General features: G+C 40.2%; 2 protein-coding genes and 1 long non-coding RNA gene across 9 annotated transcripts; 2 read left to right on the plus strand and 1 right to left on the minus strand.

Moving 5' to 3' along the window:
* Positions 1-271: 271 nt before the first annotated feature.
* On the minus strand, positions 272-83,889 carry LOC123877273 (trithorax group protein osa). 7 transcript variants are annotated; one of them, XM_045923893.1, is made up of 19 exons: positions 83,217-83,889; positions 39,920-40,199; positions 38,879-39,219; positions 13,771-13,921; positions 11,940-12,071; positions 10,439-10,669; positions 9,811-10,004; positions 8,969-9,272; positions 8,662-8,845; positions 8,346-8,509; positions 7,827-8,060; positions 7,514-7,741; positions 6,967-7,182; positions 6,725-6,863; positions 6,318-6,387; positions 5,733-5,821; positions 3,770-4,058; positions 3,456-3,633; positions 272-3,378 (listed from the first exon to the last, which is right to left on the minus strand). In XM_045923893.1, the coding sequence occupies exons 1-19, from the start codon at positions 83,252-83,254 to the stop codon at positions 3,256-3,258; spliced, it is 3,585 nt and encodes a 1,194-aa protein (XP_045779849.1). In that variant the 5' UTR covers positions 83,255-83,889; the 3' UTR covers positions 272-3,255. The 7 variants fall into 7 exon arrangements, with proteins under 7 accessions (XP_045779849.1, XP_045779846.1, XP_045779847.1 ...); XM_045923890.1 differs by having other exon boundaries at positions 8,662-8,848; XM_045923891.1 differs by having other exon boundaries at positions 8,662-8,849; positions 8,985-9,287.
* LOC123877285 lies at positions 28,815-36,460 on the plus strand. Its single transcript, XR_006798551.1, has 4 exons — positions 28,815-28,827; positions 29,357-29,359; positions 35,735-35,740; positions 36,292-36,460. It is a non-coding gene; the product is annotated as an uncharacterized LOC123877285 (long non-coding RNA).
* Positions 83,890-93,047: 9,158 nt separating the features above from the next.
* Positions 93,048-103,349, plus strand: LOC123877383 (zinc finger protein 211-like). The gene is made up of 12 exons (XM_045924105.1): positions 93,048-93,246; positions 93,319-93,422; positions 94,238-94,488; positions 94,843-94,985; positions 96,332-96,516; positions 96,801-96,885; positions 97,169-97,289; positions 97,796-97,916; positions 98,598-98,834; positions 99,514-99,648; positions 100,125-100,283; positions 101,640-103,349. The coding sequence occupies exons 1-12, from the start codon at positions 93,139-93,141 to the stop codon at positions 101,653-101,655; spliced, it is 1,665 nt and encodes a 554-aa protein (XP_045780061.1). The 5' UTR covers positions 93,048-93,138; the 3' UTR covers positions 101,656-103,349.
* Positions 103,350-104,788: the final 1,439 nt, after the last annotated feature.

Below are 104,788 nucleotides of genomic sequence, written 5' to 3' on the forward strand. Positions count from 1 at the left end.
TAGGTTGTGTTCCCAGTCTGCTGAGTCTACTATTCTACAGCCAGGGAAATGCGTTTCAATGAGCGTTTCGCTTATTTCTTTGTCATCCTTCGTGTATGTTCCGTCAGCTTTCCTCAGCGAGCCGAGTGTGCGGGTGTTGTCGTCTGCTAGAATCTTACGTATGCGGGCTGCAGTGTCGTTCGACTCTATGCTTGTACAAAACTTAAAACATTATATTATGCTTATAATTTTTTTGATCTTCTAACTTTATTATTCTATTCAAATAGTAAACGATCTTCTAACTATATTATTCTATTCAAATAGTAAACTGCCCAGCTAGACACCTCTTGCTTCACTAACAATAATTATAATGCTGAGGTTGAGATGGCAATCAGACGCCCTGCACACCCGCACGTCACCCGCATCGAGTCAACGCGGGGGCTGTGCGGGTGTGCGGGGCGTTACCTCCCCGATTGCCATTTCAACCTGTCGCGTATTATAGTTGTGAGTGAAGTTAGCAGGAGCTACAAAATCGCGCCGGGTTAGTATTTGAATACAATAGTAATACAACTATTCGGGTTTTATAACTTAAGTAGTTCGGTTTCTCTAAACACCATCTAACCAGTTATTTGCAAAGATATTGGAATCAATTCTTTGTCGTTTAGAAAACTTCACTTGCAACATTTTAATGTGAAAATATTGCAAGTGCAAGTTTTGAATTAGATTCATACTCGTTTCGAATGAATGGAATTGATTATTATAGGCGAGTGTCAGGGCGGAGCGAACACGTGGAAGTCGCAAACAACATCAGTACAGCTCGTCCGCGCAGTGCCCGGCCCGTTGCCGGACCGTGGCCGACACGCTTACTCGCACTTTGGGTGCGTTTTATGCGTGCGGACAGACTGGATGCGATTAGTCATATATTTGCACTCAGTCTGCGCGCTAACATAGTACTTGAAAGGTCGACATTGTTCGCGCGTATTCGCACGAATCAAATTCGTACAAAAACGTATCCGAAGTGCGACTAGCGACTCCATCCACACACGGGTCTGCACTGCGCGGACGCTTCCCTAAATAACACTAACGAGACGCGCACGCACGCGCTAAATAATAATAAATATAAAATAATATCTCTTACGCAATCTTAAATACCCTGTTGATTTCATTTCAAAAACTTATCAAATCCCACCTGAATGACGACAAAATAAATAAATTAAAAAACGCGTTTAAAATACATAGTGCAACGATGCGATCTCCACCGACGCCTACTGCCGTGTTCAGTTACAACCTACCATAGCACTCTGCAGCAGTCTACCACGCACACATCCCTCCCTGCATTCACTGACAACGAGTTTAAAACCCTTGTAGCTGGGTATTTTACTCCGCCCCACAACACCCTACTTGCATCAATATGGCATTAGTGCAAGTCGGTAGGTGTTAAAAGGATCAGTCGGAACTTTACATCAATTTTAATACTACAATTTTAAAATGCAAATCCTGTCACGATCGAACTATAGACTTGTTGCGAACACCTTCACTTTTACACTTGAAATTCTTGCACGAAATGGCATTTGCAACAAATGTATAATTTAGTCGTTATGAAGGATTATGTTTTCATGCTTAATTATAACTTCCATTCAAATTTTTTTGACGCATTTACAGAGTAACAACGGAGATCCACCTCATGTAAATTGAACAAAAAGAAGTCAGTACGCAAATAACAAAAGGATTCATTCATAAATTACGTCACACTCTAATATTTCAAACTTCCCTTTTCGCTTTAGCAATACAAAATATAGTCTTCTCGTACGCACCGGGAGACACCTCCCATGTCGTGTGACGTAACGTATGCAGCATGCGGTGTTGTTATTGAGGAAATGCGTTTTCAGCGTTGGAGACATTCCTACGACTAGGTTGGATGTGAGTGATCGCTGCACTATCCGCGCTCAGCACGAGCCGACCTCACTTCGTACACTTCACATCACTATAATATATATAAATTCTTTCGAGTAAACCTATCATTAACGTATATGTCTTTCTTACGTATGTTATTTCGTTTTTACCTTACATTTAATTTTTTAATCGTTTGTGCAATGAAAATAATTCAACCGAAATGTTCGACGGCTCGGCTGCAGCGCGAGGATTGCTCGAACGCAGAGCGCGCTGCTCGCCGAGCGAGTGCGACGTCGCAACAAGACGTTCCCGACGACACTGGGCCGTCGCCCGTCGACATAAAAATAAAAACATCAACAACATACTAAAGACTTACAAAAATAAAACACGGCCGAGCGACGAGCGCCCGCCGAATGGCAAACGTACAACGAAACAATCGAACCTTCAGCACCCGGTGTAAATATTATGCATTTAAACGTTAAATTAACTCTTAACTCAGGGGCGTAACGAGGAGCCTTAAGATAAGATGGCGCACGATTAATAAAAAATAGATTACAATATTATGTAAAATTATGCTAGTCACTAGCGATCCGAAGCTATGTAACTCATTCGGTAACATTAAGTCGAAGCGCGGCGAGCGAGCCCCGGCCGCGCGGCGCCGCGCGAGACTATCTACAGGAACCTTCGTATTTGTATAATTGAGCTAAGTTGACGCGCGCCCCGCCGCCGCCCGCGCGGCGCCGGAGCTCGCCGCCGCGCAGTAAAAATAAGTACATATACTGTAAAATGCTTAACTCGATTCGTAAACAGCGTAACCGACTCCACGTAACACGTAACTAAATCTAAATAAAAGTGTACATTACACATCATGTAGGCCGCTCCTGTGACTTAGATAAAAACAAATTGTCCGCACGATCGCTCGCGGGAGCCGCGGGGGGCGGGATCATTTTTTTTTTTTGACTAGCCGACACGAATTAGTAAGTGACTAGAACACGAAACATATCATTGGCAAGACGTTTTTTTTTCCTCTGAGGCTCGACCTTTTAAAAGTTCGCATCGAAAATATAGAATGAAAAGGTTTCACCCGACCGCGGAGCGCGCGCAGCGTTCGATAGAAAACTACAAAAATCACAGACATTCCAAATAAATTAAGTACGTAGAGTCGCCCCCCGCCCCCCGCCCCGCACCCGCGCGCGAGCGACCGCGCGCGACGAGCGATCGCGGCGTCCGGCGACTCGCTTAAACGTGTGATTGACCGAAATAAATACATACAATATTTACAAATAAATCCTAAAAATTAAGCTCATCAGTTTGAAAAAGATTAAATTACATCACTAGGTCGGGCGGCGGGCGCGGGCGCGGGCGCGGGAGATTCACGCGCGGCTAACAGAAGCCGCCGAAGCCGACGGAGGGCACGGACGGCACGGCGGGCACGGCCGGCACGCCGCCCGCGTGCTCGCCGTTCTTGTGCAGGTCGATGAGCTGCGGCGCCGACAGGTAGTGCGTCTGCGGACAAACCGTGCCGTGACTCGTCAACTCAAGCAGATCTACTACTAGTGTGTTAAAGCAGAGGCGTACTGTACCTGCTGGTGGTGCGCGGGCGGCGGCCCCGCGTAGCCGTTGTAGTAGGAGTTGTAGGGCGCGTAGGCGGGCGGCACGCCGGGCGCGTAGCCGTACTGCCAGTCGGGCAGGTAGCCCGGCGCCGGCCGCATCAGCTGCGTGCCCCAGCCGCCGCCGTAGCCCACGAACGGTCCGCCGTACCTGCCGCCGCCGACATCGTTAACATTATGCCACAGGTGCACTCTAAATTAATACTCAGGTAAGGTATTCTCATACGTCTATTTGGGTGGATTTACACTTGTCTGTCTGTCAGAGCCTTACAGCTTGTAGTACTCACCCGTTGTTTCCATAGGCGGGCGCGCCGTACGCCGGGTAGGGCGGATACAGGGCGGGGGTGTAGTCGGGCAGCGCGGGCACGGGGGGCGCGCCCTCCCCCGCGCCGCCCGCCCCCGCCACGCTGCCCGCCACGCCGCCGCTCGTCGCGCCGCCCTCCGCGATGGACGGGATCTGGTCGACGAGGGACTCGAGGCCGGAGAGGGACTTGGATGCTACGTCTTGGGACTTGCTCTTGGGCGTGCCGGGGCCCGAGTCCCCGCCGCCCGCGCTGCCGTACTCGCTCGGCGATCCTGACACACAAACATGTCATCATTACGAAAACAGGAACGCTATTTAATATTTGATACCACCTCTAGTTAACGCGAAATACCCGACGACCTTACGTCGTCGATATTCTATCTCCATGCACGAAACGCTCTGCGTTGCCACTACTCATGCATGGCTAAGGTTAACAATACTATTCCGCAATCTGTTTATTTATTTATTTATTCAGATAGAAGTTAGCCCTTGACTGCAACTGGTGGTAAGTGATGTCTAAGATGGAAGCGGGCTAACCTGGGCAGTTTTCACTAAACACATACTCCTTTGGTTTCTATATGGTATCATACCGTTCCTGCCAACTACTATCCAAGACATCTTTTAGGAAACTGTATCCCATCTTAAGCCATTTCATCACTTTCCATAAAGTGTGATTAATAGGTCAAGCGTGCCAATAGTGAATAAAAATATTATAATTAAAACACTGCTTTCAAATTCAAATTCAAATTCAAATTCAAAATGTTTTTATTCAATTAGACTTTTACAAGTTCTTTCGAATCGTCAAAAGCATCTACCACTGGTTCGGAATGCCTTTCCTACCGAGAAGAACCAGCAAGAAACTCGGCGGTTGCTCTTTTCAAAGATTTGATATACAATATTATGCCATGTATAAAAGCAATTGAAGTCCTGCGCATTGCTGGAGCGAATCGAAGTTCAAATCCACGCTTTTTTATCATTTACATAATCTTCGATAGTATAATATGCTTTTCTCAAGAGCATATTTTTAATAGATTTTTTGAACCTGTGTAAAGGCAAGTCCAAAATTGACTGAGGAATTTTGTTATAGAAGATTATACCCATTCCCACAAATGACTTTTGGACCTTCCTGAGACGGAGCGTAGGAGTCGCAAGCCTGTTACGGTGTCTAGTCAGCCTGTTGTGTAGATCGCCAACCTTCTTGTAACTAAGAATATTTTGTCTTACAAAAATTATGTTGTTGTAAATATATTGAGAGGCTACGGTAAGGATACCTATTTCCTTAAATTTTTCTCGAAGTGAATCGCGTGGTTTTAAGTTATAAATTGCGCGTATTGCCCTTTTTTGTAATACAAAAATTCTCCCAATATCTGCCGCTCTACCCCATATTAAGATTCCATAAGACATAATACTATGAAAATAAGCAAAATATACTATCTTTGCGGTCTCCACGTCAGTTAATTGTCGAATCTTTCTAACCGCGTAAGCAGCAGAGCTTAGTTTGCCAGCAAGAGTTGATATATGGGTGCCCCATTGCAGCTTCGCATCTAAGGTTATCCCCAAAAATGTAGTAGTCTCTTCTATTTTCAAAATATCATTATTTATCATTAAATTAATGTTACTTGTGTTCTTGGTATTGGGCAGATATACTTTTAGGTAGGACCAAGTATTTGTGATCTTTTTTTCTGTGTTTTTGTTGTTTTTTCTGTATATTTTTGTTGTGTTTTGTATCGTGTATTGTGTTTGCGCTATAGCCCCAAGTAAAAGAATATTTACTTATTTGCTTGTTTCAATTATTTAATACCACCGCATACAATTAGTACATGGCGTTTCATATTGTAAGAGTATGTTGCAAACGTCATAATTCGCTTTTACATGAGGAAAAATGGTGTATCAAGGAAGGAAGTGACCGCGTGTGGGTCACGTATGGTGGTAGAGAGGGTAGTTACCGGGCGGCGGGTGGTGGTGCTCGGGCGTGGGCACGGCGCGGAAGGGGCCGCGCGCGAACCCCGACTCGCTTTCGCCCGTGGGCGTTGACCTGCAATACAAACCAGTTTACATCATCCTGTTAGAGGAAGCTTGGAGTTAGGTTTAAAAGAATTCTGTAGGAGCTCTTTGGTTTCCGAGATAAAAAGTAGTCTATGCCACTCACCAGCTATATAATTATAACTATGCAAAAAGACCCCGTCGATTCCTTGCTCTATTGCAACGTAATTAAAGGACAACCCAACAAACAAACATTCTCGTATTCGTAATAAGGATAGTGATTCAAATGCGCAGGCATGAAATAGAAAGATGTTTCATTAAATGAATTTTTCAAGTAGTTTTGAATCGCGAAATGCATCTACACCACTACCTAATACGGGATGCCTTGCTTGCCTTGACGCCGGCGGTAGGACAGTTCAAAGATTCGAGCATGATTTCACAATTTCCGCTAACTTCCCTCACAAATGTAATAAAACTGGCGACATACTGAAGTTGTGAGTTAGGACTTAGGAGGTGCAACATTACGCCTTGCGTATACACACACTCACCTATTATAATTGCTAGGATACATAGAGGGGTGTAGTTGATCTAACCGTGGACTGTCTCCCACGCCATTTCCTGCAAAAATATTCATATTTTTTAGTGAATTTCAAACAAGTAAGTTTCAGTTATGCCAAAACGACCGGCTGTGCGTCGTTTTAGTTGGTATAACTTTTACGTTGCATGATGGTCTCCCATGGCTATTTTTACGTATAATAGTGAACTAAACAAAATTGGTCCTTCGAACCGGAGACCTTTTTTTAAGAAGTATTTACGTTGAATTCACACTGTTTAAATGTTAAAAATTTTACTAGATGTGTAAGCAAAATTGGGATTTTGTTACATGCAGTCCGTCTATAAAGTCTGGGCTAGGGCTAGCACGATTAAGCGCTACAACGCTTTTTTAACTAGCTACCTTGGTCTTGCGGGTAGTGTTCGGCGCTGTACCGCATCCGCTCCGCGTCGCCGAACAGCGCCGCGCCGAACGCGCCCGCGCCGCCCGCCCCGCCGCCGCCGCCCGCCGGGGACAGCTCCGCGCCGCCGGGGTTGCTTTGCTGCACATGAACATCATAAATGATGGTGGGAAGCAATAGGCCGTTTACTTCACAACCCCTCCCCTCTCCTTAAGTGGAGTAATGTTGCAGTGGGAGAGCACACCTTATTGTAGTCGGAGAGCGAGGAGTTGCTGTTGCTGCCGGGATGCATGTCGGTGCTGCCCATGGGGCTGTGGTCGTCGCGCGGCGGCTCGAAGTCCAGCGCCGCCATGCCGGGCGACACGGGCCCGGGCGACGAGATGGCGGCGCCGATCTCGCTCGACAGCTCCGCGCCGAACGCGCCGCCGCCGCCGCCGCCGCTCGAGCCCGACGTGCCGCTCTGCGGGTACAGTGCCACTTGTTATACTACGAGCTAATACTTACACTGTTTAACATTTTAGCGATTAGCGACTGTCGACCTTGGTCGACACGTGGACTCTTGAGTCCACGTGCTTTTTATCTCATACGTCGATGTTAATCGTCCACAGCTTCAGTACTGCGGGAATTTCGAAAAATCCATCCTTATCACTCGTCTATTTACTGAGAACCTATGTGCAAAAATTCAACTGTGCAGGTCAAGGGACTTGAAACTGAGCGTTGATGAGTCAGGACTTCATTGTATGAGAAAGTCTTATAGTGACTACAAGTATAATAATGCAATACCGACTCACCGTATCACAAACCTGCGTGAAGTGGTGCGAGTCGGTGTAGGCGGCGGGGGTGAGCGGCGCGGGCGCGGGCGACGAGTGGTGGCTGTAGGGCGTGTGCGCGGGCGACGGCGTGTACGAGTGCAGCGCACCGGCGCCCGCGGGCGACGCGGCGGGGAAGGGCGTGCTGCCGCCGCCCACGCTGCCCACGCCCGCCGGCGCGGGCGAGCGCGCGAACCCGCTGTTGGAACCCTGCACCCACAAACACGAGGATTACACTTTGCCTACATAACATGCGCATTACTCGGCAACATTGTAATATTGGGTCGGCGGTCACCTGTGAGTCTCTCGCGAAGGACAGGCCCTCGTGCGAGAAGCGCGGCTGCGGCTGCGCGGCCGGGCTGGGCTGCTGGCGGTAGGCGGCCGGGCTGCTGGCGTACAGCGGCGAGCGCGCCGCGAACCCGCGCCCCACGCCGCCGCTCACGCCGCCCACGCCGCCCACCCCCGGCGACCCGTAGCCCGGCCGCGGCGGCGACGGCGCGGAGAACGGCGCCGGACTCGACGGAAACTGCTACGGAGAAGTACAACGTTAACGCAATGGGAATTAAATATACATCAAAGCTAACAAATCAGTGAAAATATTTTCGGAACCCATCAATAAATGATTGAGTAATTAATTATTTAAGTTTGGGTATTACTACGCAATAAAGTGCAATTCAGCTCGCACAGCGCTGCGGTCTAACCTTTAACAACGCCTTTCTTCGTATCACGTAAGCTCTCTTTCTCTCTCTTTATGAGATCGAAGATTGGACGCTGTCGTCTGGGATCAGTGAGGAAGGGAGGTCGTTGTAGTTACCTGCGGCTGCGGCGTGCTGGACAGGCGCTGCGGGCCCGGCGAGTAGGGCTGCGAGCGCGGCGACGCGTAGTGGCGCGGCGACGCCGCGTAGCCGCCCGGCGACGCGTAGCCGCGCGACAGCCCCAGCGCGCCGCCCACCTCCAGCGGCGCCTCCAGCCCGCCGCCTGGACAGTGCCACACATCACTTATTTACTTTCATTTTCACAGCACAATTTGTAGACCAACACACAAGAATTAACTTACACTTTACTAGATCATTAAAATCAAAATGGCGGCCATTAATTCCAATTAGCAGTAGCAGTAGATAGTTACTCACCGTTGTTGGGCTGGTAGTAGGGCTCGGCGTCGGGCAGGTGCTGCGGCTGCTGGTGCGGGTGCTGCACGCCGTACATGACGCCGCCGCCCAGCGGCGACGCCATCTGCGGGAACTCGCCGTGCAGGAACTGCTCGTGCGGCAGCGACAGCGACGACAGCGCCGGCTGCAGCATCGCGTTCGACTGCTGCAACACGCACGCCGTCAGAACCTCCTCAGTACAACCTTACCATCAATCCTGTTACATCAATATCCCATCCCCCTCATAAGTCATAACCAATACACCGTCCCGTTTGTAATTCGAGCTCACCTGTTGCTGTTGCTGCTGCTGCTGTTGTTGTTGTTGCTGCTGTTGCTGCTGCTGCTGCAGCAGGAACTGTTGCTCCTCAGGCCTTATCTTCTTAGGTCTCCCCCTCTTTTTCTTGGGGGGATTTTCCCCGTTGGGGTCCAGGGTGGGGGGCGGGCGCGGCGCGCGAGGCGCGCGGGGTGTGGGCGGCGCCACCTCGCCGTTCTCCAGCTTCACCTTCTTGGGGCGGCCGCGCTTCTTCTTGAGCGGAACCTCGGTGCCGTCCTCGAGGATGATGGTGTCTCCCGGCTCGGGCTCCATCGTCAGCCTGAAAGTAGACTCCCTTTGGTACAGTATTTTTAATCTGCCGTTCACGAGTCATAAGTTACAGAACAACTAAATCATAGCTCGTCGCTTTTAAATTGAAAGCTAACTATAATGAGCTTAAAGCGGCGTCCAGTAAACTATTGACTGGACGCCGCTTCAAGTCCGCTGATAACTTGACCAGTAAACTTGATCGTGTATGGCCAGCGTCAGATTTTGGTAGTTTTTAATGGTAAGGGATTCCAGAATTGTATCCAATTTCTTGGTGCATGTTAGAAGTCTGCAGAATTTCAGAAGGTGCTTTGTCTTGTGGCAAATATTGGAGGCAGTTCAGTAACGAGGCAGCAGGGTGACAGTGGGTATTAGCCATTAGATAACAGGTGGTAGATAATATAGAACAGGTAATATAGATGGAACATAGCAGGAAGGTGATAAAATAAGTAACTCAAAAAGGGTAGAGGGACGTGCGAAGCTTGGAATGGGAGGGAACGGGAAACGGAAGCCGGAAGTGTGTTCCACACCCTAGCAGTGCGATAAGGTACCTCCGGATCTCCATCTCCTCGTGCGGCCGGCGGCCCGTGGTGTCGGGGAAGACCAGCTCCGCCTCGTCCACGTGGGGCAGCAAGCCGTTGAGGTAGTCGCGGAACTTCTTGAGCGCCGCGTAGAACGGCACCTTGTCCGCGGCGCGCGGCAGCTGCGCGCAGCGCGCCGACGACGACGGCATCACCCACATGTACTGCAACACCACCACCCACGGGTTTACTGCCAGGACTCGGTACACATATGCACATTCGAAACACCATTTTGCTATAATTTCTATCTGGAACTTTGGATTAAAGGAATTTATTTTTATCAATCCATCAATCCCCACATGACTGGTGTACAAAATCACAGATTATTATTATTTTTTAGCGTAAAATAATTGTTTAATCATTCACGAGTTATAATCATCAACAAAAGAGTTTTGAAGAAGGAATTGCAATTATTTTTATCCCCATATTGAAGAGCAGGCGGGCAAACAGCGCAGGTGGAAAGCTACTAACTTCCACCACGCAAGCATTAATTCCGAATACAATAGTTTTGGTGTCGACCTTCCACCCCGAGCCGAGCTCGCCGTTGAACACGGCCACCTTAGGGCTCCAGTCTGCAGTTACTCAGTGACATACTCACAGTGTTGGTGCCCGCGATGGTGTCGGGCTGCTTGCCGAAGCAGAAGTCCTTCTTGCCGGAGAACACCTCGTAGATGAGCTTGCCGTTGAACACGGCCACCTTGGGGCGGAAGGTCTGCAGCTTCTCCAGCAGCACGGCCGAGCCCTCCTTGATCTCGCGCCGCGTCAGGTCGGCGGAGCCCTTCGTGGGCCGGGAGACCATGTTCGTGAAGCCGATCCCGAAGTTTAACAGCTGTGAGGGAAAGTTGACCTTACTATTTGCCAATTTTGACATACTTATGATTATTAACACCGCAGAAAGATTATCTGTGATATGTTCTCAGACATGAACCATACCATCCGTAACATGCCTCACGCCCGTACCATCGGAGCTATAGGCTACGTTGGTGCGGGCACATCATGCGAAGAAGAGATGACTACCCAGTAAGGAAAGTACTGAATATCCCTACCAAATCACGAGGAAGAGAAAAACTCCCAGCTACATGGTCCAATGTCGAGAGGCGAGACGTCTTTTAACATCTCGCCGATGACAACGCAGGACAGAAAATCCTGGCGCTATTTACAAGGCCCGACCCCGAATGAAATAGGACAAGGGCAAGAGAAAGAAGTTCTCAGATAGGACTATAGTACCGTATCATGATAAGCAACATTGAGGGAAAGAGAAATATCGGTAAATGAGCCAGGATGATGGAATCCACTATGGGGTTGAAACGCCAAAGGGTCATTCGATAAGCAAGATTAAAGTACTTCTCATTCAATTAAAAGCCGCGGTTAGGGCAGAAACTGAAAGCACCAAAATTACTAGTGTCAAAATCGATCTTGATTCAAAAAAACGCTCTAAAAATTCTAATTTTACGTAATGCCTGTCCACGACAGATCTATTCTCGTCAGCTGCGGCAAAAACTACATTTTATACAATTGATCAGTCACGCTCGGATCTAGACAAGCCGGCATCGAAATGAATTGCTACAAGCACTATCGTAACTTCTATGTATCTACGATATTACAAATGTAATGAATAAAATGTTGATATGTAAACCATCTCTCCCTCATAAAAATCAATCTTCTTTCCTACATAATTACATTATATTATAATATAAAAGGAAAAGCTAACTGATTGAATGACTCACTGACTGATATATTAATGCACAGCTCAAACTACTAAATCGGACTGAAATTTCGCATGCAGATGGCTATTATGACATAGACATCCGCTAAGAAAGGAATTTTGAATCTTCAACCTCTAAAGCTGTAAAATAGGGGATTAAAATTTGCGCAGTCCATGCGGGTGCCGCCGCGAACATAAGCTAGTAACTTTTTTTCTTTCAAAAGAGTATTAACCATGTTTATCATGACTAATATTCCCTTTTTCATCCAACTAAGCGTAAAACTTGTGCTAGGAGTGGGTACGACAATAGTGCAATGGGTGGGGTTTGAACCGCCGACCTTTCGGATTCAGTCCGCTCCTCTGACCGTTGAGCTATCGTAGCACTTAAACTGACCTTGTAGTCCTCGTCCGCGCTCATCTGCTCGCGGGTGAGGCCGGAGAGGTAGAGGCACTTCCAGAAGTGGTTCCCCGGGCCCGCGTAGTGGTGGCCCTTGTACGCCGCGAACAGCCCCGGGTTGATGCCGATCTGCGAATGTCAACCGCCACGTTACCGACATGCTCATCTCCTCTGTCTCCGCTCCATGCCACTCTACATAATAGAACTTAGAACATTGTTTTGAAAATGGTGGATTACATGACTTAAGTAAGAAGTATATTCAAAAGCACTTGTAAAAGTTTATTCAATTTATGTAACGCGTGGATAGATCGTGTGCGTGGAGGGTGGACCTAAAAATGGGAGGTTTTCTGATTCATGTGTAGGACCTCAATGATTTGTTATTGACGAGTATTTTACTATTTTATCTATATATTGTGCCTTTTCACTGGTTTAATAGCTACCACAAGGACCCTAATTCAAAGTTTTCTATCCTAAGTTTTCAGTCTCAACACGAACCTTTTCTAATTTTTTTATGTAGAGACAGGCTTGCGCTTGACAACGATATGCCTAATAAAGGGCAATGATGAGGCTAGGTTGGACGGCGCTAGCCTAGAAGATGCCTCTGCACTCTTACCTTGGAAGGTATTTAGGATAACCTAAATAACTTCAAGTTAAGAGTGCAGAGGGTATGATGTGTACCCTGTCACATATAAATGTGACAGGATACACATCATACCGGTCGGTCATCACCTTCGACACCTTAGCACTCTCTACTCCCCCTATGGCAAAACAGAGAGTGCAACTGTGTTTGGTGCCACACTCAAGTGCATATAATATCTCTTACGCAATTAGCTCGTCCCTGTTGAAATTGATTGAATGTCCAGAAGAATATTATTAAGGCCTTTAAGACCGGGTTTGACCGCCCTAGGTACTGAAATACATACGATGCAGCGAAGCCCATGATGTTTGCGGTCGAGGTGGCTTTACCCAAACAACCACTATTGACCAAAGTTTTGCCGCCTTCTATCGGTCGGTGGGCTGTGACCCGCAGTGTGCGTGCTGTCTCCGTCGACTGACCGTATGAAGTCACTAGTCTATGGCTACGGCTAGGAGTCGTATGGGCGTGATCGTACTCACAATGATGATGTCGAGGTTCTCGGCGAGGTGGTCGGGCAGCGTGCGGCGCGACACCTCCTCCTCGCTCATGCCGTTGAAGCGGTCGTGCTTCTTGCGCTCCTTCACCGGCCGCGGCAGGTGTATGAAGTCACTAGTCTATGGCTACGGCTAGGAGTCGTATGGGCGTGATCGTACTCACAATGATGATGTCGAGGTTCTCGGCGAGGTGGTCGGGCAGCGTGCGGCGCGACACCTCCTCCTCGCTCATGCCGTTGAAGCGGTCGTGCTTCTTGCGCTCCTTCACCGGCCGCGGCAGGTGTATGAAGTCACTAGTCTATGGCTACGGCTAGGAGTCGTATGGGCGTGATCGTACTCACAATGATGATGTCGAGGTTCTCGGCGAGGTGGTCGGGCAGCGTGCGGCGCGACACCTCCTCCTCGCTCATGCCGTTGAAGCGGTCGTGCTTCTTGCGCTCCTTCACCGGCCGCGGCAGGTGTATGAAGTCACTAGTCTATGGCTACGGCTAGGAGTCGTATGGGCGTGATCGTACTCACAATGATGATGTCGAGGTTCTCGGCGAGGTGGTCGGGCAGCGTGCGGCGCGACACCTCCTCCTCGCTCATGCCGTTGAAGCGGTCGTACTTCTTGCGCTCCTTCACCGGCCGCGGCAGGTGTATGAAGTCACTAGTCTATGGCTACGGCTAGGAGTCGTATGGGCGTGATCGTACTCACAATGATGATGTCGAGGTTCTCGGCGAGGTGGTCGGGCAGCGTGCGGCGCGACACCTCCTCCTCGCTCATGCCGTTGAAGCGGTCGTGCTTCTTGCGCTCCTTCACCGGCCGCGGCAGCCCGTCCATCACGCCCTCCACCTTAATCTCCATGCTGGAAAACACATACAACCCTGTTTAGGTCTTTGTCTAAGGTAATTTTACATAGGAATCTAAGTTAATAATTCTTATCGACTGGTTAATTAACTGACTATATGCTTGGAGTTTCTCTACGTGATTGAATCAGAAATGAGGAGATCCGCAGGAGAACCAGAGTAACCGATATAGAGACCGGACGGGTCAGGCATGTCCGACGAAATACATGACTTTGACCTATCTTAATACATTTATTTATAAAGGACTAGCTAATGCCTGCAACTTCGTCCGCGTGGATTTAGGGTTTAAGAATACCGTTGGTACTCTTTTTTTACCCGACTATTGACTATATCCATGCATAAAATTAGGTCGATCCGTTGCTCCGCTGCGGCATGATTGAAGGACAAACCAAGAAACAAACACACTCTCGCATGTATAATTCGTTTTTGAAAAAGCGTAATTAGCCATATTATGAGCTTAATGGCAGTTATTTGGTAACCACAGCCGGCCAATTTGATCTACTAGTACACGTATCTTTGCACGTGAATACAAAAACGTGTTCCTCATTACCGATTTATTGCGCCATTATGTTCCGCTACGATCTAAAGCTGCTCTATAAACACCGAGTCTAGCAACCGTACAGTTGGGTAACGCGGGGACTTCCCTTTCAACACAATTCACGTCACTAGCAGGCATCAATGTTTATTTATTTATATATTTATTCTATTTCGATACATCAACAGCAAGTTCAAGCGCTTAAGGGGCGTGAGACGGGCCTGCCCGCGAAATTCGAATTTAATTTGGTTTTCGCAATTTTTAAACTAACGTAGGCTCATGGTATTTTAATTGAGGCAATGGCAGTATTATCCTCACAGGTTTATATAAAAATCTTTACTTGGAAGGGTCCAGTTTAAGAAATTAATTATAGTATCGACTATTCTCACAAATTAGTCAATTAAAATACAATTGTCGCAATTAAAATACCATAAGCCTACGTTGTCGTATTAGTTTACGAATTGCGAAAAACCAAATTAAATTTGAATTTCGCAGGCAGGCCCGTCTCATGCCCCTTAAATTAAAAAATATACATGTTACCTACATTTGAAGGCAAGCTATGAAATAACTAGGTTTCTTTGATTTCAAGTCACCTTTAGCCTATTATTTGACAGATATTATTTCAGGATCAAATCGAGTGTTCCCATACTCTAGTTTTATGACAATCATTTTATTAGTGAACGTTTGCATCACCTATACAAATATCTCTTATGGTGTAAAATAAAGTACATATATTTTAATTTAATTGCGTTCATTAACGTCATTTTTTTTACTGTTGCTTTTACTGCAGTTTGTAAAAGGTGCATTCTATACAAGTTCTCACTGTACAATTGCTACACTGTGACACGATAATATATCTCATCACATTATAATAATAATACTTTGTTCTGACAAAAGCTTCAATTTTTGACGCTCACATAATAACACACCATGATGAACATGTTACGAACTACATATTTATTGGTGTTTTTACAGTAAAGTATAAATCAAAAATGGATGTTAATACTGGGACGATAAGAAAAGAGAATCAGTTCCTTCTGGCGTTGCGTAGAAATACGAATAAATCGTTTTTTTCCAAAATGAAGTTATGATGAATTAAAATGTAGTAATATGTCACTCGGAACATAATAACGAATCGCTTGACACTCATTCATCAATATCGGCACTCAGGCACTAGTTTAGGCGCTACGGTGGATTGCATATACGTACATAGACTGCAAATAACATAACCCATCCTTTTGGCTTTACCGTAGTCGGGTAAAAAATCGGTCAAGTGCGAGTCGGACTCGCACAGGAAGGGTTTCGTACCATCGTAGACAACACTTTTTCATGGCGGTAATTTTGAAATGTTTAGTATTTGTTTTCATAGCGGCAATAGAAATATTGTGAAAGTTTCAGATCTCTACCTATGATGGTTCACGAAATACAACCCGCTGACAGACAGACGGACTGACAGAGGTGTCCTAGTGATAGGATCCCGTCGGCACCTTTCGGGTACGGAACTCTAAATAGTAGCATCGCATAAATATATTACCTACTTATAGTATAACTACAGCGCGGCGGACGCGATGTGTTTGAGCAGATTCCAAAATATGATAATTTTTTGCGTCGAAGACCTCGGGTTGCGTCAGTGGCTGAGTGTTGGTGCCATTTGCATGCTAATTGTCGGCCAGCCATAATCTGGGCTGCGAGTTATTGTGGCCTAACAAAAAATTTATGGCTTTATTAATATGCTTCGCGAAGAATGATCTAAGTGCTGCTGTGTGGTACCAAGTGGTGTGCATGATTCCTAGTGCCAATTCGCACTAGGCTAGCGTGGCAGGTTATGACCTAAGCCCGTGCTCAGTACCCGAGACCCGTGTTCAGTAGTTGGCCGACGATGTATGTCTGTCAGTCTGTTACCTTTTCACGGCTTAAGGTCCGATTTCCACCTTAGCGGAACGTGGCGTTCAGTGGGCCCCAGACTTTTTAAAATATGACGTGATGATTCTTTCACGTCATCTATTAAGAATCTGATTGGTCGACTGAACACAGGGATGTGTTCACTCGACACGGTAGGCCGTAGGACGTTTCTGCCGCCAACTATACGTGAAAAACAAAACTAAACCTGCACACTAAACGTCCCTCGTATCTAAAGCACCGAGCAAAGCGCATGTTTTGGCGAGTTCGTCTGCTGTTTGTTTACGTTTTAAATGCTAACTGCAAAGGAGGAATAAAATAAATGTCTTAGAATTTCCGTCGAGACATGCACATTTTCCTTAAAAAGTTTTCCTTCAACTCGGTGTACGATGAATTGTTAACGATTACTTCGGCTAGCATGAAAACTCAAATAAGTCATTTATGTATCATCATCATAGTAAAGTAAGGTCGACCCATCACCGGCCCACTACTGAGAACGGGTCTCCTCTCAGAATGAGAAGGGCTTCAGGGCATCATACTGGTTCAGTACGAATTGGCATACTTCACACGCATTTGAGCCGTGGCATACGCTGGGTAAATAAATAATTAAAGTTACAGAAATCTGCTAAAATCTTCATCCATCCACCAAAAGTCATCAGACTATAGATGATCAGTTTTATACGTGCGAAGTTGGGGTGGGTCACTAGTTAAGTATAGAATGTATGAGCGTATCTTCCAACGGGCTTTAAAATTTCTTCTGACCGATAATATTGCTGATAATAATTATTATATGCGGCCAGCCTTAATCAGATGATCCGCTACTTTAAGAAATCGGTCAAGTGCGAGTCGCACTCGCACACGAAGGGTTCCGTACCATCGCACAACCAATAACACTGTTTAATCTTTACAATTTGCATGGCAGCAATTTTAAAATTTATAGTATTTGGTGTTATAGCGGCAATATTTAGTGAACATTTCAACTCTCTACCTATTATGTTTCACGAGATACAGCCCGCTGACAGACAAACGGACGTTAGTGATAGGGTCCCGTCGGCATGGCACCATTCGGGGACGGAACCCTATAAACATTCAAAAACCGGACCAGTGCCATTTGCATATCAGAATCAGTGTTCGGTAATTAGAATATCTCTTACCGCAAACCATTGCATTAATTAAAGTATGAGATACAGAAGGTCCTTTAAAAAATAAAATTAAAACTCATGGATCGTTAAGTCTTCGAGACCAATACCAAGGCTTACGCAGTACGACTTTACGTGCGCTCCGAGGCACGGAGGTTTTCTCTATTAGTACGTAGATTCCCAAGGGTTTGACAAAATCCAACGGCACGTTTAAAAATCTAAATCCTGACAAATGGCGGGAGAAAGTTAATTGCCTGATAGTGTCATTTCACAAACACAGGTGCATTCTCTATTTGTTTCGTCTCATAGCCCGACGCGATGGGGCGGCAATCCGACCACACCGAAGAGAACTTAGACGCAGGACACGAATGTTTTCATATTAATACGTAGGTTCCCACTGAGGGTTTTGAGCAATTCAACGGGATGTTCTAAAAATGGCGATCTCGGCCAATTTCTACAGAAAATAGCCAAGTGTGCGCGCAAATGCAGATGCATTCTCTACCTAGAGGAAGAGAATAGCGTCTTTTCCCTTCTTGTAATAGTGCGATGGGCAATTCAAAACAAACTGAGAGAGCAGCTTTACATGCTCTCTGAGACACGGAACTTCTCTCTAGTAGTACCTCCGTAGATCCCCACTAAGGATTTCGAAAAATCCCAACGGGATGTTTAAAAAACCTAAATCCACGCGGACAGTGGCGGGAGAAAGTTAGTATTCTTATATGAATTGACACACAGTCTAGTTGTAAGAGTCGATCCGAAGGAAATCGGATTGGTCGCGGCCAATTTCCGCAATCGGCGATGCTTTGAAGGTCGCTTCCAATTTGCAGCGTGTCTTAATAAGAGTTACGGCCGCGTTACATCGTGCGAGCCCACCCCACACAGTACACATATGTGATGAGATGTGTACCAATTACCAATTAAATAATATATAAGCAGTCTAGACTTGAGCGGAACTGAGGGTGCTCACTGCTCATATACTAGAAACGTACAAAACGCAAGATTCTGCGTGTGCGGAGCGCTTCGTGTTGACGCAGGGTCTCTACTTGAGAGTACAGATCAGAGCATTGCCTTGACCCACGACTGGTAAGTGGAATGTGGATACAAAGTTGCAATCAGTTTATTGCGGTGCTTCCTCTGTTCGAGACATTTTGATTTAATGCTCAAGTGGTGGAAGCGGCTTGAAAACCAACCCTTAGGTATGACACAATATGCTGTGTGGCACGATTTGCAGAATAAACGTTTTTCTTTCTTTCTTTCAATAATTGCAATTACGGTTATTACTTAAATATATGATGCATTTTACCCAAAGTAAAGCAATTAGTACAAAATTTGCTTGAGTTCAACATTAGAAAATTAACAAAGCAGTGTTTTGTGGCAATCTTGCAAAAGGCTCAATAATAATTCAGATACAAGTTAGCTCTTGACCGCAATTTCACGTGGTGGTAAGGGATGATGCAGTCTAAGATGGAAGCAGGCCAACCTGGAAGAAGTGTGGCTGTTTTTATTAAACCCATATCCCCTCGGTTTCTACACGGCATCGTATCGCTATCGCTGAATCGCTTGGCGACACGGCTTTGCCGGTAGGGTGGTAAATAGCCACGGCCGAAGCCATCCACTAGACCAGACCAGAGATTTTAGAAATTATTAAATTTAAAACTTCTGACGGGAATCAAATCCGGGACCTTCCACTAATAAGACCACAGCGCTTACCACTGCGCCAGGGAAGTCGTCCAATTATCATATAAGTAGCTGTGGTAAGTAGGCGTCCAGTGCGTAGCAGCAGCTGGCACTATGTAAGCAAGCAATTAATGAGTGAGTTTGGCATCGACTGTCACAATGATTGAAATTAAGGGTAGTGAAAGGAGCCGCGACGTAAGGCCGGCTCTCGAGCGCCCAAAACGAGTTGCAGCAAGTGTAGAGGATTTGATACAGTACTTGTTGGCCCAATTAACTGTAAACCACTACCGTATAGTGTTTGACCTACATGTGACGCAGCGAAACGGTTTTAGGGTTCCGTACCTCAAGAGGAACGAGATCGAGTTGAAAACTAAAACCTGACTACGATTGTCTTAATAAACGCTGAAATATTATAGTAAAATTGTTTTTATGTTGCTTGGTATATTTTAATGTTGTAATAAATTTATATTCATGAACTCAGAATTCTCTCCTCTTTCATTTAACATCCCACTCGATACAATGGCAAACAAAAATTTTTTGGAGACCCTCCACTTTTTTTGATGTTACATCCGTTAGGTCAATTTTTTTCGTATAAAATATAGCCTATGTCACCTGGACCTTTACAACTAATCAATTGAGACCTCATCATCAAAATCGGTCCAATAGTTTAGGCGCTACGATGGAACGCACAGAATCTGGATACAAACATAAGTACATACATGCTTGCTGCTAAAATCATAAGTCATAACCCTTCCTTTTGGCTTTGCCGTAGTCGGTTAAAAAAGGAACCCCTTATAGGATCACTTCGTTGACTGTGTGGCGTGTCTGTTAATTAAAGGGAATCAAAACCTGTAGGATAGGTCCCGTTGACCTAGAATCATGAAGGCAGGTAGGTGGCAATGTCTTACAGCACAAGTAAGGGTAAAAATTCGCAAATCAAAAAAAAAATGAAGATTTGTGTTTCCGACCAAACAATTAGTTTACTAAATCACATCAAAGACCGCAATTAACTTGCAAATTGCAATATTGGTTTGGGATTTCTTGTACGATGTTGCGGAACTCTTCGTGTGTGAGTTAGATTCGCACTTGACCGGTTTTTTCGCGGAGATGGCCCTGGTCGCTCACGTGTATTGCAAAACCTCATAAATTGTATCTACTTCGTGAAAGTAAAGGTTTGGAGGTTCAACCTGGTCTTAACTCTACAATAGGTTTCTTTTCTGCATGTATAGCATAAAATCTTTTTCCAAGACACATCAAGAGACATGGTACAGCGGTCTCTAGCAAATGGTAGAGTCTAATTACGAATGTTATTACACGATACATGTCTTAATTTTTTTACAAATACCTAAACAGATTTAGAAGTATGGAGTTCGTTAGAATCCATACGTCATCCCAAGTGACAATAACTATAAATAATTTTTTTGAAAAGTTTTCGACACCAAACATAAAGATGTAGTAGTAGATAGGTGTAGCCGTACACAAGACGTAATTAAAAAAAAAAATACGACTGCCATATTATAAAACAAACTAATAAGTAAAAAAATTACAATTGAAAATGGCGTGCACACAGTCAAGTTATGGTGAAATAAAAAAACTGACGAACCTAGGTACATACATACGTGAACCCTGAAAACATTACACTTCCTTTTTTGAGCAGTCGTGTAAAAAGCTAAAAAGTAATAAACAAACAAATACACTTTCGCATTTAATAACACGGATAATAACCATGGAGAATTATATTGTCACGAGAGCTGAAGGTAATTGCTAATTGACAAATCGCAAAAATGCTGTACTTTGAAGTAAATTGTTTATTTTTCTAAAGCATTAACAGCTATTAAATACATGCAATTAAAAACTTCAGTTTGTGAAGATTATAAGGGCCTCTTTTTATTTAGTATACATTATCCCAATAAAAAAAAAAACCAAGTTGAAAACATTGCTGTTCGCAACTTGTTCTGTAAAAGTTTTCTTTAACATCTTGATACTTTGAAGCCAACCTCCAGAAAATGATATGTTTAGGTTTAGCAATCAATTTTAACTGTTAGTTTTATACTAAATGTTTTTCGTTTCTTAAATAATCTAAAACTAACCAAAAAACTTCCTGTGCTATTTATTTTCTTGCAGGCGCTCTATGGAATTCAGTGTCCACTGGACTCTCATGACGGGCGGACTGCGCGCGTCATTTCGTCGCAAAATATTATTTAAAATGAATTTGAGCTTATTATTTTTGAATGAAAGTTGTGTTTATAATCGTTGAAAAATAAAATAGGGATTTTTTCATTTCTAAATGAAGCCTGCTTATATACTAAATTTTATTCTAAAGTTACGGTTTTACCAGGTAAATACTCGGAGGTTGTCATAGATTATGATGACAGATAGTAAGTGTTCTAAATAGGTATTATACCTATGTTAGGAGATAGCGCGCCTCGTTCCGGGTGCCGTGTTCCGAAATAGATTTCGTAGTAGTGCAAGTTTGGTGCAAGCCCCACATGACGGAGGGGTATGCGTCAGGCATTTCCTGTGTACAAAAAAAAGACCTATATTTCGGATCCATATTTCATCACTGACAATATGCACTATTCAAAGACTGTTCTTCAAGCATTGAGGAATTTTGGACAGAGACATCTCGAAGGTTCCCGAAGGCTGCCTGAGTTAGATTTGTCGGCTAGCTAGCTTTTTTCGAAATTGGACTTACTTAGCTGGATTGTGTGTTAGAGCTTTCTTATGAGATATTATATGTACATAATATAACCATGGGTCTCATAAGAAAGCTCAGATTCATGCTGCGGGCAATGGGGAGAGCCTAAAGGTTAGAACGCCATTTCGGCGGCCGTGTTTCCTGCCATATATACCTTAGATACCTGCAAGCCAAGAGTGAATAGGCATCTTCTAGGTAAGCGTGCTCCAACTTGGACCTCATCATTGCTTTCTTTAAAGCATGATTGTCGTCAAGCGCAAGCGCAAAAATTCAGGCGGCGCAAACCCGTAGCATGTGGAAGACCCTATTAAAGACCTATGTTCACTGTGGACGTCTGTCGGTTGATGTTGATGATTATGTCTTTAGTGCAAGTAGTTCAGTAGTTTCAGAGTTTATCGATAACAAACAAACAAACCTTTCCTCTTCATAATATATGTAGTTAGTAGCGCAAACTTGGAAAAAAATCTCGTGGACACTCTTTGATTTTCCGAGATAAATGTCATTTTACCTGACAGCCCTAATCAATTTTATCACTGATATTAATAACTAATTCATAACCGTTAAACCTAAGTGTCAAAATCTCGTTTTTCTAGTCGAGTTCCGTAGGCTCTTTGAACCCACTGCATTATTATACCAAGAAAACCTACCATTAGATGTAGGAATAATGGAAAGAGGTCACAACCCTCAGCAATAAAGAATACGATGCGGAGAGAGATGTCACTCTCAAGGTCTTTAAATGTATCCATGCAAAAAACCACGTCGACTGGTTGCTCCGTTGCAGCGTGATTGAATATTAAACCAACAAACACACTTTCGCATTTGAAATATGGCCAGTGATTATAAGAAACAGTTTAAATCTCTCTCTGCTCTCTGAGAGACGTTAGGCAAAGTGAACACGAATTATGACACTTCTGTGTTCTTATACAAGCTTAGGTCTCTCAATTTTGTCAATTAATGTCAAATTTCTTTCTCAGATCAAAACCTAGTAAGTGGTTTAAATTCAAAAGAAGTTTAGGCCGTAGTTCTTTCTGGTCCAATGCGGAATGGCATACTTCACACACCTTTGAGAACATGGAAAACTTGCAGGTATGCAGGTTTCCTCACGATGTTTTCCTTCGCCGTTAAAGCAAGTGATATTAAATTGCTTAAAACGCACATAACTGAAAAGTTAGTAGTGCGTGATTCCGGGATCGAACCCCCGACCTTCGATTAGGAGGCGGACGTTCTAACCACTAGGCTATGACAGTTCTTAAATTAAAGGGGTTTAAATATTTTAGTGTGAAGACTGGCCAACACATTTATTCATTACATGTGCATCATTTTCTTTTTTAGGGTTCTGTACCTCAAAATGAAAAACGGAGCTCTTAAAGGACCACTTTGCTGTCTGTCCATTTGTCCGTCCGTCCGTCAAGAAAACCTATACAGTACTTCCCGTTGATCTAGAATCACGAAATTTGTTCTCGGATTTATTCCTTTACTTGGGCTATGAGAGTTGAGACCTATCTACCTGCCTATAATTCTAGGTTAACGGGAAATACCCTATCGGTTTTCTTGACAGACACGACAGACGGACAGACGGACAGAAAGACAGACAACAAAGTGATCCTATAAGGGTCCCGTGTTTCCTTTTGAGATATGTAACCCTAAAAACATTATGTAAGTATGCAAAGTATTTCCCTTGCAAACCATATTTTAACAGTTGACATGTCTAGGTCATTGACTTTTCCTATCTTACTTTTAAGTTTTAATGCATTATTAAGTATTTACTGTTTTGACATGGTATTTAGATAATGGGTGATATTTATTTTATTTAATCTAATTCCTTTTAAAAACTTAGTAAGGCGCATTAATCTATAAAAACCTAGCCAGTTCAAAGACTTACTATGTTTTAAAATGGTCAAAGCGACTTACTAGCTTTTAATTTTACTTTAATGTGGGTGTCCTTACAATACAACGGGACATACTATGAAAGTTAGGCTTATGACATAAAACGATTTTCGGAAAAATGACATTTACTTTGTTTTGATATGGGGCGGTCGATATAATTAGGTACTAGGGTAAAGGCTCGAGTAAATGAACAGATTGGACGTTTTTACATGTATTAAGAGCTGGAATAAAAAACCGGCTGATATACCTTTTTTAAATATTTTCTTACAAATTCTTACACTTTTTTCAATTTCAATTTCAAAACCGTGTTCCGTTCAAACCGTTCAAAAGTGCGTGTGCGTGCGTCCATGTGTGTGTGTGAGTGTGTTGTATGTTTGTACGAGTGTTTGTGAGTGTGGTATTGCGTTGTATAACCACATGAGTAGCGAACAGAGTCAAAGCTTCATACAAGCGCGCTACGATAGGTACACTACTACAAGCTTGAGGCGCGTGTGTGCGTGAGCACAGGCGCTACGTCGCGTACGGAGAGAAATCGGTTTATACCGCCTCGGCCTGTGCTCAAGCTCAGGGGCTGCAGTACACGTCGCGCGTCGTGTTTTCATTTAATTTAATGTTAATAATAATAATTTAAATAGTGTTTAAAATCTATTTTCTTGAACTGTCATAGATTTTGTTCAAAATCAATATCTGAGGATCCCTAGGATCACAAAACAGGAAATTGTTACCAAAATTTAAAAAAATCGACGCCATTTTGAAATTCTTTGTTAATTGACCGATTTCGTTCAAAATCGATATTTAGAGCTCCCTGGGATCACAAAATAAGAAACTGTTACCAAAATTTAAAAAAGTCGACGCCATTTTGAAATTCTTTGTTAATTGACCGATTTCGTTCAAAATCGATATTTAGAGCTCCCTGGGATCACGAAATAAGAAACTGTTACCAAAATTTAAAAAAGTCGACGCCATTTTGAAATTCTTTGTTAATTGACCGATTTCGTTCAAAATCGATATTTAGAGCTCCCTGGGATCACAAAATAAGAAACTGTTACCAAAATTTAAAAAAGTCGACGCCATTTTGAAATTCTTCGTTAATTGACCGATTTCGTTCAAAATCGATATTTAGAGCTCCCTGGGATCACGAAATAAGAAACTGTTACCAAAATTTAAAAAAGTCGACGCCATTTTGAAATTCTTTGTTAATTGACCGATTTCGTTCAAAATCGATATTTAGAGCTCCCTGGGATCACGAAATAAGAAACTGTTACCAAAATTTAAAAAAGTCGACGCCATTTTGAAATTCTTTGTTAATTGACCGATTTCGTTCAAAATCGATATTTAGAGCTCCCTGGGATCACAAAATAAGAAACTGTTACCAAAATTTAAAAAAGTCGACGCCATTTTGAAATTCTTTGTTAATTGACCGATTTCGTTCAAAATCGATATTTAGAGCTCCCTGGGATCACAAAATAAGAAACTGTTACCAAAATTTAAAAAGTCGACGCCATTTTGAAATTCTTCGTTAATTGACCGATTTCGTTCAAAATCGATATTTAGAGCTCCCTGGGATCACGAAATAAGAAACTGTTACCAAAATTTAAAAAAGTCGACGCCATTTTGAAATTCTTTGTTAATTGACCGATTTCGTTCAAAATCGATATTTAGAGCTCCCTGGGATCACGAAATAAGAAACTGTTACCAAAATTTAAAAAGTCGACGCCATTTTGAAATTCTTTGTTAATTGACCGATTTCGTTCAAAATCGATATTTAGAGCTCCCTGGGATCACGAAATAAGAAACTGTTACCAAAATTTAAAAAGTCGACGCCATTTTGAAATTCTTTGTTAATTGACCGATTTCGTTCAAAATCGATATTTAGAGCTCCCTGGGATCACAAAATAAGAAACTGTTACCAAAATTTAAAAAAGTCGACGCCATTTTTAAATTCTTTGTTAATTGACCGATTTCGTTCAAAATCGATATTTAGAGCTCCCTGGGATCACAAAATAAGAAACTGTTACCAAAATTTAAAAAGTCGACGCCATTTTGAAATTCTTCGTTAATTGACCGCTTTCGTTCAAAATCGATATTTAGAGCTCCCTGGGATCACGAAATAAGAAACTGTTACCAAAATTTAAAAAAGTCGACGCCATTTTGAAATTCTTTGTTAATTGACCGATTTCGTTCAAAATCGATATTTAGAGCTCCCTGGGATCACGAAATAAGAAACTGTTACCAAAATTTAAAAAAGTCGACGCCATTTTGAAATTCTTTGTTAATTGACCGATTTCGTTCAAAGTCGATATTTAGAGCTCCCTGGGATCACGAAATAAGAAACTGTTACCAAAATTTAAAAAGTCGACGCCATTTTGAAATTCTTTGTTAATTGACCGATTTCGTTCAAAATCGATATTTAGAGCTCCCTGGGATCACAAAATAAGAAACTGTTACCAAAATTTAAAAAAGTCGACGCCATTTTGAAATTCTTCGTTAATTGACCGATTTCGTTCAAAATCGATATTTAGAGCTCCCTGGGATCACGAAATAAGAAACTGTTACCAAAATTTAAAAAAGTCGACGCCATTTTGAAATTCTTTGTTAATTGACCGATTTCGTTCAAAATCGATATTTAGAGCTCCCTGCAATCACAAAATAAGAAACTGTTACCAAAATTTAAAAAAGTCGACGCCATTTTGAAATTCTTTGTTAATTGACCGATTTCATTCAAAATCGATATTTAGAGCTCCCTGGGATCACAAAATAAGAAACTGTTACCAAAATTTAAAAAAGTCGACGCCATTTTGAAATTCTTCGTTAATTGACCGATTTCGTTCAAAATCGATATTTAGAGCTCCCTGGGATCACGAAATAAGAAACTGTTACCAAAATTTAAAAAAGTCGACGCCATTTTGAAATTCTTTGTTAATTGACCGATTTCGTTCAAAATCGATATTTAGAGCTCCCTGGGATCACAAAATAGGAAACTGTAACCAAAATTTAAAAAAGTTGGCACCATTTATAATTCTTTCTAAATTGACTGATTTCGTTCAAAATCGATATTTAGATCTATTGATCGATATTTAAACTAGGCAATCACAACAAAAACAAACTTTACCATCTTGTTGAACAAATAACTATTGTTAATTAAATTGTATCCTCCAGTGCCAACCCTACCAAAATAGTTATAAAATTTGCTCGCTTCTTAGAAGCTTTGCCTCTGTTTGCTACTCTGTGGTATAACACCATGTTAGTAAATCTTAGTATATTTTTAACCGACTTTAAAAAAAGGAAGAGGTTCTGAATTCGTCGGTATCTTTTTTTTTTATGTATGTTCCCCGATTACTCAAAGACGCCTGGACTGATTTGGATTTTTTTTTTGTTTGATAGGGTATACTTTGCAAGTGGTCCCATATAAATTTGGTAAAGATCTGATGAATATCTTTGAAGATGGAGAACAGAACTCCTCAATGGATAAGAGCAAATTCAATTTTTTTTTAATGTATGTTCACCGATTGCTCAAAGACGCCTGGACCGATTTGGAAATTATTTTTTTTTGAAAAGCTAGGTATACTTTGCAGGCGGTCCCATATAAATTTGATGAAGTTCTGATGAATATCTTCTGAGATGGAGAACAGAACTCCTCAATGGATAAGAGCAAATTGCTCGCGATCAGTGTAATTGCTTAGTAAACAGTAGGGTTTTAGCTGGGCATGGCATATTATTATAGTACAGTGGGGCCACTAAAAATTTTGAAATAAATAATTTTCAAAAGAAAAATAAAACCGACTTCAAAAACCACAATAACTTAAATTATTTTTTACTTTTTAGTGTTTGTGATTTTGAAATCGGTTTTATTTTTCTTTTGAATTTTTTTTATATTTATTCTGGTATTCTTCTTTCTTGGATATGGATCCCTCTTGGGTATCCCCATTTCTCTCTGTCTTTGGTACTATCAAGCTAATTTTCTCTCGCGATTTGCACAATAGCATTAGACCAACGCGTCTTCGGTCTACCTACCTGTCCTTCTTTCATCTGTAAAAATCGATACAATATGACCATTTGCATTGCAGTTTTAGGGCATGTCTCAAGGTGTCTGTAGGCTTTGTCTTTTTTCTTATGTCTTCAATTCTCACTTTGAATATTTTTTGCTTAATTTATGCAACTTGCCATCGCCCTTTAGCAAGTTACTATTTCTTTTTATATTCTTTGTCTGGACCCATGTTTGGCTGGCATAGGTAAGGCATGGCAGGATGCATGTATCTATAACGGATCTTTTAAGATGTACTGGGTAAGCTCCTTTCATTCTTTCCTTTTGTGCCCAGTAAAACAAGCATACTCGGGCTACTTTGAGAACCCATTAGCAGCTAACAGCAAGGCCTGGACTCCAATTTTTATATGTGGAAGCTGTATTTCCTCGTTGCGTTTATGAGCAAATAAGAATAGTTAACTACTTTTACTAAAAAAAAAATTTTATTATTTGGCGCGAACCATCTAAACACCATGATGATTATTATTTCTGCGTTGTGAATATTACCAGAAGAAACAGCAAAAAAATTGTTCCAAGCGGCTCTATTGTAACTTGCAGTCTGCAATTTGAACGATTCTGACTTCTGGTGATAAATCTGTACCTCAGCCCCAACCCAGTACCTCTAATCTACCATTTCAAGAACTTTCAGAAGGTAGTGACGATGTAGTGACTTTTTTACATCTCAACTTAGACCATTCAATCAAAATTATTTGGATCACTTAATGAGAGATCTTAGATTGTCTAAAAAGCATCAGAACATGTGGCTTCTCGGCTCAAAGGAACAAATCTGATAACATCAGACACTTGTGTTACGGTATATTATTCTCACTACTCTTAACACATTCAGTAGCTGATGTTGCACTTCCAGCGACTTGGATGCAACAAGGGCGTTAAGTTTCATTTTCTCTGTAGTCATTTGGACTGTTTTCCAGAAAATTTAGGTGACTTTCAAACTAAGATAACTATACCAAAGGGGATAATATCATATGAAAGGGCTCTATTATACATTCTAAAACAGGTTTTATTTATTATTATTATGTAAAAGAGTTTTTGATTTATCGCGCAAAATGTAGAAAAAAATATACAATAAGTCAAAAACTGAAAATCTGACATTTTTTTTTAAATTCCAAGCCGAAAATATACTTAAGAATTTATTAATAGGAATCGAGAGTTTATGCACTAGATAGAGTTCGTTCATTCACTGAAATTTCCAGTTCATTTACTGGCAATTTATCCTTTTGTTAAATAAAATAATTTATAATAATTAATACCACGCATTTTATTTGATTTTTTGATATACTGTGTACAGATACACAAAAAATAAAAATTATATATAGAACAATTCTCATATATCTTAATTTTAGGTGAAAGTCAGGGTAATCCTTATTCGTTCATGTACTGGATCTTTTACCCTCCTACGTCAAAATACTAAAAGTCCGCGTAAATTTCGCAGATTGAAATGTCTGCTTGATTAATTGTCAATAGAGGGTCATGACATGTCAAAATTGCTAGTTTGAAGGTGAAATCGTCTAAGTCATTCGAGATGGTTTTCCTCTGAAGGTGTCCTCGCGGTAGAAAGTATTGTCCTAATTTAGCCGGCACAGTTAGGTCACCCATCCGGTTACAGGCCTGACCTTCCGTTTAAAAAAACCGGTCAAGTGCGAGTCGGGCCTCGCTGTTTTAGGGTTCTGTACACATTTTGGAGTGCATGAAATATTTATTTTCCGAGCTAGAACATCGCAATACATATCGCATAAATACAGTGTATTATGGTACACAATTATATACCGAAATTTTATATTTTTAGTATTAGGTCAACATTCTATACCAAATAGGTACCACTGATTTGTAACTCATTTTTTCAACATTATGAGAATTCAACATCTTAGGAATTCGTCATTCTGAGCCTGAAGAATTCAGGCAATTCAATCCAGACAGACAGAAGGGTGGCATTAATAGGGCTCCGTTTTTACCCTTTGACTACGGAACCCTAAAAACGCAATTCAGTACTCTCGTGGTCGCGCACTTTTACACGCAACAGATCTACTCTACTTTTCACTCTGATATAATATACCTACGATTTGAAGTGAAGGTTAATTTATCTGTGCTTATGATAAAACTATAACTGGACGATTTCTGCACTTGGATCTTATTATACCTACTCATAACATAGTCACATAGTGATTAAAAGATCCCAAAAAATCAGAGTTATAATCAAAAATTTCACGTGAACAAAACCGCGGCGGGTTCGCTGATTAAATAAAAAAAAATATTTTCAGATACATTTGGCAGACAAACTGTCGCTTTTACTTTATTTTGTAACAGCGAAACCAAAAAAAAAGTAGGTACCTAAGTGCGCACTACCTATATATTCATTGTAATTCTTAAACTTTGTTACAGTACAAGTACCTACCGGCCGAAAGTAATATAAGCCATCTCATCTGTAATCTGTCGATAGATTACTTATCAAAGTTTGTTATTCATCCAAAATTGTAGTCTTTTCTCGCTAAGTACCTAACTTGTCGACAGATTATGGATAGATTGATAGTCACTTTATCTATCTTGGTGGATTATTACTCTTATATATACTCAAGTACTAATAAATAATACACTATCACCCACATTGGGTGCAGTTTAGTGTATTAAAAGTGCGTGAAAACGATTAATTGGCGAATTTGCATAACGCGATGCGTGTCCATCCATGCGTGATAATAAATAATCGCTCGGCGCCTAAACACGCGTACATACGTTATTATTAAACTAGCTGATGCCCGCAGCTTCGCCCGCGTGGATTGGTCAGATCCCCTGCAGCATCAGGATTGAGGAGTTGGACTCCAAATTTTTTATGAAACAATGTCGCAAAGTTCCTCTATCGATTCAAAAAGAAATGACGCAAATCGGTTCAGAAATCTCGGAGATTTCGGTGTACATAGGTAGAAAAACACAACTCCCTTTTTAAAAGTCGGTTAAAAAAGTAGCCTATTTTACGCCCTGGTCAATCCTCTACTTGCCTGTGAAAGTCCCGTCAAAATCGGTTCAGCCGTTCCAAAGATTAGCCTTTTCAAACAGACAGACAGACAGACAGACAGACAGACAGACAGACAGACAGACAGACAAAAATTTTAAAAACGTGTGATTCAGTTATGGTATCGTTCAAATAACCATATGAGCTTAATATGAGGTAGTTATTTCGAAATTACAGACAGACACTCCAATTTTATTTATTAGTATAGATTACTACGACCAGTTATACGGATTTTATTATGTATGATTTACTACGTTCGGGAAGCTTCTTTTGTCTTCTCGTCCAAAATTCCTCTGAAGACCAAAGTCTTCGAACAGTGCGTGTTGACAGTGAGGCATGGTCGCTAACTATGGGCCTCATAAGAAAGCTCAGAGTCACTCAGTGGGAGATGAAGAGAGCTATGGGTATGCAGCATACCTATAGCTCTCTCCCTCTCCCACTGAGTGATTTCTGTTTCTGTTTTTTCACAGAATTATATCACTACACAAAATCCAAGCATTCCGTATGTTTGGAGTTTGTGTAGTGATAAAATCTGAAACGAAGAGATCCGTAGGAGAACCTGACAAAGCTCAACGGGTTACGAAACTGAAGTCCTACCAATGGACAGGACACATAGTTCGAAAAACCGATAGACGTTGGGGTCCCACGGTGCTACAATAGTGACCTTGCACTGGAGAGCGCAGCGTTGGAAGAACCATAGAGCATTTTTGTGACTAAGTAGGTATTTTATCATGACTAATTTTATCAAAACTGTACTTACAAGTAGTTATAACATGAAATATTGCATGCTAATAGGCAGAATTCGGCCGTAACGTTTTTGTTTCTAACCAACTTCCAAAAAGGAGGTGGTTCTCAATTCGGGTATTTTTTTGTAACATCTGCGCTGTTCTACATATTCGTAATAAAGAAATTTAATTTGATTTGGTGCTGTGTAGTCTGCATTGTAGGTACATTTTGCCATACTTCTCGTGATTCAGTTATCTTTGGACCCTGTGCAGCTGAAAGCCACGCGGTCCAAGTAGCAATGCTGCGCGCGGCGCACGCGCAGCGGTCGGGCGCGCGGCGCTTACGTCGCAAGTATTTCGGTACCGGAACCGAAGCGCGCTATCGCTAGCCAAAAATCCGAGCGAAATAATCAGATCAAGGTGGAGTCCCAACTACGCTGTAATTATTACTTTCCACATTACAATTGTTGTAGCCTCAATTGCGCTGTTCCTATGTCCCCTGCCCACTGCAAGGAAACGTTAGAAAATCGGTCAAGTGTCAAGTCAACTCGCACACAAAGGGTTCCTGGTACTATTGTACAAGAAATAATATATTTTATTATTTTTTTATTTTCATGGCATACATTTAATTGTGTTTAGCGGCAATAGAAATACACACTCTGTGAAAATTTCAACTATCTACCTATTACGGTCAATGAGATACATCCGGCTGACAGACAAACAAACGAACGGATAGCGGAGGCTTAGTAATAGAGTCCTGCTGGTCTCCTCGGGTACGGTAAAAACGGTTATTTACTGCTGTGGAGCGTGGTATCCTAGTACTTAAGACGTCGGCCTCCTATTCGAGAAAATCGGGGTTCGATCCGGAACACGCACCTGTAACTTTCGGAGTTATGTGAGCTTTAAAAGTTAGATAAATATCACTAGGTTTAACGGCGAAAGAAAACATCACGAAGAAACTAACATGTCTGAGAGAACCATAATGTTCTCAAAGGTGTGTGAAGTCTGCCAATCGGCACTTGGCCAACATGGTGGATTATGGCCCAAGCTTCCTCATTCTGAGAGGAAACCCGTGTTTAGTAGTGAGCAATGGGATAAAGATGCAGATGGTGAATGTTAACGTTTCAAGGATACAAGTAGGCAAGTACCTACTACTGGTAAACTAAAAGCAGGGTATTCAGTGCACAGTAGTGGCACGTAGTGGCGAAGCAGTTGGAAGCCATGAAATCGATTCTATGCGCGCGGGATGCCTGAGGCTTAGTGTAGGATCTACATCTCACCGACGTTGGTAGACATCGAACGTCGAAACATTTTAGTATTAAAGTAAAATGTATTTTACACACTTCGTTTTAAAGCTTTAGTTCGTCTACGCATCTTAAGACTGCCCTTAGTGGTAACTTTACGAAGTTAACATATTCGGGATTTTCGGACGTCACAGAATTACGTCTGGTTCTCGAGTTCGCAACTTTGTCGGTTTGCAGTGCCTACTCACTACTGTGCATTTTAACTGGAAAGAGCATGGCCATTTTTTTGTCTAGTTCCCGGTTGAAAGGGTTTAGTAAAATTGTTGTGTGATTTCTGTTTGTTGCTTACATTTTTTTCTTATTTTGTACTGTGTCACTATTATCCCAAATAATACACAAAATAAGACGTTAAAGCAGGGAGTTTTCGTTCCATTTTACGCTAATGTTTATGTTTCGACACTCGAATTCTACCAACGTTAGTAAGATGTAAAATCTTATACTAAAGCTATCGTGCGGCGACGACGCGTCACGCGACGCGCCACGCACGGCCGACGTCCACCGTTTAGCGAACGTTACAGTTCGGAAATTGCCGCGTCCAGCCCCCTTAGCACGAAACTTGTTATTATCACGTTACAGAGGAATTTATGATACTACTAGCTGATGACCGCGACTTCGTTCGCGTGGATGTAGTTTTTTAAAAATCCCGTGGGAACTCTTTGATTTTCCGGGATAAAAAGTAGCCTATGTGCTAATCCAGAATATAATCTATCTCCATTCTAAATTTCAGCCCAATCCGTCCAGTAGTTTTTGCGTGAAGGAGTAACAAACATACACACACACACATACAAACTTTCGCCTTTATAATATTAGTGTGATCTTCAACGGTGAAGGAAAACATCGCGAGGAATTCTCATGTTTTCAAACGTATAAAGCCCATTTCGCAATTGGTAAGGTTGGTGGACTTTAGCCTAAACCCTTCCTTATTCCGAGAAAAACTCCTACTCTTTTTAGTTTTGTACCTTCCTCCAACAAATTTACTTAGTCTATCGAGATCTCAGGTTTACCAGGTTTTTAAACAGATAATGGAGTCTGGATAAACCGTACGTTATTTCCTGCAAAATCTGTGAACTAAAGAACTACATAGAAGCGCGCGCACTCCGGAATAATCCGCATGGGATTTTGATACATTTGACGGCATTTAAAACGCACCGCAACTCGCCGCACCGCAGTGCGCGCTCTCTGTAAAGTCTAAAACCCTCTTTACATTAGCTAATCTGCGTGTCTGAGGCCGCTACGTGCCCGCGGCGCCTTGCCCAAGATCACCGATTGCGTTACTGATAGCGCTATCACGCAACTGCGCCGCGTGGCAACTGCTCCCCGGCGACCACTGCCGCCGACTGCCCAAACGCGCACTCACTGCTGCCAGGGACACGAACCGAGAGATAACAATCAGAGACGCATCGCAATGACACTACAAGATCACTACCCATTTTATAAATACGAAAGTGTATTTGTTTGTTGCTTTGTCCTTCAATCACCTGGGTGCCTGGTGCACTTCGACCGCCCGTTGTGCCAGATTTTTTTCCACGCACATGCAAACTGTGGAATCAACTCCCATCGGCGATGTTCCCACTAGATTACAACATGGGGTTATTCAAGGGGCGGACCAACAAATTCCTGAAAGGCCGGCAACGTATCGGCGGTTCCTCTGGTGCTGCTAATGTTCATGGGTGGCGGTAATTAAATTACTTAACATCAGACGACCCGCCTTATCGTTTGCTCACTATTTTTTTTTTAAACTACGTCGCAACGGATCGACGTGATTTTTTGCATGGGTCTACACCTGGAGAGCGACATAGACCACTTTTACTTCAGGAAATTAAAGGAATAAAGAGGGCGGCGGGAAGTGGCCGGGTGAAGAAGGCTGAGGACCGGACGTGGTGGCACTCTTTAGGAAAGGCCTATGATCATCGGTGGAAATCCGCAGGCTGAAATAATCGATTTTAAATTTAAATCGTGAAATTGCTTGGTATCAAAAAAACTAGAGCTCCGAGCGGACAAAGTCGTGAGCCTTTACAATAGCGCGAAGTTTTCGAAAAATAAGTAAAAAGATTACGTAAACGATTGCACCCGAGCAGTTACTGAACTGATAAAACGAATTGTCCAATATGTCCACAAAAACTGTCTCTTTCGATCGACAAAAAATGATAAGTCGGTGTTGCTGGTCTTGCCGTTGTCACTTTATCACAAAACTAGTTGATACCCGCGACTTCATTTGCGATTTAAAAAATCCCGTGGAAATCTTTGAATCCCTTTGATAAACAGCATCTTCCAGGACGCAAGCTAATTCCGTAATATTATTTCTTCAAGACCGGTTTTGTGTTAGAGCCATGAAAAGGTAACATACAGATACACCATTTTTATATGATGTCCTTGATGTCATAGAAATCAGTGGATATAATCGGGGATATAATTTTTATCTACTGCCCATGCTAGCCGGGCTGGAGAGTGACATAGTCTCTTTATCTCAGAAAATCAAAGAGTTCCCACAGGATTTTAAAAACCTAAATGTACTCGGACGAAATCACAGGCACCATCTTGTTTTTTAACCCCCGACCTAAAAAGAGGGGTGTTATAAGTTTGACGTGTGTATCTGCGTATCTGTCTGTGACATCGTAAGCTCCTAAACGAATGAACCGATTTTAATTTAGTTTTTTTTTTGTTTGAAAGATCGCTTGATCCAGAGTGTTCTTAGCTATGATCGAAGAAAATCGGTTCAGCCGTTTGAAAGGTATCAGCTCTATTCTGGTTTTCTTATAGAGTTTTTCCTGTCGGGGGTTATTTAAATTTTGAGTTATCTCTAATTTAACATAAGATCAAATCAACATCTACGTGATTAAATCAGAAATTACCGTCAAGAGACAAGTCAGTTCCTCAGTGATATACATATAATGGACAGAGCTGAGTGTGAACGCCTTGGCACTATAGGTAAGTGGCAATGGTGGGCAGTCAAGGGTGCCTGCGTAGTGAGTCACATAATATGAGCTCACGGAGTCATGATGAAAGCCAACAGGCATGTATGTACTGCCGACTCGTCAAGGCTACGCTTTGGAAATAGACTGCAAGTGGTCCATATTAATTAAATCCTTCATTATCATCATTTGTAGAGATTTGAAAATAAATGTTTTATTTTAAGATTTTTAATCGACTGTTTGAAAACAGTCGATTAAAAAGTTTATGGTAGTTTCTTTATTCCACCATAACTTCAAAATGCCTGGACAAATTTTTAAATATGGGACATCGCTAGAATCCGTACTTCATCTGCATTGATTATAATTTTTTCGAAAAAGTTCAATATAGCGGCTGTATGGCGCAGTTTTCAAATGAGATTTTTTTTTACTTTTTTTAGTTAATTTTTGGCAGGCCCGTTGCATTTTTATTTATTTTTTCGATTTTTTTTTTAAATCTCAAATTCTAAATCTTCATAACCTAAAGTCTAACATATAAAAGGAACAGCTGACTGACTGATCTATCAACGCATAGTTCAAAGTACTGGACGGGTCAGGCTAAAATTCGGCATGTAGATAGCTATTATGACATGGACATTCGCTAAGAAAGGAGTTTTGAAAATTCAACCTTGAGGCAGTAAATGGGTTTGAAATTTGTGTAGTCATCGCGGATGAAGTCGCGAGCACAAACTAGTATAATCATATAATTCATGTATTCATGTGGCACGTCAAGACTGCCGTCGAATCGGAAGGCAGATTGTATTGAAATGCACCGGGTTTGTTGATCATTGGTTAGTTTTTGGTTCTGGAAGAGGTTGGGGGTGCAGCTTTGGCGCGTGGTCGCTGGATGTGGGTCGACTAATTCCGTCGCGGGGTCAGCGGCCGCGCGCCCACGCCGCGCCGCCGCGCACCACCACGCCACCGCGCACCATACTCGCCGACTTTACCGATCAACTGTTATCTCATATTTATAACTACCTGATGCCCACGACTTCATTCCCGTGGACATAGGTTTTCAAAAATCCCGTGGAAACTCATTAATTTTCCGTGATAAAAGTAGCCTATGTGTTAAACCAGGGTATAATCTATCTCCATTCCTCAGCCAAATCCGTCCAGTAGTTTTTGCATGAAAGTACATCCATCCATACATACTATCGCGTTTATAATATTAAGTTGGATGCGCATTACGGTGAAGCAACACATCGTAAGAAAACCTGCAGAGTTAATTCCCTAAAAGCCGGCAACGCATCGATGCTCCTCTGGTGCTGCAAATGTTCATGGGCGGCGGTAATCACTTAACGTCAGGTGATTTTTATATAAAAAAAAATTACTGTGGAGAAGAGGCCGCTAAGTTACACTAGGCCAGACAAACCAAAACCATAGAGGCCACCTCTATTTCACGCTTCCCTAACATTATCATGTAATAACTAAACGGTTTATTTTAATGTTTTAACTAGAGTGTGTGATTTCCATTATAAGTAACCGCTTAAAAAACACACACGCACGCAGCAAGCTGAGTCCCTATGAAAAAGGCCCCCGGGTGCCTCTTTCATAGGGACTGGTGGTTCCAAACTTGTTGAGCTTACATCGAATAAATACCTGAGTAGGTATAGTCGGTACATTCTATGCTTATAAATGATTTATTTTAAGTAAAGTTACGCTAAATATTGTAAGTGCTTGGAGGTCGGGGGTTCGATCCCAATTAAATATCGCTTGCACGTGAAGAAAAGCATCGCAAACCTGCATATCTGAACATCTTTCATAATTCTCAAAATTGTGTAAAGAGTTCACATAAATTTGAGAATTATGGAAGATTCTGTACTTGAGCAGCGTGGTGACCAAACCCTTCTCATTCTGAAAGGATACCCGTGCTCAGTAGTGAGCCGGTTCGCCGCTGAGCCGCTGGTGGGTTGATCATGATGATCGATTTCGTGTATTTAATATTGCTTGGTTACATTTTATATGAAAACTAGAGATTCTATTATTTCCTACTACAGGTACGTTGGTAGGCATTTAAGTAGGTAAGTCAAAGAATCGATTACGTAGCCATAGTACTATAAAAAAGCAATAGAAACCGCGTATAATTTTTTGCCGCGCATTAATCCATTGCGTTCAGTCGAGTATGAAACATGTTTGTCGCGGCGCAAACCTCATTTCGATTTCACGCGAAATTTCGATTAAATATTAAAACAGTCGCGGCATTATATATATGTATATGATGGCATCCACAGCTGTTATGGGGCTAAAATGACTTAAGTAAATTAAAAATCGGACAACTAAAAATTAACTAGTTAGGTGAGGTGAGGCGTGTAGAGAGCTATGCTTGGAGTTTCTACGTGATCAAATCAGAAATGAGGAGGTCCGTAGGAGACCAGAGTAACCGACATAGTCCAGCACTTAAGACCCTAGATATGTTAGCGAACTTCGGCTTTTATTAATTTTATCGTAAAGGATGTCATCCATTAGATCATCATCATTAAACTCGTATATTTGTATAATGCAGGTATAATGGGAAGGATTCGTGTATAACGGCTGGCCTCGGTGTGTCATCGCCTCAGAGCCGGTTACCTTAACTTATGGAGTTTTTTCTGCGATATTATGTTAATCGGACTGGCTTTTGGCGTAATCGTAGGTACAGAAAGTCATAGAACAATTTAGACGTATATTGAACTAAAACCTACTTGATTTTTACTGAATGAGTGTTCATTATCATTTCAAGATCCAGTACCCAATTTTGATAAAAGTAAAGGTCTGAATCTGTGTCTTCGACAGCAGTTACCTAATACTTAACATAGCATTAACAATGATTGCAGATTTAAGGACTAAAAGCCAGATGTATTTTGTTCAGAGGCCAAAGTTCTCAACAAAGTTATTGAACATTTTTTTCTCTCAATCAGTTCGCTTTATAATACAACGACCGACAGATATTATTTTGAAGAACACGGTTCTTATTTGACGAAGTAAATGTTCTTACGAAGTGTTCTGAAGGAGAAAAGAAGAAGTGACATAATGCTTTATTTTTTAATGAAAGATTTGCTAACAGGCTCCCTGAAAAATAAATTCTAACAATCGCTTAGCAGTAAAAAGTCACTTACCCATTTTCATCTTTGATCTTTTTCTTTCTGCCCCTCTTTTTGGGTTGGTTGAGCATCATCTGCTGCGGGTGCATCTGCATATGCGGGTGCTGGTGTTCGTGGTGCTGCATGTGCGGCGGCAGGTGGTGCTGCTGCTGCCCCAGCATCGCGCACATCGCCTCCTCCTCCACGAACGAGTAGGGGTCGTCGCACTCCCGCTTCACGCCGTTGTACAGGTCCTCCTCGCGCTTGGGCGCGTACTGGTGCGGGTGGTGCTGCTGGTGCAGCTGGTGCTGGTGGGGGTGGTGGTGCTGGCTCATGTCGTAAGGCGCATCGGGTTCCCGTTTGAACGCATAAGGGTCCTGCGGACGAGATGAAATACTTTATTGTATACCAGAACAGAAGACATTAAGGGTGAGGTTTACAAAGCGTACTATGACTTTGCTTAGACTTAAGATTGAGTTAAAACAGATTGATGTGAGAGATATACATCTGTCTCGTTTTAACTGTCTTAAGTGTAAGCAAAGTGAGCGTGCGCTCTACAGATCTCACCTCAAGTGGACAGACGACATGCGACGAGTGGGAGCCGCTGATGGATTCTGGCGGTGCTGGACCGTAGCACACCGTAGTTTGTGGAAGTCCCTACTAAAAACCTATGCCCAATACTGGACGTATATTGTTGATAATGATGATACCAGAAGGAAGACGGTAACATACAATTAATTACTCGACATTCGGAGCTCATGAGGGAAACTCCAAACTTTGTCCAATAATACATGTAATTAATATACATACATTAAAATCACAAAGACATTTCTTTTTTCTTCTGATTCTTATTCACTGGATACTATGTGGCGTACGTTATGTCACGTGGTGCGGAGACCAAACAGCGATTTGGTTGATCGCAGCCAGGTTTGTTTGAATCTTGATCACCTCGAGCGTTGAAGTGTTTTTGTTTCCGACGCTGCTACCATACTGAAATCCGAATGCCGTAGTAAAGCCCGACGCTCCGATTCGGATCCAGCGTACCGGTGGTGCTGTAGGGGCAGTGAGGGTAGTTACCTGGGGGTACTTGGGGAAGGGGAAGTGCTGGTAGGGCTCGGGCTCGCGCGCCTGCGGCGGCGTGGGCGGCGGCGGGGGCGGCTGCGGCGGCGGCGGCTCGAAGTGCCGGTAGGGCTCGGGGAAGGCGTAGGGCTCGGGCGCGTCGGCGGGCGGCGTCGGCGGCGGCGGCGCGGGCGACGCCTCGGCGCTGGAGGGCTTGCGGCGCGCCTCGCCGCTGTTGCTCGTCTCGTAGCCGTCATCCTGGCTCTCCGCCGCCTTCGGCTTCTCCTCGCCCTCCTCCCTGCGCACGAGACACGCCAGTGTTAACTCATCATCACATTCCAGATACAATTTACAAACAGAGAGTCAAAATTTCATTCGCAAGTCTTTGACAGGCTGTCTAATATTTTTCTATAAGGAGAACTAGGCAAAGGCCTATGATTTTGCACGGAAAGACCAAATTGCTCATTTAAAGCGTCCATCAGAGCAGCTGCAGAGAATTGTCGACATATTTTGTTTGCAAGCATCAGCCATTGCATAAACTGCAGTCACACCAGTGACTGAGGCAAAACTTATCGTCTAATGGACACACGGACATGTCTAAGCCCAAGGATAGAATAAAACGAGATTTGCATCAAATAACAAAGAGAGTTGTAATAGAAAATTACGAGCAAATCGATACTGAACTGAAAACTGAGAGCCCTGCAAAGTCGAGAATTGGATCAAGCTAGTTAGGAATATACTACAAATATGTTGTAGGGCTCGAAAATATAGATTCAATCATATGTGCATAGTGGTAATGGGCAGGGCACATGCACATAGTTGAAAAGACCGATAGACATTGGGGTCCCAAGGAATGGTGATTTCGCACAGGAAAGCGCAGCGTTGGGAAACCTTCCGCATGATCGACAGACGATAGCAAAGAGTCGCAGAGACGCTGGATGGCGGTGGAGCAAGACCGTGGCTTGTCAAAATTCCTACAAGAGACCTATATTCAGCAGTGGACTATATCCCGGGGGGACTGACATAGGCTACTTTTTATCCCGGAAAAACAAAGAGTTCCCACGGGATTCTTAAAGACCCATCCGCTTAACAGATTTGTATGAAATTTGGTACCGAGGTAGCTAGCGTCCCTGTAATTGACGAAGGCAACTTTTCATCCCGGAAAATCATACAGTTCCCACGGGATCTTTAAAAACCTAAATCCACGCGAATGAAGTTGCAAGCTAATAAGAGCAGGTAGGTAGTGGGTACATAAGTAATAAAAAAGCCATGGTTTGTCTGGTAGCGTTTATTGGTTAGACACGTTAATTAAGCACACACAAGATTACACGACATGTCGCTATCTGCTACTGTTCCGTATTAATTAGCTCCTCGGAGACTCGTGTGCAGCGCAGACACTAGACAGCGCAGTCGGCAGACGGCAGATACTTATCTGTTGTCTGCGCTGACATCGATATGTGCAGGTGCGTTGTTCTTAAACTCCATTGTTTCTAGTTTTTGCTTTAGATTTTGTTTCCTCTTCATACTTTTCGACACGTGGCAGTGTGACTACAAGACAGTCAATAAAATAGGTTTTAAATATTTCATAGCAAACACACTGGTTTAGTGGAAGGCTTTGCAAAGACGTACCACCACGCGACAAGCGTCCCGGATGCTTGACGCGTGGCACATCTTTGCAAAGGATCTTTGGAACGATACAGCACTAGAATCGTATAGCATCCATAGTTACTTCTATCGAATCGTAATCTATAGAAGATAGTAGTATGGGTGCCAAACATCTTCCAAGTAAGCCCGCTGCCATCTTTGCAGGTGAGAACTGCGATCGCAATCAAAATGCTAATTTGAATGAAAAAAAAAGAAGATAACCCAACCTTTTATCCGACCCCGGTAAGTTTGATATTTTTGGAAGATTTCTAATGTAAGTAAGTAGCATCACCGAAAAGTATGATACATGTAAGAACTAACAATATACTTTATCATAGCAAATTCAAGTTTTAAAGACCCAAGTTTTAAAGTCATGAAGAAATTTATATGCAATAGCGAAACAGTGGTAGATACATTTGACGAATCAAAAGTGCAAAAGTTTAATTGAATAAAAATTATTTTTATTTATTTATTTATAGTACTAACTGCAAAGTTTCTAACTCTCGTGAGAAGCTTACAGGCTTTTTGAATAGTCGACGGCGGCCGTTGTCTGTCAATCACTCAATTAGCGAGACAACGGCAGCGAGTGGCAGCAGCGAGCGGACAGCAGTCCACCGCACTGTCACCTGTCCTCTACGCGCAGCAGTACTCGCGGTGACCTCCACAGCGGCAACTAGTGACCTTTGAACAAAAGCCTGCAGCGCACAACCAAGCGCTTGCCATTAGACGACCCGACCCTACACGAGAGCTAACAGACCCCTCCCCTCCGGGGAGATGCTATTGACATAACGTTCCTCTCTGCTATAAGGGTATCTTTGCTATTTCTCCGTATAAACATTATATTGCACCTATTATTCTATTACTAACCGACTTCCACACATAGGACACCTATAAAAAAGCCCCTAAAAAATATTACAATTAAAAAAACCGACTTCCAAAAAGGAAGTGGTTCTCAAATTCGGTTTCTTTTTTTTATATTTATAAGACAGATACTGATTTGCTCTTTCTTATCTTTGCAAGATAACAAATACAGTAAAATGATGTCTATTGTGAAAATAACGACCTTTGAAAAATTTATATTTTAGAGCAAATTTTGAGACAAATTCGTGCGTAAGTTACCACCCATCACTGCCCATATTATACTTGTTAAAGACCTGAAGAATTCCTCCTTTTTATACTTTTCATCCCGGGAAACCAGAATTCCTAGCGGGATTTTTAAAACCTACGGACCTGCGGACTCAATGGTACTCAATAATTTTATTATTAAAATTAACTTTCATGAGAAACAAGAACATTTGCATTGTGCCGTGTGCGTTATAATATCGATGGTATATTTTAAATGTGTTGATCTATTTTCTATGACCTGTGTCGTGCGGCAGATTATCCACTCTTTCAGTGTGTCACAATTTCCCTTCGCATCGCATGTTCAGTGGAGTGAGAGAACGCTATGTCGTCTGGCGGGCGTGCCGCTCGACGGTGGTGAGGTAACCAATGTGACCTTTATATGCCTCCCAAGTCCCAACAGGCGCACACCTCACATAAATGCAACCCTACGTGTACACATCACTCGACTATGAACTTTGAACAATTATTCAACCTAACTTTTAAGTATTTTTAAGGTTCCGTACCTCAAAAGGAAAAAGGAACCCTTATATGCTATACCGCTGGCATAAATCTGTCTCGTTTTAACTGTAATTTAAGTCTTAGCAAAGTCAAGGTGCGCTCTATAGGCGTCAACCTTAGGTGTCTGGCAATGCATGACGTCATTTTTAATAATATTTCGAAGAATATAAAAAAGTTAGACTATACTTTGACATAAGATTTTTCTTTATTACCCGATCTCCCAAAGCCACCATGATCCAAATTTCATAGTCGCTGATCGTTGGGGACAATACTCAGTGAAACTTTCAGCTTTTATAAAATAACCGAGCTCTGGTACGCGCTGGCTCTCTAATAGTAATTACAAGTAATGTAAGTACATAGACATGTGTAATCAGTTGGATCGTCGGCTCAGCGCAGGCGCCACGGCTGGCGGGCGGAAGCGCGCCGTCCACTCGCTACAATCGCTGAAGCATGCGCCCAATATCCACTTCCGGTACGTGACACCTACTCTACTTATTGCGAGTGTGGCGAAAAACTATACATTATCGTCCAGTTTCAATTTCTTAGGCGCAACACATACCTGGAGAGTAGAGTTGAGGCGCAGTCTTTTTACACGACTGCTCAATGAAAGGAGTGTAATGTTTTCAGGGTTCATGTACCTACTATAATATATTGTATGATTCCCGACAGGTCGACATGGCCATCGGGGTGCCATGCCCCGCACAACCTTAGCGCTTACCCGGCGCGTAATAGCGCGGGTGACGTGTGCAAGGTGTTCCCCTACCTCATACCAGGATTGCCATGTCGACCTGTCGCTAACCAATATCTATGTGAGTTTCTTTAAAACAACTTAACAGATTTGGATGTATAGGGTATCGTTAAAATCCTTAAATCATGCCGAGTGATTCTGGCTATAATTTTTTAAAATTAAAATGGCCGCTGTATGGTAGGTACCTTTTTTAAATGTGAAAAATACTTTTCACATTTAAAAGTTCGTTCTAAAGCAGGACGTACTTTGTCGTTTTTTTTTTCAAATTATGATCATAGACCTGTAAATGCTTATTATGACTTGTCTAGTTGTAAGTTTAAACTGATCGGGTCACTTTTGCCCACACACGGATTGTATATCGCTGCTTTTGCCTCCATAATTTTAAGATAAATGAGAAAAAAAATGGTTCATTGCACTTATACAGGTACTCAGTTAGGAGTTTAGGAGTTATTGGCACGACTTTGAGCGTTGGTTGCGTTTGGTGTGCCTGCAGATAGGTATGTATGGGTGTATCAGGTGCATTCGCAATGAACGCTAACCGTGACGCGACAGACGCCATGCTACTTGCGATAAGGAAAACTGCAGGTCACAGCCCGCGCCGCGCCGCTACCATACCTACTCCTTTCAAACAAACAAGATTTATAAGTTCGTTTTACTTTTAAGTATGATTGCAAAGGAAGAAACGATAAGTATTTTCATCAACATGATCAAGCCATTGAGGCTGAGTTTGCTGTGGGCTCTTCTCAGCTGTGGGCGCGCTCGGAACCCTCGTAGCTTTAGTTTTAAGTTTACGAAATTCATTATTATTATCACCACTACATCATTGTGTTGCAAATTCAACAATTGACAATCAGAAAGTGTACAACTGTACCCAATTTGAATAAATGGTTTGATTTTGACTCCAGAATAAAAAGAGTTTCGGCCAAAGTCTGCCTCGCTGACTCACCAGTGCGGACTTCACACATTTTTTAGAACATTATGTGGTGAACTCTCAGGCATGCGGGTTTCCTCACAATGTTTCCTTCACCGACATTATTTTATGTTTAAAACGCACTTTTCGAAAAAATTGAGGTCCAGAATCGAACCCACGACCTCTTGAACGGAGAGTGGGAGGTCCGCGGTACGTATATAATAATTGATAGCCTATATCTAGCGTAATGATGAAGCTATTCTATCAGTGCAAGATCTTTCCGAATCAGATATTCAGTTTGGAGATAACCCCCTACGTCCAAACTTACAAACTTTACCTCTTTACAATATTTAGTGTAGATAAATATTGCACACTTGTTGCCGGAACACAAGTGGCCCACTTGGCATCTTCTAGACATCCAGCCCGCGCGCTCCGACCTACACCTCATTATTGCTTTCCATCAAGCATAATGTCGACCAACGTGCCTAACTTGGAATACTAACAAGTCCACCATCATCATCGTTAACCGATATACGTCCACAGCTGGACATACTCGTAGGTCTCTCGTGGGGACTTCCATTTGTCTTGCCACCACCGTTCAGCGGCTGCCTGCGACTCGTTTGATGTCGTCTGTCCACCTAGTGGTTAGGTGCGCTCCAGTGCGAGGTCGCCATTCCAACACCCATCGGGGTTTCCAACTATGTGCCCTGTCCATTGCCACTTATCTTCGCAACCCACTGTGCTGTCGGTTACTCTTGCTCTCCTACGGATCTTCTCATTTCTGATTTGATGCCGTAGAGAAACTCCAAGCACAGCTTTTTCCATCCCCCGCGGACTTTATGATTTGTTTTTATGCTCTATTTGTTTGTTACTGCATCAGATTACGCGTCACATAGAACTCTTGCAGTTTATCTCTGCTTACCTTAACAAATGCCACTTAAATATCACTTATGATATGAGTTACGAGCAACAAAAGCCTGCAACAATGTTACCTTTGGCCTCATTAGCATGCTAATGTTCTGCTTCCTGACGCGCTCGCAAAGTACGTGTGTGTGTCTGTGGTTACGCACCTCATAAACCTTGACGCGATGATCTGATAACAAAAAAGGAGTTTCGCGTTGAGGATACTCATCGCTATTCAAATTGAACGTAACCTTAATCTTGAGAAACTTGCGAAAAGACAATTGTTACAAGTTTTACGCAAACTTAAATTATAACTACCTTATGCTCGCGACTTCGTCCGCACAGACTACACAAATTTAAACCCCCTATTTTACATTTGTGTTACATTTTCAAAAATCCTTTCGTAGCGGATGTCTACGTCATAAGCTGCATGGCTTCCAGCCCGCTTTCGTCCAGGTGTTTGAGCTGTGCGTTGATAGATCAGTCAGCCAGTCACCTTTTCCTTTTAGGTAGGTATATTTAAGATGAGTTATTTATTTGTAACTTTTTTATTCTTATGGATCCGAGACATGGCCGCTAAACATGGGCCTCATAAGATAACTCAGAATCACTCAGCCGGGGATAAGAACTTCCTTGGAGTTTTTCTACGTGATCAAATGAGGAGATCTGTAGGAGAACCAGAATAAAAGACCATAGTGGCTAAGTGGGTATGGACAGGGCACATAGTTCGAAAAAACCGATAGACGTTGGGGTCCCAAGTTGTTAGAATTTTCTCACACCGGAAAGCGCAGCGTTGGAAAACCTACCCACTAGGTGGCCAGGCGACATCAAACGAGTCGAAAGGAGCCGCTGGATGGCGGCGGCGCCACCCTCGCCGCTGGATGGCAGCGGCAAGGGTGGCGTGTGAAGTCCTACAATGACCTATGCCCGGCAGTAGACGCCTATCCGTTGACAATGATGAAAGACAAATAGTGGAAATATTCTGTGACACCTTTCTCGGTAAAGATGGGTAACCTTAATCCACGCAAGAGAAGTCGCAGGCTAATTAGTAATGCTTGTGCAAGGTGAGACAAGGCGTCGGTTAGATCATAAGACAATTACTACATCTACAGAGCGCTAACACACTGGAACGCCATGGCGACCTCGTCAGCTACGTATCCAATCAATTCGTATTGAAATGTATGACAGTTAACTCACTTGGCACGCACTTGGTCTGGCGACGTCGCCAATTTGGAGACGTAGCCATGATTGGCCAGTATTTACGTGCAGACTGGATATTCTTTCAAGCTCACGACGTTCTTGTGTATAAGTAAGTTACGTCTCCCTCTGCCCTCACCCAGTGGCCACTCAGTGACCAACGCCCGCGTGTTTGTGTTCGCTGCTATTGTGATATTGTGCTACTCATTTGGCTACGGTATACTTACGGTAGGTATACTACCTGACTATTGCCAGAGCTAGCCATGGCTACGTAGCCAAGGCTGTTGCCTGTTACCATCGTATCCTAACAGAATGAAATAGAGTGAGGAAACTCTCGATTAGATTCTGAATCGACATCTGTCAAATATTAGGCAAGGGGTGACGTGAAATCAACGATACCTAGTCATTTCATAATCTACTGAGCGTCAAATGTAGGTGACATTTGACGCCTGCCAGTGTCAATGCAGTACCAGGTGAAGCCTCGAGGTTTTGTTGCTGGTCCCAGTGTGTGTGAGGGCTCTAACAGCGGGCGGTATCCGCGCGATCACCAATCAGCGCTAATTACGCAACATCGACACAGAACTCGATCTCGCGAGGTCGCGCGCAAATCCCCTCCGAGGTCGAGGGTGACCGACCAAACACTACACTCTAAAATCTACTAAACTGCCATGTACGGCAGCACCAGCCGATACATTGCTGGATATAGGTCTTTAGCAGAGACGCATGTCCAGTGGCAGACATACGCCGCCCAGATGTGTGGTGTTGTGTGTTTGTGGTGAATTTTATTTGCTTTTCCTGCTTCGTTGGTAGTGCGAGGGTGGACGATACATATCGCATGCTGATGCTGCACGCTGTACCGTAAAGATTGTCTGTTTCGCCGGATTACAGCAAATAGGGTCTTGGACTGTGTAATAAAATGTTATGATGTTTTTTATAGCAGTAGTTTATGGGGCTAAAATTCATTATTAAAGAAAATGATTTAAAAAAAATAAGATTTTCGAAACTTTTTTAATAAAGAAAAAGTGGTGGCGCTCTTTAAGGAAGGCCTATGCCCAACAGTGGACGTGCACAGGCTGATGATAATGATGAAAGAGTTAGAATCTAAGATGTGATTGGCTATAGTGGCTGCAGGTGAGCTTGTGCAGGCGGGCTGCACTTAGCCGAGGCGTGTTGGCTGACGTCACTAATTGGTGTTTGGGAGTCGCGTCACAGTTGACATGGTCGCGTGCCAACAGAACATTAGCGAACCTACGTTCTATGACCTAAGATAATACCGAGTCAGTGTATGATTTCATACATTAACGACTTAACCAAATCTAATAAATCTAACATTCTGACCATCAAATGAAGTACAATAGTAGCTACTTTGAATGATTTGAGTTTGAGTTTGATTTAGTTATTTAAAGGGTACCATTTTTCTTTTGAGGTAGGTACGTATCCCCAATTAAACCGCGAAAGAACTTTATGAAATCTTTTGTTTTCAAAAAATTCGCAATGTATCGCAAATAAAACATCTGACTAACACTAGTAGTCAATGAACGATGTGTAGATGAATGACGTGGGTCAATGCCAGGTTGTAGGTGGGGCATTAACACCGAGTTTGCACGCTATACATTGCGGATTTGAAAAATACTAAATAACTAAAACTACAATTATAAGGCAAATGGTTATCGGTATTGGATTTTGTTTAGGTAGTATAATAATATCGCTAAGTGTCTGCTGGTGTTCTAATTACATCCTGTATATCTGTGCTGTACAGACAGTAACAGTTGCGGGTGAAGGTTGAAGGCCCGAGTCCCGGCAGAAAGGTACAAAAGTTCTCAAATGAAAAGGTTCAGTTAAAACTGTCTACTCAGCGAAGAGCGCTGAAATGGAGAACTAAATTATCGTCTAGTTTCCAGATACAATGAATTTTTCAACAATAGGTATAGTGCGCGACAAGTTAAGATGGCAACTGACGTGGGGACGCGCTAATCGGGTGAGTGCGGGTATTACTTAGTGTGATTCAAAGTAGATACAATAAAACCGAATTATTAGAATAAAATAATATGTTGGGCTTATGGAAATCACCATAACACTTAATTATATTATAACTTAAGCCGTGTGTTCACAAGTGTTAGCAACACTGGCTAAAATACTGTTTATTATCAGCAACACTGACCAAATTACTATTTTTATATAACTTTTGTGTAATGAAACAAGTGTAGCCACGTCAATACACCTTATTAAATATGTTATTATACCTTTGTCAATATACGTTTCATGACAAGACGTATATTGACAAAGGCAATTATTATTGTCCGGAAGTAGTTGGAGTTTTCTTCGAGAGTCGGGCCAGCCCGCTCAGTCAGTGTATTTTTGTACTCCAATCGAGAAAGTGTGAAGTGGAATATTGTCAAGTGTTAAGGTGTTAAAGTGGCAAATTGTAAAGACAAGTGGTAAAGTATAAGAAATACAGCATTAATTATGAGTAAGTTATGTTTTATTTCACTACTATTAATAATAATAAAATTAAAATCCTGAGATCACAAAATGTAGGTATCTGTTGGCGCGATCTGAGTTAGCGCCAACATTTCAGAAGTGGGTAGAATTAACGCAAAATCCACTAAGATATACAACATTTAAACTTTAAAATTTCTTTTTATCAAAATAAAATAAAATGAAACACACATTTTGTGATTATTTCATTTTGTGATACTAGTTACCAACAAATAAGAACCGTAAACTTGTCATTTATTTTTAAAATACCCATATTTTGTGAAATTGAAATTGATGTTAGTCACGTGACAAATAAAATACCGCATGCTATTCGTTTTTGTTTTAAGTTTTTCTTCAAGGCAAATCCTTGATATAATCGACTTCTTGTGGGTATTGCATAAACATTAAAATTAATTCTCATTAGTTTTTCTGAGTGACGCTTATAATAGGTTAATATTATTGGTTAAGGGCAGCTCACTTCTTATGCTGAATGCGTGAGATGAGTATAATAATACTTTTACGTATAAGTTTCACCTATATGTGCGTGTTAAGGAATTTACAGTTATATCGTTGGTAATATCACACATTCACACGTGGATGCGTGTTGGTATGCCTTGCAAACTTTTGTTGTTTGTACATCCTTATCCCAATAATATAAAACACAAGAAAAAAAAGTGTTACTATATATGCCCGTTACAGACTTTGAAACCATCCAACCAATGAGCCTGAAATCAGTGTCATTAGAAAGTTAATGATGCTAAGATTGTCGTAGACTACTAAACCAATGCGTAAGGCACATTTCTTCTAGCATAGTACCATACGCCAGGTTATACGCTGGTGTGTTGTAAAAGCACTGCGTTTGTAATAAAGTTGACGAAGCAAAAGTAGAACTGTTCAAAGTGTTACACATTACAATCGTATACCAGTCATGGTAGGACAGTCCTCAACGGAACAGTCTCATATTGTTATTTAGGATATATGATAGATTGCATATGTCGCAGGACAGTAGTAGTAGGAAGCTATTTTCAATAGACCACATGAACACTGCTTAATGTCTTCCAGTGAATCCTCAGAAAGGGACCCGTAATTGGCTAAACATCTAATTGAAATAAATATCACAACAGTTGATGAATTGACAATTAAAACGTAATCGTTTCATTCGAATCGGATAGTAATTGCATACAAAAGATAGTTCACAATAATATAAAATGCTAAGTAACTAATGGATATGGTTATAGGTTGATGGACAACCCTGGTCCTAAATGAATACATATAGTTCAAAGTTAATGGACAACCCTGGTCCTAAATGAAAATAAAAGGGTCATTCAAAAATATTTTCGTGTTGGAAATAAATGACAATAACATTAAAGTTTTGTTAAATTTAATAAATGTAACACCAAATGAAAGAGAAGAACTAGATTTTTTATCAATGGAAAACAACCATTTTTAAATGGCAATCACTAACTTTAAATTCGCTTAATCTGGAGCTAAAATTTCAATCATCAAAATTAACTTTGCAGTAACGGATCGTAAATTTTGCTTTCCAGATAGCTTCATAAGAAAAAGTCAGTGAGGATTAAACCTGGACTCCTCGGTGGCCAATTAACGTCGTCTCGATTACGCTCTTACTGTAGAATTCGAGTCAGTTGACAGGGTTATCGGGATTTATTTCCTGTACGGCAACAGCTTTATTTGGACGCAAGTGTAATGCCTTTTAATAATCGGCAGAACTGTGATTTATTCAAATTTAGAGTTTTTGGGACCAAACGCATTATAGTCTTATATTAGCTGAGACAGATGGACATATAGTAGACGGTTTTCCCCGTTCTTGAAGTTCTTATGCAACCCGGTTTTTTGGCCGGCATTGTGTTCCCAGTCCCCTCTTGTGGACCCAATTGAATTTGCACTTAGAACATTATTTTTACCAACATTAAATTAAAATATTTTATTGAGACGCCCAGTAAAGATATATATATTTAAATCCTGATCCTTGTAAAAAGAAAAAACCTGTAGACCTTTCCTCACCCTCTGTTACCTGCGTATGACAGACTACAGACAAAACAGAAACGAAAATATTTCTGAATCACCCTTTAAGGGACAGCCCTGGTCCTAGAATAAAATATGCTGGGACAACCCTGGTCCAATATTTATTTTAAGGACCACCATGGTCTGTGACTATGTTTATAGTTAAAATAGAATTTGTTAATTTGAAATCATTAGAGGCCTGGTGGCATACGAACAACGTTGGTCTTAGCATTTAACATTGGACAACCTGGTCCAATATTTATTTCAAGGACAACCATGGTCCATGATTACGTAAATACTTAAAATAGAATTTGTTTATTTAAAATTATTAATTACATTTATAGAAAGTTAGAAATTATTAGTGATACAATAACGTAAATCTGCCATGTTTTGTTGCTTGTCGCTCGAGGTCGACGACCCAATTTGGATGGCCGACTGTTAGCAACACTGGCTAAAATACTGTTTATTATCAGCAACACTGACCAAATTACTATTTTTATATAACTTTTGTGTAATGAAACAAGTGTAGCCACGTCAATACACCTTATTAAATATGTTATTATACCTTTGTCAATATACGTTTCATGACAAGACGTATATTGACAAAGGCAATTATTATTGTCCGGAAGTAGTTGGAGTTTTCTTCGAGAGTCGGGCCAGCCCGCTCAGTCAGTGTATTTTTGTACTCCAATCGAGAAAGTGTGAAGTGGAATATTGTCAAGTGTTAAGGTGTTAAAGTGGCAAATTGTAAAGACAAGTGGTAAAGTATAAGAAATACAGCATTAATTATGAGTAAGTTATGTTTTATTTCACTACTATTAATAATAATAAAATTAAAATCCTGAGATCACAAAATGTAGGTATCTGTTGGCGCGATCTGAGTTAGCGCCAACACAAGTAATAAATTACAATAATTTGTAACCAGAGCTTAGATATATAGCAAAAAATATATCCACTAAGTACTTAGTTATGTCTGTACTTAGTTAACTATTAAGTAGACTTAAGTACGATTTGCATCAAAACCAGTTTTAAGTAATTCCCCTAAAATTACTCTAGTATTTTAACATAAAGTTAATTAATTATCACCACGATATCATCTTACAAATCTAACAATGTCTGACCATCAAAAGGAGTACAATAGCACCTGCTCTGAATAAGTGATTTGACTTTTGAATTGACAGGCATTTCTGCTCTTTTAATTTCCTCATTTATCTTATTATTATTTATTTAACATAGTTGCCTATTAGTAGAAGTAATTAAGTAGGTACTCAGTACTCACTATGAATCAAATCGATTCCTTTAAAATTACAAGTGTAAATTAAAAATTTATAATACCCCCGACGATCCAAAGTATTTGAGTTTTCCAAAACATCATTTTCAAATAAATAACAATAATTATGTATTTAGGCAACGTCCATCTTGACAGCTTGACATTTGTCTATTGACATAATATTATGAACCTAACGGTTATCTAACCTTCTTTTCTACAAGAAAACAAGAAAAGAGCTGATAACTCTTAAACGGCTGAACCAATTTTTTTAGATTATAGCTAAGAACACTCTCGATCAAGCCACCTTTCAAACAAAAAAAACTAAATTAAAATCGGTTCATTCGTTTAGGCGCTACGATGCCACAGACAGATACACAGATACACAGATACACACGTCAAACTTATAACACCCCTCTTTTTGGGTCGGGGGTTAAAAAAACCGGTCAAATGCAAATCTGGCTCATTATCCCAGATAATCAAATACTTAGTTTCCGCGGGATTGAAAACCTACGTCCACGCGAAGTCGCAGCTATCATCTAGTTAAAAATAAAAACACCTGAAACCACGTGCTGATAAATAATGACATACACACAGCTTTATTATTATAACGAAAAGTCTCGACGTCTGGCGGTGTGGAAGCGTTCCCAGAAAATACGGCAGCCCCGATAGTTAGTATAGTTGGTAGCGTACAAGTTAGTTTATTTATAATTAAACACGGCGCCTGTTATGACGGCCGCTGAATCACTAAACGCCACACAATAGCCTCTATTTGTTTAGCCGTTTCAGTTTTCAGCATTTAAATAACAATTACACTACTGTTTGCTCTTTTCGGAAACTATTATCGATCCATCCATACTTCCATACTTTAATATTATAAATGGGCTAGCTTTTCACGGCCAAACTAATTTTTAATGTTTGGTATAGGTAGTGTTTGCTTATTTGCCGGGGAAGGAAATAGGCAATTTTTTATCCCGAAAAATCAAAAATATCCCACGGGATTTTAAAAAAACCTAAATTCGCGCATCGGATATGTTTTGAACGTTTTCCGCATAATTAGGTATAACTCTTGATGATTTATTTTATAGCTGACGCCTGCGACTTCGTCCGCGTGGATTTAGGTTATTAAAATCTTGTGGGAACATTGATTTTTCGAGATAAAATGTCTTTTCATGTCTCTTTAACTATATCCATGCAAAAATCACGCCGATCCGTGACTCCGTTACGGCGTGATTGAAGGACAAACTAATAAACCAACAAACAAACACACTTCTGCATTTATAATATATTTAGTGATATTTTGAACGCTTCCCGGTAATTTCCCGGTAATTAGGTATGATTCATGATGATTTATTTATTATAGCCATGAACAATGTGTGATCTTTTTAAAATCTTTATTGAAAGAGCTTGGTCGCTAAGTGTGATTTTTATTGTTGGGTAACATGAATGAATTAAACAAAGTAATTAATGCTCTACAAATTTTATTATTCACAAATGATGAGACTATAACTCTGTTTTATTTTATGCCTTTATTATGTGTAAGCTTGTAACTTTAAGAAATAGTTGAAATTAAACTCACAAATTGTAATTTTTTTGAGAAAATCTGCAATTAGCGTCTTAGTTATCAATTACATATTATAGTTTATTGTTTCTTTTTCTATGACAAATAAAATAAAAAATTTTAGTACTTAACTGTACTTAGGTACTGACAAAAATAATAATAAATAAGTAGTCCTAAGAGTTACTTGTAACTCGTAATAGGTTATAATATTGACGTCCAAAAGTCACGACTAACGCCTATGCAATATGAATTCATACAAAAAATGTAGTTGATAACTCAAAATCAAAAAATCAAAAAACTTAGTAGGAACTCAAAATCATATTTCGTATCATAGTCATAGCAACTTTAAAATTATAATAACAACATAAAGAAAAGGTAAACACAAATAAGCTAAATCACCTCTTAATATTGGTGAAGTTTTGAATGAAGGCTCGGCGCGCAACTCGCAACTTGTAATATGTATCCATAGAAAATTGGAATCGTACAAATAAATTCACAAGAATGAAGAAATAAACCACAATGTATATACTATTTAATACTCCAAGCGTACATCGAGTAGCCGAAATAAAACATTCATAACGACTGTAAATATAATAACAGTGGAGTAAAATAACAAATGAGCTAAATTAACTTTTAATATTCGTGAAGTTTTGAATGGAGCGCTCGGCTCGCAAGTCATGGTTGTACTTACCTATCAATTGAAAATTGAAATCACACGAATAAATTACACTGTACGATAATCGTAAATCGTAATAGAGGAGTGAAGCTTGTTTTAGAGGAGTGAAGTATTTAGCTGCCGTGGCGACTGATGGTCGTGTAAGTTTAATGTTTTTAAATTAACACTTTTTTATGATTACTTGTAGTATACGTAAGTTAAGCATGTAAGCACATATTAAATAAACTAAGGTAGTGAAACACAGTGGCTACTATACGAGTACGTGTGTCATCTCTTGGTCTCTCGTCCGCTAACAGCTACATAAATTAAAAACTGAAGCCTACATTAGATATAAAATAGTCAATCCCATTTTGGACACCTGAGCCAACTTCGGGCGTCTTGATGGAAGCCGGCTATATATTTTTGAACTACTGAGAGTAAAATACAGCATATAGAACAGTTCACGAGTAAAGTTTACATGTTTAACGTATTTACATATAGTTTAAATAGCATGGATAAGCATAATAACCAGCAACCAAATCTCGGATTCGCATGCCACCACTGGCAACACGTACCGTCCGAGAAATTTATGGTCTTCAGGCACTGAGGAATTTCGGATGAAACGACCGACAAATGGTAGTATAACTATTTCGAATTGGCTCAACTACGTAACGCCCATGTCGGATAACGGCGACGACGTGGTGCGATCAGCGTAGGCTTGCTTGCCTTATAGGTCTTATGTGCCTTGTAGGTGGTGATTAATAGCTTTGTACCTTCAAGTCAAGTGTAAATAGGCAACTTCTAGGCAAGCGCGCTCCATCTTAGGCTGCATCATCACTTGCTAGCAGGTCTGATTGCAGCCAAGCGCTAGTCTATATAATTAAAGTAGAAATAAATAAAAAAATACGCCCAGCGTGGTAGTTACGGGAAAAACGTTGTATGGAGAAAGAAACAAGGCCAACAAGGACCTTGAGGATAGAATGGCCGGAGAAGGAATTCAAAAACGGAGTTGAGACTTTGTAGACCTCTAAACTCCAAGCGTAAATCGAGTAGCCGAAACAAAACAATCATAACGACTTTAAGAGGAGTCTCTCCGTCACTCGCTCCATACAAACGTAGTTCCAATTTCATTTGAATATTATGCAACCAAAGTCCATGAAATTTTGCAGACGTATTCTAGAAACTGATATCTATGCCTGTGGTTTTCCAGATTTCTGTTAAAATATTCGGTTTCAAAGTTACGCGGTCTTAAAAATTCACATACAAATCTTTGAGCCTTTGATCTTTATAAAACTAAAAATTTTTAGAAAAATCTAAAACACCACAGGCACAGATATTTGTTTCTAGAATATGTGTGCAAAATTTCATGGACTTTGGTTGCTTAATATTCAAATGAAATTGGAACTACGATTGTATGGAGCGAGTGACGGAGAGAGCCCTGCTAAATATTATAACAACATAATGACAGTGGAATAAAATAACAAACAAGCTAAATCACCTTTTAATATTCGTTAAGTTTTGAATGAAGCGGCGGCGCGCGGCGTCGCAAGTGGTAATTGAGCGCGCAACAAGTTAATAAATCAACCTCATAAACAAAACAACACGCCGGGACCTATCATCGAAACGCTATCGGAATACAGCAACGGAAACAGCTGATCCACGACTCACGACTGAACTTGCGCCATTGTACAGTAAAGTGGTTTAGGGTTCAACCCCGTCTATCATAATATTTTTTTTTTTCAAATTATAATTGAGCAAAATACTTATATTAGGCGACAGGTCGAGAGGGCAATCGGGGTATGACGTGCGGGTCGCACAGCAGCCCCCGCACGTCACCCGCGCTATCCCGCACGGGTCAACGCGGGGGCTGTGCGGGAGTGCGGGGCGTCCCCACTCCGATTGCCATCTCGACCTGTCGCGTACTACTAGGTACTCATTTTTCAAACTGTAATTAGTACACTGTACACTTTTTACAGACTATCCAAATTAGGGAGTGTAATGTTTTCAGGATTCATGTATTTGAGTTTCTTTATTACACCATAACTTCTAATTACCTGGACAGATTTTGATGTATTGAGTTATCGTTAAAATCGTTACATCCCCGAATTTATAGTCAGAATCCCGAGTGACACTGAGTATACATTTTTTGAAAAAATAACAAAAAACAATTACTATGGCAATTCTGGCATGAGAAAGAGCCCACAACAAACTCTGCGGATTATTCTACATTACCTAAACCATGCCTAAACCTAACATGCGCTTTATTCGTATTGGCGCATAAACTTGCGTACATCATATTCATGGACACACAAAAAACAAAAGTCCATGATCACAACACGATTATCATAACATTTGTATCATTCATGAGTCATGGCACAATTGTTTATGTGCCTACTACAATCGGAAAAAGCACAGGTTAAGGAATTCCTTTACAAATGACAGGAGAACACCGGCAAGAAACGATACAATACAAAGATAATAATCCATAAAAAAGCGACCACATTGTTCCACGTCGATGAATGGCTTAGTAAAGGCGTCAGGTCCAAAGTGGCCGTAAACAAAGCCTCATCACAACTCGCTCGGCATCGGAATGAACAGCTGATCGCGATCGCGCATCACGTCCTCAAGTGCAGCGCTTTAATTTTACTGCTCGCGATACTCTAGGAGCTGACGGCTTGGTACTTCACAATTCTATTATTATCTAAACCCATCGCCGCGCCGGTCCACTACTGAGCACTGAGAAGGGTTTGGGCCACATCTACCACACTGACTGATTAAGAGACTACTTCTAACACATTTTGTATCATTCATCATCACACCAATATCACCTATCAAGGCGAAACTTTGTGTGTATGTATGTGTATATGTTTATTACTCTTTCACGCAAAAATTACTGAACGGATTTGGCTGAAATTCGGATGGAGATAGATTATACCCTGGATTAACACATAGGCTACTTTTTTATCCCGGAAAGTGAAAGAGTTCCTACGGGATTTTGAAAAACCTGAATCCACGCGGAGGAAGTCGCAGACGTCAGCTAGTGATACAATAAAAAGCTACCGCATTGGTACACGTCGGTGAATGACTTGGTAAAGGCGTCAGGTCCAAAGTGGCCACAAACAAAGCCTCATCACAACTCTCTCAGTACCGAAATGGAACAGCTGATCGCGATTACGCATTTCACGTCCTCAAGTGCAGCGCTTTAATTTTACTGTTCGCGATATACTCCAGAGTCCAGGAGCTGGCGCGGCAGCCAGTTAATTATTATGGTTAACGTTGTAATCTATTTTTGGTTAACTGACTTAATATTTAACAAGTAGCTTCTCTCTAAATTACGTCAGAATCGCACTATATGCGGCCCAGCCCCTGTAAACGCGAACTGATAATGAAACCATGATAGAGTGAAAACCTAACTCCAGTAAGTCTAAAGCGCCGAGCAAATCGCACCACTTACGCGTTTCTCCGAGGTTTCTGCGATTTATTTATCTTTTAAGTAAGCTAGGGAAAACTAAAGTAAACACAGAAGTCATTTCACGATTTTTTAATCATTATCTCAATCCATTGCCGCCCTACTACTGAGTACCAGTCTCCTCTTAGAGTGTTTTGGTCATAGGCCACAGCGCTGGCCAAGTGCAGATCAATCAGCAGACTTCATACACTTTTGAGAGCAATGAGAATAAATCGTCGATAAGATAAAATTATAAGTGTAGGTTGTTACAGTTATACTCACGTATTTAGTCGATATAAGTACGATAGCTTCAGCGTTCAGATAAGATTATTTATTAATTACAAAAGTATATGTACAATAGGGTCTTAAGATTATAAGCCCAATTACGTTCATAAAATAATTAAGTAACTGTTTAAGCTATCACTATAAAAGCACTAGCTAGTAGCAGACCGGCCGCCAGCTCCCGGGCTACAATGCCGCAATAAACATAAACGGCTCGTTTGGACGGCTTCATTCATAAAATCGAGTTGAATTATGACTCGCGCGGAGTGTAACGATTGTAAACAAAGCGAGCAATAATAACACCATTGCAGTGTATGTGTGTCAAATTCGACGTGTCAATCCATCCAAGGAAATACGAGCATGATTTGTGTGCGCGATGGTATCTAGTTAGAGATCCGACACACTACAGACATTTTGTAGTTAAGTACAATTCACGCATTCACCTCTCACAACAACACGCAACCTTCTTTACGAGCCGTCTTAGTTAAGCTACAACATACATAAAAAAATTGCGTGGTGTTGTGTGTTGGTGGTGTGCATTGCTTGCTTTTATTTATTTTTTATTTGTACCAGAAAGTTGTAACAATAAATATAAAAAGAAAGAAAAAGTGGACAGGGAAGCACTTATCTCTATAAGAGATCTCTACCAGTGATCCTTGGCAGTGCGAGAGGTCCTAAAGGGAGTAGGATAGGTAGAGCAAAGGCCAAAGATAGACAGTATTCATGAAAAAAGCTTAATAGATATTATGTATCAAGTCAAACTTATAACACCCCTCCGTTTGCGTCGCGGGCTAAAAATTGGCTAAGCTATACAACTTTTTATCGCGTCAGTCTGTCGCGTGCCCGTGTTCGTACACTAACGCGCGGCGATGTGGCCCAGGTATGCGAGTCGTGAGTGAGCCGGTGCCTTTTATTTTTTATACCTCTTCATAATAATTGTTTAATAGGTCGTAAAGTTGTTTTAAATGAGCGGCATTTTATTTATGTCGTTTTGTTTTTTATTAAGCATTCGTTTAATGAATTAACGCGCGTTTTATTCAATTTGTTTAAACGTGAGGTGTTCATCTTTATTAGTTATTTTAGTGACATTTTATTGGAGTTTTAACTTTTATACGGTATTAGTTTCACGCGGGCTTTTGACACCGTCGACGATTATTGTTTCTTGTAAAACACTTTATTATATGAGTTAGTCATTCTTTAGTCTTTAACAAATTGATAAGTAGATAGTGTAAGGGATATTATTCAAGAACTTGCAGAAGTATTAAGTAAAGTATATGCACCTAGTATTTACCGAACAATAAAATATTTTTGTACATTTTTTACACTTTATTAACTGGCTCTAGCTTCCGCTATATTGACATAAATTTTGTTTATTATTAATTTATATTTTATTTTAAAAATACAGAAGTACATAAGTAGTTATGTAATTTAATTTGTGAAAAAATGAAATTACTATAAAATTACTATGAAAAATATAAAATTTGATTGGCGTGTTTATACTCAACAATTAACACCGCAGTAGTTTTTTTTATAACTTAAATGAGATGTCAACACGACAAATAGTTTAATTTGAATACAATCCTTATTGTATACAGTTATATATAGGTATTTATTGTAATAATCTATACAGGATTACATAAATTCTGTTTCACACGTGTCTATTGCACGCCTAGCGGGTAGGTATACCTAGTTTAGTTTTCTTTCACTGACATAGAAGATAAACCTCGGAGAAACGGGAGTACGGAGGTTCGATCTTGGGCACCTCTAACTTTTCGGAGTTATGTGCCTTTTAAGCAGTTAAATATTAGGTTTAACGGTGAAGGAAACCATCGTGAGGAAACTTGCAGGCCTGAGACTTCTCTATAGCTATAATATTCTCAAATGTGAAGCCTGCCAATCCGCACTGGGCCCGCGTACCTTTAGGCCTGCCCTTTTCATTCTGAGAGGAGTCCCATGCTCAGTAGTGGGTTGGCAATGGGTTATTCGTGACGATGATGACCATGTTACAGACCCATAATATGCCTGCCTGATATTAATATCAAATCAGCCCGGGATCGAACCCTCGACCTCTCGAATAAGAGCGGACATCTTAACCATTAGGTCATCGCGGATTAACATGTTGCGTCTATACATAAATACGAATTTCCCTGAATGAATTCAAAGAAGTCGAGATAACTATGAGGCTGGAGCGGAGGGCTAGCAGACCTACTTAATATTCAGCAGTTTTTATGGTTTTCTAAAAACCCAGCTGTTTTACGCAGTCACATCTAAATGTGCAGACTGGCTTGTACGTGTACTGTGGCAGGTAGTATGTAGGTACGTAGGGTTGCCACTTGCTTGCTTTTTAAAAATCAAATAAACAAAATATATTTTCTAAGGTGAAAAAAATAAAGCACAACGTAAGAAAAAAGTACTCTAATTACTAGACGATGCCTACAACTTCGTCCGCGTGGATTTAGGTTTTTCAAAAACCTAATGGGAGCTCTGATATTTTCTGATTTCTGAAAAAGTAGCCTTGTATCCGTCTCCAGAATAAAAGGTAACTGTACCAAATAGATGATGCCCGCGACCGTATCGGTGCGGATTTAAATTTTTTTAATCCCTGAGAACTACTTTTTGGTTTTACGGGCCAAGCATTTTGTACCCATGGATATCCTGAAAAATGACGGACATACAAACTTTCGTCCTCTGTGTAACTCTCTTAGGGATACAATTTTCATAAATCTTTTCTTAGTGAGTGCCTATGTTATAAAAGGAACCTCAATTTTCAAGTTTCTAGCCCCAGCGATTAAGGTTGTGCGTTGATAGATCAGTCATCGAAGAAAAGTTTTTTCAAAGTATAGTTAAAGTATACCTGGCTGAGTTTTTTGGGCTCTTCTCAGACCTGGGCGTATTTGGAACCCTCGTAGCTTTAGTTTTAAATTTACGTAATTAATTATCACCATTACATTTTACAAATTCAACAACTGATCATCAGAGAGTGTACAATTGTACCCAATTAGAATAAATAATTAGACTTTGACTCTGGGTGGCAAGGTGGCAACCCTAGTGGTGGGTAAGGCAAGGTGCACCTGCCTCGCGCGTCGCACGTCGCATGTCCGTCCATGGTAATAGCGCGTAAACCTATAGCTACTCATGTCAGTTAGTTAATTATACTGATTGTCAGGTGCAAGCCTTCGAGTGTGCGATTGCGAAATCAAAAACTAACCAAGTAAACCCACACGTGACGCACATTCCAATTTATTAATTTCAAATCCTTGAGACTAATCTTGAGTCCTCGAATTTCTTAAGAGCGCTCTTCATGGTCGCTCCAAGTCAAGCGTGAGCGCATTCTGTTCCAATCAACATTTAGGGGCACAACATAGCGTGAGATGGACGATCGCGATGTTTTAACAACGCGATTCAACACGTTTGGTATAACGTTATTATTTTGAAAACTAATCAATACATTTAAACAAATCTAACACATTTGAAATTATTATTAAGTAAAGTTTGCAAAGCCGTAAGTTTTGCAATTTTGTTGTTTTTCAACTAATTTATTTATGGCAGTTAAATTGCTGAAATATATATTTCAAGAGTTATTTTTAATTTTCTAAATAAGTAAACAAAATTTTACTAGGATAGTATAGTAGGCTCAAGAACATCAAAAAACAGATTAATAGGCATAATACGTTTATATTGAGAATCGGAGAACCCCTTATGAAGTGCTCAGGCAAGCCGTCCAACTCAGGAACACGAAGAAACTTTTGCTTTGAAATATTCACTTACTGAAAATGAAAAACTCTGTACTTCATTACAAAATGGTTTCGCTATGTAAGGAGCAAATTCGTCGTATCGAATTTCCTTTTTGAATGCATAGGACTAGTTTTTATAGTATTCGATTAGCATTAGGGAGGCATGATGAATTTATAGGTCCTTTTTCATCATTAAGGTTTGACCTTTGTTACTGAAGGTAACACCAACCAAGATTCAAATAGGTAAGTGCCAATCTTTCATGTGATAAAGAGATTTTCCCGGAACAGAGCGAGTTGTGCCCAGGGTCGTCAATATTGTCATCCTTGATCGGACACGCAATCGTTTTTTACTCGCCGCATTTACACACAGTAGAGGTTGGACTAAACTAACTTTCCTCTTTGCTTTAACTGGTAGATACTACACGATTCACGCGACTTCGCGAAATGTGAAAATGTATCTGCAAATAATGAATTTTAAAAAAAACTTTTTTTGGCAGGACAGTTTTGTTATTTAATTTTATATATAGTAGGAAAGGAAAAAATAGCCCTTATAGGATTACTTCGTTGTCTATCTGTCTGTCGTGTCTGTCAAGAAAACCTTTAGGGTACTTGCCGTTGACCTAGAATCATGAAATTTGGCAGGTAGTAATAGCACAAGTAAAGGAAAAAATCCAAAAACCGTGAATTTGTGGTTACATCACAATTTTTATGCATAACAGTTTTTGATTTATCGTTCAAAATATCGAAAAAAATACCCGAGTGCGCGAGTCTGACTCTTACTTGGACGGTTTTATTAAATTAGGTGCGAATTGTTTTAGAATCTATCACACCGCCTCCTACAAGATGGCGTTTCTGACTGAAGTTACACGAGAATAATCATGAGCGAAAGTTTGGTTAAAGCGCTTAGTGCAGTATTACACTACAAAGGAAAATATAAATATACAGTTAAAGTAAAAGTATAAACTAACGTAATACCTAAATAGTTAGTTGCTAAGCGATAAGATTTTAGAACGGGTCTAGAAAAAAGTGTTTTATTGTCATACAGTCGGAGTAACTGTACCGAAAAATTAGGAATGTGGAAACGAATTGGTTCCGCGTCTTAGCTCAGCGGCGGCGGGTGGCGAAAACTAAAGATATAGGCAGATATAACGCGAAGCGACAACGGTGCCCGCGACCCCAAAAAGTCGTAATACATGGCGCTTTCTCGAATCCTCCACGCTATGTAATGTTTTCGGTAAAATTGAAGCCTTCGTAAGTATAAGATTTCACATCTTATAAACGTTAACAGAATTATAACAATAAAACGATAACAGAACAGTTCTTCAACTATAGAGCCGCTAACTGCAAAAAGAGTTGTCGCCAAGAAAATATGGGATTTTAGAAATAAACATGTTTACTACATATTCTACGATCAAACTTAAAGCATTGGTCTTAGTAAGCATTTCTTTTTAGACACTTTCGTTTTTTTTTAATTCGCACTTTTTTGGTGATAAATCAAATACAATTTTTTGCAGTTAACCACTTTTTAGTTAAAGGACGGTAGAATTGCGGGACATGAAATTGATCGATAAATCAGTCACTGCGGTTCAAGGTCTGAGTTCTTTTTACCTGACTGTACGCGTGTGTTAAATTAAGTACCTACGATATTTTTTTCGTCGCGCATTGTGTGTCCAAGTCTTTAAGTTCCAATAACGGTAAAGGCAAAAAATATTAACAAAGGGTTTCGGAATAGACAGAACCTTAATTTAGAACCTAGATTTATATAAAGATAGTGCTTATCCGTAAGCTTCGCTATCTTAGCGGTTGGAAAGTGTAGAAGCCTATAACACTTACTATACCTTAGTTTTGTAGCTTTTCGCTGTAATGCGTAAATATACGAGCCATACGACTTTGTTACCACGAACTGACAATGAAATCATGTTACGAGTGAAACTTAACTCCAGAAGGTTTAAAGCGCCGGGCAAATTGCCTCGCTTACGCTTTTCTCCGAGCAGTTTCTGCAATTTGTTTATCTTATAAGCAAACTAGGAAAACTAAAGTATACCAAAGAAGTCGTATTAAAATCAAACTTCTTAAATGTTCGATATCTCAGTTTTTTTTTAAACAGGCCTTCGCCCGGTAGTTATTGAGGCTAGTCATAAATTTTTTATTTATTCTTAGGGCCGTTTAGTTCTCAATGGATTGTTAACTATGAATGAATGAATACACTTTACTATTGTATTGTATTGTACACCACAAAACAAAACAAAATAATAGGGCAAGTTTAGTAGCTCGTTATTACTGGGTAGCGATCTCTTGGAGAGCACTCTTAATCCATACTAATATAATAAATATGAAAGTGTGTATCTGCCTGTCTGCTAGCTTTACACGGCTCAAAAGTTCAACCGATTTCGATGGGTATAAAGTTAGATAACGTCCCAAGGACGGACATTTACGGACGGGCAACTTTTTATCTCGGAAAAGCAAAGAGTTTTCACGGGATTTTTAAAAAACTTCAATCCACGCAGACGAAGTCGCGGGCATCATCCAGTTAAAATACTTGTACCTATGTACAAAATGAGTGAGTAGGAGTTTAGCCTAAGGCCTAAGGTTATGTTATTGGGCGGCCTTCGCATAGTTTTTACCCAGCAATTAGTTTAACTACGTCTCATTTAACCGCAGTCGGTGGTTTATTTTTTCATAATAACTATGACTTAACTAAGCAAGTATAACTAACGGAAGATGGATTTGTCCGTCCATGCGGTTATTGCCTATGATATCGACTAAGCCAAATATCGATTTTATTAAACTACCTTCATTAGATAAATTAATAATGTTATATTATTTTTGACAATTCAAATCATTTTTAAAAATAACTTTACAAAAGCCATTAAAGTAGGTAATTAGTCTCACGCATTACTGGAGCGAGTCAAATCAAGCTTCTTTTATCATTTACATAATCTTCGATTGTATTGTATGTACGTTTTTCATCAACTCAATCTGTACATAATAAAGAAAATCCGCTCGAGCAGAGTCAGGGGCGGGTGAGTAAGTCATAAATTATGTAGCTACCTGCAATCAGGCAGGGGTTCTTTACGGATTATTTTATGGCTGAGTTGTATACCCTAACTAGCTGGTCCGCCCCGGCTTCGCTCGAGTGCGTTTTTAGGGTTCCGTACCTCATAGCAAAAAAGAACCCTTATAGGTTCACTTGTTGTCTGTCTGTCCGTCTATCGTGTCTGTCAAGAATAGGATATTTCCGTCTTACTTACGATTACTTACGTCTTAGAGCACAAGTAAAAGAAAAATCCGAAAACCGTGAATTTGTGGTAACATCACCAAAAAAAAAATGTATTCATACACAAATAATTAGTATTTTCAATTTTCAAAGTAGGATAACTACACCAAGTGGGGTTAAATCACATGAAAGGGCTCTACTTGTACATTCTAAAACCACACCAGCACAGACTCTCATAGACATGGGTCCAGATGGAGTCGCGTGTGTTCGCTAGTCCGTCGCAAACGGTCATTAACTTGGAACGTGTTGGTTCGTCGTCGCAGCGCGGCATCGATCGCGCGACCTCCGCCCAGCACGGAGGATCACGGCTGACGGCCCCAAGCGCCACGCACGGACCCAACCGCTAATCCGATATGTTGATAATCTACCTAACCGCTTCTAGGCTAACTCAATTTACCAATCCGTATGTGTATGTTTTTTTAATAAGCTCCTGAAGACATTGCGGAGATCATTAGATTGTCTCTCGACAAGTTCAAAAATTTCATAAAACGTAAACTTGTTGAAAAATCCTATTACTTAGGGCGACTACGCACTGCATCCGATGTGAATCCGTGAAAATACGCTCTGAAGTAGTTTTAGAACTATTTGTATGGTAGCTTACGAACTAGCTCCGACCTTCCTCGGATTCAAATTAGACATATTATGACGTAGATATGTCAAAGATGTCCACCGAATAGCTTGGATTTGGATCAGAGATCGGATTAGTGCGTAAGCAATATCCGAGTTTTTTTTATATCAGTATTATCATGGACTCGGATCGGATGATGCCTAACCGCTCTTACAATATAAAGGATTATTTAAATGATAAGAAAGCTTGGGAAGTTGCTGATCAGCTTTGATAGTTGGGCCTGTTTCACAACCGTCAGAAAAACTTTATCTAACGAATAAATTTGTCATTTTGACAAATTCTCAATACAAAAACTGTTATAACGTAATGCAAGACAAGCTTTGTTTCTGTCAAGTGACTTCACAGCTTTTTTACTTCATGCAGGCTAACTCAACATCAATATCAGCGTGAAGCTACTTGAAGGAAACTAAAGTGTGTGCAGATATCATGTCTAGGTCGGAGTGTGAGTCAGTCCGCTGTGTAGCGCCTGGTCGCCAGCGGCACGATACCTACTCCGTCGTGCTCGTCCTTTGCTGCGGCGGGCGCTTAGCGTGCCCACTCAATGTTATCGGCACGTGACGTCACCACGCGCACGCGGCTTTGACTGCCACTCTTCTAAATATTATACAAGCAAAAACCGACGACTGACTGATCTATCAACGCATGGCTCAAACTACTGACGAATGCAAATAGCTATAATATTATAACGTAGACATTCGCTAACAATTTTGTTTGAAAATTTAACCTCTAAGGGGAAAAATAGCGGTTTGTAATTTGTGTAGTCCACACGGACGAAGTTGCGAGAATAAGCTAGTATTATGCACGTAATATGACAGATAGCGCTTTTCGATGCAGCGTGAAATGGAAAGCACACTTCCTGAATGGAGTTTGGCAGTTTATTAAACTCATACTTGAATTGGATTTAGCTCAACTCGTCACTCGCTCCGTGCAAACGTAATTTAGTTGTCATTTGAATCTTAAACAAAATCGATGTAATTGTGTAGACACGTTCTAGAAACTAATATGTATCTGTGTTTGTGGTGTGCCAGATTTCCGTAAAAATAACTAGTTTTAAAGTTACACGGGTTTAAAGATTTATACATACATTGAAACACCGTGTAACTTTGAAACTGAATATTTTAACGAAAACTTTGGAAGACGACATGCATAGATATTAGTTCACAGAAAGTATCTACTTACATGATTTCATTGAGTTAATATTCAACTGAGAGCCAAACTATGTTTGTTTGAAGCGCAATACGAATAGACTCCTCTTAAGAGGCGAATGCGAATATTTGGAAAATTAGTTGACACTTGTTTGTTTGTTACTAATATGTAAAGTAGTTGTTAGTAGATATATTATGCGGTGTATGACCTGTGTGTCGGTAGGTATGAGAGATACGCCAGGATTGTTTCAAGGCCTCGCCGCGCTAATTGTTCGACTTTTATTTTTCTTTCAACTCCTGCTTTTTGTTGCGTCACCAACGCACACCGCCGCGTGGCGGAGCACCCCACGAATCTACATTTTCAATTACAAAGCCCGTCTCTGCAATTTGGCCGCGTAATCTTTTAATCGTGGAAGGATAAGCGCAGAAAAGGCTGATAGAAAAAATATTGAAGTGCGTTTTTATTCATGAGATTGGCGACGAACCAGTACTACGAAGTTTTAAAGTTCACGAAAACGAAATTTGATATTGACTGCTTCTTGTGAGGCGATTGAGAAAATAAAATTGTATCCAAACTCACGAAAATTGGAGATGTACGTACAAACTCAACCTAATCATCATTATCAAGTATCAACCAATAGACGTCCACTGCTGAACATAGGTTTCTTGTAGGAACTTCCACACGCCACGGTCTCGCGCCGCCGCTATGTAGCGGCTTCCTGCGACTCGTAACCGATATAGCTGAACAGGTTGCGAGGCTGAACTGGCAATGGGCAGGGCACATAGTTCAAAAACCCGATAGACGTTGGGGTCCCAAGGTGCTACAATGACGACCTCGCACCGGAAGGCACAGCGTTAAAAGATCCCAGGACTAGGTGCACAGACTTCATTACTATCTACAAAATTAAAAGTAAATTAGGAGAAAGTAGCTTACTACTTGAATAGAAAAAAATCAAAAGTTTTGCTATGGATACACAATACCGACGGCAACGTGTACAACGTGACTTTTAGAAGTTGTAAAGGCACCGCCTAATTGCGTACGCTATGCACGGACACGCGACTACTCCGAGTGGGGTACAATTGAAAGCTTTCGACCATTGGCTCTGCCAAGTACCAGCTTGATGCATTGGATTCGGTGGATCGTCGCGCTACAAAACCTGCATCAATCATTATTACAATCGCAATCGGTGTGATTGTCTGAATTTATGGTATTCTTGTTGCAACAATTCATTGTAGGCAATAGTGAGCGGCGGTCAACCAATCAGAGGTGATTTTTTTAATTTTTTTATTCACTGATAACTGATGATTTTTTTTTATTGCGATCGTGACATTGTAGCTGTCATTCTACCGCAATCGAGCTGCTGATCAATTCTAAGCTTCAAAGTTTGGAACATCGACGCGAAATTGCCAGTCTATCGGTATCTATAGGATAATAACAATATATTTCGGAGAATATTCTCAAAAATTTTCTCACCTTGTTAACCGACTTCAAAAAAGGAGGAGGTCCTTAATTCGTCGAAAATATTCCCCGATTATTCAAAGACGCCTGGACCGATTTGAAAATTATTTTTTTCTCCGTCATCTTTCTACTTCCGTACTGCAAGGCATCGTCAAGGTCTGCATCCATTGACATGCTCACATACCTTTGAGAACATTACACCAGAGTGAGCTAAAGTGAGGGAACTCTCGTTTTAATTCTGAATCGTCGATATGTCAAACATATGGTGTCAAGGGTATGGTGACGTGAAATCATACAAAAATTGGGCTACAATAGGACTACGTGCGTCAAATGTTGACGCGATTTGACGCCTGCCAGTGATATCGAAGCCTCGACAATTTTATTAGAAGTTCCCTGACTGTCGTGAACAGTGACATTACGAAGAACTCTCAGGCGTGCAGATTGCCGATGTCCTCACTATGTTTTTCTTCATCGTTAAAGCGATTGATACTTTTTCTTATTTGCTTAAAAACACATAACACATAAAGTTAGAGACGCGTATCCGGAATCGAACCTGGCCCGCACCACCTGGATTGGAGGCCGACGTTTTAACCACTAGGCTTTAGAGCTCTTTAGAAAACCAGCTTTAGATATCACGCTTTATACAGTATAATTAATGTATCATATTGCCTGAGTTTGCATAGCAGTTTTGGCAATGCCAGTTTGCCGTTAGGGTAGTGAATGGCTTAACCCAAGATGTCCATCTGATGGTTAAATTGCAATTAAAACGCGATATCTTGGAAATTATAGAGCAAATAGTTTCAATTTACAAAGAACTTTACCTTTATTATGTTCTTGGAAATCGGACGCAGTTGAAGTCTTACTTACATTCTAGCTTTTGTTTGTGACTATTTTCGAAACTTAAAACTATCTACTGGTAGCGTAATTCCTATAATTCAAAAACAGCTTCAGAACCTGTTATTTCTACTCAAGTAAAGTTGGTTGGAGTAAGGCAAAGGACTCAGTTTTTAGACAATTTTACGTTATTTTTATCGTTTCTGCGATATTGAGTGGTATTCAATTAGTTATTTATATGCCTTATTTATCCGAAGAATAATAAATAGTTAAGTACAATTATCTATCTTGTAGTTCTCGGGAAATTCGTGGTGTACAGAAAAGAAGCGGATAATGTACGACTATTATGAAATAATTAACTTCCTAAAGGTCAAAGAGCACGGCTCTTAATTTACGGATAAGTAATTAATGTAAAAACCGCTTTTGCAAAGTTAAAGTTTGTTGTCTTCTCAGACTTGAGCGCGTTTGGAACCCTCGTAGCTCGTAGCTTTAGTTTTAAGTTTACGTTATTAATTATTATTTATCACCACTACAAATCACAAAACATTGAGTCTTATGGTTAGTATGTATTCAAACGAGAATCAACCTACGTTTGTTTGGATCATGCTACAAATCAACTCGTCTTAAAAAAATTAAACCTATCTAGCAAATTGGATATTCACTTTGTAGTTTCTCATCGAAATGCGTCAAGAAACGCACTACACGCGGCCCATACGACTACGACCTTATTACCGCGAACCGACACTGAAATTACTCCTATGATAGGAGTGAAAAACTTTACTCCACAAGGTCTGAAGCGACAAACGCGTACAAGCGATATTTGCCCAGCGCGTGTACGCGTTTGTAAGAGAAGGTGTCTGCGATTTGTTTATTTATCTTTGAAGTTATTATTTAGCTATGGAAAACTAAAGTATAGTTATAAGCAGACACGAGGTGCGCGGCAGAGCACGGCGTGCTCGCGGCTGCGCAGGCGGCGGCGGCCGGAGCACGTCGCAGTAACGAAGCGTGCAATTATCCGCTAATTATGTGCTTAGTATGCGCGCACCGCGCTAGCGCTCGCTGGGGTCGCCATCTCTCTTAGCATCCGGTGAAGCCGGTCAAGTTTGAGATGAACTCGTGCTCAAAGGGTTCCGTGAGTCCGACCTACCGTCGTCGGATAATCACTCGTCGTATCGCCTTGTGGAGATTAAAGAGTTGTATCTAATTTGGTGGCACGGCGAAACTACCGCGCCGCCATTCTCTCGTCTGTGGAGGTGGCGCCTAACATGGATTATTTTTAAATCATCGGCGTTGAAAATCAGACATTTTGAAAAGTTCAATTCAATTCTTTATTATTGCGAATATGGGTAATCAGTGGAAATGTTACAAAACAGAGTACAGGGTGTGCAAGTAAAGAAGAAGGCTAGGACATACTCGTAGGTTAACTGATGCAAGCATTTAAAATCAAGCCTACACACGAGTACGCAAGCAGCGAGGTAACCAGACTATGAAGTCTCCCTCCCAAAATTAAGTAAGTAGCCAAAAAAGTTAGAAAGTTTAGACCTACTATGTATCTAGACTAATTTAATATTCAAAAACCGATTCGCCCACGCGATTTGCCTAAATTACAATTTCTATATTTTTTATCCTAAGTTGTTGCTGTTATAGAGTGAAGCGGGAAGCGGTGATAGTCCAGCTCTAGTGGTTAACACGTCTGCCTTCTACTCGGTAGATCGGGGGTTCGATCCCGATTCCCGGCCCATCTTGTTGAAGGCCCACGTTACGTTCACCATTGCCATTTCGGTATATTATGCTAGCCTCGAAGCTATGGCGGTCAATTTAGTTTTTTGTAACTTCCTATAAGCGGTGTGGTTAATACGTCGGCTTCCTCTAACTTTTCGGAGTTATATACGTTTTTAGCAATCACTTGCTTTAAACATGATGGAAAACATCGTGAGGAAAGCTGAATGCCTGAGAGTTCTCCAGATTTCTCAAAGGCGTGTAAAGTCTGCCAATCTGCATTGGGTCAGCGTGGCAAACTATGGCCTAAACCCTTCTCATTTTAAGAGAAGACCTGTCAGTATAGGGCCGGCGATGAGTTGGTCATGATAATGAGGAATCCTAAGTTAATCTTCAGCTTAAGAGATGCAACATCATTATATTTACACGCTCTAAGACTTAGCGCGCTGCAGTTTAAGCGGATTCGCAGTTCCACTCTACGTAGTTATTCGTATTATGGTACCCCTTTAGAAGCGTTGAGGTGACCAAGCATTTTGCAGTCTCGGGAAAATGCCATCTCAGCAGATTAAAAAGATGATGTTGGTATAAAGATTTTGCGAGATAAGGAACTGGTCCGTATCGACATGACAGCTAACTACCTACCCCGGTCCACTAAGCGGCATCGACAGTACCTACTTTTTTTTAATAGAAAATTGCGAGCAAACGAACAGGTAGGTCACCTGGTGTTAAGTGATTACCGCCGCTCTAAGCACCGATGCGTTGTCCGCCCCTTCAATAACCCCATGTTGTAATCTAGTGGGAACACCGCCGATGGGATTTGATTCCACAGTTTGCATGTGCGTGGAATAACGATTAAACTGCTGAACGCGCAGTCTATGGTCGCACTTGGTGGTCAGTTTTGATGCTGAATATGTCAACTGCACTAAAACTTCAATTTTGCAGATGGCTTGCAGTCCAGACGCAAGCGGGTCTATATAGTTCCTTACTCGATATCTTTCGTGTCCCGCAAAACGCACGTTGAGTCATGGCGACCCTAAGCGGGTACGCTACGCGGGCAGAGGATCAAGTACAACGACCCAGTTCTGCGAGATAACGAACGGCGATATCGACGCGATACCCTGCCCTACGTACAGTCAGCAACAAAGCTAGCTTTGCACCCGGCCATAGGCGCTTGTACTGGCGGATGCAGACCTAGCTTTGTTGCTGACTGTACCGCGGTAGCTATGACAATACCTAGCCTCCACTGCGCTCCACAATCAGCACGACCTCGTTCACAAGAGTATACTACAGTTCAAACTGCCGCGTCGGACTTGTGGACATGTTCGAGTGCGGGTGACGAGGTCCTGGGTTCGATTCCCAGTTCGAGCCAAAACATAATATTATAGTATTATAGTAGGTATAACATCATATAGTATTGGATTTTCTGTCAAACCCTGTCTGTACCTATACTGAGGCAGAACTTGCTAAACTTGAACAAATCTATCACATTGTTTCCTTTAAGCCTCCGAAAATTTTATTAGTTCCGTACAGTTCCTTCTTGTAACTGGTGCCGAATTTTTTACCAACTCAAGAACCAGAATTGTCACGATTTTTTTTAAAATGAGAAACGAGAAAAATTACTCAGCCAAAAACATCGCGGTGTATTCCAAACAATTGACATGCTCGGTTCATTGAGTTTGTCAAGTTATTAATACCCAGCGTGCTAAATCCGAAGTCGTAAAAAAATAGCCAAGATGAGATAGTTAATATTGTAGCAATTCATTCGACCTTAACGTGAAATACTGGACAGCCTTCGAATTACCTAGCTTTTGGAAGAGGCAGAATTTGAGTCTTACTTCCGAGGATAATGTGGTAGATACATTTTAATGATACATCCTCGACGACGGTATAAGAGCTTAGAAAAGTCTTGCAAGAAATTGGGGAAATCTAATTCTAACGCCTGACTCTGTCAGTTATCACAACACTCTAGAGTCAAACTTGCTTTTGAAGAGAAAGAAGATGAGATGCTTTTTGAGAAACCTCTGAGAAACTTACACAAAACAAAGCGATCAAGAATAAAATTTAATAAACCAAATGCCAATTCAACCCCTCAAGTAGTCGAAGATAACACGTGTGTTCGATAACACGAGCAAAGGCCAAATCTCCGACTAAACTGCCTCATTGGTGTACTGGCCAGCTCATTCGGCTGACGGTCATGAAGTACCATGAAGTCCCGTGTCAAGTCAAAAGGTTTGAGTGTTTCCGTCAAGGAATTCTAGCGGTGTCATGTCCCCTGTGCCTCGGAAAACACTTAAAACCGTAGGTCTTACGCCTATTAAGTGTATGTGAATAAAAATAATATATTCTATTCTATCTCTCCGCTCGCCTCGGATTTCGGTCCCGTCGGACTCAGGGAATATAATTATAGTGAGGGATAGTATGGGGAATCTACACCTTGCACACACTTGAACACTAGTTAAGTATCTCCTACAAAAATGGCTATTCTCAGGCCGAGACCTATAGAGTGAACTTTGCTCAGAATTAGGTTTTAGTTGAAACGTGACAGATTTATGCAAGTGATATAACGCTGTCTCGTTTATTATTATCTTAAGTCTGAGCAAAGACAAAATACGCTCTATAGATCTGATCCTCAGATGTTTGGCCGCCCGCGAAAGGCCGAAATTCAATCAGAAGAGCATAATGAAAGGGCAGACCTTTACCCAGCAGTGGCGCATGAATACGCGGATGTTTTACGGGTCGCCACTAGGGCTTGAAAATCGGACTATTTTTCCGCTCCGGAGTCGGGTTATGATGCGTTCCAAGTCTGGAGTTCCGGAGTTTCGAAGCTTCATTAAAAAAAATTGAATGTAATTATTAAATAATGCGTTTGATTTGAATATTTTGTGCTTATATAAATGTTCAAGTATGTTAAGCATGAAATAAAACAAATCAGAATAATGAAAAGGAAACTTTATTTTCGGCCCGGTAAAATTATTAGATTTATTTTGTTGTTTTCTATCGATGAGATATGTTTTCAAAACACAATTTATGAAGACTCTGTACCGTATATGTAAACGCTGAAAAAGCTCGACGTTTTTCTAAAAATATGAAAATCGGAACTCCGGTTATGTTCACGATAACTCCAGTTTCACAATTGTATCTGTAATATTTCGAATCTCCGGAGCTGCACCAAAGCCGGAATGCCGGAGTTGAAGCCCTAGTGGGCACGTAGTTGGCGCGGTAGTACGGTAGATGCTAACAAAGGTGTGACATTTGAGACGATCGCACACATTTTGACCTCGCGCCGTCATCTCGCTCACGTCTCGAGACTCGAGTGTCATTCATCCAGCTCGTATCTACACGTGCCGACAAGTTGTAGGTACGCAGACATGTGCCAACCCGACCAATCGTGATAAGTTGGGACTGCTGCATCGAGTGGACTGCGAAAACCTAACACCTTTTGTTTATTCAGATACAAGTTAGCCCTTGACTGCAATCTCACCTGGTGGTAAATGATGACGGAAGCGGGCTAACCTGGAAGGGATATGGCAGTTTTTTATCATTATTAAACCCATACCCCTTTGGTGTCTACACTGCATCATACCGGAACTTCAAACGCTTGGCGGCACAGCCTTGTCGGAAGGGTGGTAACTAGCTACGGCCAAAGCCTCCCGGGAATCGAACCCGGGATTCTAATAAGACTCCAACTAACAACTAATAAATAAAGTAGGGGCTAAAGACGAGTCTTACAGGGGGTTTAGAAAGATTTATTTCTTCATCATCAACCCATCGCTGGCTCACTACTAACCACGGGATTCCTCTTGAATGAGAAGGGTTTGGACATAGCTTCACACACACACATCCAATTCACTCTAGGCCACCACGCTGCCCAAGTGTGGATTGGCCGACTTCACACACCTTTGAGATTATTATGGAGAACTCTCGCATGCACGTTTCTTCACCGTTAAAACAAGTGATATTTTATTGGTTAGAACGCACATAACCCCGTAAAGCTAGAGGTGCGTGTCCGAGATTGAACGTCGGACCTTCCGACGTGTTAATCACTACATTATAGGAAGTTACAAAAAAAAATTGACCTACATAGCTTTAAAGGCTAGGATTATAGACTGAAATGGCAATGGTAAACGTAGCGTGGGCCTCAAGGATGGATATCCGGACAGTAGCTGGCATCAATTGGCGCTACTTCAACAAGTGCGAATCGGACTCGCACAGGAAGGGTTCCGTACCATTATACGAGACACTTTTCTTTTTTTTTTTTTTTTCGTGGCGGCCACTTTGAAATCTTGTTTGTTGTTATACAGCAATAGAAATACATATTCTGTGAAAATGTTTGTTGTGAAAATTTTAGAGGCCTGGGAAAAATCGCAAAACGCAATTGGCATCTTTTGCGATCTTTCAAAGGCCTTCGATTGCGTAAACCACGAAATTCTAGTCCGAAAGCTGAAGTACTATGGAGTTACTGATGAGGCCCTAAAACTTATTTCATCATACTTAACTGACCGAGAAATGAGAGTATATGTCAATAAAGGAACATCTGTAGGAACTAAGGTCAAATTAGGAGTGCCACAAGGATCAATTCTCGGTCCATTTTTGTTCCTAGTCTATATTAACGATCTTCCTAATATAGTAAAAGAACTAGCAGATATCGTATTATTTGCTGATGACACTTCTCTCGTATTTAAAGTTAACAGAAAAACCTGTGATTTGGGCAACCTTAATAAAGCACTAACCAAGCTTTCGCAATGGTTTTCGGTCAATAACTTAGCATTAAATAGTAAAAAAACAAAGTGTGTATATTTTGCCTCATCGAACTTTCGTGGTGAAAGAAATGTTGAGATATTTCTCAACAATGAAAAATTAGAAATTGTCGACGAAGCTCTTTTCCTTGGACTAACTATTGATTCTAGTTTACAATGGGGACCGCATATTAATATTCTGTCAAGTAGACTCAGTTCAGCAGTATTTGCAATTCGTAAAATAAGGCAGTTAACAGATGTTCAAACGGCTAAAATAGTGTACTTTGCATATTTTCAAAGCTTGATGTCTTACGGAATTCTGTTGTGGGGTTCTGCTGCGGATTGGAAAACAATTTTTATACTCCAAAAAAGAGCTATTCGCGCCATTTATAAGATGAAGCCCAGAGATTCTCTAAGACATTTGTTTAAAGATATCGGCATTCTGACCATGCCTTCACTTTATATATTTGAGAACATTATGTACATTAGAAAACATCTACCATCGTATAAGAAGAACTCTGACTCTCATCACTATAATACACGAAATAAACATAAGTTAAGTGGACACAAATACAGGTTATCTAAAACGACTAAATCATTTATGGGCAGTTCGATACGCTTCTACAACATGATTCCAAAGGATATAACCGATCTTTCTGACAGGCAATTCAAAAGTAAAATAAAAGAAATTTTAATTAAAAAAAGTTATTATAAGATTAATGATTATATAGATGATAAAAACGCATGGAAAATGTAGCCCTGCACAAGCTATTCAACGAGCTAAGCTAAAAATTATGTACCTACTTGTGTACCCGTAATATTAGTTTACTATTGTTACTATTGTTATTTTGATATTATTTAGATCCTACATATTTGGTAGACTTATTTTTTCAGTGTATTGTGACTTTCGTAAGTGCTTTTATAAGTCTGAAACGAAGAATAAATAAATACAAATACAAATACAAATGTTAACTCTCTACCTATTACGGTCACGAGACACAGCCCACTGACAGACAGACGGAGGGACGGACAGCGGATTCCTAGACTGAAATCTATAGAGCGCACTTTGACTTCGCTTAGACTTAAGTTTCAGTTAAAACGAGATAGATTTCAGCGGTATAACGCTGTCTCGTTTTAACAGTGTCAAGTCTGAGCAAAGTCAAAGTGCTCTCTATAAATCTCAGCCTTAGTTATAGGAGGGCACCTTTCGGGTACGGAACCCTAATATAGACCTATGGGTTACGTCCAACAGTGGGTGCATATTACCTGAGGGCAACAATTCGCTGAGGATGATAAACTGATTATAGTTTACCGAAGTTCACAGCTTGTCAAGTGAAAATTTCGCCTACCGATCAATGTTGGAGTCAAAAGTTCTTATGTTCGCATCGTAGATACTATGTAAGTATATACGTGTCAGCAGTCAGTATCGCGAGGGGTGCGGGAGGGGCGGGGGGGCGCGGCGTTCCGATTGCTTCACTATCGACGTGACGCGAGAAGAACGTGCGAATGAACGTACATACAGGCACAGATTGTACAAGTAAAGTATAAATATCACGATTTATGTTCAGCGTAGAATTTAGGCAGAGGTCGCTAACTATGGGCCTCATAAGAAAGCTCAGAGCTATAACTAAGCGGGCGAAAGAGAGAGCTTTTCACGATTCTAGGACCTAGGTCAACGGGAAGGGCCCTATAGGTTTCTTGACAGACACGACTGACAGACAGACAGACAGACAACGAAGTGATCCTATAAGGTTTCCTTTTCAGGTACGGAACCCTAAAAATTAGAGTTAATATTTCTTGTATGATGGTACGGAACCCTTCATGTGCCATTCCGAATTTAGTAAGTCCTCGCTAACTATGGGCCTTATAAGAAAACTTAAAGGTATAACTAAGCGGGCGACGGAGAGAGCCAAATTTCATGATTCTAGGTCAAAGGACCCTATAGGTTTCTTGACAGACGGATAGACAGACAGACAACGAAGTGCTCTTATAAGGGTTCCTTTTTCTTTTTGAGGTACGGAATCCTAAAAATTAAAAAGAGTTAATATTTCTTGTATGGTGGTACAGAACCCTTCATGTGCCAATCGGACTTGCACTTGACTGGTTTTTAATAATAACATAGACCTCCAGGGAAAGGATTTTCAAAAATGCTACCCGAGCAATGCTGGGGCATGTCAGCTAAATAGCTGTTTACTGTTGTATCTAGTTTTTACTATCCTCATACAAATGTAGAGTAATTCATTCATTCATACATTCTATTATTATTCCAATTATTCTAATGGGATGGTAATTGGACAGCTAACATCAGTTATTGAACTTTTATCTTTTGTTATGAATGAGTATACTTTGTATTCATTAATAAATCATTATTATTAGCCTATTATTAGTCTCAGTAGTTAGTTCTTCAAGGTTAATAGGTCATTAGTACTGAAACCCTTACAATAGGTGAATCCTCAATTGTATTGTAGTATGCATTTCTCCACTAAGCTTTATATGCTGGGTTGGAGAAGAAAGAGTACCTTAGAACAAATCTAACTACAAACAGAAAGGTCATAGGTTCAAATCTCACACATTATTACACAAAACGAAATAGAGCAATCTAAGTACATTTAACTAAGTAACATCCTAGATTTGGTTTCCACTCTCATGAAGGAAAATACAGAATGCAAGTAATAAAAAACTATTTCAAAACTACTTCAAAAGTAAATTATTTCTCAATTATTAGTAGTGGAACTATTGTCACGCTAGTAGCACAATCTTTATGCATACATGCAGTGGAAAAGGAGGAAAATATTCATTTTTACACCTAGTAGTGTAACATAATTTAACTAGTGTCACATAGGGTGAGATCTAAAGGGCGCACTCTGACTTTGCTTAGACTTAAGACAGAGTTAAAACGAGACAGATGTATATCTCTCACATAAATCTGTCTCATTTTAACTGAAACTTAAGTCTAAGCAAAGTCAAAGCTAGCTGTATAAATCTCACCCTTAGAATTTAAGAGGTTGTACATGAAAGTTTTGTTTAGTTATTTCATCAAGCAAGAATATAGACTTTACAGTTTAATAACTTTTAATATAACCTTATACCTAGTTAAGTAAGATATATATATTTGCCATTACATGTTCATCCTGCATATATATATGTTGCCATTATGTATGTAGTTCAGGCACCTAGCTATATTATGTTTTACTTAGTAACTATACAACTAAGCAGCTATGGTTTCCTATGACTCGTCAGTTGACAGTAACTGTATGCTTGTTACAAGTTTGACATCATCAACACTAACTAGGAATCTTCACTGGAGTCTAGATTTAAATAACTAAGTACTTAAGTACTAACTTTTGTTTGACTTTGTGAAGTAGTGGGTAGTAGCCTAGTAATTAAAAGCTCAGTCTCCTATTGGAACAATCCAGGATTTAACCCATGGCAATTGGCACACACCCCTAGCTTGTTAGTTACAGTGGATGTGTATTTTATACAATCAAATATCACATACTTTATCAGTGAAGGAGAACAATGTGAGGAAACCTGCATGCCTGAGAGTACTCCATAACGTTCTCAAAGGTGTGTGAAGTTTGCCAATCTATACCATGGCAGCATGGCGCCTAGGCCCAAACCCTTCGCTTTCTAAGAAGAGATACATGCTCAGAAGTTGATAGTTTTAACTTATCCATCTATCTTACACGTTACCTTGAGCAATAACACCAAAGTAAATTCCGTGCCATCTTTTTAGGGTTCCATATCCCCAGAGAAAAAGGAACCCTTAGTTGTCTGTCTGTCAAGACTCAGTCAAGGGAATCAACCCTACTTCCCGTTGGGGTTGACCTAGAATCATGAAATTAGACAAGTAGCCATATCTTAAAGCAGAAGTAAATGGAAAATTCAAAGGCTATGAATTTGTGGTTAAATTACAAAAAAAAGTATTTTTGCTAAAGTGGCATAAAGTAGTTTTATAAAGTGGCAGAAAACATGATTCAAAAAAAGTTTGGTACCCATGTAGAAACTAAAATCCTTGATCCTTCATAACATTCTTCTTAAGAAACACCAATTTTTGAAAATTCCCATGTTTTTTAGCAAAAGGATGGCAGTACTACAGGTAGACAAAAAAAGGGTTATTAAGTTGTAAAGTAATTAGCAATGCAGTCAGTAAATAATTGGTAGTTTTACTCATTTTGGTTACAAATTACTTAATTATAATTTCAAATGCTAAATAGTTGATATTAGGTGTCTTGCAATTTACCTTTTAGTACCCATTAATATAGAAACTATGTTTACTATGTCAGAGTGAGTTAGAGTGAGAGAACCCTCGGTTTGATCCTGAATCAACAAAATGTCAAATATAAGGCTATGGATGACATTAAATCACAGAAAAATAGGGCTACCTTAGGGCTACCTAAAATCAAATCTACTAATATTTGACTCCTGCCAGTAACATTGATGCCTCAACGTTTGGTTTGAAGTTCCCTTACTGTCATGTACAGTGATTATGTCTTATTATTATTTGTGTCTCAACTCTGTGATATCCAGCAATAAAAAACATATTTTCATAAATTGCTTTGCAAATTTTTCTCTCTGAGAAAAAGTTGATGGACTTAAGGTAAATAAAGTGAAGAGGAAGTTACTATGGATGCTTAGGTATGCTTATGTATCATATCCCAATGCTAACATGCGCTATTGTGTGCCCCCTGCTAACTTAACTCACAACTTTATGCTACCAACTGGCTTATGCTCACAACTTGGTCTGCATGAACTACACAAATTTTAAACCCTTTAGGGGTTGAATTTTCAAAAATCCTTTCTTGGTCTATGTCATAATACCTATCTGAATCCTGAATTGCAGCCTGATCCCTCCAATAATTGGATCTGTGTGTTGATAGATCAGTCAAGTCACCTTTTCCTTTTATTAGATACACAAGTGAAGTTAGCGAGGTATCAAGCTGTGCCTGTTGGCAATTGGATGGTTAAAAGGTAAACGTGTTCTACTTAATGTAAGTATCATCATCACATCTCAGGTGTAGTTAAGCTGTAACTTGCTTGTCCTAGCCTGGTCCTGATATTTTAAAGTAACAAGGTTGGCCTGTTGTATCAAACCAAACCAATATGGTATGCAGTGAATCTGTCAAAGGTATTATAAACAACTTAATAGTAGATTTGAAGGTAATAATAGGGATTGCAGTGTAGATTAATTGAACTTATGAAACACGCATGGCTGTCAATATAATCATTGTAGCTAAGGCTTATGCACGTAATCTCTTAACTAAACTGAATTGATAGTTTTAAGGCTGAGATACATAGAGCACACTTTGTCTTTGCTCAGACTTAAGAGACTGTTAAAACGAACCTTAATTTTAACTTTAAACTTAACGTAATTTTGTCCTAGTAAAGTCAAAGCGTGCTCGATAGATTTCAACCTAAATCTAATGTTATCATTTTCTGTATGGAGCTTTGTGAAAAGAATAGCACTACATTTAGACTTGTCATTTTAGTTGTGTTTAGAGATTGTATACAATACAACAGAGTCAACCATATTGTGGGTTATTCTATATCACACAATCTCTTTAACTAAACTATCAAACAGGTCTAAACGTATTCCATTTATTCCCTTCATAATGCTTCCCTATCTAATCCTTCCATAATGCTTCCTGTGGACAAGGATAGCACTAGATTTGCACCTAGCAATTCATATTAAGTAGTTTAGAGATTTGTGCTCAAAAGAATTAGCCACAGTATGTGGTAAAATCGATTTTACAAGTAAAATCCTTCATTTAGTCATGAGCCTTTGTAATGTTTTATAAACAGATAACTGTTAAATATTACTTAAGGTTATTGTGTTTACTTCTGAGATTCATCCATCCAAATTGTAAAATATGAAGGAGTCACAATTTGTGCTGCACAAAGCATGTCGCTTTGGGTTGTTAACTGTATGTAATTGTTACCTATTACATTCATGTTATTGTTTATGTATTGGTTTTAAGGTGAGTTTGATGCAGTTTTAACTTGTATATTGTGTTGTCGCAGCAATAACTCCAAATTTTCAGGCACTGATTGAATATTTTTAGTCATTGTTGTGTTTGTTTCCTTTTAATGTACTAGGTGCATGTACAGGTGAGTTCTCAAAGTATAGCACACAATAACAAGTAGGCAGACATCACCAGGATACAGACTGTGGGGAACCACAGCAGATCAGAGCACTGCCATTGCAAGCTTACTACAACTAAGTCATTACCAGTTAACTTCCAACTGCTGCATTGAAAGGTCACACTCCTCGCGCGAGGGGCTCCGACGCGACCTGCTCACCACACTGCACACATTGTGGGCTCCACACTACACTACAATCAATACTGCAGCACTGCAGCTCCCATTGTCTGCTCCACCACACTCTCAACACACTTTTGGCACAAATCACGACCTAACCTCAAAATGCACACTTGAATTGAACAATTGACAAACACAGATGTTTGGAAAGTCATAAATTCCCAACTCGACGTAAACAGTGGTCGGCAGCGCACTGGTTCACAAAGAACGCGAACCGTAACCGTGTGTCGGGTTCGCGTTATGGATTCGTGGGCAAATGCTTTGTTTGAGTAGGTACGTAGTCGCAGCCTTCGCTGCACTATACGTGTGTAGCGCGCACGTTAGCTATATGTGGTGTGTAGGCACGGCGTGCGGCCGGCCATAGCTCACTCGGCCGTCTCGCGAGCGCCAGGCGAGCGGCGAGCGGCGGCCGAGGCCCCGAGCCGCACAAAGGGCGCAAGAACTGTAAACACGGGTCGCCGCGGTCACGCTCGGCCGCCGCGCTGCGGATCGCTGTCGCCGCAGCCTGCCGCCCTGCCCTCGCCTCGCTCTCACGGACGATCCGATCTCCGAAATGGCGCAACGGCGCGGAGGCCGTGACGCCGTCGGCGAGAGAATGTCGACTCTCCGCCGAGGCGCAAACGACCGCGCCGTTTCGCAACGAGCTCGCGGGGACCGAAATAATCCCCGCGCGCCCGACGCGGCCGGACGGGAGCGGGCCCCGGGTCGGACACGCGATACTCACGGCCTGCCCGCTCGCAGCGGATCGGCGGCGGCGTCCATGGCGCGCCCGGGCCCTGGCCGCGGCCAGGCTCCGGCCGTCGGCCGAGCGACGCGACACTCTCTCCGATCTCACTCGGAACACGCTGAGATATACCGTCGCACCATCTCGACGACACTACACTTCACCTGCACTCCGATCGCGACGCTTCAATTCGCGTATAAACACTCCGCGAACGGTGTTTTGTTACATCGGTTGACTTTTCTTTGAAAAATCAATATACATTTTCCCAGAGTTAGATAGGACGAGTCGATGTCCAGCGCAGGTTATGTGCGTGAAGTTTGCAAGCTTTTTTAGCGCATCGGTGTTACCATAATTTTTTTGCCCATTTTTTTGTCGAGTGTTGTGATTTTTTTTAAACTGATTTGCGATGCACTTCGGGTTGGTCTGCGTAGCATTGGGTCTCTCGCAACGACCGCATGCGCGCTACAGTGGCGCCCCGCTCTCGTTTAGAACGGGCGCTGATATTCAAAATGGCAATCTATTTGAATAGTAATAATAATTATTGAGGATTCTGTCCTGTCACCAGTTGGCACACACTATTCGGGAAGTGTCAGAAGTTAAAATGAGGATGTAGAGGAATAAATTAATACATCTGACTTGTTTTATTTAAACTTAAACATATTGCTAGAGAAAATAAAACTACGCATATTTTTATAAAATAGTTTTATTTTCATTATTTAAAATGTTTAACATATTTTACAAAAAATTAGGTACATACGGGTGGTTATTCTATCAGACATAGGAGAAACTCAAACTTGCTTCATGACGGATGAAATTGCGAGTCAGGGTTAAGTTGGAGGAGTTGAATCTCACTTTAAGCATAAAAAGTGAAGAGATCACACCTCCACTTAATCCTTAACGCTAAAGATCTCTTCTTCTTCTTCTCGATAAATCTGCGGTTTGCTGAGCGGCTGTCGAAGGAGGTTCCACGCGTGAGCTGGAAAGATAGATCTGGCAGCAATAGTTATGAAACTGTCAAGATCCCCTGTCCAACTCAGACGTGAAGCCTATCGCGCGTGGCTTGCTTCTGAAACGTAAATGGAAATATTAAAGTAGGTGCAGGAATGCCGGTACGAGTATGTTTGCTCGGCTCGACAATCAGAGTGCGCGAGCTCGATGTAGAGCGTCTGAGCGCGCTATCACCACTTGAAAAGGTGCGGCTGACGTCGTGATAAGAGCACCGCTTTTCCCCCTCGCGTCAGCGATCCTACGCTACTTTATACTAAATGTATTCGCTATTTCTCAATTGAATTAAATGAGGATAAATCTAGTCGTAATAATAATGGCAGTCGACCGCAGCAGTGCTGGGATAACAGAACACATGTGCCATTGGACCACCATATGTCGTTACGTAATCAGCGGTTACTACTCATTTACAGTGACACTCAAAAACCTACTGAATTAACATTCGAATATACGCATCACATGCGCATCACATTTAAAAATTAATTTACTTAATGATGAATTAAATAAATTTTAGCACTGAATTATACTCGTATGTAGGGGATTAGTTAGTTACAAGGGAACCACGTCAGCAAATATAAAACAAAACTTTGTATTAGAAATTATAATAGCTTTCGCGTTTCAAATCACAGGGAAGAGATATGTCACTGACTACCAGGCACCCAGGTTACCAAAAATAGATCAGGAACTCCGAAAAGGCACAGAATTATGAATTTAAATGAATATGGTCAATATTAATCACAGCGCAAACTTCGATAGAGACCCGATCGATCGATGGTCCCATATTTATACACTCGATGATATCTCCAGATACGATAACAGGGAACTGACAAGAGGTACGAATGTCCACCATGATAGTGATAAGATTCGATGAACCGGGGAATCGATTGGTCCTCGCGGGCCGATATCAGCGCAAACACTTCAGCCCACCAATCGGCAATTTATCGGCGATAAGCTGGTTCCGATGACGCCGTCCGTAGGGCTTCAGCGCCGGCGGCGCTCCGCTAGCGGCCGACCCGCCACCATTCGGCCGTTATCTCCAAGCGACTGCTCCACCACAATGGCTGAATGTTTACTATGAAAATACACCTTTATTACGTTATATCTCGTCGGCAATAGATAATTTCACTATTTTCTCATTCGCGAGCACATTTTGAGCTGATTTATGGTTATTGTGATTTAATTGTATTTATCTCTGACAAACAAGTGTTTCATGTGGGTTCAAATTATCTCTTCCATTGCACCTTTTAACTGGAAGTTAAAACTAGGTTTCAAATATGTACAATTTTACTAAATAGTTTGTAGTAGCTAGTTATTTTTATACAAAAATCAAAAGTTTCAGTTATCATACTACTTCATAACAAAAGGATTATTGTGATAACGTACCTACCTAACTACTTAAACACATATCACATACAGACCAAGTCTTATCGATAATATTCTACAAAAATATTAATAATAATATATACATACCTACCTAGTTACTCACTACTTACCTAAATTATATAATTATCGATGGGATTTTTTTATGACTATTAAAATAAATTGAATTGTGTTCTATCTTCGATGAATCGACCTATTAATCAGTATTAAGAATTTATTTTTCATTATTTTATCATGTAGATTCTGAAAAAATCTAACAAAATTTCTTGCCTTAATTGAATAAATTATTTGGTATTGAATAATTACAGAAGAAAAACAAAAGAGGAGTTTTAGAAGAACAATCAGTCAGTGGTAGGATAACTAAGTATAAACAGATAGACTTGTCCTGCCAAAACTCCTGGAAAGTAGGTAAAATTAGCTACTTACCTATGTATATTCAACTTAACAGAAATGCTTCGCCTTAATATACGGGTTCCAAAGATAATATACAACTGTAGGTACCTATGATAATGAATAAAGATATTACGAATATTTATTAATTAATTGAAGAAAATCATTTTTATCATGATAATTTTGTGATATTATACAAAATGTGTTAGCGAGAATAGGTATTTGATAGTAGGTACCTACGTGGAAGAATTTCGACATGATAGATAAGGTGGCAAACGCAAAAGGCGCATATCAAACGGTGTCATTTGATAAGGCACGAGGTGTGTGCTTTCTGGAACACTTATAGACAGGTGTAATACTATCATTTTAAACATTACAGCTTGATTTAACAAAATCAGGTTGAATTTCCAGAAAATTGAATGTGAAACGATTTTAGCTGTAGTATGGAGATAAAAGGATCACCAGATAATTCATCAGAAAATAGATGTGATGCTTAGGTAACGATAAAATATTGGTCTCCCAATAAATGTTTCATTTTAAGTCATTTTCAAAGTAAAACATATTGCACGCAATATTAATAGAATCAAATTGAAAATTTATTTATTTAATTAGGATTTTGGGATCTTGATCTTACTATTGAAAATAAAAGTCGAAACTAATATACGTTTCAATGCATTGAAGTGATCATGATAATGCTTTCTACTATTAGAATAAGGGTTCCGAACCCGCCCTGAGAAGAAGGGCTTGTTTTTTAATGTGGTCTAAACTTAAGGCATTACCGGCAGCCTTTTTAGGGGTCCGTGCCTCAAAAGGAAAAAACGGAACCCTCACTTGGTTGTCTGTCTGTCCGTCCGTCCGTCCGCCCGTCCGTCGTGTCTGTCAAGAAAACCTATAGGATACTTCCCGTTGACCCAGAATCATAAAATTCGGCAGGTAGGTAGATCTTATAGCACAAGTAAAGGAATAAATCTGAAAACCCTGAATTTGTGGTTACATCACAGAAAAAAAAATTAAAATGTGTTTTAATTTTCAAGTAAGATAACTATACCTACCAAGTGAGGTATTAAAATATGAAACGGCTTTACTTGTAAATTCTAAAACAGATTTTAATTTATTTTTAATCATAATAGTTTTTGATTTATCGTGCAAAATGTCAGAAAAATACCCGAGAACTGAACCCTCAGTGCGCGAGTGTGACTCGCACTTGGCCGGTTTTTTAAATACGATATTATATTTTATAGGGATCAATAATTGTTTGCCATCACAAACACGGAATAAGATAAGTATTTATTATCTTTCTTCCACATTATTTCATGATAGCACCGCGAAAATCTTGGAGCAATAGAAGTAGTTCAACAATCGCAGACGGCTGTGGGCGGCCGAGGCGGTGGCGGCGGCGGCAGAGGAGGCTCGGAGGCGCCGGGAGGGCCGAAGAGGGCCGGAGGGGAGGGCGCGACGCCGGCCGTCGCCTCGCGGCCGTGAACTGGAACTTCGGAAACTTCGCCGTATTGTGTTTACATTGAACTTTGTTATGTGGGTTAAAGTTAAGCCAGAGTTCAGAGGCGTGTGTGCTCGTTTCACTAGATTGCAAAGTTGACTCGCAAGTTTGTCGTATCGATTTTCATCTTATGTTTATCAAATGTTTCAAGGTTCCCCGCTTCCAGGGTTCATGTTTGAGGTCGCATAATATATCAGAGAGATATTTCCATTGTAACAATTCGGCGATGTCTCAGACATATCTACGTACAACTCGAACCACTGGGGCTAGAAACTTGACGCTTGTCGTGTGGGTTTCTTTAGAGACCTAGAGACCTACTAAGAAATGATTTTCAATAATTGCACATCTCAGTAATGACAAGGTAGGTCAGCCAGCAACACAAAAGTCTGCGGATAGTAATATGTATACTTATTAAGTACCTAAGCGTTTCATTTCACAGATGCATCCCTTTAATAGGAACTCTATTTACCACTGTTTGCTTCTGATTATTCCTAGTAGAAATCTATAGAATCTACTACCTAGGAAGAATCAAGTTAGAGACTTACTGCAGTTACTTACTCTTTTAAAAAAAAACAAGATGGCTTGCTTTTCAGGTGCTTGTTAATTTATTTGGAGAGACTCTACAAAAAAACTACCTAGTAAGAAATTAATACTGCTACAGGTTTGAGAACCTTTTTTGAAGACAACTATAAATATTTGATTTCAGTTTCCACGCCCAGTGAAATGTTTCCCGGCTGTCGTCGAGCTTCGCTTCGCAACATCTGACGCAACATACGGATGCCCTTTGGCCTCTCTGCGCAATCGGCAACCATCCTCCGTTAGAATGTATGGTTACGGATTCACCAACAATAATTAATCATTGTTCATGTATCATTATGGACTTTGTCGCGACTCTATAATAATGTCTCATGACAGTAATTGATACTACAAATAATGTTAAACTTTGGGATTGTAACTACAGAAATTAAGCAGACAAAAAGTGTGTCTTGATAGCATTATTTTGTTCCAAAAATAAATTAAATTCCGTAGCATTATTTATCTTTCCTTTCTTTGCAAAATTGCATGTTATTTTAATCATAGAAAATGTCGCGAGAGTAAATACAAAAATTTGAAAAAAAAAAACATTCCACGTGCACAACGATTAATGGCAGGTACTTACTAGTTATTTTAAAAATGAAAATTGTTACTTATTACTGTAAAATACGAATTCAATAATACCAAGAAGACGACAACAGGAGCAAGAATTTTCCGATAGGTATGTTTGACGTAAGCACGATTGAATTCCTAGAGAACGGTATTATCACAGGCTTTTGATGCATAGCTGCTCAACTCTGAGGCTAGGAGCAAATACATAATTTACACTCAAAGGTTAAAGGCAGGCTCGGAAACTTTGTTAGTCAAAAACGCACATTGAAAATTCCTTTCTGGAACTATTTAAAAGTTCTTTATTCAATTAAGCTTATTACAAAGTGCTTTGAATATATTTTTTTAATACTAAGTTTTAGTAATTAAATTTAATAGACAGTTATCAATTAAATTTATTTGATAACTGTCTATTCCATTGGTCAGTAAAACAAATCCTCAGCTGTTTTTGGAAGTAAAATACCTGTTATGGTTTCCTGATTTTTGAATCCTTTTAAATGTGGTTAGTTAAGCTTATTTATTTATTTTCATTAACATATTTTTGACTATGGTAATGATTAATGAATGAATTGGCATCATATTTTATTGTTCACAGAATATAGAAATATGATTTCGAAATTAACCGCAAAATTTTTGATACTTCTAATAACTTAAACTTATATTATACGATTGTAATGGAATTGAAATTTTGTTTATAAAAAAAAATCGTATCTAAACTAAAAGCTAATATTTCAATTTACAATGGTCATGTCTTGGGTCACCAGTAACAAAGAAGAAGCAGTGGACTACCACTGCTTCTTCTTCAATTATTATCATCTTTCTATGAAAAGACCTATAAGTATATAACTAATCTATCAGTAGGTAATTAAAATGCGCACGTTCTCGAGTAATAATAATTGTAATCAGTGTAAGTATAATTAGAATTTAGAACACTACATCATAGATTACAGTTTATACGCAAATTACACACTCAATTAGATTATTTAGAATCGCAGTTTAAATGCCATTATATACAATTTCGAAAGACTATCACATATCTATATTAAATACAAAGTAAACTGACTGACTGTCTTATTTCACTGGCTTTAGAAAATGTTAGTATTTTGTTTGTAGGTTTTCCCCATAAAGTAGAGCTAAAACTACAAAAAGCATTTTCATTAATTCCACTAAAAATGTTTAGCATAAAATGTAGACATGGAATGGAGAAAAGCCAGCTAAGTATATTTTGTTAGCCTTCCTTAGTTTTCTTGAGATAAGTAACTACAAATTTATATCTGCTATTGTATGCGTCCTTATTGCAATATATGTATATGTACTATATAACGAACGATATGCTTTTTTCTGCGACTTTGCGTGGATTCAGATTTTTAAAGATCGCGTTGGAATTTCTAAAATCCTTAGTGCTATCTCAAGGTTCACAAGGAATATATCCTCTTACTTTCAAATCTCTAGTTCTACTGGTTAAAGTTGTATGTTGTCTGTCTGTCAGTCAGACGGTCATGGCACTGTTTCATATGTATAGTTACTTAAATAAATAAAAGAATTTCAAATTATCAGATTAAACTTTAAAATATCCCCTTATGCATTTTAAAGCTATCTATCGACAAGCAAAGTACACGTGGCGTGAAACGATAAGTTCTTGTTAATAAGGTCATGGGAAATAAGTGACCTATAAATCTACTACTAAGTACTATTGTATTCATATTAGAACTTAGTGAATTGAAGAAGAAGAATTGTTTCGCTTAAGTATGTTTTTTTAAATTCAGATACAAGTTAGCCCTTGACTGTAATGTCACCTGGTGGTAAGTGATGATGCACTCTAAGATGGAAACGGGGTAACCTAAAAGGGCTATGGCAGTTTTTATTAAACCCTTTGGCATCGTACTGGAACGCCAAATCGCTTGGCGGCACGGCTTTGCCGGTGAGGTAGTAGGTAACTAGTAACAACGGTCGAAGCCACCCACCAGAGTAGAGTTATCATAAAGTGATGTGAAAGTCTTTCGTGATGTCCCTTTATCTACTGCTGGATATGGACATGGTTTCCTGTAAGAATTACCTACTCCTAACCGCGATTTTGTATTGCAGAGGTCTTGTATACCAAACGTTGCGTCTTCTGGTACGCGATTGCAACAACTGACATCGCAACTATTTATGAAGGCAGTACTTACTGAAAATATTATTTGTACCTGCTTGAATTGGCCAAGTTAGTTTGTTAACCTTTAAAATTATCATACTGTAACCTGTGTGTGTGAAATGTTGCGTCTTATCAGAGACCTATTTGATAAGAAACTGAAAAATAGGTTCAGGTGTGGCTATCAGTAATGGATCTCAGGGACCAGCGAGTTAGAGTTACCATATAAGTAGGTGCATCGGCCACGCCTTGCTAGTATTCGTGTTTGTTGGTTTCAAATCTCTATTAGCAGAAATTTCGAATTCGCGTTCTGTTTCATCCGAATACCAATATTCACATTTATTATAGTCAGACTTGAATACTGATTTTTGAATGAACCGATTTGATTCATGTAACCTAATTCTATAAAGAGAATCTCTGGAACTACTGAATCAATTTTGAAAATTCTTTCACATGTTATATTGACATAGGCTATATTTTATTTTCAAAAAATTAGAGATTCCTACGAAAATTGTAATAAGCGAAGCCGGGGTGGATCGTTAGTTCGGTATAATTTGATTCAAGAGAACAATAAGTAGTTTTCTAGGAACCTACAGTTTTTACCTGAATTTTATGAGGCTAAAACCCAGGGCTAGAGTTAGATCCAATATTATAAATTATACTCAATACAATATCTACATATATTATATACTTGTTGCATGTTTATTTGCCTTGTTGACTTTCAAGGCTAAACCGCTAAACTGATCTTGATGGAAATTGGAAATTTTGCAATGAATAGTACGGTATAGTTACCTATGTATTTATACGGTATCGTGATTTCAAGTACCCATCATGTCACCGCCAATAGAAAGAGAAGCGAGTGAAATTGAAGCCAACGTCACGTCAGCCACAATGGTACTTGGGTTTTATCTCGTTTTTTTACACTTTATTTGTCGAAGGCGCACGATAAAGATAAAGATAAGTGGCAGTCGACGGTTATCGCTGGCTATCGCGCGAAAAGAGCTCGCTTCAGGAAGTCACGGTATGCCGATCTGAAATATAGTTATTTATAACAATTATACAAATTGCTGTACACTATAACAAGAATAAAGTGTTCGCGACCAACATTCGGCCACGGCAGCTAATTTCCATAGAGATTAGTCAACTGCGCGGGAGATATTATAGTGCACAGCACAAGTGTAAGCGCACGCATTTGTGCACTCTCTAATCATAGCCTGATGGAAGGAAAATCCGCCACAACTGGAGAGATATCAAGCGCACGACCGTTGGCTTTACGTGCTCTCCAAAGCAAGGGGATGACACACAGCCAACTTCCAAACTCGGACCTAGTACTGAGAATTTCTTAACAGAAAACCCCAATACTTAACTATTTTTGGCTAGACCTCGGAATCGAACCCAGGACGTCCTGGTCATCCGTAGTCATATACTTATGCTAATAAATATCTAACCAGCCAACGACTCAGTTGAAAGGAATATAACATTAATTTACATCAATTTGATTGAAATTCTATGATTGAATCTAATTGCTTATGAATCTATCTAATTGAATATTGAATGAATGATTTTGGAAACGTTTTATTGCAGTAATTTTATTCGAATTCAAAATTTAAATTGGCAATTGCCAGGAGGAAAAATGTTATTTTGTAATTTTTATATGTATCTAACTACCTATTGATTTTAGAAGAGGACCACATGGAATATTAACGTTGCTTGTACAGCTTCTATTTCTTAATTATAGACCCAACCCAAGTAAGACTTAAATGTTTACCGTCATATTCAGATGATATTTTGCGTGATCTAGCCTAGGTTTATCAAGACTTGTACCTACCTACTTAAATTATGTTCGTCGTAATGATGAATATGCATTAGGCACGACTGTAACCATTACACATTTGTTGAGTTAGCATTCATTAAACAAGGTAGATAGGTAAGAGGTATAATGTGAGTATGGGTAGCGAGAAATATCCCTATTTAAAAAAATCTTAGTAAAAATCAAAATAGAAATGGAATAAAGAGTACTAAACGCCAAAGTCAAGTTTACAATGTTTTGAATATTTGCAATTTAACTGGAGTAAGTTAACTTTACAAACGTTGTGTTCATTAATCAAAAGTTTGGCGCAGGCCCCTGTCGCGCCTGCCTTCTCCACCCACTCTAGTCTGGTAAAATGTCTACATATACAATTTATATTTACACATCTTTTGAAATTTGGGTCTCTCATAATGCCCACAAATTGCAAGAAACAGCTGGCAACACTGAACACAGAAGGCCATTATTGACAAATGGCCGAACTGTCACTTTTCGTACGACAGAGAATAAACATCGTGGATGGAGTGTTTATTTTAAAACTTTATTCTTGTAAATATTTTTCCAGAAAATGGACGATATTTGTCGTCTATGCTGTTCTTCAAAATTTGTCAATAATTACATTTTCGATGACGAGAACGCTCTGTTTGTAAAAATGTCGCTGTACTTGCCAATTAAGGTAAGGGGGATTTTTGTGTTCTAAATAGTAGGAATTGTTCGATATTTAGCTTAATTGGTTTGCCTTGGGCAGGTTTTTAGGGACGACAAGCTTCCTCAGAAGATATGTGACCGCTGCAGCTGCAAAGTGAACGATTTTTACCAGTTTTGCAACGAGACCATCGAAGTTCAAAACAGGTACCGCTTTGCGCTTGATCATTCCTTTTATTTGAATTACCATAATATAACTCATACATATCTTTAATTTAGCTCAATCATAAAAACAACAAACTTTGACATGCTCAATGTTGAAGAGTCAATCTTATCTTCCCAGAATTAGTTCAGATAAAGATGTTTGTTTTATAGTAATACCTAACTTTGGTATGATTTCAGACCAAATGTAGGTGTTTGAATATACAGGCATTTACTATTCAATTATATATTAGGATATGTATGTATTTAATACAAGTTAAATATTAATAAGCGAATACTATGAGCAGCCAAATATTGAAATTATATGCAGTCATGCATTCATATGGAAATTATTTGATTGCTGTTGGTTTGATCTAACATTTTAGTTAGTTGAATACCTTTAGAAAGGCACTAGGTTGGTGTTAAGTACATGAAAGTTAAAATAAAACAAAATTCTTATAATTTTAGACTTATTTTGACACTACTATTACATACTAAATGAGTATGTGAAAAACTTAATTTAAAAATCACAATTAATTTAGTTGCAAAACTTTATACAGAATTTCCCTGCAATAGGGGCTAATATTTATACCACCATTGGTGCTACTTAGGTGAGAGGTTCACTGACCAGTAAGAGTTCTTATATTTTTAAACTACTGCTGCACTATCAAAATATACATCTCGAATGGCTTTGATGCCTGATTTGGTGCCTGGACCTGACATTTTAGTGAAGCCACTTTGTAGTTGCCATTTCTGGAAACCATCACTGTTTTTTGGTCGGTATTTTGGTTGATTATTAAGGCTGTGCTACATACTTTCAGATTGAAAGGCCTGTTACAAGCAAATATTCCTGTGAACCGATCAGTTGACCTGACAGTCATCAAGCAGGACACAGACTTCCCAGCACCGGTGCTGCTAGTTGAGAAGAGCACACAGACAGACAGCATTGAGAGTGTCGCTGGACATGTGAAGCCTGAGCCAGTCAGCTCACCGAGGCCTTCTGTTTCACCAAGCGTTATTAAAAAAGAGAATTATGACTCTGATGACTTTGCTTCACAGGATGTGCCTTCAGGTTAGTCTACAGCCAGGTCATTCTATCTGTCATTAAGACCCCTCTAGGGATTCAAAAACTATAGGGTGTTTCCTGTTGACCTAGAATCATGAAATTTTTCAGGTAGCAATGTCTCGTAGACAAGTGAAAAGAAAAATCCGAAAACCATGGTAACATCACAAAAAATTATTAAAATGTGTTATTTCTTGTATGATGGTACAGAATCCTTCTTATGCGAGACCGGTTTTTTATTATGAAAATTAGGATATGGTAGTAACTAGTAACTAATGAATGCCTTGGAACCCTGTGTGTACAGTGTGTGGTATGTTGTAATGGTAACAAATTACTTAATTAGTTTATTTCTCCTTTTTTCAGATGATAGTGAAGATGAGCTACTAATAGAACTTAAGAAAAAGAAGAGAGGCAGAAAGCCAGGCAGTAGGAATGGAGAAGTTAAAGAGATCAAAAGAGGGAGGAAGAAGAAGGAGAAACACGTCAACTGGGATCTAAGAGCCAAGGTTATTTGAAAAACTTTATAGAAATAATATATTATTAATGTTATTTGTAATAATATTATATAGCTAAAATATAGTGGAGAATTATTTTATCAAATAACTTTATTACAGAAATGATGCCTGAGACTTTGTGCAGATTTAGATTTTACTAAATTCTGTAGGAATTTTTAAATCTTCCTGGATATAGTCTGTCACTCTGTAAAACATCATCTGGTAGAAATTGTGTTAATTCATTGCTTCATTGCAGTGTAATTGAAGGACACCCCTACAAACTAACATATTTTGGCATCTATAATGTTAAGTAGTGAAAGGTTATCGTAATTTGTGTAATATTGATTATTACTTATGATTTATGATTATTACAACTGTATAATAAGTAGACTGTGTGTCTGTGTGAGTTTTAGGCAATTCAATATCACTTGCTTTAGTAGTGAATGAAAAAATCGCGAGGAAACCTACATGCCTGAGAATTCTCCATAATGTCTCGAAGGTGGGTGAGTTCTGCCAATCTGCACTTGGCCAGCATGGAAGACTACGGCCGAATCCGTTTGGTTCTGAGAGGAGAGCCATGCTCGGTAGTGAGGCGGCGATGGCTCGATGATGATGATGAATATTTGAGATATAGTATGTTTAAAGCTTAAATTCAGATTTATTTATTTGCTTTCATGTACATTTACATTAATTGATGGTGGGTGCTTAAAGCTAAAAGCTAAATACATGAGACCCTGTCAGGGCATGGCAAATACAATTTTAGGTACAGTAAAATGGTTAATATTAAAGATACAATAAGAATAGGATTAAAATTATTAAAATTATCATTACTAGATATTAAATATTATTCATTTGCATTCTTATATATTATTATATTATGAGAATGTCGACTAGAATGTATTATAAAGCAAGATTAGTACAAAATAACGATAAGGTCAAAGTATAGTAGTATTAAATAATTGCTGTCATGGTCTGATTAAGTCTCTGTCAATAGAATAAAATATTTAAAATAGTTACTGTAAGAATTTAATTTAGTTATGTTGCAATTATTTAATCTTACAAGGTCTTATAGTTAAATGTCAATATCAGATGTCATTTACAGGTGCATCACGCTATTGAGGTTTATGCAGTTAGAAATTCTTGGATATCATAAAAGCATTTTTGTAGTAACCATTGTTTTAATTTTCTCTTAAAGGTGACTTCTTTTGTTTCTTCTTTAATGTTGTTGGGAAGTTTGTTATAAATAATGATTGATCTATAATACGGGCTGCTACGGCGTATTATTTGTGAGCTGTAATGTGGAAGAGCCAGGTTGTGCTTGTTTCGCGAGTTTGAATTTAAATCATTTTGTGTTGCAGGGAAATGGCCAAGTACTTACAGATAACGGGTTCAATGACACAGTGGTGGTGAAGCAGGAGCTGGACTACAAGACAGAACTTAGTGCTGTGCTGCTGGGCGTCAAGTGCAAGCAGGAGGGTGCATACTGCTGCTGCATGTGCTTCGAGGAGTGCAGCACGAGGCCAGAGCTGCTGCTGCACTACCAGTGTGTGACTAGCTTTATCTTATGTGATAAGCCAACTTACTTATCAATGTATAGCTCATATTGCTGGGCTTTCTATGTGTATCGCGCTTGAAATCGGCAATATTTGTTTATAAATAAAAAAAAAATTTGGCAATATCGTTCATAGATGGCGCTGTTCATATTGTAAGAAATTTACATCGCGCTTATGGTATTTTCACTAGCCCGCGACTAGGAGATTGACGTCTTAACCACTAGGGTTAGCTGTAATGTAAAATCTGTGTAGTGTAAAATGTACGTGTGCGCAGGACGCACGCGCGAAAGGCGGAGGCAGACGAGTTAGCGCCGCCGCCGGCACTGGGGGACTCCCCTCGGTGTTTGCGCTGTCAGAAGGTATGTATTAATGTACAGTACTACAACTTAGTTATAACTCCGGTTACCCATTTAACCGCTAATCGAAATTCAGTTTACCCTCTTAACCATTAAGAGGATTTTGGTTCAATTACTAAAAGAAACTCAGTTTATACCCTTAACCGTTGCTAGGAATCCAGTTTACCTCCTTAACCATTAAGAAGAATGCAGTTTACTCCTTAACCATTAAGAGGAATGCAGTTTACCCTTTTAACCACTGAGTGGAATTCAGTTGAGCTGAAAACATAGAGATATCTCTGTGCAGGTGGTTCCAGCGTCTCAGTGGGCGGACCACTGGCGGCGCCACTACGCGCGCGACATCCGCCCCTACCACTGCGCGGTGTGCTTCCGCGCCTTCCGAGACCACTACCAGATACTTAAACATGGTGAGTTCTCATTCTTAGGCGCAACGCACACCGACGGAGTCCAGGCGCGGCGTTGTTCTTGATAACAACTTAAACTAAGCTTTGTTTACTTGTGCACCCAATAGAACATAAGCGACCAAGCTCTTTATATAAAGATTAATGAAGAAAGTTTAACTAAGTGAAAATTACTTAGTTGAACTTTTTTTTTTAAATCTTTGACCACAACGACAATATTTGTCTTGTAACAAAAATTAGAACTTTAAAGCTTAGTTTGCAAATAACTAACTCGAAAAATCGTTTTACAAACCTGCAATATTTTGCTGAGTTTGTTGTGGGCTCTTCTCAGACCTGGGCGCGTTTGGAACCCTCGTAGTTTTAGTTTTAAGTTGACGTAATTAATTATCCCCACTATATCACCTTACAAATCTATCAATTCTAACCATCAAAAGATTTAAAAAAAAAAAATCATTTAACCATTTCGTCCGTGATAGCGTGAAACCAAAGTTTGAACTTGTGATTACTGTCAGGGTTGACGCACACTGCGGAGGAGCTACGCGCGGACAACGACGGCGCGGAGGACGCCAACGCGGACGCGTCGCAGAAACGATTTGCGTGCGACGTGTGCTCCGAGGGGTTTGTGTATATGAGGTGAGTATGAGATAGGCATTTCATCATCATTATTATCATCACCTAATGACTCACTACGGAGCGGGGCTCCGTTCAGAATGAAATGAGCATAGTGCACAATGCTGGCCAAGTGCGGATTGGTGGATTTCAGACATATTTGAGAATGTTATGAACCTCAGCTTTTCCTTGACAGTTAAAGCAAGTGATTTTTAATTGCTTAAACTGCGCCTATCGTGTATATCGCTCATTGTTTTGTCACTAATACAAAAATTATATGATGATATTGATAGTAAAAAATTTAAACATTCCTTGTATATTCTTTACTATCAATATAACTAACTAGCGCCCCGCCGTGGCTTCGCACGGGTGCAATTTATTTTATTTTATCGTGAAATTGTGTGAATGCTGGAAATCTCCATCGAATACAGAAGATCTGTGATGTCCCGGGATAAAAAGTAGCCTACTCTGCAGGTATTCAACAGAACTATAGGTATGCAAAAAATCACGCTGATCCATTGCTCCCTTACAGCGTGGTTGAAGGACAAACCGATAAACCAACAATCAAACAAACGCACTTTTGCATTTATAATATGAAGCAATAACGAGTAGTGATATCGCTCACGATAGTATAACGCTAAAATATTCTTTATTATTATACATTTACGATTTGATGCGACAACGACAACGGGCGGCAATCCGCAGATGCCTGCTGTCGCACCGCACGCGCTCGCACCCGGAGGCGGCGGGGCGCGCGCTGCGCCTGCGCTGCGCGGTGTGCGCGCGCACGTTCGCGCACGCCAACTCGCTGCGCCGGCACCTGCGCGTGCACTCGGGCGAGCGCAACTTCCTGTGCAGCGTGTGCGGCAAGGCGCTCTCCTCGCGCGAGCACCTCAAGTTCCACCTGCGCATCCACACCGGCTACAAGCCCAACGTCTGCAAGTGAGTGCATCATCACAGACCGTTTCACACAGGCGCTTAGTGGCTACGTGTGTTTCCACCATAATACCTACCTTTCCGCAGTCGAAAAGCACCAAGTACAGATTCCTACTTTGTGTGGTTGCATAGTCAAACCTACCGCTGATACGCTGATGACAATCGCCATGGTCTTGCGCTGCCGCCATCCAGCGGCTCCCTGTGACTCGTTCGATGTCGTCTACCCTACAGTAGCGGGGAGTGGAGATCGCCATTCCAGCACCTTGGGGTCTCAACGTCTATCGGACTGTATACCCTGCCCATTGCCACTTACCTTAGTAACCCATTGGGCTGTCGGTACTCTGGTTCTTCTACGGATCTCCCCGTTTCTGATGTGATCACGTAGAGAAACTCCAAGCATACCTCTCCATCGCCCGCTGAGTGGCTCTAAGCAACTTCTTCTTCTTCTTCTTTCTTAGCCTTTATTAATCCATTGTTGGACATAGGCCTCCTCACGTGCACGCCATTCCTCTCGGTGTTGTGCGAGCCTCCTCCAAATCTTTCCCGCCAGCTTGGTAATGTCGTCTGACCAACGGGAGGGCTGTCTTCCAACGCTTTGCTCTAAGCAACTACCGTGAGTCAATCTACTACTAACGCCATCTACCTTGAATGACAGACACTATAATATTATCTTGTGTATTTGCAGGACGTGTGGCAAAGGGTTCGTGAAGAAGTGCAACCTGACGTTGCACGAGCGCGTGCACTCGGGCGAGAAGCCGCACGTGTGCTCGCACTGCGGGAAAGCCTTCTCGCAGCGATCCACGCTCGTCATACACGAGAGGTGACAACACTACACTACACTACACTGCACAATACAACACAAGTCACAACCTAGTGACGTATCGTACACATGTGTAAACACAAATCTTACAAATATTATCCTAAAAACCTATAACAAATCTTACAAATATTATCAGGTAAGTGTCTAAAGCGTAAGTACTCGCGGCAGAGGCTTGTAGGTCATATTAAGTCAGTACTCTAAACCTGTTTGAAAAGAAGACTCTGTTAACAGAGCTGACAAGAAGTGTGTAGTGTCTTCCAATATAGATATTTTTACTTTAAACTTTATACGAAAAATACATTTTTTTTAAACACTTATTCAAAAAATTAGCAGTAATAATAAACCAGTTGCAATCTATCTAAAATCACCTAGCATACCGGTTAACTTTTTAATAACTTTTTTTTTTTTTTTTTTTTATTTTACTAATATATTTTTTGGCCCTTCGAACCGGATCTCTACCTAACATCTGTTGGCAGGTACCACAGCGGGGCTCGTCCCTACTCGTGCGGCATGTGTGGACGCGGCTTCGTGGCCAAGGGGCTACTGTCGATGCACCTCAAGAGCGCCTGCGTGACCCTGCCGACCCCCGCCAACCCGCCCGGACCCCCGCACCAGCCCATTGTCACCTGCCACAGGTGATGCCACTATACATTTATAATAATACTACATTTTATACTAATAGGGATGATGATTACTGATCAAATTAGTAACTTTTATCAAACCTCAAAACGCTTGCTTAGTGAGGAAGCATGTATGAAATTCACAGATGTGACGTCATAAATGTTTGACATATTTTGACGTACTTTTTGAGTTAAATCGCTAGTTAAAATGGTTAGCAAACTCAAAACTAGCAGCGGACGTGGATTTTACGAATTTTAGAAGACCCTCTACTTAATAATTCCTAAGAAATAATTTATTTTTGACCTAGGCATCATGCCCATTCACTATTTGCCGCTTCGTGGATAGAGCTTCCAGTATCGCTTGAAGCTTTCATTCCTTTTCCAATATTGTGGCGTATGCTTTGCTTAATTTCTTCTAATTTCCTAATTTTGATCTCCAATTCTCTATCAACGCGGGCTGAGAATATGGTTCATTCCATTTCTTGATGATTACTTCATTTTGCTAACATGGCTTCAGAATATGTTTCGGTTCATTTGACTTCTTCACTAATATGGCCTATGAAATTATACTTACTTCACTTTACACATAACTTCAAGATATTGCTTCACTTCTTTATTAATTGAACAGTACTCACTCCACTTACCAGGCTTTAGGATGTTTCACTTCATTTCACTTCTTCATTAATATGGCTTAAAAATTGCTTACTAAACTTTTCTAACATGGCTTCTACTTCACTCGATCTGATAATGCTCATATCGCTTAACTTTACCCACATGACTTGAGGATAATTACGTCATTTTGTTTTACTTCTTCACTTATTTGACTTTTGACAATGCTCACTTTACTTAACATTATAACAAAGCTTCAGGATATATGTCACTTCATTTCACTTTACTAACATGGCTTCAAGATATTACTTCACTTCTTCTCTGATATAGTTTATGGTAACGCTCATTTCACTTCACTAACATGGCTGTATGATTACCTATTTGGTTTAAATTGGGTAATTAACTTAATGCTTCACTTTGATTCAATTTTTTTATTACCGTTACATTTTAATAATAATGTACTCAATACAGCCTCGATAGCTCAACGGTTGAGGAGCGGACTGAATTCCGAAATGTCGGCGGTTCAAACCCCACTCGTTGCACTATTGTCGTACCCACTCCTGGCACAAGCTTTGCGCTTTATTGGAGGGGAAAGGGGAGTAATAGTCATGATTAGCATGGCTAATATTCTTTTTTTTTTAAAAAGCAAAAGCAAAAAGCACTAAGTAATTTATTTTTGTGCTTATAATCACTCGCTAACTTTTTAACAATATAAAAAAATATAAAAATTACCGATATATGTTTAGTGTGGTTTTATTGCAGACTCAGTTCGCGGTAACAGCGAGGAGCAAGCACATGCCACCTTGTCACACCACATTGTCATATTTTGTCACAATAATTTAGATATGCGTATTCATAGGTGTAGAGGATACTATAGTGAAAAAGCACAGTTATTCAGTAAAGGCGTTTGGATTCTTCCTGCCACTTCTGGTTTGGTATCACTTGTTACTAGGGCAGGAGTTCCTACAAGCAGCGGCGCCAGAATTGATCGGCCAGGAGCTGCTAAATGCGCTGCTTCCTCAGGGAAAAGTCGGAGTTGTCAAATACTTTACTGAATAACCGTGGTCTTTCACTAAAGTATCCTCTATAGGCTCGAGGCACATTAGCACAGAGTAGAGGCGCAGCGCTGATTCTTCTAAGATGTTCCAAACTGTACTGATTTGCATGAAGCAAAATGAAAAAGAGGTGTGAATGCGCCGATTTGTTAGCAAAATTCCTAAAACACGTATTTCTTTATAATATTTAATCAAAAGCCCGAATACCAATTTCCATGTAAATAACTTGAGAATGATTAAGAATGTACAATGTACGAGTAAGTCCGTCATTTTTCAAGTACCTATGTAAGACTGTCACATTCACATCCTCTTTTTGACCCCCTTGGCGATGGAACTTTCAAAAATCGTTTCTTAGGGAGTGAGTGTCTACTTCATAAAAGGAACTTAGTGTCAAAGCTTCAAGTTTCCAAACCCTGCGGTTTAAGCGATGAAAGATCAATGTTCCCTTGACCACCGCGGCAGCGACGACCAATCGTAACGGAGACTAGCAAATAAAAGTTGCATAATGCATACACTGGTGTACTGTGTATTCCCTCACTCTCGTAGTCCAATGGAACGGTGATCCGACACAGTAAGGAACATACAGACAGATAGGCAAACATGATTTCTTGTATATAAGATTTAGAGTTCTGTGGTGGTGATGTTTAGAACTGAAAAAATTTCCTATCAACATTACCTCGTAATATTTTAACGTTAAAAATTGTTTTAAAGTATATTTTTTATATTAATAATAAAAGGTAATATTATTAAATAATGTATGCCGGCGTATCGGTGTTTTAGAGGTAGGCGAGGTAGAGAAGTAGGTGTTGGTTTCCAAAACCTGTCCACAAAATTTCATTGATTTCGGTTGCGTGATATTCAAATGAGATGGAACTACGTTTGTATGGAGTGACGGAGAGTTCTTTCAATTAAGCAATAGTTAAATAATTTTTAAATACATATCGAAAATTGCGGAAACGGCAGGATTCGAACCTGCGTGTTCTAGGTGGCATTAACAGTCGCTGTGTCTCTAACAGTCATATTATGCATCACCGTCACTGGCAGTAGGCGAAACCGTGGCTTAGCGCTCAGAGCGTCAGGCGTGAACCCAGATTTCCGCAGATTGGTTCCACAGTTTTTGATATGTGTTTAAAAATTTCCTTACAGTGTAGCTAAAACACTATCATAAACATAATAATTAATTGGTAAATGACCTACGTACTAACAAGTGCCTCAATTTGTGATACAACCCCGTGTTTGTACCAGTGATGTAGAAGTTAGGATATAATTTTAGAATAATGAATTCATGTAAATCTTTGAAAGTATACTGTACCTAAATAAGGAAAGATTATGTTGATTTGTATGATAAGCGCAAATATATTGTAGTTGTAAAGAATGTGTTGCATCATTGTGAATTGTTTTAATAAATTAATTTAAACAATAAATAAGTTTTATTTCTTTATTGTTGCCCCTACGAAATATCAGTACTTATAGTTCTGACCTGGATATGACTGAAATTATTTATTTATGGTATGATGTAAAGAGGTGTCGACCTCCCTGATGTAAAGGTGAACGCTGAAGTCCTATAATGAGAGGACCTGAGTGGCTATGGCCTGGTCTGGTGGGAGGCTACGGCCGTGGCTCGTTACCACCCTACTGGCAGAGTCATGCCGCTAATCGATTTAGCGTTCCGGTACAATACCATGTAGGAACCGATAAGGGGTATGGGTGTAGTAAAAAGCCGGTCAAGTGAGTTATACCTAACACTTTTATGTACAGAATGCAAGTTAATAGCGGACTGCGCCATCTACATGTGATTCAGTAAATTAATTTTATCGTAAACACATTTTAATTTTCTTTGGCGATGTAACCACAAAACGGTTTTCGGATTTTTTCCTTTACTTGTGCTATAAAACCTACTTTCCTTTCAAGATTCTAGGTCAGTCAACGGAAAAATTGAGAACTCTTCTAAAAAACTACCTCTGTAAGCTAACTTTGTATCTTTTATCATTTACTGAAAGGATAACAATTCTAAACCAGACTAGCTAGTCGGACATCATCATCAAGTCATCGCCGCGCCGGCACACTACTGGGCACGGATGTGTCCTGAAAATAAGAAGGGCTTAGGCTATAGTCCACAAACCATAGATAAAAGGCTCTTTCTTATACCTATGTCCGCCACGCTGGCCAAGTGCCGCCTTTGCTCACTTTGAGCACATTATGGGGAACTCTCTCGTATGAAGGTTTTCTCCAAAGATTCCTTCCACAAGAGACTTATGTACATACAGTGGACGACGACCGGTTGATAAAGATGAAGTAACTATACGGTATACCTCTCGTTTTACGTGCACTATGACGTCAACAAATCCTCAAAGTCGACGTCACAGTTTCCACAAACATCACCACCCAGTACCTAGCTCGTGATGTTTGCGGATACTTATCTCAGGTGTTACTCTCTTGTTCATGGCCGGTGTTTTGACCGATAATTATCATAAAGCAATTAAGCTGTTAAGAGTGCCCTCCATGGTAATTTCGTCGCTTCAAGTCGAACGTAAGACTTGAGATCATGCTATTGCAATAAATAGCGGGCAGTGTTATTTTTTTTTTTTATTTGTACTGGGACAGGGAAGCACTTGTCTCTATAGGAGATCTCTACCAGTTTTATTTTAGGGTTTCGTACCGAAGGGTGCCAACGGGACCCTATTACCTCCTCTTTCCGTCCGTCGGTCTGTCAGCGGGCTGTATCTCGTGAACTGTAACAGGTGAAGAGATAAAGTTTTCACAGAACGTGTATTTCTACTGTTATTCTACTTATTTGAAGTTTTTAATAACAAAACGGCTGCCATGAAAATTAAAAAAAAATGAAGTGTTAGTATT

The sequence above is a fragment of the Maniola jurtina genome, chromosome 23, assembly GCF_905333055.1.
Source record: "Maniola jurtina chromosome 23, ilManJurt1.1, whole genome shotgun sequence".
Lineage (NCBI taxonomy): Eukaryota > Metazoa > Arthropoda > Insecta > Lepidoptera > Nymphalidae > Maniola > Maniola jurtina.

Bases quoted from the DNA above. Each gene is read 5' to 3' on its own strand.
- LOC123877273 (XM_045923886.1), bottom strand. From the start codon at position 83,254: ATGGACGCCGCCGCCGATCCGCTGCGAGCGGGCAGGCC. The intron at 13,922-38,878 runs GTAAGTGACTTT...TGTGTTTTCCAG, and splicing joins AAGATCAAAGATGAAAATGG to CATGGAGATTAAGGTGGAGG. The intron at 9,288-9,810 runs GTACCTTATCGC...ACTGTACCAAAG, and splicing joins GAGGAGATGGAGATCCGGAG to GGAGTCTACTTTCAGGCTGA.
- LOC123877383 (XM_045924105.1), top strand. From the start codon at position 93,139: ATGGACGATATTTGTCGTCTATGCTGTTCTTCAAAATTTGTCAATAAT. The intron at 94,986-96,331 runs GTTATTTGAAAA...TTTGTGTTGCAG, and splicing joins ACTGGGATCTAAGAGCCAAG to GGAAATGGCCAAGTACTTAC. The intron at 99,649-100,124 runs GTGACAACACTA...ATCTGTTGGCAG, and splicing joins ACGCTCGTCATACACGAGAG to GTACCACAGCGGGGCTCGTC.